General features: G+C 49.2%; 4 protein-coding genes across 10 annotated transcripts; 2 read left to right on the forward strand and 2 right to left on the reverse strand.

Moving 5' to 3' along the window:
* Window positions 1-5,759: 5,759 nt before the first annotated feature.
* FOXK1 (forkhead box K1) lies at window positions 5,760-63,674 on the forward strand. 3 transcript variants are annotated; one of them, XM_049791772.1, is made up of 9 exons: window positions 5,760-6,261; window positions 32,953-33,150; window positions 43,612-43,768; window positions 45,052-45,198; window positions 46,962-47,155; window positions 48,336-48,502; window positions 49,198-49,479; window positions 51,401-51,628; window positions 53,925-63,674. In XM_049791772.1, the coding sequence occupies exons 1-9, from the start codon at window positions 5,876-5,878 to the stop codon at window positions 54,143-54,145; spliced, it is 1,980 nt and encodes a 659-aa protein (XP_049647729.1). In that variant the 5' UTR covers window positions 5,760-5,875; the 3' UTR covers window positions 54,146-63,674. The 3 variants fall into 3 exon arrangements, with proteins under 3 accessions (XP_049647729.1, XP_049647730.1, XP_049647731.1); XM_049791773.1 differs by having other exon boundaries at window positions 51,404-51,628; XM_049791774.1 differs by having other exon boundaries at window positions 48,387-48,502.
* Window positions 63,675-65,781: 2,107 nt separating this feature from the next.
* Window positions 65,782-77,150, forward strand: AP5Z1 (adaptor related protein complex 5 subunit zeta 1). Of its 3 annotated transcripts, none has more exons than XM_049791769.1 (17): window positions 65,782-65,871; window positions 66,134-66,271; window positions 66,657-66,843; window positions 69,040-69,184; window positions 70,273-70,385; window positions 70,891-71,050; window positions 71,493-71,633; window positions 72,009-72,046; window positions 72,126-72,288; window positions 72,535-72,734; window positions 73,242-73,384; window positions 74,232-74,381; window positions 74,617-74,728; window positions 75,135-75,232; window positions 75,507-75,639; window positions 75,819-76,033; window positions 76,355-77,150. In XM_049791769.1, exons 1-17 carry the CDS (start codon window positions 65,831-65,833, stop codon window positions 76,623-76,625), a joined length of 2,448 nt encoding a protein of 815 aa, XP_049647726.1. In that variant the 5' UTR covers window positions 65,782-65,830; the 3' UTR covers window positions 76,626-77,150. The 3 variants fall into 3 exon arrangements, with proteins under 3 accessions (XP_049647726.1, XP_049647727.1, XP_049647728.1); XM_049791770.1 differs by having other exon boundaries at window positions 72,556-72,734; XM_049791771.1 differs by lacking the exon at window positions 66,134-66,271.
* Window positions 77,151-79,548: 2,398 nt separating this feature from the next.
* On the reverse strand, window positions 79,549-103,795 carry RADIL (Rap associating with DIL domain). 2 transcript variants are annotated; one of them, XM_049791768.1, is made up of 16 exons: window positions 103,686-103,795; window positions 99,396-99,500; window positions 95,651-96,209; window positions 89,833-90,140; window positions 88,130-88,789; window positions 87,916-87,953; window positions 86,691-86,851; window positions 85,852-85,964; window positions 84,696-84,933; window positions 83,968-84,140; window positions 83,528-83,678; window positions 83,006-83,196; window positions 81,738-82,134; window positions 81,294-81,433; window positions 80,322-80,461; window positions 79,549-79,664 (listed from the first exon to the last, which is right to left on the reverse strand). In XM_049791768.1, the coding sequence occupies exons 2-16, from the start codon at window positions 99,429-99,431 to the stop codon at window positions 79,559-79,561; spliced, it is 3,411 nt and encodes a 1,136-aa protein (XP_049647725.1). In that variant the 5' UTR covers window positions 99,432-99,500; window positions 103,686-103,795; the 3' UTR covers window positions 79,549-79,558. The 2 variants fall into 2 exon arrangements, with proteins under 2 accessions (XP_049647725.1, XP_049647724.1); XM_049791767.1 differs by having other exon boundaries at window positions 88,124-88,789.
* Window positions 103,796-107,308: 3,513 nt separating this feature from the next.
* Window positions 107,309-123,200, reverse strand: MMD2 (monocyte to macrophage differentiation associated 2). Of its 2 annotated transcripts, none has more exons than XM_049791681.1 (7): window positions 122,985-123,200; window positions 110,739-110,820; window positions 109,894-110,054; window positions 109,715-109,789; window positions 109,323-109,424; window positions 108,649-108,801; window positions 107,309-108,263 (listed from the first exon to the last, which is right to left on the reverse strand). In XM_049791681.1, the coding sequence occupies exons 1-7, from the start codon at window positions 123,029-123,031 to the stop codon at window positions 107,867-107,869; spliced, it is 1,017 nt and encodes a 338-aa protein (XP_049647638.1). In that variant the 5' UTR covers window positions 123,032-123,200; the 3' UTR covers window positions 107,309-107,866. The 2 variants fall into 2 exon arrangements, with proteins under 2 accessions (XP_049647638.1, XP_049647639.1); XM_049791682.1 differs by having other exon boundaries at window positions 107,943-108,263; window positions 108,649-108,718.
* Window positions 123,201-125,692: the final 2,492 nt, after the last annotated feature.

A 125,692-nucleotide genomic window follows, 5' to 3' on the forward strand; every position in this document is an offset into this window, starting at 1 on the left:
TTTGTAAAATTATCTCGACAACAAATGGCCTTGTTCAAGGCTTTCCAAAATGGGCTATCATACATCAGACAGGCTCTGGCTTGGATTCTAGAAAAGCAACAGCATTTCTGCATGGGGAATGAGCAGATCATATAATATCTTAGGGAATGGCAGAGTCTGGGCATCAGATGTTCCTAGGACTTTATTGTATTTCAGAGAACTTGCTGTGAAAATACATTCTTGATAAGTGTGATTTGAAAAAAATCCCTGTGAAACCTAAATAAACTGTGATAGAAACATTTCCAGCATACTGGAGTTTACAGTAAACAGGATCACAGCTGATTTAAAAATGAAAAAATTCATTACTATGGAAAGAACAATCTTTCCAGGCTGTGCTGCTCTTGGGAGGGAGCTAACAGATGCAGCATCTCATTTAGCCCCATCTCACCAGGCACCAAGGCCACTGCTCAGCACCCAGCACGAAGCGCACAGCACCTTGCAGGAGGCAGCCCTCACCGAGCAGGTTTTAAGTGATGCCCCCCTTGCACTAGGTCCCACTGTTTGCATGCCTTTTTCTGACTCTGATGCTGCTCCCTTCAGCATAGCAGCCTATTGGCCTTAGGAAAAAAATGGTGGGTTTGTATCCTTTGTGAGCTTTCGGGACCGTGAGTGCTCTCAGCCACATTTCTGGCTCACTGCTGTTGTTTTCTTCAACCTTCTGCTGATTAAAAGCTGTGCGGGGACAAGAAAGAATTCCTCTGCCAGTGTATCACCTCCTCCACAGGCCAACCCTCTCTTATCAGGCCATCTGGATTAAAACCTGGCTCAGAGCTGCTGTGAAAGATTTGTAAAGCTGTTCTAATTGAGGAGGTGTATTTACGGGTGTCCCAGATGGGATGAGGGCTCCGCTGTGCTCCCCAGACCCTCAGTGGTGGGTCACATCCTTGATGCCACCGTGAGCCTTGCAGGTGCCCTCCTGGTCAGAGATCCGTGTTGTGGATACAGCCTCTGCAGGCAGGCAGATTTATACCGGTTGCCCCAAATCAGGACCAAGGGTCATCACTGGAGAGACATAAGGATTGGGCTAAAAAGCACAGATCATGCAACAGAATTGAGAAAACAGGTAGAAAGCCCATGGGAGGCTGGGTCAGACACTGTGCAAGAGTGTGTGTGTGAGAGAGACACATACTATCATGCACCTGAATATGTTTCAAAACAATGAATTTTATTTAACTTTTTGCAGCCACTTGGTTATGAAAATCCTACCAGACGTGTATAAGTGCAAACCCTTTTTTGCTCCAGTGTCACAGCACTGTGATTTCCCTGAGACACAAAGCAGAATTAAAACCCACCCAGCTGAAGAAAGAAGTGAGGCTGCTCCCGAGTGCAGATGCATTGTGGAAAGTAGCTCCACAGATACAGGGCACATTGTTTATCACTTACGTTACTTCAAATCAGTATGGACAAAAACCACAACAGTGTTCAAAACCTACTTGATGGCTGAGGGATGGGAAAGGGAAAAGTGCTGCGGGGAGCTGGGCAGGAATTTGAGGGAACACTGCCCTCTTCTTTTGTATTTTATCAAAGTATTTGTGTGGCGCAGGTCCTGAATTCTCTGCTCGCTTGCTAATGATGCACACTTTACATCAGTGGAAGCCCTATCGCCTTTAACCCCATCACATTGGCACCGTGCTTGGGAGAAATGCTGGCATGGGCTAGCCCAGAGACAGCAGCGTCTCTTTTCCTTAGAGTAATTGGTTTCTTTCACTATTCTCCTCCTCCTTCCCTGGGTCAACACTGTGCACATTAGGCTAGCTTTCATTGTGAGCATCAATGTGTTGTCTAGCTACTGGGTAAATATATTAAGCGGCTCATGCCCAGTGTGCAGCTCACATCGTTCCTTTCTGTCGAAGCTGCTTTTCAATTACACTTTGGTCTGGGGGTAGAGCAGATTTCCTGCAGTGTCAAAGCCAGGCAGCTTCTTTGCTGAATTGGGGCTTGATAAATATGTATTCAGTCTCATGCATCAGAATTGCTATAGAAAGGCAGCATTTCACTTACATAAACTAAGTGTTTTTAAGCAAATGTCATCCAGCAGATAAATGCAGAAATGTACCGTTTTATCACTGTTTTTGCAAGATTTGTGTTTGCCCAATGTGGTGGTATCTGGGTGACCATAACAACCCATTACATTCATTTGCCCACAACTGATAGCGCAGAACAGATTACTGCCATATATCCCTGTATTGAGACAGTCAGCGATGACACACTGCCAGACAAATATTTGACAAAGGACAGTCAGGTTTTGCACCGCTCTCTGATTAACGTCGACTCTATCCCAGCTAGTTTCTGCTCTCACTGTCCCCTTCCCAGCTGCTTCGTTTGAATGTTTAATTTCTCCTCCCGTTTCAGGTTGCCCTATTGCATAGACGTGGTGGAGCAGGGCAGCATCTCAAAATGGCTCAAGGTGTCTCTACAAAGTGCGTGCCAGAAGGGATTATTTCTGCATGTGCACAAGCAGTCATGCTTGTACAGGGTCTTGGCATCACACCATGCTAGTGCCCGAGCACAGTCCTGGCTGGAGCGAGCCCACAGCTGGCCAGTTCGGATGGCTGGGGATGGCCAAGGTGCCGTTCCTGCATCCGAGCACTGCACCAGTGCCTGGCACACCACAGGGGTGGCACAAGGACCGTACTGTTCCCCAGCTCCTGCCGGGGCTGCTCCGTCCCCTCGGCTCCCCGCAGCTCACGGTACCTGGCTGGCAGCTCCTGGCCACCTGAATATTTTGGTAGGCAACTTGTAGAGTCAGGAAGTTCAGCCACACCTGCAGACATACCCATCTAAAACCCTGCCGAGGAAAATGAACCACTTTAAAGTCAATCCAGCCATACGGGATGAGATTAATTTAATTCAAACAATTTGGAGTGCATTTACGTCAGGCATTTACAGTGGGGCAGCCGGCTTGACTTTAAGCAGGATTAGTTGACTGGAGAAGCACAAAGCATTTCCTTGTCTGAAGGGCCCTTGGTTTGATGCCGTTGCGGGGTGGATTAGAGCCGAGCAGAGCGCTCTGTTCCTCACAGCGCAAGGAGCTTAGGGAACGGATGCCACAGGCAGATGGGCTGGTGAGACACGATGCTAAGCACAACCCATCAAGCAGCTCGGAGGAATCCTGTTTCTGTGCACCGCTTGATCACATTTTGCATGAAGCTGGGGTTTATCTCGGCGGCGGTACTTTCTTAAGCAGCAAATTCCACTCAGAAGAAATGTCCAGGCAGAGAGAAAAAGACTTGTTAGGAAAAGTATCTCACTGACTGGAGCGGTGGGAGTGTCTTGGTGGCTGCAGAGTGACCGTGACACATGTGGACGTGCCCATCGGCACCCCCAGTTCGGCAGCCCTGGAGCAGCGAGGCTGCACTGGGTCTGCGCTGGGAGCCCGAGAAGACTCTGAGCAGCACGAGGATCTTCGCAGCCAGCCTCACGTGCCAGCCCTGGGGTTATTCCCCGACTGGAGCTGCAGAAATCCGTAGCCTGTATCCAATGTGGGATGGGTAATGACGCCCAGACCTGGCAGCGACACGCCTCTTGGCCCCACATCAGACGGGTCCACAGGGCTGCCTGCAACTCCTGTATTTAGAACCACCACCCCACTCCTGCCCATGCCAGGGTTGGCTCCTGCCTTGCCAGCCAGCCTGCCCGCGCCGCGTTTTCCCATGCAGCCGTGGAAACATTTACTGCCAACATCTGGTAACAGCCTCACCCTATTTCTGATCCTTTCAGGGTCCTTCTTGTCAGACGTCACCATTTGGGGTTTTAGGAAAGCTTTAGACTTGAACTAAAATCTCTCTGGAGCTGGTTTCTCTTTTTTTTCATAGGTCAAACACTGCTGTGATATGAGGTCTCGCCTTGCCTGCTCCCACTCACCTGCCTACCAGCCTGAGTCCCTTTTTTAAGCACACTTAGCAGCACTCTTGTCCTGGTGTGAACGGGCAAAAGGCTTGAGCTAGCTCTCCCATCAGGCAGCGTGCCACTGGCTCTCACCTACCAGATGGCCACATTTTACTTTCTGGCCATGAGCGTTTGCTGATGCTGAGCAGTTTGGAGCAGGAGAGGAGCTCAGGCAGATGGGTGCGAGTGGAGCAGCTCTGCACCGGCATCCAGGTTATGCCGCTGCTTTGTGCCGTGACCCCGCTTATTTGTTCCTTGCCGTCTGAGAGCACTATTTCGGCTGCAATTTAACTCCAGGCCCACGGGATGGCCATTTCTTGCGATCACCTCCCTCCTCTCCATGCCCCTTCCAGGGATTCCTTTTCTCCCTCTCCTGCCCTGGGGACTGCAACCTTTTGCTGTGCCTGGCTCTGCTGAGCCTTGCTGGAGGGCAGACTCTGCTGCATAGGAAGTGGTATTGGTGTTTTGTAAGAAAGACGGTCCTTTTCTTTCTTCCTCTCGGTTGGTATTGAACTGTAGTGGCAAAGAGCACTCTTACTGAAGATGATGTCTCGGGTGAGATGTCTAACTCAGGTCCCGACTGCTCAGCAGTCATTAAACATCTCAGGGAAGATGTTCCAGGAACAGGGATGTTAACCTTGTGGTCCTGGACCGATTCCAGCTCGTTTAATTACAGTCTTCATAGCTGAAATTTGCTCTGCACTTTTGACCAGTTATGGGATTTTTTTTTCCCCATCTCCTCTAAGCTGTCAAGCAGCCTTGCTACGAGCTGCCACATTCCCCACACGAGCTGAAGCAATAAGCAATTATGGCTGCTCCCTCTCCCAAGATTGTCAAATTCATTGTATTTTCTGGTTACTTAACAATTCGGGATTCTGCAAAGTATCACTGGCGCACCTATACAGAAAAGTTTCACCTGTTTAATCTGGATAATCTAACCAGTATAAAGTATACATGATCCAAATACATGCTGTTGTTGCAAAAAGCATGACCTTTGTCATTCATACAAGTAACTCATATAATATAAAAAAAATAAGAAGTAATTTGAAGTAATAAATAGTGTAATGCAAGCTAAGCAACCTACACACACTCCCTTATAATGAAAAACTATACGAGATTAAAGCTGTATATTTTAAAAAACACTCTATGAGTATATACATATATATATATGGGTGTGTGCATATATATATAAAAAACCTCTATAAAAGCGTGTTAAGGTGTTTTAAACTCACACCTTTCCGTACCTGGGATGAATCTCCCCGTTCGGCAAGCCTTTGCAAGCAGTCCAGGGATATTAAAATCGCTTTGCCATTAAATCCCCCGCTAAGAGCGCGGAGGGGTTTCGGTGTCACGACATGACGAGGCAACAACACCACGCCGCTTCACTCGGCCTAAGTCGGTCGAACCCACGGCAGCTCTGTACCCAAAGGTGGGCGATGCCCCGGGGTCCGGCTGTGGGGCTGGATGTGTCCCTGCCCCACAGAAACCCCCGAGCGGGGACAGTTTTAGGGGTGGGGGCACCTCTCCAGCGCAGCGCGGGGGGGGCGGGGGACGGAGAGTTTCTGAGGCGATTCAACTCACGGACCCGGCAGAAAGCCATTTTTCTGTCAGGTTCGGGGGCGAGGTGGCCGGATTCCCCTCAGAGGGGGGGTCTTTCCCTCAGCACCTGCCCGAGGAACGGGGCCCGGGGCCCGGCGCAGCCGGCCCGCCCGGGCCTGCAGGCGGCGCCGCGTCCCCGCCGAGCCCGGCGCTGCCAGCCCCCGCCCCGCGCCATAAATCGCTGCTGGGCGGCCGGGCCCGGCGGTGCTGCCGGGGAGGCAGGGGAAGGCGGCGGCGGCGGTGGCGGCGGCGGGTTCGGCTGCCGCTCCGCCCCGCTTCTCCCCCCCGCTCCCGCCCCGCCGGCTCCGCCCCGGAGGCCGGCACGCTGGCTCGCTCCCTGCCTGGGAACATGGCCGAAGTCGGGGAGGACAGCAGCGGGGCGCGGGCTCTGCTGGCGCTACGCTCGGCGCCCTGCAGCCCCGCCGCGGCGCCCCCTCCCGGGCCGCCGCCCCCGGCCGCGCCGCCCGCCGCCGCCTCCGCCGGCCCGGTGCTGGCGAGGCTGCAGGGCCGCGAGTTCGAGTTCCTCATGCGGCAGCCGGCCGTCACCATAGGCCGCAACTCCTCGCAGGGCTCGGTGGACGTCAACATGGGGCACTCCAGCTTCATCTCCCGGCGGCACCTGCAGCTCAGCTTCCAGGAGCCGCACTTCTACCTGCGCTGCCTCGGCAAGAACGGCGTCTTCGTGGACGGCGCCTTCCAGCGCCGCGGCGGCCCGGCCCTACAGCTCCCGCCGCAGTGAGTGCCGCCGAGGCGGGCGCCGGGCCGGGCCGGGGGCGCGGGGGCGGCGGCAGCGCGGGGAGGCGGCGGCGGCGGCGGGGGCCCGCGGGACTGGGCCCGTTCCGGAGGGAGAGGGAGAGCCCCGCGGCCTGCGGGGAGGGAGCCGGGGAAGGGCCTGAGGGGGCGGAGAACCACCCGGGTCTGGGTGGAGAGGGGCCGAGGGGGCGGAGAGCGACCTCCGAAGAAGGGGACGGTGAGGGGTCCCTCGGCCCCCACCGAGGAGACGGTGAGGTGCCTCCGCCCCGCGGAGGGGACGTGGGTCTGCCGGGAGAAGGGCCTGAGGTGATGGCGAGGGGCCACCGCGGGTGAAGGGGACAGTGAGGGATGCCCCCCCTGCCCACAGAGGGCCTGAGGGGATGGTGAGGGGCTGCCTCTGAAGAAGGTGGCCTTGAGGCCCTCCCTCCCCAGACCGCAGAGAGCCTGAGGGGATGGTGAGGGGCCCCTCGCTTGAAGTTGGTCACGGTGGGTGAGGGACTCTCCCCTGATGGAGGGCCCGAGGTGGCATTGAGGGATGTCTGCCTGGTGACCTGCCAGTGGATCCGCTCGACATCCACCTCAACATCAACAAGGGATCTCCTCACCTTCCTGGCCTTGCTGCCATCCGCGACTGAGAAAGGGGATGATGTTCGTCAGGGCTGGGGCTGCTCTCTCTGAGGGAGCCATGGCTGGGGAAAAAGTGTGAGCCCCTCACCACAGGGTGCCCCTCCAGCGGGCTGTGCCCCGTGATCATTGTCCTCCGTGCCTTGCCTGCCAGCAGACTCGTATTCAACTGGTGGCCCTTAAGGGGCTTCCAAAAGGTAAATGAGAGAAGAAGGACTCTTGTCAGTGGGCTAAAACTTGCTACACCCAGGGCTTGTCTTCCCTGGAAAAGATCTACTGGAAAAAGTTGGAAAACCACTTTGCCAGAGTGCTTATTTTTAGGGTTGGCAAGTTGGGTGTTGTTCCTGGTGTCTCTCTGGGCTAAGAGAAAAAAGAGGGAGTTGGGCCGGGCCATGGGTGATGTTGCTCACCAGGAGCCCTGGAGAGCAGGCGCTCAGGGTGTCTTTGCTTGGTTGAGGAAGGGGAGAGGGATGCGGAAGGGTTTTCTGGGGTTTTCTGTGCTCGCAAGGAGGTAGTTGTCTGTGCTGTGTTTTAGATAAACTGTCTTACAGAAAGAAGAATGAGGTTGGCGTTAATCTATTTCTTCCTCTGAAAACATTGTTTATGGTTGCTGAGCACTGTCCAACGACTGCCATGCTTCACCCCAGGGGCAGCAGCGTGGTAGTGGTGGGTGATGTAATTCCTGTGTGCATCTCTTCAGGTTGTACCAGACTGACTGTGTCTAATGCCATCTCTAAGTGAAAACACGCTGTAAAGGCAGGAGATTGGGTTTTTATGATGTTCCACTAGGCTTTTTTTTTGTTCGTATAAAAGGCTGTTTTCATCTGGCAGTTTTTGGCTTTGGTACCGTTTACCTCCAGCACCAGGGTCCTGGAGTTATCCCTCTCTCACCAGCCTGTTGCTCAGGGGAGGGTTTTTTAATTACTCATTTCCTCTGCAGGCTGCTTCATTTTGTACTTAGTAATTTAGTTATAACTCCCTAGCTACTCGCTCTCTGAGGCGTTTTGGTTTGTAACGTGTTCCATTTTCTAAAAGAGATGTCCTTTAGTGTCTGTTTAATTAATCTTGCTTTGTAAAACAAGACCACCCAAAGCCCAGGGCATTTCTGTTGTCACTCCCTCTGGCTCCGAGTTTATCTGTGCGAGCTCTCTCCTCCCTGTCATTCTGTTTCTTCAGTTGGTTAATCATAAGCATTGTGCTCAAAAACTCTCTCAAGCAGTGACTTGGTTGCTTGTTTCTCTCCCCTTCCATTTGCTCATGACTCCTGGAAGGGGAATGGCAATTTTCCTTCTTCGTCGCTTTAAAGGGAGGAGTTTAATTACAGTTATGAACTCTGCACAATAAGGCATCCTCTTTGCTTGGCTGCTGTTTGAGCTACATAAATAAACTTGATGCTCCTCCTTTTTTCCAGAGTAGGAAAACGTTTTGCATCAATCTAAAGGAATTTGCCCCCTTGCTTCTAACAGGTAAACAACTCCTTGCCTTCTACTGGCCAGTCAATGGATTGTAACCCAGACCAGGGGGGGATAAAAAAAAAAAAAAAAGAAAATCCTGTTGAAGCTTTGAATGCACAGTCATGATTGAGCCTTTAAACTGTTCTCCTGTCTGCTGTTACATCCACTCTTGAAAAATCAGACAATTCTCTCCCAGTCAGCCCCCTCCACATGCACACAAGTACACACACCTCCTCCCCCAGTAAACAAAACAAAGCACTGAAGCCTGTATGCTTACTGCTAGCCAACTAATATTGTCAAAAGTAGGACAAAGTGAAGATAGTTTGTACCACACAGGTTTTAGGGTATAAACCACAATTTTTTCTGAGTAGTATTTTATGGTAACACTACTGCCCTGTTTGATACAGCCATACCTTCTCCATGTACCAGCAGAATGTATGGTTTTTGTTAAATTTCAGGAATTAATGGCCATTCCATTTAACGATTTAGGTGGGATGTCCTTGTGTTGTGGGGAGCTCTTGCTGGTAATCTTCTAAGAACCAGTTGTTTGAATAGTTGTCCCCCTCCCCCCTTTTTTTTCCCCACCTGTGAAGGATAGCAGAAACATACAAATCCTATTTTGTTTGGACCAATGCAGTCACTGCTGCTGTTATGTTACAAGAAAAGGAGATGCTTGTGCATCATGAGATCATGAATGAAAGCAGAGAGTTCCAGGAAAAAAGTGTCTTTCAGATGTAATTCATACTATTTGTTAAAAAACAGATCCTGGACTCATAGATGATATTTCTGAGGTATCTTCTCACTTCACCTTTTCTGTATAAAACTTCTCTGTTATAAGCCCTCTTCTAAGTTTAGAAGTAGTTATTCCTAAAAATAATGGAAAGTTTTGTCAGGAGAGGTGGGGAAGGGAGGAAAGAGGAAGAGTTTGAGACCTTTCTCGAAGACTGTACGTCCCTCCTAACACAATAGACGTGTTCAAAATCAAGGGCCTTTGAAAAGTTTCGTATCACTTCCTCCATCGACATCATGTGTATGTATAATCTGCTATAACCAGAATTTCACTGCTAGGCAGGAGTATCGTATTTCACAGCTGTGTTGTTATGGAAGATTATATTTCACAGATGTGATGACATAACTATGAATTATAATTAAACAATGATGACCAACAAGGACGGCATTTCCTAGAGGTTAATGACAGTTAGAAACAAAGTGGGTGGAAGAGTAGAGGGCTCGTACTACAGCTGAAGACCCCTTAATCTATTTAATTAACAAGTGCCATACTACAGCAAGCATTACAAATAAGATGAAATTACGGAAGTCCTTATGTTAAAAAAATAAGTGTTTTAAATCAAATTAAGGATTGCTAGAAACTTTTTTAGCTGTGCTAGTGGAAGCTGGAAATCTATGAATAAATATCTGGGTATTTTTCTATTAAAAAAAAGAGAGAAACTCAAGACTGTCAGTAGGGTATGCACTAGATTTTAAAACTGTTGATACGAGCAAAAACATAAGATAGAGGAGGAACTATTAGCTGGAGTACTTTTTCCTGCTGAAGACTGTATTTTTTTTCAAATTTACAGTGTAATCAGATGTTTACAGGATCGGGTTAATTCTGAATTATTAACTTTTTCTTTGTTATCTTCAAAATTGACTCAGTTTTTGAAAGAAGTGACAAGTTAGAGACTTCCAGTAACTAAAATAAGTACTTATTTGATAGACACACACACCCTGCCCCCAGAACCAAAGGAACTGAAACAGTTGAAAGTTAAGCTTGCTAACCTGAATTTTAAGCAGCTATGGGTCAGGTTTTCAAATGCTCCTAAGTACAAAAGTTCTATTGACTAAAAATTGCAAGTGTTGATTGAGCGTAGCCTGATAATAGCACTTGAGCTTTCTGAGCTAGGAGCTCAGTAGATTGGAAAATGGTGCTTGTCTGGGAATATTTTGTGGGATATTTACTTATTGCTTCTGTGACCATTTTGTATTTTTGCAGTAGCACTATTAATGGAGCCTGAAGTTTGTGTTTTCCATTGTAAATGGATACTTTCAGTATGAGATTTCTAAGCGTAAAAATAAGTTTTTTAAGCCTGTAGTTCTTTTAGCATTTAGGAAATGGAAGAAATAAATGGAGGATTTTTTTAGTTTGAACATAAAATACAAGGGAAGTAAATACATGGATGTATGAAAATAAATTAAAACATGGAGTTAAAATTAAAAAAAAAAAATATTATATAAGCCCCATTATAAATTGAAAACTTACTGTCCATGTGAATTAAGAGCATGCTGCCTTATTTATAATGGTGTTTTCCTAGGTACTTAATAAACTTGACAAAAATAAAAATAAATAGTCCAATACTCTGAGCACATATCAAGGTGCTGATCCTGCAAAATTTTATGCATGCATTAATCTTTCTGTATTGTGACTACACAAGTTCACTCTGGCATTTGGGTAGTGGGGGTGTCTCCACCATTGGGGTTTAGTAACCAAGCAGAAAATTGTAAGCTTGAAAATTGAAAGATCAACAGTCTTTTCATTTCCCTTTCTAAGGGAGATGGTACAGTCTGTTAGCCAGTAACTCGAGGCACTGATGAAAGTTCAAAAAATTGTCATAATCTAGAGAAACGGAGAAACATACAACGTATCGCAGTGTTTTGATGACCTCACTATAACCACTCGGCCTCCATTCTTGTGGTTAGAACAATGCCATCATGGTGTGTATGAGTGCGGGTATCCTTACATCTCGGAGGGAACTGCAAGCTGTACATACACATACTAAGGAAATGCTTTGACCACATAACCACGACTACAGAACTAGTTGTTTCTGAAATGCTGCATATGTATGTTGACTCTGATAACTCCTCATGTAGTTTTACTTCTTAAATATTGCATAATCTGCATTTGCAACCATTTTTTGTTCTTTGTTTGAATTGTTTGCTACAACTTGTGGATGGTGGTTTTACTCTCGCTAGAAACTCTTTAAAGATTTGCTGTCTTAGTGTTTTGTCTTATATTTTTTCACGCTCTTATTTGATTTCAAAGACTGTATTTAAGAACAGGTTTTTTTGTTGCACAGCAAGATGGTGATAAAGGATTACTTGATTTTAATTATGAATTTATGTCAAGTAATTTTTGGCTAAGCAGCTCAATTTGTCATGGGTTATATTAAATGTTTAAGGAAAGTTTCTCTGATGAAACTACTGCTCTATTTGTTGATTCAAAAATAGCTGTGCTGTAAGTCAGATTGTGAATATAAACTAAGGCTATGCAAAACTCAGTGTATGTTCTCTTATGTATTCTTTTAAACCAAGCTTGGTTCAGTTTAGCTGATGTGTTGTTTATGAAAAGATTAATCTAACCAGAACATGCCACACTTGTACATTCTTGTGCAGAGTCTCAGCTATAAAGGTTTAAATGTAGTTTCAAGTTATGCTGGTGTATCTTCTTTGTGTTAACAAACTCTCAATCATGACACGTATGCTTAGCTGACTGGGGGATTCTTCCAGTTGCTACTGTTGTGTTTTTATACAAATCTAGGGGATGAATGAGTGTAAGAGTCTTTGCTTTTACAAAAACGGGAATAAAAATGATGAAACCTGTAGCAATGTCTGTCTTGGTTATTTTGGTGCCAGCTGTGTGAGCATCCTGACTGCAGAGTGTCTGTTTTGATTCCTTCTGGTAACAAATGAAAATAATGCTTTTTTCCTTCATTCCCCTACCCCCGAAAATGGGACACGCAGTCTTGCACCGAATAACTGAACGCATAAATGACAACAAGGTTAATGTGATTGTTTTCTTTGTAAGCAAGCTCTTAGTAACTGTGCTCTGATAGCCATTTGGCGTCAGAGCTGTTCTGTGGGATGCCAAATTCTCTTGCTCAGTGTTGCAGTTTCCTGGAGGAGTAGATGTGGCAACAGGATGTTGGTAAAGAACAGGAAACTACTTGAATTTGCTACTTATGCCATGCAAATAGAGTCTTGTTACTGGCCCATGTGTAGTAATTAGTGTCTGCTATTGACAATTTTTGCAGCAGTGGCAGTGTGGAGCTCAGTGACTGTGTTGTGTGCTTTGGGGGGGCTGCACTCTGATACTCCGGGGTAACAAAGGGGACACAGGCTCATTACATGCTTGTTAAACCACTGTTTGAGATTTGACAGTTAGCTCCATCTGGCTTTCTTATTCAGGGTGGATCTCTACTAGCACTCAGCTCCATATCAGCTCTTCTGACATGCTAATTTACTTTGAGCTCCTTCTAGCTCTAATAAGTGTCTGAGTGTTCTGCAGTCAGAGCCAAGGGGCACCATAACCAGAAATGCCTAACAACCAAGCTTCACCTTACTGCTGGTTAGATGTGATGAGCCAGCTTTCCCTTCCCAATCCAAGGGGAAATGTGGTTTAAAAAAGAAGAATCATGTGCTTTTGAGCTGGCGATGTTAATGAAAAGGGAGAAGAATTATCTCATTGGCTCTTAGTACAGATTCTTTCCTCTCCTTTTTCTTAATAGCAGTCCAGAACACAGAAGCCTCTCTCCCACGTAGCCATACCTAACACCAGCTTTGTTTTATGGTATGTGTCTTTGGTTCAGTCCCTGCATTTAGGAGTTTCCTGAGGTTGCAGACTCATGGTTAGGATAGCCACTTCAGGATTCCTACTTTAAAGAAAGAAAAGTATGAAAGCTAAATACTCTGTAGAGCTTAGTCCGTAGTGTATTGGGTGGTTAAGGTCTTTGTTGTCTTAAAATTGCATATGTCTAGGACAGGCAGCAAATGTGCGGTGCTTTGTGACTAGTAAACTTAGGTAGCTTTTAAACGTTGGTTTATGCATCCGGACTGGCTGGTGGGCCCTGATGTAACAGACTGCAAGATTGACACGAAGAAACAGAGAGCTGGAGATCTCTGTGTCATTTTGCAGTGACTTTTTTTTTTTTGACAAATCTGTAAGATGAAGTTGAAGCATTTTTTTGTCTCCTGAATGTGGGCTATGAAAAGACATCTTAATGTACTTCCAGACTTGGTTAATTGACTAATTGTGAGTACAAATTATTGTGTGGTCATAATGCATTCACTTCAGTCAATAATTCAGTATTAATCACTGAATAGTTTTTTCAAGTATTTATAGGTCTCCCTATTTCAGTTGACTGCAGACTCCTTATAAAAGCAGATTGACGAGATGCTTATAGAGCAGCTGAATCTCCCACTTAGGTAAATGTGAGTAAAAATTTTTATCCAATAGTATAGTCTTTGTTTTCATAGCACAGATACAATTTAACTAATGTCTATTCACTCTTGTCCACAAATAGTTTTGTGCTAGTAATTCATGTGTTCAGTTTCTTCAGAACAGCTCAATAAAATGCATGTGTGCATTCCTTCTGCATGGCACTTAATTTTTATGAAATACATATTTTATTGGACAGTAAAACATTTAAGGATCTTAATGGCCTAATTAATACTCTGTATCCACTTCTGTGTTGTGTGTTTTTCTCTTCGTTATCCTACAGCTCCTTTTTTCATGTCCTCGTGCATTTTTTACCATAAAAATTTCAAGCAGTCTTGAGAGAGCAGTCTATTAGAAGCCTGTTCTTTGAATATTCAGCAGCTCTTAAGTAAGATTTGATTGATAGTCCCTTCCCTCCCTGCCCAATCTATTTTTAGTAATTTAAAAGTGAGTTTAATTTCTTGGGTTGTCATTTGTTGTGTATGTGCAATTTATTATGGTGGCTTTCCTCCCTACTTTAAATGTACCGATATGTAATTTTCATGTTGTTTGAGGACATTTTGACAGTTTGGGAGAAATAATGTAGAAATTAATTGGGAGCTCTGCCTTAGCTGAGGGAGCAAATATGGACAGTCTTTGGTTCTGTTAATATATACTGTGTGATTAGGATAGGAGGGTAAGTGGAATAAAACTTTAAGCACATTGTTACCACTTATTATCCTGTTTCAAGAATCTTCTAGAATAAGAGACTATTTTCATGTAAAAGTACAATCCACTCCATCTTTTAGAACAGAATGAGGAGATGAAAAACTTTGCAGAGGTGGTCTAAGCACTGTGGAAAAGGACTTCCCTCCCCTTTTCTCTGAAATACAGTGTTATAGCTGTACCCCTTTTTTCTGCTTTGTGCCACTTTAAAGAGAGCCTTGGGAAGTCTTCCCACACAAACTGTTTTAATCTTCTATCTCCCTTAAGGCCACATACAGAAGCCACCAACATTTTGACTAAGCAGTACTGGACTCCCTGCAGAGCCAGTTTGTGCACTTGCTAAAGGAATTGCTCTTGAGCAACTTAAGGCCTTTCCTCTCTCCAGGGCATAAGAACTATGGACTCTTAAACACTCAAAATCCTGATTGTGTGGGAGGAGAAAAGGACTAGACACAGAAAGCAAATTTTGTTTCCACCTGATGGGTAGACCAAAAATGTTTTTTCTTTTCATATTCAGTTTGAGGTGTAGCCCAAACTAGTAAAGGTAGACTTTTGGTGTGGGAGATGTGCCAACTGCTATTTATTTATTGATCTTTTTCTTTTCTTAATTGTTTCATGGCTTGCGTAACATGGTGTACCTTGGATTGGCTGCCTGCCCACGGTGCATAAAGGGGTGTTGACTGTCAACAAGCCTGGCAATTGGGTGGCTTTGCCTCCTTCTGTCTTGTCCATTTAGCTGTATAATCGCTCTCTTCCACCACGTCTCCATCAGACAGTCTAGAGACAAGCCATAATGAAACTTTTTGCACTGGGAAGATCTGCAAAGGAAAGGCTGGCACATGTTTTGCTGCTAATGTCTTTATGAAATATTAAGGCACACACTGAAGTTTTCTTCAGGCGTAGGAATTATTAGGAGAAAATTTCTACTGTGTAGTGGTTCAGTAAAAGTGTTGCTAGCATTTTTTGTATTTTGTGTAAACAAGGCATATGCAAACTGGCTGTTAGAAATAGGCGCAATCAAGTAGTGTAGACTTGCACATGATCTGTTTACAGTTGAGTGTCCCAGATCAGTGCTTCACTGCAAACAGAGCCACAGAATGAATTTGGGAAACAAAATTGTTTTGATGGACAGTGATGCCAAATGTGAGGTCTCTCTATGACAAGTGGGTATATCCTCTTCTCGAAGTGGTTCACAGTTTCTTCTCAATTTCATCCTGCTTTGTGCTCCACCAGATAGTATTGCCAGTATGACAGTTCTTATTAAACAAACCTGTAGTAGAGAAGGGCTAGAATCTTGTTCCTCAAAAAGCTGATATTGCAAACTATGAAGTTTGTATGAAGCTTCCAGGTAAGATACCTCTGTTAAGTAAAATATTTCCCTAATTCTGTATACTATACTGAAGCAAAGGAAGGGGAGCATTTAGAATATGCCAGTAATATGACAAGTTAACTCTCTAAAATTTCCCAGTTTAAAAATAATGAAACCACTGTGGCAGCAACTTACATACGTGCTGTTGTTTTGCAAGAGTCATTTGTCACTTTAGTTGGTTAAACTCCTTTCAAGGAAGAAACCCCTCAGCACTGTTGTATATGCTGGCAGGATTTAAAATACTTTAATAATCTTGGGATTGTTTTACATTGTCAGCCATATCCCGCTAGGTGGTCTTTCACAAGCCAGTCCAGTACATCATCATCTCCTGAATCACAGTAAAATTTTCTTTTCGTCCTCTTTAGCAGGGAGGAAGGTTGTGCCTAGGATGGTCTTCTAACCTTTACTTTCAATGTCAGTATTTTGGAGGCTGCAGGTGGATGTCACTTTGTAGACATTTGTGTGAGAGATGCTCTATGTTGCCCCAAATGTTTATTTGGCTGCGAGTCCAGAAGATGTCAGCTTTTAAAACATTTAAATTGCCCTCAGAGCTGCTTTTAAAACAGTAATGCTGGCTTCCTCTACTGGGTATCGAATGGATTGTGAAATGTCTTCAGAGGGAGTGGAAAGGACTTGAGTGAACATTTTGCAAAGTCTGACTCCATATGGATCGTTTTTTATAATGTACATAAATAGTACATTAGCTCTTTCAAATCACTTTCTAAATGAACTGAACCAGCCTCAAAGGAAAATATATCATAGTCACGCTCTGCGTGGTAGAGCCTTCTTGGAGAGTCTGATTGAATTCAAAGGTTAGTAACATCCCACATGCAAGCTTTTTCAGGCATATGTATGTGGGAATTGGGATCTTTTCCTGAGCTTTACAGAGGTTATTTTGTTTTGCACAGCCTTTGCTAATGTGTTTATAGGTAGTTCCTTAGATTTGGAAGGGAAAGTCTTCTAGATGGCTTGTGAGAACTTTCAAGGAGGTGGGCTGGCTCCTTGAAAGCAAACCCTACAATGGTGAATGGCCCATTAGAAGAAAGTTGATGGCGTTGCAAATGAGATTTACATGACAATTAAACTGCTGTAGTGTATCCAACAAAGATGCTGAAACAAGTTCCTCTCTCTGATGGTTATTAGGAGATTTTATGAACTGATCTTTTCAAATGGTTAGTTTCTCCTCCTTCTCCAGGGCATAAAAATTTCCCAAGGATCTGGATACTTGTAGTAATAAAGGAAGAGTCTTCCCAAGAAGATGGGAGGTAGGATGAAAATAGGGGTAGAATCAAAGTTGCGTGTTGCCTGTGGCAGCCGTGGCCAGATTTCTGTGGTTGAAAGGGGCAGCATCTGTGGCAAGCTGGAAATTCCCCAGCAGTAGAGCAAAGTTTTAAAGTGCTTGGTGTTGAGTTAGGTATGGAAATGAATAAGCAGTGCTACTTGTAGAGGCCAGCTGTGGCACTGCAGTTAGTTCCATGCTGTCACTACGTATTTAATTCTTGGTGTACTGCTTAATTTCTTATTGAAAACAGAACTCTTTGTAGAAGCTGTTATAGGGAAGTTCCCCAGAGCGTGGGTGCAGGTGGGGCTTTTTTTGGCACTGAGGTAGGTGTTAATTGAGGTTTATGGTTGAGGGAGAAACATACTTAGTTGAGTGTTTCTGCCAAGATGAGCAAAGAAGGAAAATAGTTAATATTGACCTTTTTCATTTTAACCAAGATCAGTGTGAGCAGCAGAGGCTTGGAAAGCCTCTCAGAAGGGCTCTTGAATTTCACAGAAGCAGGGAAGGAGTGAGAGATGCTGGTGGTGACCACGCTCTGCTGAGTCACTTCTTGTGGTCTCTGCTGTGGTAGAATGGAAGTCAGACTTAGGCTCTTATCTTGGATGGGGGGAAAAACTCAGCATGTCATGAATGGGGGCTAGCAGCCTTTTCTGGTGCAGAAACACTGTGGGCAATGTGTGTGTTACAGAGCTAGTATTGCCATTTCTGTGACATCTCTGGAAAACAAACAATGTCAGACTGGCTACTCACTGCCTGGTGCTGCCAGAATAGCCATGGTCCAGGGATCCTGAAGCAGCCAGGGGTTGCGTGTCATCACTGGGGCTGAGAGCCGTGGTTTGGCAGTACTGCCCTAGGACTGGGGAAAGTGGGATGTGAGAAGTCCTACAGGAAGCTGAGAAGCCTCGGACCTGTGAGCCCTTGGCAAGGGCTGAGCAAAACTTACTCCTGATCCAAGACTGTATGCAGCATCTGCCATTTCAGTCTTACAGTGGAGAGTTTGCCATCATCTCATGAAGGATAGATGTAGGACAAGCGTGGTGACAGCAGAATATAGAAATAAGTCTCATCCTACTTTGTTTCATACAAGTTGCCTTTCATTGTGCACTTGAATTAACTTAGTGGGACAGCAAGTTAGCATGGGGGTGGATGGAATAACCTTGTTTGTCACTGTGGTGTGCATTGTATTTTTTTAATAGCATAAAACCTTGGCTGCTGTCAGGCACACACCTGAAGAACATTTATCTCCACAGAGTGCTTTTTTCTTTTAAGCTTCTGTTCCACTCCATAGTTCTGCCAGTTTGATCGGTACTTTAGCTTTGTTTAACGGGTATTACCTGGTAGGGTCGGGATTTTGTTTTGATTTGGCTTTTTTGCCTTTGAAATGTCACATTGAGATCTAAAATGAGGCAGCTTTAAAACCGAACACTAGGATATGGTATGTACATTTTTGCCAATGTTGTCCGAGTGGCAACCATGTAAAATGAATTTGTGTCCTTTGTATATGTCCCAAACTGTTTAACTAAGTGCCATGCTGATGAAGAGTCTTCTAGCGCTTTGTGGAAATGCTGGCTTAAGACATGTCACTCCTGCTTTGACAGAGTGTGAAGATGAGTATGAGGTTGATTCTTCTGAGATGTACATTGGCTTAAACAGGACTGAAATCCCCATTTTCAAGCAGCCCATTTTACAGAGGTCCGTAGAGGCCAACAATGACTAGAAGGTGTTCAGAAGTATTTGAACCAGGTTTGTAAGAGCTACTTGCTGTTGCCCAGTCTAAACAGCTATCCAGCCCCACAATAAATTCAGTTAAAATCCCACGAGAGGTTCTGTAGGTCCTAAATATACATTTACCACATAAGCAAGGTGGGCCGCACTTGAGAGAGACAATTGATCCTGCCCCGGTGTTGATTTTTGTGGTGCTAGTATGTGTGGTAAGCAGGAGGAGAGGAGTTAATTTTAGCTTGATTAGCAACACAGAAGGGAATAAAGATGACTGCATTGGAAGTGGCAGTGGGATGAGATCAGTGAGGGTAGTTTATTTCCATGCATCTAAGTGGGTGTTCTAAGCAATTTAATTTTTCTTTCTTTCCTTGTTTTTTAAGAGAACCAAGAATGTTAATGCATTTAGTCCTTGAAATCCTTCTGCGGTTGCAATTCTGGACACTTTATTGTTGCTGCATGGTGGTTGTTTTAAATGAACACCAGGTGCTTATATTCTGTTCCTCAAGAGTTCCTCGTTTCTTTGCTCTCTGTTACCTCGTTCAGCAGCAAGTGGCAAGTGATTCTCGGTATTGGACTCTTGGGTTTTCTCCTACTCACCTTTGTTTATATTCTGGAGCATGTTCAAAACTGTTTATGATTAAACATTGCTCAAACAGCCAGGTTAAGATTTATTGACATAAAGGAGGCTGGGAGGAGGGAGTGGCTGGCTGGTCATCTGTGTCTACTTCCAGCTGATAGTGATGTTACTGAAGTTGTACACATATCTGTGCAACAGCTGTGGTGTGTCAGACAGGCTGCTGTTCAAAAGCATGGTGGCTAGGGACTGATACCTGTCAGCACAGTCTTTTTTCCTTTGTACAGTAAAAGCTCAAGCAAAGGAGTGTATGTAGGTGATGCACTCCTTCCTCTGGAGCTTGGGATTCTGAAAACATCCCATGGCTCTTGAGCAGGGGACCACTATTTTTCTGTCAGTGGGAGAGGTTTGCACACCACTGAGGAGAGAGATCAGGCTTTGAAACATGCTAATAGGGTTATGACCTACAAGAGTTTTAAACAGGGATCCTTTTAAAAAAAGATGCCTACCCCTTAAAAACCAATGCTGTTATATGGAAGGCAAGGAAGTTCAGAACAGAAGATGGGAAGATGAGCTCTATTTAGGAAAATAAATTCAAATAAAAATAGAAAAATATCAGGGTTAGAAAGAAGGTAAGTTCATAAAAAAAAAAATCTTTTATAAAGCTAAACCAATTTGTTTCCTGGCCCCACTTAGCTACATACACACCAGAGGTGTTAAAAAAGATATTTAGGTTTTGAAGAAGTCTGTATGTAGCATGTTGGGTTTTGTTTGTTTATTTTAAAATCACAGATATTGATATTTTGCAGGCTTTAAGAAAAAACTTAAAACACAATGCTGATAATGTACTAAAAAATTAACAGATTGATCAGCCTAATATGGAAAGATATTTTTGCAGTTATAAGACTTGATGATAAAAGTGAGATACACACACAAATGTTGCACGTAATTTACATTTTCTCTGAAGATCAAATATTTATTGGCTAGTGAAGAAATGGTTAAGATAGGATCTAGACCTCTACAGGCTAGACTACCTGATTAGAGCAGCAGTGGTACACAGGCTGTTGAGTGTTACAGAGTCTCTTAACTATCGTTATTTTTATGTATATAACCACACACACAACAAAATAACATAATAGGCTTGCTGTATGTTAGAGATGATATCAGGTGTCTGCAGTGCTGATAGTGAAACTTTCTGGTGCTGGCAGCCAACCTCATTTAAATAAAAGCATCGTCTGCTGTTTGTGCCAGCCCACTTCTTTGGTGGCAAACTTTCATATCAAGTTTTTGATGTCAGGCCACTCATTCTGACACTTAAAACACCTCCCTATTCCCAAGCTTCAAATTAAACAGCAGCTTTATGGTTAATTTTAGACTTTAAGGGTAGCTTACTAAATGTTTTCTGCAGGTAGCTAGCTGTTGACATCCCTGGGAATGCAACTGCAAAATTTTTCCCCACTGTCGTTGCACTGAGAGGCATGGTAAATGAGATAGACTTTAATTGACTGGCAGAGTGGTGTTGGGTTAAGACATGGCTTACCATATGACACACGGAAAAAAGTTCACTGTATCTTAACAGTTTGCTCAGAGACATGAAGTTGTTATAGGAAGGACTACACAGGGGAACAGAGCAGCTTCTGTAACAGTGTGGTGGAAGTGAGGCCAGAATTTGCCTTCGGGGGACTTTAATAATAAAGACAAAGGAAAACCCCCAATCAATATTGATTAAAAGTTAGACGTCACTGTTGAGGCTGCAGATTAATTTATATTGATGTAAAATCATGTCTGATTTTTGTGGCCATAGGTAAGACCTTCTAGGCTCATACATTTAGCACGTCGGCAGACTTCAGTTAGGTCTTGCAATGCTTCAGACTCACTGTACTCCATGTAATCTGCCCTATGTGCTGCTGAACTGCAGCTTGCTTGTTTTTAAAGGAATAGGAGTGCTTGGGAGGGGAAGAGGGATTTGTCTTCTGATAGCAAGCCCTGTGCCCAGCATTCCTGGTTTGGAGTGAATGGCATATTTTGAAACTGACTCCAATGTTTTGAAATGTGAAGCTAAGTGAGGTACAATTATAGCACCACCTCTTTGTTTCTCTATGCCTGGTGGACGGACACAAGTAACTACCATGTTGTCTTGGCGTGCATATTTAAAAAGCGGTCTTTGTGGTGGCTTTTGACAGACTCCCCGATCAAAGTACCAAAACTCTGCCTTAATGGTATTTGTTATAGAAGCCTGTTAATGATATTCTTTTAATTATACCAAGGCTTCGTTTCTGAGATTGTCTTACATATTTAGAATCCATCTAGAAATAATTGTCAAGACTTTTCTGGATTAATTTTAATGTAAGTGTTTATGGTTGGGGTTTTCTATGTTTTAAATAGATAAGTGAATTAATCCCTGCTCAGGTGTGGATTGACCAGTGTTCCACTGAATTTGTAAATAAGTGGTGATAATGATGGTCTTTCAGGAATATCCTTCAGCTTTTTTTGCAGGCATTAAAGTGAATGAAAGACACTGCTAGCTGGCTTACAGTGGAAAGGTGTTCTTTTTCAGCTTTTCTGCTGGAAAAGTTTCAGAAAGGTCACTTTTGAAACTCGCATTCCTGGCCCTTTGCACTCTGATAGCTTTCTGGAGGAGATTGGAGCAGCTTCTGGTAGATGTTTTTTTGGCATTGGACTGAGCAGGATTGTTATGAGACCCATCCGGCAAAGCTGCAGATAGGATCTGGAAAAGACCTGTCCATAACATGAATTTCCCAGGCAGGGTGGTGACTTCAGAGGGAACCTCCTACTAGCCAGCTCCTGCTGGCTCTCCATTAGCTGATTGAAACACTGTTCTCAGCCGTTTCGGTGATTTCTTTTCTGTTCTTCTATGAGATGCTATTTTGATACCCTGTGAATTTATTCCCTGACCTTGTTGTGGTATTTCATTACACTGAAAAAATGTCAACTACAATATCTTATGTGGGGTTTTTTCCTTTCCTGTACTGTACTCCTCAAAGGGGAGTATCTGGAAGTGAAGCTGCGCTTGATGTCTCAAATAATTATCAAAGAGTAAAATCAGAACGTTATTAAAGAGATGTAAGGAATGTAAAAAAAAAAAAAAATACAGCTCTTGATTCTTCACTACTAATTCTCCAGTGTGAAACAGCCTCAAATGTTCTCACTTGAATGAAAAATTCACTATTTGTCAGTGGTGTTGCTCGATTTATCAGTTTGCTCTGTGACAGCAATTAAAAGGTTTGCTAGATAAGCAATTGTAGGGAAGATGTGTAGAATAAAATGATTATTGAAGTGTCACAGCATGGTATTATAGTGCAAACTCTCCTGAAGGTTTTGCTTTTAACATCTAGTTGTTGCAGCCTCAAAAAAAAAAGTGCTTGTTTTCTCCCGTGGACTTTTAAAGTACATACGTATGAACCAAACCAGCATTTTAATGTTCTTTGGGTTGGGCTTCTGGTATCTCTTTTCCTTTTTAGCCTTCCTGATCAGCCTAGGGGTGTTTATACTGTTTCCCCTCTACCACCTGCTTGGCTCAGTTTCACTTGCTGCTTTTTCCTGGGATGGTCAGTAGCTGAGACCTTGCTGTTGGTCAGCACAGTGAGGTGGGATGTCTGTGGAGTCTGGAGGGACTGAAGAAACAAAAATATTTTTTTGTATGTCTGTGTGTGCGTGGTGCTGGCAGGGGAAGGAATCCCAGAGGTTGCCCAAACTTTCCCGTGAACATTGCTGTCTTCAAAGAAGTTTGCTAAAATACGTATTTGAAAATCTGCCTCTGCGTGGAAGTGTTTCTCCATGTGTTTGAACCCTGATGAAATGGCACAAAGGGAAGCCCTGTGCAACTGAGCTCAATAGAAACATTCATTACAGCTAATTTACCTGGTGCTTTTAAGAGACATAGCTATTCATAAGTTGTGGTTTTGCCTGATGCTGCTGGTAGTATTTGTTTTAAATAGATACACTTGCCTGCACACGCTCTTTGCCCATCTGAAATCTTGTCTGGCTGTGTTGGAAACCTCGTTTTAAACATGGTAGTATGCAGTGGTAGGCAAATACCAGTGTAAGCTGTGGTGCCCTCCCATTAGGACAAAAAAATCCTTTACTGTGTGTATGCTTCCAGGTAAACAGTAGCAAGGAGTATAGCGAAAAGATCTTGTCTGTGACAAAGAGAAATGGCAATTTTAATTTTTTTCTGAAGCATTGTCTGTGTTCAGCCATCTTACCGCACCTGCTTTTCTCAAGGACAATTAGTGAATAAACTCTGGAAGCATGAAGGTACTAAAAAGCACTTATTTTGCAGCATGCAGAGCCTGCATATCCCATCTGAGACAACCACAAAGCTACTCCTGCTCCTGTAGATGTGACCTGCTGGTTGCTATGGGAGAATTGCCATGGGTACAGGGCCACGGGAAGCACTTGTTGGAATGCAGAAAACATTTTCAGTCTTTGTTTGGTCCTCTTGCATACAGCTGAGTGACTTTGAGTTTGAAATAATTAAGCTGAATCAAAAAATCATGACTTTTCTGTTTCAGGAACTTTTGAAAATTTCCAGCCTTAGAGCATCAGCATGGTGGCTGATGTGATTTACCTGGTAAAGACCAGAGCTTTTCTCAAAATGAATGAATTGCATTTCGTTTTGTGAAATGAGAAGGCAGTGTTTGGATCATGTGATGCTTAAATCTGAGTCTGTGGTTACATGCTTCATTTTTTTTATAGTCTGTATAAATCTGCAACATTTTTGCTGGTACCTCCTCCTTTCCTTCTTCCACTTGATACTTGTCCACTCCACTGACTCTGTTGGTGTTGGTGCCTGTGTTGCCATGTGGAAGGCAAGATAAGGGATCTGATCTGCCTGATGCCTGACTCCCAACAAAAAAAGAAATTAATTATTTCAGCTACCCGATTTGACTTGCTGTGCAGTGGTTTGGATGGTTATTGGCACAAGGGTGACACTGAGAGGAAATGGTTGAGGGGGAGGGATTGGGGGGGGAGGTAAAGAAAATACCTCTTAAGCTGAGAAACAGATTTAGATTGTGTTAAAATAAATCTGCATGAGATTGAGTGGCATAATTGGTATCTCTTTGGGGAGAAGATTATTTTTAAGGCAGAGGAAACCAGTGGGCTGTCCTCCTGAGCTGCAGACTTTTACCCAGTTGTCTGGTTACTCATCCCAGCGAGTCCAGGGTGACCATGGAAAGAGGAGAATTTCCAGCTAACTCAGATGCATTTCAGAGGAAGGACAGAAAATCCTTCCAAGTAAGCTGGAATTTCAGGCTGGTTGATACTAATTCCACTGGATTCAGGTATGAGGAATTCTCGATTACTTCAGTCTGAGTTTGTCTTTACTAAAACTAGGTTTACATTAGCTTTAGTATAGGAATGATACCCAAGTGGTTAATGCCAGGGACCCCAGTACACTGAAGTTGAGCTACTTGTGTGTGTCTGGTGTAACAAGGCAATGGAAATAGTTGCTGGTACTTTCTGGAAAAAGTTCCCAACAGAAGAAAATTTAAAATTCATGAAGTAGAAGTAAGACCAATCTCTCTTTAATTCAAGTAATTATTTTAAACCTGAGCTCACTCACATATGTACAAATTTAGTTCAGTCTCAACTGATATATGTACTTTGCATATCTGTAATGTTAAGCATGACAGTATATATTAAATAAAGCGATTGTGTTACAAAGCATGCCAGGCAAGTGATGTGTAAGCGCAGGGTAACTGTGGGGTTAGAAACCAGTCCTCCTGACTAAACTCACGTTGTGACTTACAGAATAATTACGACCAAACATTTCAATGGGTTGTTCTGTTGTTTTCAGCTGTGATGGAGAAGGCTATACTTCTTTATTTGTGGATAATCTCAGTACTTTCTAAATCTAGTTTTCCTTCAGTTATGTTAAAAACACTAATGGTGACTTTTATAGCTTTTCTTCTAATTAAACAATAGTGGATAGTACCAGAGGCGTTTTTGCAGGGACCTCTGCAGTTTATTTCCTTTTGCTGCTGCTGTCTGGCAATGTGCTTGTCTTGCTTCTCTTGAGATTGAGTGATTCATTACAGGAGGACCAAATGTCGATTCTGGGCTTCACCATTTCTTGCAGACCCTTTGCTTATCTCTTCATGAATGCAATAAATTATTTTACCAACCACCATGTTACAGATATTTCTCTGATGTGTGTTTGATAAAGGACTTTATGGGTAGGCCTTCAGTAGGACTTGATGTTAAATCTGGTCAGATCAGTAGAGCAATTGAAAAGGAAATAACAAATGCTGAAAACTCATTAAGACTGCAGTAACCTCCAAAATGAACCAAGCACTCTTAAAAACCTAGCAGTTATGCTGCCTGTGTCCCCTAGCCTAAAGAGATGTGTAAAGAAAAGAATTATAATGACTCTTAAATTACCATGGTGATAGGTACATGCTTGTTTTGTAATGTGTATTTAGACTTAAGAGAATAAAATGTATTTGTCTTCGTTCCTCCAGATCTCTTTAGTCTCAGTGCAATTAACTTTTTCATTTGGAATGCAGATGGCACTAGCCAAGTGGATGATATAACTGGTTTCTCATTGGTATTGCTTACAAAGTGTTATTGGGGGGGGTGGGGGGGGGGAAATCTAGGGTAGGGAGTGGAACAGGAAATGTTGGATGATTTTATTATTATTATTGAATAGTACCTAATCTCCTGTGACAGCTCAGACAGCTTTCAGAGCTTGTTGTATGGTTTTATGACATTCATTCAAACTAATATTAATTTTAATTCACTTGTGATTGAAAAGTGGTTTTGTTACTTGTGTTTTTGCCCACCTTGCTGCTTCAAACAGCTGTAGTTCCAGCAAAGTAATAATTTTGAGCACAATACTTCTGATGATTATTGCTATTGGGGAGTAGGGGTCTAGTTTATTTTTGTGAAGGCAGAAAACTAATTTGGTTGTTTTAGTTCCTGAAATGGGGCAAAACTCTTCTAAATACTTTGCAGGTGAAGTGTTTCGGGTTTTGCTGGTTGATGCAGTGAGGCTTGCTGTAGAAAAGCTGAAGTTTCGAAGAGCATTGCTCTCCCTGGGCAGAGTGCAGTTAGCACAAAGCAACAAATCTTGGTCAATAAATGTTCCCAGCTCAGCTGTTTTGCAGTGGTCACAGCAATTATCAGAGCCTTATTTTTGAAGAAATGTGAATCTGAGGTAGTTCTTGTCTCAGTCTGCTTATCTCTCTGGGGGCAGACCTTCAGGACTTAGAGACATGTTTAGTTAAGTGAAGCAAACTCTTATCTTTTTCTAACCAAATTTAGTTTGATATTGGGTGAACTGGTGTCTAAACTTTCCCAGTGAGTCTTTTATGTTGTCCAAGGCACCTCCTTTCAGACTGCTTCAAAGTATTATGGGAATAGGGAGTGGATTTATGACTTAATGGGAACTTGATTTTCATAGATGCAAGCATGTGATTCTTCCCTTAGCTGATTACAGAAGATGAAGAAAATTAGTTACAGGAGGTAATTGGGGCACTTCTCTGTTATGGCTGCTATGTACAGTACCTGCACATGAATTGTGGCCTGAAATTTTGGTATTTATCCTACATGTTGACTGAAGGTGTGTGAAGAATCCACCTTGCCCTCTGGTAATATCATGTCAGGTACCTTGAAATAACTGGTAATGGTAATAGCCTGACAAAGATGACTGATGGGAAGTTCTCACTTTGTGCTGAGAAACCCAACTTGTTTTTGAAACTTCGTGCATGGGAATAATACTGTATTCTTCTGGGTGAACTATATGTAATTGACAAAAAACAAATTGGTTTCAGAGAAGTTACAGGGGACAGAAACAGCTATTGTGTGGGGCTTGCTTGGGAATTTTTATTTTTTTTTACAAGGGTTTTTGTGGACATCCTTGGTCAAACTTCAGCTAGTAATGACAAAGTTCTGTTTCATCAAGACATGTGCAGCTGTAATTAGAGCTCTGGCTGCCCACCTTTGCTGAATCCAAGGTATTTACTGATTGTAGAGATAACTGCCTCATCCTTAGGCATTGGGCTACTGTCCCCTCACATCATAGAATCACACAATCATTTAGGTTGGAAAAGACCTTTTAAGATCATCAAGCCCAACGATTACTCTAGCACTGCCAAATCCACCACTAAACCATGCCCCAAAGTGCCACATCTACAAGTCTTAAATACCTCCAGGGATGGTGACTCCACCACTTCCCTGGGCAGCCTGTTCCAATGCTTGACAACCCTTTTGGTGAAGAAATTTTTCCTAATACCAACCGAAACCTCCGCGGCACAACTTGAGGCTATTTCCTCTTGTCCTGTTGCTTCTTATTTGGGAGAAGAGACTGACACCCACCTCACTACAACCTTCTTTCAGGTGGGTGTAGAGCGTGATAAGGTCTCCCCTCAGCCTCCTTTTCTCCAGGCTAAACAACCCCAGTTCCCTCAGCTGCTCCTCATAAGACTCATGCTCTAGACCCTTCACCAGCTTCGTTGCCCTTCTCTGGACATGCTCCAGCCCCTCAATGTCTTTCTAGTAGCGAGGGGCCCAAAACTGAACACAGTGTTCGAGGTGCAACCTTACCAGTGCCAAGTACAGGGGGACAATCACTGGCCTGGTCCTGCTGGCCACACAATTTCTGATATAGTCAGTGGCAGAGGGAAAGATTTAGATAGAGTCACTGGTGTGGTAATAGTATCTGCACGTTTAAAAAGAAAAAGTGGCAGTTGTGGCAAAGGGGGACAATGGTGCTTAACTATGTTTTTGAATGGAACCTTGGGTTTGTGTTACTGTTCTGATTCAAATTGTGAAAAGTGTTATTTTTAACAAAGCACTTCCTACAGTGTTTCTCGCTTGACCTGCACCTCGGCACTGTTTGTAACACAGATGCTACTGGTGCTTTTATACCTGCAACATTCAGGAATAACAGGATTTCATAAATTGGCAAGATAAAGTAGACAAAGGTGGTACTGACTTGCTGATGACAATGCATGTATAACAGTCTTCCAGCTTACTTTTCTGGTTATTCCCTTTTGCATAATAAACTGGAATGATGTTTATATATAACATAACACATGCTTTTATATATTGCACAAGATATATATAAACCCTGGAATGATATTTTTATGTATTTGTGTATATATATACTTTATATATATGTTTCACTTTGGCTTGTTCATTATTTGTCTTCTGCATTTTGTCACTGTGTTTTCCATGTTGTAAATATAAAAACATAAATCCAGCACACTTTCCTGTCTCCTTTTAAAAATCTTCAAATAGCCTTTTCTTGCTTTTATGCAGCAGATCTTAGCAGAAGTCATTTGATGTTGAACAGCACTCAGGGTGCTCTAACAAAGAAATTGGTGACTGTAATAGCTTCTATTGAACCTGGTACTATGTTTTGGGAAATGCATCTCCACTTCCTTTGCATCTGTGAGTAAAAGGTTCTTTGAGGAGGGGGAGAACATGTCTGCTTCTTAGAGTCATGCAGGGTATGGAGTAATTTCGTTCGGTTTTTTACGTAACCATTTTTTCCTGAAGTCTGCTTTAGGCGTGACTGTTTATGTAAAGTCTAGTGTTTCTTAGCACTTTATTTTCAGACCTTATGTAGATGAAATGCTTGTGGTCACTGTCACTGGTTCACCACATGAAGGATGCCTAATAGCATGGGTACTGTGTTGTCAGTGTGAAGAGCTTGTCCAGGAAACTTGTGGAAAATCTGTCTTGTTTAAAACAATTCTAGGAACATCTTTTATATCACTGTAACCATGTGTGGCATGTGCACTCCTCCTCTTCCCCTTGGTCTCCAATGTATATATATAGCATGCATTCACTGAGTGCTATGGAGTCTGTGAACTCAAGCATGCAGCAGGGAGCCAGCAATCCATTTTTCTTTTACTTTCTCCTTCTTGTAATCTAATAAGGCTAGAATTGTTTCTATGCAGTTTATGGAGGTTGGGGTGTGTGTGTGTGTTTTTAGTTTTAACACAAACAAAAAAACCCCTTTCTATTCTCACTGTCTTGCAAGGCATCCTAGAGAAATGGGAATTCTTTCCCACAAGGAATTGATGTATGCAACATACTATGGCTCTGTATGAGTACAATACATATGGTTTATATGGCCAGGGATTGCAGGATGTACCTGTCTGTAACAGGTTATTGAGTAAAACTCAGCAGCTTTGGAACTGAAGGAGGTTGCTTCCTGCCTGTATCAAGACTAAGAGATTTTGCAGACCATTAATGAACCCCTCTAATCAGCTGGAAATTTCAAAGGTGCTTAAAAGAGTTCCCTCTTGGGCACCCTTGGAAATACCAGTTAACTTCATTATGCTTTTTATGTTGAGTCTAATCTGTGCTTTCAGATTGATCTTCACATGATGGAAATGTTAAGCAGTAGTAGTAATTGCTATGCATCTTTGATAAGAATCATGTAACATGGATCAAATAGTATAATTCAATTTAAATAACTTGAAATATATACAGTAATCTTAAGGAATGCATGCTCTGTTCTGCTTGGGCTGTCTTGTCCTGCTTATCTTCTGTAGAAGTATAATTCTCATAGGCTTAAATCCTGCATTAATGTCCCTCACTCCTAAATAGGACTACCTGATACAATTTGAGTTTATCCTCTTTTGGTTGGAAAGAGGTTAATTAAGGGAACAATTAGAAAAGCTCATTAAAACTGCATTCAGGTTCAGTGTAATAAAAAGTGAGCTTCCTGTGACAAGATGATTCAGAATTCATGCTTTTCCCATTTCTCATTGACACAGTTCCCCAGTATTAGTGTGTGTTTGCTGATTTGAAGTAATGTCTTGGGCTGTGCTGTTGTCACTGTTTGCATTACTGTCGTCGTTGTGATAGAGACTGGAACAATAATGTTAATCCCAGGCGCTTTCTCACCCCTGAGGGAGGGGAGGAGTTTTTCAGGAACTTACAATCTATTTTGCATTGCATTTCCATTTCTTGGGTCCCAGGTTTTTACAGCACTAAAGCTAAATTCGGATAAATTACTGGCACCTTGGCTTTGCAGGCAGTGTCAATACCGGAAGCCAGCACAGACCAGGCTGCAGAAGCCTTCTAAAGCTGTGAGCAACCTTGCATATATCCACTCTCTGATTTTTCTGGGACTGGTTCCTTACAAAATGGCCATGTATGTGCTAGCTAGCATATTCTGTGAAAGCTAGTTGTATGTCCTGGGTTCTGCTTCAGCGGACTGGGAAGCCTGTCTTTCTAAAAATGAAATCACAGCAGCCTACAAATTGTTTGCTTGTGTAGTCAGCCCAACCCAGCCTGTTTCTCTTCCCTCTTTCCAATCTGAGATGCGGGTAAATCACATGGCTGCGTCGGGTGGCTTTGGGGAGGCTCTTGGGAAAAGCATTGTTAAATAGGCCTTTTCAGCACACGTTTACTGGGTTAGTTTAGACTTCATATTTCAGGTCGACTCATGGTTTTGGAAAAGTAACAGGTTTTCTTAAGATTGCCCATACCTGCCGACCGATAGGACTGCAGTGTTTTGGGTGCAGGTATTGCTGCCTTGTCTAACAGTGTTACAGCATCAGTGAGTATAGTAGAATTGAGGGGTTAGTTGCACCATCATCTGGAAGCAGTAACATGTAGGAGATGTGGATCTTGCATTACTGGGCCCTTCTGAAAGGGAAGACTTAAGTGGCAGTGGGATAGAGCTCCTTACTGGTATGCAGCTGCAGTGGGGATCTTCTGGCCTCAACAGTGCTGCAGAACTGCCTTAGGGCTCTGTGCAGTCAGGCCTGTTGAGATCAGCAGCAGGTTGGGATTGCACTGAACACTGTTAAACAAGGACTGATTTGTCCTTGACTCGGATGTTGAAAACTGCTGAGCACCTGGTGTTATAGCAAAGAATTCCATTGCTCTGTGAAAGAAAGCTCAGCTTTTCCCTGGTAAGGGCCTGAGAAATGATGAAGCTTTGCTCATACTGGTATTGAGTCTTACTTAGTTCATGTGATGCTTACTGCAAATTTATGTATTCTCTGGGTTTGGGTTTTTTCCTACAAGAAAATCCATGTAGCAGTATGAAAGCTTTAAATCCAGAGTAGTGGTTCAACTGCCTCGCTTCAGGTCCATCTCAGTAAGCTGTGTGCCTGCTGCTGGCAGACATTGCAAGGCACAGACACTCTGCTGCTTTGAATTGTGTGTTTGTATTGAGTCTGCAGGGAATCGTGTTTAGAAGGGTTAGATAAACACAATTAGGCTGCATTGCCAGCAATGATGTTCTTATTTAATGCATTAATGAGTGCAGGTGGCAGGACCTCTGAAGTGAATTAAATGCAGTGCAAACTCCTGCTGTATGTAGCAGAGCCATTGTAAGTCCAAGCTGCTGAATGCTGAGCCAGCTCATTTGAGAGATGAGGTGGGAGATAGGAATGAGCTTCTGATGCCTGAATGATAATTTTATACTCTTCACGGCAGGTTTCTGAACATTACAGCAGAACTAGCTTGTGCAGAAGAACCAAGAGCAAGAGAGTATGTTTTTAGAGCTGTAACAGGATGTTTCTCTGCATTTCTATTGATAGCAGCATTAAGATAAGGTGGTCACAAATACAGATTTACTTGCTCGCCACCTTGTTCTGTTACCTGGCAGGATTCAATAATGCACTGGTTAAATGAATTATGTTCAGCCTACACCAGCACTTACAGTACTAGAATAACACTGCCCGAGTCCCTTCATTTCCTTCTATAGGCAAGATGCTGGAAGCCAGCACAATTAGTGTGCTCTGCTGGCCTTTCCCACGGTGAAACCTGGTTTTTATTTCCTGCTGCTTTAACCTTAGTATCAGTGAAATGATCCCTGGAAAGCTTGTATTGATTGCACATTATTGTCTAATTAAAGCACAATAAGAAGAATTGCAGAACACTCACTCTTACAGCCCTGTGCCTATTGCAGATACTATAAATTAGAAAGCTTTCTGTTCAAATATGGAAAATGTCAGTGCTTGCTTCCTTTTGAATTTCCCAGCATCTCCTGGAGGCTATACTTGTAGGTGAGTGATTTCCCCCTCCCCCCCTCCTAAATAACAATGGGAAAGAAGTGTTATTTAGAGAAGAAATGAGGCACTGTAGGCTTGCAGGGGCCTTGTTCTGACCCTGCTAGCTATAACCCATGTTGTCCAAAGGGAGGCACTGCTAAATTAATGTATTTTAATCTGAAACCTGCTAGATGATCCTTTAGCATCATGTGCAGAGATATAAATGGGTATTAGTTATACAATATGTAGAGGCCAGTCTTTAAATAGCACTTTCTTCTTACCTGGAGGCTGTTTGTTGCTCTGTCTGGGTTTTATGGCTTTCTTCCTCCATGTTGCTTGTTGTTTGATTCTTTCTAGTAACTTGTATCTTCCGGAGTTATGTGCAAGGAGCTAATAAAAGATAAATCCGAGTCCTTGATATAGCAGGAACCCAAGAGTTTGTCATTATGGTTCTGCATCTTGCTTAGTCATTGATTGAATACATGGCCTTGGGGAAATCACTTAACTTACCCAAACCTTCAGCTTGCATCTGATCACTAGGTGATATATGATACACTATGATACATTTACAGAGATTTATGAATGATCAGTAATTCTGCACAGGACACTGGGCAGAAATATGCTGTAGAGAATGGTGGACTTCCGTGCTATGAATGAATTAATGATTCACCAGTTGCATACAAAAACACTTAAATATGTTTAGTATCACGTGTGAAACTGACTTTTCCCTTTCTTTCCCTTACAGATGTACTTTCCGATTCCCTAGCACGGTTATAAAGATCCAGTTCACATCTTTATACCATAAAGAGGAAGCAAAAGAGGAAGCCTCATCGCCTCCCCTTCGGCCACTTTACCCTCAAATATCGCCTCTGAAGATTCACATCCCGGAGCCGGATCTCCGGAGTGTGGTCAGTCCCCTCCCATCCCCCACAGGCACTATCAGGTAAGATGTTAACTATCCAAAGTGTCCTTTCTGGAAACTCCATCTGTGTTTTCTGGCATCAGTCTGTCAGCTGTGTTTTGTTTGGTATACTTGGTGCATATGAAATGCCCCATTAAAAATAACTAGTTAAATAAATATCTGGTGTTCAAAATTATGGAAGGCTGCTAAAAACTGTTATGGTGGCTGGAAGTTGAGCAGAAGAGTTTTGTTTAAGAGCTCAAAGGGTTCGGGGGGGAACTTGAGTGTTAGTTTCACACTATAGAGTTACTAGTCTGGCAGTGGAATTAAAAATATCTATGAAGAGCTACCTATATGCATGGAGAAAAGCAAGCAAGCAAATACTTTCTATGTTAAGATTGCCTGGTTTATTTTTATCTCAAAAATATTCTGTTGTTTCTGGGTAGTGCTGGTGTTATCTGAACTTAGGGACAAGGGTGGCCATTGGCACGTGGTTTCCTCGGAATAGAAGGAAATGGGGATAGGATGCTGACCACGTACTGAGGGGCTATAGCAACCTGAATGTATATCTGTGTGAGTATCTGGTTTTGTAAATTGCCTGATTCATGAATGTGCAATAGAAATAACCTGAACATGAAGTTACTGTCTGGAATATTTTCTTTCTTTCTTTCTCAGCAAAGAGTTGATGTTAGGGAGTTGCAGTGTAATCTCTTTTAACATTAAAGCTGTTACTTGAAGTATAGTAAATTTTATAAAGTAAAGTAGACTCATGGTATAGGATGATGTATTAGAGTTTTAAAGCCTGCAGGGCCTCAGAATAGCAAGAGTGTACCTGGTAATAGCAATAGCCTTTGGTTTGTTTTCTTGTCTATACATTTGTAAAAAGGTATAATACACAAACATCTTCTGATAGTTAGCACTAATTCAGTGAGTAGTATTCAAATTTACATGGCTGAGAATTACTTCAGTGTCACAATGAAGCCAGTTTTGTTTTGCATAGGTCTGGAGGTGCTTGCTTGTTTGGGTTTTTCCACCAGTCTTGCAGAGCTGCACAGATGTGCAGTGCAGATACTCTAGAAAGAGGGGGCTGGAGGTAGCTGTGGTTTTAGCCCTCTGTTCAGGCCCTGCTTTTAGTTTATATTTAACCTTCCCTTTTTAGATGAAGCTTGTTGCTGGGAGGGGAGGGGAATGGTTTCTTTGCCAACATATGGTAGTTAGTTTCCATTCAGTCATCTTGCGCAAAGCAGCACAGTGTGGTTTGTGTTACTAACGGAGGCTGTATCTTTTGACTCTGGCATATGCCTGCAACTGATATTTGACTCCCCAAGAATGTTTCTTTTGCATAAGGAGAAAGTGGAAATAGTAGCATTGAATTGTGCTCAGCCCCTAACAGTGTGTTTACTAAGGATGATTAATGATTGCATCCGTTTGTCTTGAGCAGAAGCTAATCCAGCCAAGTCTTCAGAAAACCTCAAAAGACATCTGAGGTTTCACTTGCCAAACCCCTTTCGTTTCCGAGTTCCTCTTACAAAGGAGGGGCTGACACGTTTGTAAACATCCCTGATGAGCCCCTTCAACCTTCCCCTCACCCCTGGCAGGGTCTTGCAGCTCTCATACCCTGTGGGCCAGGCTTTGGGAAGTGATTTGGGTGTTTCTGCCTGAGAAAGAAGGGAATGCTCTTTGGGGAGCATGTAGCTATGCATTCTGGCCATCTGGCTTTCAGGGCAGCTCTCTGCTATCTTGGTGGCTTCACAGTGGTGGGTGAGGCTGGCACAGTGTCCTCTCCCCCTTCCCAAGGGCAGGGCTGGGAGGGCTGGCAGGGGCACAGCATGGGACCCACACCCGGCTCCCATCTCTGGCTTTGGGAGGTGGTTGCATGAGCTGGGCTCTCCTCCTCCCTCTCCCCCTTCTAGTATTTACTTTCCTAATTTGGTGTGTTTGCCTCGCTCCTCCCTGATTGGCCCATGGAAAATTATTGCAGTTTGGAAATCCTGGGCAGGGTGAAATTTCCTTTCTGGAAAGTGGCTCCTGGCCCCCTTTTCCTGCTTCTGTCCCGGTGCAGGGCAGGGGCTGTACCTGTGCTCCCACTGCCAGATCCAGCCCTGCCCTCCTGACCCCCGGCCCTGCTCTGCCTCCCTGTTTACATTGCAGCTTGCTTCCCTGCAGGTTCCCCCCTGCAAGCTTCTGGGTTTGTTCCAGCCTATTTATTTTCCCTCTGCAAAGTGCACCGCCTAGAGAGGGAATGAGCTTTAGTTAAACAAAACCAAACCTGCCACCCTCAGCAGCTTTGCAAAGCAAGATTCCTGCTTGCTCCTAGGGAGAAATGTGTCCACTGTTGTCTTAGCTAGGTATTTTATCTCCAGGAGGGGCCGTTTGTAGATGTGTTTTGAATGCTGTTGTACAGCTTTAAGGGAAAATGTTGGTTGGCAGCATGCTGTGAGGCTTACACACAGGCATGGCTTATTTCTTCCTGCTTTGAGTTCAAAATTCCTTTTTAAAAAGTCAGACTTGCATGTTCCAAAAAGGAAAAGGCCACTGTGGTTGTAAGAAATTGGTAGAAACAGTCTGCCATTTTACACCACGTAAGAAAGGACAGAGTAGCACCAAATCTCAGTAGATTCAAGGCATTGAAAAGCTGTGTGAAAGCCATGTGTAGTTTGGTTAAATTCAGCTCTGCCTGCTGGGAGATATAACTGATTCATAACTTAAGGAGTTAAGGGACGGTCTTCTGGTACATGGCTTTAAGGTTCTGCAGCTTGGATTTGGAGGATCCTCTTTGGGTGACACTGGTGATAGGAAGTTGCTCACCTATGCTACAAACACTTAGCTTTGCCTGGTTTCGCTGTAAGTCCATGATTTGTGTATGAATGTGACTCCATAAATGTGTTGCAATCTAGTCCCCAGAGCGGCTTGTGCTTGGATTATAAACAGATCCACAGGGAGAAGGTGTGATGTAGGAGCCTATTCCTGGTCTCAAAGTGATGCCAAGTTGGAGTTTAGGTTTACAGTATTTAGTTTTCCTTTTATTATCTTCCAGTTGGTGTTAATGACCCTGTAGTATTACCTTAACTCAGTTTTCCAAATAGCATCTCTTTCCAGCCCTGCCCCTCAGGGTTGTTTTTTTTTTAGTATTGATGAAGATGAAATTATTTCTCTGTACCTGCTTCCCTATTCTAAACAGCAATTATGTTCTCACTGATAAATATTTAAAAAAGCTACAATAAAGAAATATTAAATGCTGTACTATGGAGGTTAGTATCATTATTCATGTTTTACAGCTGCTACTTCTGGCTTATCTCTGCACCAGAATGACTGGGTTTGAACACTTTGTCTTGTTTGTTTTTTCACTGAAAGGGCATGGATAGTTAGCTCACATACACAGTCTTTATCAGCAAAAAAAGAAAAAATAAAATTCTTTGACATGGAGGAGGAAGAGCCCTCAGAGCCCTGTGACAACCATTGTTTGGAAAGTGTCTGGTGAGGTTCTGTGCTAATAGCTAAACTGGTATATATTTGTGTGTGGACCCCAATTTGTACTTTAATTGTTAGTACTTAATGTGCCTACCCATGTTTGGCCATTGCTAGAAGGGTCGATACATAGTTTACGATGAATTTAATGGTATGAATAATGAAAGATCAGCTGGTATCCTTCTGCATCTTCTATTTTATAAGCTTGATGTGAGCTGAATTGCCATGGTTTCATAAGCTATATTCTTTAAACCTTTTTTCCTTATTTTCACTAGGCAAATTTAGTTCAGTAACACATTGCATGCTCTGATAGTGGAATTACTGAAGCCTGCACTCTAGGAACTGCAGTTATCATGGCTTAGCCACCAACTTGTTTTGTGGCCTTTAACAGGTCATTTAAATTCATTGTCTGATTTTTATGCATGTATAGTGTAATTACTACTTTCCAAGAGTGTGTAGTAGATAAATTATGTATCGAGCTTTTATTCCATAAAGCATGATAGACTGTGTGGGTGTGAGCTGTGTTATAGTAGACGTGCAAATGCTGGCTATGCTTTGATTCAGACTTGGCTTGGAAAAAGGGAGTGCTTTCTAATAGGCTCTAGGACAGCCATACGACACTGTTTCAGAACACTTGGGATTGGATTTAATCTGAACTTGCACATTTCCTCTAAGGTATGTAGTGGGAAGCTGAATGAACCCTGACTTCAGTGGATGCGTTCACTCACTGGAACAGGATGCATAAATATTGCCTGCTCTATTTCATTCAGGCTTTCCTTCTTCCTGTAGCACTATTAGCCATTTAACTGAAGAGCCGGTGAAGAGCTCCAAGGCAGGCTTTTTGCAGGCTCTTTTGCATTGTCTCGGTTATCCATTACTTCCTGCATTCAGGCAGAATATACAGCTCGGGTAACTCCCACAATTGGACAGACTAGTGATTATTTTTAATCACCCTTGTCTCCAAACCACAAGCCAACTAGCGTGATGCATATACATCACATAAGAAAAGCAACAATCTGTACTGGGCTTGGGAGTTCCTACGCATGTTTATTTCAGATAATGGACCATGTGCTAGAGGAGATGTGCCAAGCCATGTGCTGGAGGAAAGGTTGCAGATGTCACCAGCTATATGAGCACTTCCTCTTCCCCTGAAAATGTTCACTGAATTCACGGTCGGAGTGAGCTCACTTCCTTTTGAAGAGGGGAGCCACTGGAGCACAGACAAGTAATAAGAATTTCAACCTTTGCGGGTAGCTGACTTTCACTGTGGCTTGTTCAACAGCTTTGTTTCTCTTCGGTGTTAAGCAGGCAGGGTAGCTCTCAGATTTTTCCTTTCACATCAAAATCCAGCTTGGTTTGGCAGTCTCACCGCTTGTGATTGTTTCTGAAACCTGTCTGAAACATGCAACGTGCAAGGACTTGCCTTTCTTTGAGTTACAGTGTTGGGGCTAGGCTGGGGAAGGAGAGAGTGGCAGAGGCTTCTCACCCATTATCACTGATTGGTGTATCATGGAAATGCTCGTTTCACAAGCTGAAGTGCTGTACTTTGACCTGATTCTCTCTTATTGTGTGTAAAAAGTGTCCCTGTGTCTTTTGGTGCCCCTTCTTGCAGACTCATGAAATGAAATACAGGGGTATTCTGAGGTTTGTGGTATTTGTTGAACTATAGTCCTTGTGTGCAGGGCAATGCACCTGCAATTTGCATTTGAGGAGACTGAGGAAGATTTTAAGAAATGGGGACTCTCCCTTTGTATTCAGTAGGGGCTTAAAAAAAATTGCCTATTCAGACAGGAATCTGTATATTGGCAATGTTGCCAAGGTTTTAACTCCTATCACTGCTATGTCTCTTGTACCTGCTTCACAAATGCCACTTAAGCGTTTTTCAAAGGCACTGCCTATGTGCATACCATATCCTAAACGACAAAGTCGAAGAGATGGGATTTTTCCTCCTTAGCACCAAGTCAAGTGAATAATTTTATGTGGGATCCCAGGTAATCTTTCCTCTTTGTCATAGAGGGGTATGTGCTTTATCCATATACCTGGCTTAAATTAAGCCCCTATAACTTGATCCCTACAGATATAATTCATGCAGAAAAGGATCAAATTAAGTAATAGGGCAACTTCCCTGCATTTTCCTACTGCCCCTCCTTCTGGGGAGATTGGCACTGCAGTTTGGGAGTGTTTCTGTTCCCAGTTTGTTCATAGACTTGTAATACGACAGTAAATAAATAATTTAACCACTTGTTGCTTCATTTTTATTTTTTTCTTCCCAGTTTGTAGAATGTAGCTAGTATTGAGAGAGTCTGGAAGTTTTTGCATAAGAATCTCTATATGTGCTCAGGCACCAGAACCCTCTAGCCCAGTATTCTGCCTTAGATGGGTATCTTTGGGGTAATATAAGAACACAGAAAACAGAGTAATGCTAACTTAAGTGCAGTCTGCCTCCACCTTTTTCTTGGATCAGGGACTGCCTCAGAGCAGGGACTTCCTGACCATCTATCTGATAAAGCCCTTGATGGATTCCCTGTCTTCCTCTTTTGCCCAAGAATTTGTATAATGGCCTTTTGCATTCACATAAACTTTTAGCATCAGCCCTGTCCTACAGCATGTGCTTCCACAGTGTAACTACAAACATAAAAGCACTTTCTCTTGTTTTGGACATGCTACTTAGTTTCATTTTGTGTTCACCATCTCTTGTATTGGAAGAGGCCAGGAGCTGAACGTGTCCTCTTGGGTTTATTTTTATAGGCTCTGTCACCTTGCACCTCAGCTTCTGTCTTAAACTATTTGTCTCCTTTATGGAATCCGTTCTGTATCTCTGATCATCCTAGTTGTCCCTATCAGTACCTTCTCTGGATCTGCTGTATCTTTTTTTTGAAATGAGAAGAGACAAGGAACACACAGCATCCTGGGTATGGACGCACCATGCACACAGTGGTACATCCTATTTTTTGCACTCTGATTCTTTAGTTAAAGCAAACCGATTTTGGACATTCCAGCACAAATGCAGTAAGTTGTACGTATTCTCTAATAGCTGGCATTTAAAGACTTAATTGTTGCTAGAAAGTGCTGTGAACTTGAGAAGCTAGATTCTTGTTGGCAGGAGTTGAAAGTGAATCATGATGCTACAAAGACCTGTTACGTTTTCAATAGCCAGAAGTTAACCCCTGTGTTTAAAAGGCATTCTGCCTGTTACATGGGTGAATGTATTGCAGGCACTTCATTCAGCCCTCATCTTTCTGGCATTCCAGCTGAAGAAGGGTTAAGTATTAAATGGAAAACATGCTGCAAAGGACCAATATGATTCAGCACGTGGTTGTAGTCTGATTCTGAAGCCGACTCCCAGCATGGTATTTGGGGAACTGCAGCTCAATGGCTGCCTGTAGTCAGTGTTTCAAGTTGAGATGCTGAATCCTCAGTGGATATCAAACATCTTTGGGACTGGGGGCATTAACCATGGTGCTACGGGATTAAGACTGGGTAACTGCAGCTGGTTTGCTTACGTGCTCTGTGTGTCTTTTCAATGGTATAAAACACTTGCTTCCTCTCCAGAATGTTCTCTTCTGTAACAGACAAGCTTAACCCAAATTAGCTTGGGTTGCTTGTAAGCTAAGATTGTCTGCATGGACAGTAAGCATGGATCACTGCAGTAAGTTAGGATGTCTGAGACCTGGGTGAAATTGCAGATCTAGCTATGCTTTTTTCAGTAAAAGTTCATAGTATCAAAATGGATCAAGTTATTGCCAAGTATTGATGCAATATTAATATCCAGCAAATCGTAATCACTGTCCCCACACTTGATTTTTGGTTTATAGCACAAACAGGTGTTTGTAGGGAGAAGTCTCTTTGTTCCCTAATATTTTTAAAGGGGGTGTGAGTGCATGCAAGCATCCCTGGCCGGCCCCCAGCTTTGGGTGGTGAGGAGAATTCCAGGAACTCCAGGAAACTGATGTCACTGCATTGTGTTTGCTTGTTTTCTTTTGACTGCACTAATGTTTAATTTTAACTTAACCCTCAAAGGGGTATTTTTAGTAAACCTGTTTCTTCACTCTCTGTCCCGTGTTGGGGGGAGAACAGACTGTGTCTCCTTGCTTTTTTTCCAGTAGTCAGCTCTTTCTCCCTTCCCTCTGAAAAGCTCTCTTATGATTGACTGAGAGCTTGAACACTTAGCACTGTGTGTTACCCTGTCTCTTTGCATGGAGCGGCTAAAAGTTCCTGTTTGATCTGTACCCGTGTCTCTTGATTCAAACATTGATCCAGGCTGAAAGGAAGCAGGTCTACCTGGACAAAAGTGCTCCATTCTGGTAAAAGAATAATACCTCTTCCAAATCCTGGGCTACTGCTGTGGCTGTCCCAAGCAACAGATCCTTCTTTAGGGGTCTATCATGTTCTTCAGTGACTATCTACTGGGAGAGGCCGGCTTTCTAAAAGTTAACAACACTTTAGGTTGGAGATCACAGCCCTGCAGGGTAAGGGTTTCTCCCTTTGTTTGTTTGGTTTTCTTTCTTTTTTCTTTTTTTTTTTAAAGCAAGAGATCATGCTTAAAACTCATTATCAACCTCAGAAGCTAAAATTTGAACAGTAAAAACTGGACTACTTGCTCTGCTGATCTTGAAGAAGCTAATCAATTCTTGTATCTGAACTGGATGGGACAATCTTTGAAGCCATACTAGTTTTTTTCGTTTGGGTTTTTTGTTGTTTTTTTAAAAAAAAGTGAAGAAATACAACTCTGTGCAGAGCATGGATTTACTGAAGAACTTTTCTCTCTTCTGTATCTTTGACCTGAGTTTTGGCTACTGCCTCTGTCGCTTGCTGTTCATGTATTTCTGCAAAGAACAAAATCAGAAAACTCTGTTTCATCCTATTCCATACCTCGTCCGTGTGTTACAATAATTGTTCGGGTGCCAAACATAAAGATAAAAAGAATTGCTGTGGTTTTGGTTTTTCATTGTTTCATGTATGAAAATGGCTTTCATTTGTAATTATCTACACATTATAGGAAGTGTATGTGGAGAAGCTATTGAAAAATGACAGCAGAATAATTAAATTCACACCAGCTCCCCATGTGAATACGAAGACATCAAGAGTGTCTTCTGTGGTTTAGTATTATCCACTTCCAAAGTGGGCTCAAAGCATGGAATAATGAACTTTGGTTCATCTTCCTGCACAAACAGGTCTCTGCTTTTTGAAAGACTAGGTAAGAAATGCCTTTATTTCTGGAAAAGGGAGATTTATACATATTGACTCATCAACATCATATACGCTGTACCTCTTGAAAGCTGCACCTCCTGCTGTGCTTCTGAACAGCATCACCCATTAATGCCAAGGACTATCAATGGGTCCTGAAAGGGTTATCAGGTGCCGTGCAACACTTTGGCTAGTATATGGGAGATGGGTGAGGTTGGGTTTCCTATTGCAAACTTCTGTTGTGGCTCAGTATTTCTGTTGCCCTTTCCCTCTCCTCTGCTCCCCCCCATCCTGTAATTCACTTTTAAAAGAAATCAGTCTCAGTTGTGCTGAGTTCAGCACTGCAGCCATTTGCAAAGACACCACAAGGAGAAGCAGCACTTCTCATTTACAGGCTGGACTGTGGTAGGAAACAGTCATTCCTTACACTGTCAGATTGCTTATGCACCGAAGGTGTTGCCCATTGAGCAGACAAGGGTTGTCACACTGTTTCCCTTATGTCTGCATGTGTACATGTGTGTGTGGGAAGCTGTTTAGACAGTCACCTTTTCGAGGAAGGGACCATGTTCTGTGTTTTTTGTGCAGCATTTAGTACAGTGTTCTGAATGTCAGTTACTGCATTTATTTGTGTCAGGGTTAGCACTGCTATTGGGCATTTGACTGGTAAGAGGATTGTTTATGCCAGTTTTACTGAATTCTGGTTCCCAGCTGTGGGCTTCAATTTGCATCTTTTCGTACAATCTGAACTGCTTGTTTTGCTATGTAAATCTTCTGTGTATTGTTTTGCTTTTTTGTTCACTGTTTCTTTGCTCTTATGTAGAAGACATGTAATCCTGGGATTTGGCTGTGCGTCATGCTGCTCTGTCATTGCACCCCTTAATGCCAGAGAGCACAGAACAGAGGAAAGACGGAGAAAGGGAACTTCAGATTCCCAGACTCATCCTTTTCCTCTTGTCCTTTCAACCCCACAAATCAAGGATATGTGATCCCTAGACAAGCCTTTCTGATTAGTTCTCATCTTGTAGCACTGACTTCTGTGTGCCAAGTGGTGCTGCAAATTATAGCCACCTTTTATTTGTTTGTAGCTTTATATCAGCTTTAGCATGGCTTTTCTGCTCAGTAGTTGTTCCTGTAATGCCATCTTGTGGTGGCCCTGGGACCCTAAATGTGTCTTTTCCCCATGCTAGCCAAAGCTCATGAGTGAGCTACCTTCTGTGTTGTATACTGGTGATTGCAGCTCCCTTTTGTTAGCTGCATTTGCTTGCTGTTGAATCAAGGAAATGCCTGTCTCTAGCTGTGTGGCACTGATTAGGGTATGATTTTTCTGAAGCTTGGGTGTTGTATTAGACAGGGACCTTCATGGCAGATGCCTGCACTGGATATTTTAACTGTGATACTGTAAAAGAACATGGCCCATATCTGTTAGAAGGATTGATTAAATATTACCTGTCTTATAAGGAGAGTGGTGTGTTGATTGTTCACAAGTTACAAAAGCGTGCTATTATTTAGTTAAGTGTTCATCCCTGATACAGTGTATGTTGTTTTAAGTTCCTCATTGTTTTAAGTGCTTCTTTAAACACAGAGTTGTTTAATACTTTTAGACTCTGCTGTCTTGGGATTGCAGAAAGCAGGGGGGGTGTGTCAGGATTTTGTAGATATACCAGTTTTATCTCTTGACAGTTGCTTTTCTAAATCTGTCTGTGCTTTGGGTAAGCCACAGGCAAAAAGTCCAGTGCATATCTGCTTCTCAGTGACCTGGGAACTTTACTGTACCTTAGAGAGTAAGAACTATGTGTCTTGTTAATAAATGAAGTAACAAATAACTGTATTTCCTTTTTGCCTCTCCAGTGTTCCCAACTCTTGCCCAGCCAGTCCACGTGGTGCTGGATCCTCAGGATATCGTTTTGTTCACAACATTACCTCGGATCTGCAGCTGGCAGCAGAGTATGCCGCAAAAGCAGCATCAGAACAGCAGGCAGATGCATCTGGCGGGGACAGCCCAAAGGTTCAGAGAAACATTACTTACCCAGCAGTGCTCACTGGGAGGCTTATTAAGACCTGGCAGTTTATTGCCAGTGCTAGATATAGTTAAAAGGGGTCTAAGAATACCCTGGCTGTAAGGGAGCTGTATACAGCATCCTCCAGGGTTTTGAGACCATGCCTTCCAACCAGCGTCTTATTAGTGGTAGATGATAGATCTGCTTGCTTAGCTGCCCAAAATGTATTCAAGCCATTCACTAAAATGGTTAGGCGAGAAGAATTTTTTTGCTTGTTTGATAAATCAAGAACGCATAAAGAAGTGCATTAAAATTCAGAGTCATGTGTTCTCCTTTTAATTAATGGTATTTTTCAAAACACAGTTGAAGAAAGGGGAAGCAGGGAAAGAAACCAGATCCTTGCCATGAGAAATCTGTAGTCTGACTTTAAAACAAACACGAAGGCCTGTCGAGCAAGCGTTAAATGAGGAGAGTAGCAAGTGGAATTTAGATTAAAAAATAACTTGGTTATAATGATAAAATTTAATTTTGGTGAGCTGATCTTCAGATCAAAGTTAAAGGTCTATATCCAAAACCACCTGATTTGGGATTGGGTGGAGAAGCACAATACTAGATGGCTTTTTTTGTAGACTGAATTCTCCCTTGAGACAAGAAGGGCTGTTCTTGATGGAGTAATATGAAGAGCTGGGAATATGAGATCTGGCAAACAGATTAAAGTTCCTAGAATGAAACAAATCCTGCTCGAGAGGGGAAGGGGCAAGATCAAGTTTCATGTTGGGCTTGTTGCTGGGAGGAGAGCTGATGGCATACTTGCGTGAGACCTTTCTAACAAAGTGTAGTTGTAGCTGGGTGGAATTGAAGGCTTTAGTTTCATGAATGCTGAAAGCAGTGAATGTACCCTACACCCTCTTAACTCTTTGCTACCAATTGCTTGTCCTGATCCGATTCCTTGTGCCTGATATAAGCGCATGTGGTGAATTCAGTGGGGAATGGAATCAGATTAAAGTTAGCTTTTATGTGTGTGTTTGTGGGGAGAGGGAAGGAGATACTTTAATCTGGCTCAGTCCTATAGTCTTTTTTGCACAATAATGCTTGTGCTAAATTGGGAGGTAGCAGTATAAAAACAGGAGTGAAAGGGAAGAGGGTGATGCTGCTCCTAGTTGCCCCTGATGCTCTCTTAACATCTGTGAAAACTACAGCCCAATGTGCTTTTTTAGTTTGGGTTGTTGGTACACTCCAGTGTAGGAATTATCTGTTCATGACTACATTTCTGTTTTTTTTTTTTCCTTAGGATGAGTCCAAGCCACCCTATTCTTATGCTCAGCTAATTGTGCAGGCTATATCTTCAGCACAGGATAGGCAATTAACACTAAGTGGGATCTATGCCCACATTACCAAGCATTATCCATATTACAGGACTGCTGACAAAGGCTGGCAGGTGAGTTCTTGACACTGACAAGCTTTTAAACTACTTTGACAGGGCTTATCTGCTTTGAAATGTATTTATTAAAGATTTGGAGCACTGGGAATGGAGCTGCTTTGACTATTCCCAGAGTGAATTTGTTTAATGTAAGATAACTAGTTTGTGGGTGATTAGGGTTTTTTAAATGCTTTCTAGGGCAATGTAGTGTGTTACTATTGGGCTCTTTGCTTTCTGAAACCCTTTTGATGCTGTAGTCATGTGTCTTTGGTTTTTGTTTTTTATTCTTCCACATCCTTGCTCTCAGTCATTCCTCTGCCCAGATACTTGCCTGAATCTTGCTTAATCCTTCCCCTTGTCTTTGGCATGATCTGTCCAAGCAGAAGATGCCAGCATAAAACTGAGGTTCCAGTTTTTAATCATAACACCTTAAATAATCACAGATGTTTTGTTTTCTCATTGTATCAACTGTGTTGCCTAAGTCACAGTTTGCAAGTTTTGAATCTCAGAATGGGAACTTGGGGAATTTCGAGTCTGTGCCTTCCTTGTGGTATTAAAGGAAATCTGACCAGCTTCATAGGAGAGTTTGGATGTAGTTAACACATGCTAAATCAAGCTTAAATGTTCACTTGAGGGCTGCTTTCTGAGTTCCAGAAACCTCAGCTCCACCTGCTTTCAGACTTTTTCTTGGCATCGCACCTCTGAAATGGGTGTTGTCATTTGAATATAATATACTAATACAGCTGGAAAGACTCTTGCAGCTGCTGATTTCATTGTGTTCAACTGGCAGGAGCAGTACTGCTTGGTGCACTTTGAGTACAGTTGGAATAAATACATTTCTGACTCCCTGGCTTTTCCCTGCAGTTCTAATTAATTGTGGAATTCACTTCCTGCCTTAACCTGCTCGGCAGAGTTGTACTTTGTGAACCACTTGCTGCGTCCTGCTTCAAAGAGAGCTGCATTTCAGTGGAGGCTGAAGTTGTCTTTTCCCCTCCCCTACCAGTGGCATTGTAAGGCTTCATTCACTTGTGAAGAGCTTGTCTAAAGCTGCTACAAAAGCTCTTGTTTTGTTTTGAAAGTGGAAAAGGAATGAGCTTGTGCACACCTGGGCTGTCTGAGCCTTTCCCCTAGCCCAAAAGGCAGCACTACACCCAGTGAGAAGTGGGCTTTTGCAGTGAAAAGGATAAATAGTTTTGTCAACATCTGGAGAGCCATACAGTGCTAGACTAGTGCCACATAGATAATGGATTCTCCTTAAGAGACAGCTGTCTGAGGGCATGTTGGCTGGCTTGCACTATGATTACCGTGAGATGCAGTGTCCTTTAGGGCATGTTTGGGCACCCCAGTGATCGTTTGGCAGGTAAGCAGTTAGCACAGGCTCAGGCATTTATTTTTTTTCTGCTTGCCTAGAATAAAGCCTGTCTTTTCAGAGAGTTCTGATGTGGTTTACTGTGATTTCCCCATGTCTCGGCAAAAGCTCTGCTTTCATTGCTTTCCACAGAAAAGTCACTGCACTGCCTTGCTCCAGATGTATTTAAGTGATGGTGTAGTACCAAGCAAACCCATCTTTCAGCATGGTTGGTAGAAACTGACACATTTCTCCAGGTTTTCTCTTGCAGTTCTCCTGTGCCTTTGGAGCTGTGAGTTGACTTGTTTCTGTCTTCAACACTGATTCTGGCAGTGTGGATTTTGTTTTTCCAAGCTGTATGGCAAAATCCATTTGTCTTTGTTATATGTTTCCTCATGGTAAAATAATCATCTCATTCTTCTGCTTCCTGCAGAATTCCATTCGGCACAACCTCTCCTTGAACCGTTACTTTATTAAAGTCCCACGCTCCCAGGAGGAGCCTGGAAAAGGCTCCTTTTGGCGAATTGACCCTGCCTCTGAAGCCAAACTAGTAGAGCAAGCATTCAGAAAACGAAGGCAAAGAGGAGTGTCCTGCTTCCGAACACCTTTTGGGCCTCTCTCCTCCAGGTAACTTCAACTTCCTCTAATCTCTGTGCCAAACTCATTACAAAAAAACAAAAACTTCTCCTGAAGTACAGTGAGCAAACTTTACTTCTGTTTATAGTTGGAGTAGTAACGTAGTTAGATACTCCTGAGGCATAATCTGAAAATTGTTCTGACTTCTTAAGTGTTTACCAAAAAAAAAAAAAAAAAAAAAAAAAAATCCAGAACCAAACTACAAAAATGCATCAAATAACATATCTGTTTTGGCATCATTTCAAAGAAATTCAAAGCACTTATCACTGGAGTGAGTGTTTTCAGACGCCAATCTCTCATTTCAGGAAAGCTGTGTTTAGATGTAGATTAGATCATAGTGGGAATAACTTTAGTGGTATTTAAAACACTCTCCTATAGGGAAGATCAGGTTGATCGTGGTTGACAGCAGTGAAGCAATGCGGGGTGTTCTGTGTAGCTGCTCTAGTCGGCGGTGTAACTGCAAAAGAGGAGCTGTGTGCAATGACATCTTTCTCTGAGCCCTGAAGCTGTGAGGATAAGACTTGCAATTCAACACTAACAGGAGCAGTTTCATGTAATGTTCCTCCCACCCCTTTTCTTTTCTCTGTTAAAATGGGGAAACAGGAAGAAAGGTTTTCAGCTGATCAGCTGCTCTGTCTTGTTTGTCGTTAAAGTGTACAATTCCTAATGTGTTTGGCCATGTGGAACCAGAGGTGGGGAACCAGGTGGCTGGGGAGGGAGACAACGGGGAGAAGGGGGAGCAACTGCTCTGTAACCATATGCAGGGCCAGATACTTTCATCTACGTTATATTCTACGTTGCATCTTCCTTCTTCTCCCCATCAAAAACTGACAAATATCCTTTGAGAATGGCCTGAAATCATAAAACTGATCTGAACATGAGGCACTTGCAGCTTCTCTGTCAGCAGTGGTTCTTAAAATGAAATGTTAAGTGTACTCTGAAGGGTCCAGTTTCCTTCAGCAGGGAACAATATGACAGTATTTGGTGCTAGAGCATTTGTGAGGGTACTGTGTACCTTTCAACTCTTCCCACAAAGACTGCAGTGGGTAGTGTGGAAGAAAGGCTGTCCTTCTGCTAGAGAATCCTGTACTGGAGATAATTCTTGGTCTCTGCTGCTGTCTTGTGGTTGAAATGCATCTATGCTCACCAACACTATGTTCTGGTGTTTCAGGAGCGCTCCTGCCTCCCCTACTCACCCTGGCCTGCTGTCCCCTCACTCTAGTGGCCTACAGACTCCAGAGTGCCTGTCACGGGAGGGCTCACCCATTCCACATGATCACGACTTTGGGTCAAAGTTAGCCTCAGTTCCAGAGTATCGGTATTCACAGAGTGCACCTGGTGAGTAGCTCTTGTTTCACAGAGGGTGACTGTTCAATTGTACCAGATGCCACACTGAGGACACCGCAGGAATGCTTCTGCAAGGGCATTACTGAAGGATCTAGGTCTCTCTTTCCACTTCATTGTTAGAGACTGATGATGCATATGCAACTTCAGACCATTTTCTTACTAGCCTTTGGATGAGGGCAGGAGATAAAGGAATGTGTAGAAACACATGAGCTAACCTTGAACTAGGTGGCTCTGAAGAGCTGACAGTAGAGTAGCCATGGTAGTGTGTAGCTTGCTCACACTAATTTACTTCTGGATAAGATTGGCTTGGCTATGCAGAGCTCTGTGGTGCTGTGGCCGGAGCCTTGGTAAGTTAAGCCCTGATAAGTATCTGCTTGTCAGCTGTGCTGTAACTGGTGTGATGTGTTCCTGGTGAAATTGGAAGGCAAAGCTTATTAAGTAAAGCTTTTTTTTTTTTGCTTATTGTGGCTTTTGTTCACAGAAATGTGCTCAGATGGCAAGTAAGGTTTTTGTAAGTTAGGAAAGAGAAGATTGAAGGTGGTATTTTTGAAGCCTTATTTTTTGTTCCCTACCCCAACTCTTGCCAGTGCTGAAGGACTGAGTATTGCAGATTAGAAATGCATAGGTGAAATGAATGGAGGCCTTTTTGCCTCTCCTATTAATGTATGCTTCTCTCTTCTCTTTAGGATCTCCAGTCAGTGCCCAGCCAGTGATAATGGCTGTTCCTCCCCGACCATCTACCCTGGTGGCAAAACCAGTCGCGTATATGCCAGCATCAATAGTGACTTCTCAACAGCCTTCATGCCATGCAATTCACGTAGTTCAACAAGCTCCCACTGTTACAATGGTCCGAGTGGTGACCTCCTCTGCAAACTCTGCAAATGGATACATCCTCACAAATCAGGGCACAGCAGGAGGAGCTCATGAAGCTGCAGGAGCAGTGTTGGACTTAGCTGGTGACCACCGAGGTAGCTTTTCACCTCCCTTGCTACTTTGCTAATAAGTCTTGAGCAGGCTTTGGGGGGGTGGGTGGTCAAACTGTTCACTCACTGTGTGCTTAGCCCTTAATAAAAGATGTTTCTCTTAAACCAAATAAGCTCATCCATTTGTCTCCACCAGTGAGCAGGACAACTGTGTTCCCTTGTCTCCTGTGGGGAACAAATCTAACAGACTTTGGAGACTGAAAAAACATGCAGTGCTTTAAGGATGTATATTGTCACCAATAACAATACCATGCCTGTGTATTGGTCAGCTGGATGTGCTATGGAAATGTGTGCTTTTTCTAGCCAAAAGATGTGGCCTGGGAAAGGCTGAAACTCTCTGCTTCAGGATGGCCCTGTAAATAAATGACTGAGCCCTTCTTTTCTGCAGGCCTGCATTCCTAGAGGAAAGCATGTGCTTCTGGAAGTGCAGGCAGTGCCCCATTAAAGCAATCTTCAAAAACCAGTTACAACAAAGGCCTGTCTTTTCCTAAGCTGGAAATTCCAGCCTTAGGGGATTTAGTGAGTTAAATGTTCTCTTGCTGTGATCTAGACAACACCTTGTCTGCTTGCCATTTCAGAAGGACTTAGTGCTACAAGATAGATGTGTGTTGTACCAGCAGCAAGACTAGTTACTGTGATTGCTTTTATGTGGGCAGTGGCGCAATGGTTCTTCTCCAAGGCAAAGAAATAAATTGCAAAGATCTCCCCCTACTGCAATAGCAGGACCACTGGCATTTTTAGTTCAGCGCTGGTTATCCTGCTTGAGTTTCACTTGCATTCTCTAGAGATTCCTGTCTGAATCCCATACATGTTCCTGAAGCGGTAACAGTTGCAGCTGCCTGTCTGTCACCTGCTGCCTTCTTTCATTCACCAGTTCTTGCTGTCACTTGTTTTTTCTCTACTTGTCCCTCTCTTATTCCCACTGATATCTTTTTCTAGTCTCTACCTTCCCTTTGTTTTTCCTGGTTGCTCCATTTCCCTTCCTAATCTCCCTGCTTTCCTTGCCTTTTCTCTCCCCACTTCTCATCAGCCTGCCAGCAGGTCTCAGCTCAATGCTTATGTCCCATCTAACTCCACTCTTGTCTACTAATGTTAAAATGGGAGAAGTCTTCTCTTCCTACAGGACTAATGAGTTTGTGCTTCCTGCCTGCCTTCTCTGCTTTGAGACCCACAGAGCCCCTGGAAGAGAAGAGTGGCTCTCCTTTCCTGCATGCCCAGCAGGAGGCTGTCCTGTATCTCTTGCATACCTGCTGAATTGACCCCTTACTTCTGGGAAGTGAGATAAGTGGTTGAGTGCTCTCAAACAGTTATCTCTATCCAGGAACTCGGCCCTCCTTTTAATTTTTTTTTTTTTTTCTCCTCCTCCCTCCTGGTTTCTGCCTATACTTCCATAGCTGGCAAAAGCTTGCAGTTGTGGGAAGACCTCCTTGTAAATCAACCGATGTGCAGGCCTGACAGCAAGCTGTTGCAGACTTTGGGCTCCAGGCATTGTTTAATATCTTAATGCCTTCTCCTGCTGTGTGGTATTGAGAATAAGGCCAATTTGGCTGTAATTACAAAGTAAGCTATGAGATTTGCAGTGACTGCTGGCACATTATAGCTGTGATATGGACAATAAGGGAGATGATGCCTCTTTAGGACAAAGGGTCAAGTTTATAATCTTGGTTTTTTGGGGGGGTGGGGCTGAGTGGCTTATGCTATAAGAAAAATGTTCTTAATATTGAGAGAGTATATGCACAATAGAGAACATTTTAGTGTTTTCAAATACTCATCCCTGACCTTCTGTGGTGCTGCGGTATTTCACCTCTGTAAGCCTGGGGTATGTATCACTGCTAAAATGTTAATGAGAATAAAGCTTGCTCCTAAGCCAGGGTAGTAAATGATTGTTGTCTGTTCTACTCTTAAGCAGGCATGGATGAAAAGCCAACAATTGCATTTGCCACAATACCTACAGCCAGCCGTGTTATTCAGACAGTCGCCAGTCAAATGGCACAGGGTGTTCCAGGACAGACAGTCACGATCCTTCAGCAGGCAGCTCCAGTGACCATTGGACAGCATCAGCTCCCTGTGCGGGCAGTCACTCAGAACGGGAAGCATGCCATCCCCACCAACAGCATCACTGGCAGCGCTTACGGTAGGCTTTGTTTCCATTGCTTTCTGGTTTTTTGATTGCTCTCTGAGCTTAGCAGTTAGGTTGTAAAGCCGTAAGGGTTTTCTCTTCTTAGTACATATCAAGTTATTCCATGTGTCCAGTTCAAAGGTATTCCAATTCTTCAGCTTCTGAGGCTGTGTATGTCAGTGGTAGATATCCTTCTGTCCACCTTTGTTCCCTTTCCCTAGTGGAAAAGTTTTGCTATCTAGCATTGCTTCTGAAAAGTCCAGTGTCTTTCCTTTGTCCTTGGCTGTGCATTTATTTCTACTTACACTCTCTACCTTTTGAGGGTTACTTGTTGAAAGCGTTAGTGATTCTTCTGTAGAGCCTGTTTTCATTTGTTTTCTTCTGACAAACAGGCTTTGCTTTCAGCATGCCAAATAATAAAATTTCCATGTTGCTTTTTAGATCTTGTGAAATATGACTCCATAGAGTATTAAGAAAATAACATGCTTTCCCATCTTCAGGTCTTAGAGCCTGAAAGAAGTAAGATCTATTCCATCAGGTGAATGAATGTAGGACTTTTTTTACATACAAGATGTGTTGTAGTTATCTGTCAAGCCTGATCTTTAAAATCCCATACTAGCTATGTCTTGGCAGCCTCCTCTTATTGTTTGCTCAGCACTTTAGGTTTTGTTCAGTTAAGGGCAATGACTGGGGATGGTAATATCCAGGTTTCTTACAGCCCTTTTAATGAGATGCTAAGCACCTCTGCTGTCCCAGGCTGGTGCTTATGGGGAGTTTGAAATGAAGGGCACTGGTGGGATTTTGATGGCTTTCATGAAGGTAGGAATGTTTCTACAGAATTTTCTGCCACATCTATTCTCAGTATCACCTGGCTTGCACTTGAATTGCAGGAATCTTACTGGGGCAATGAAAAAATGATAGTGATAAGGTTTTTATGCAACTAGGCTATTAAAATATTAAATAGATCAGATAGGTGGAGTTGCTGCTACCCAGCAGTAGTGTTTGTCTAATGTAGAATCAGACAGGTTTTTTTATTTAACACCTTTATGTTAAAATATTCTAATCTCACCGAAATTTTTCTAGCTCTCTCATCAAACTGGAAAGTATTCCAGTTGCCTCATGGGTTTTTGTAAGTGGTAGTGAATTTTCTGCTTCACAAAAGAGTCTGAGTCTCTTGACTCTTTGCCTGTATGAAGTTAACTTCTCTTCAGCTGCATGGTTTAGGTTCTCTTAAGTTGCTGAACTGTAATTGGTGACTTGCCCTCATCCTTACCCTATGGTTTTTCCTTCATCCTCTTGATACTCTACAGCCTCCTTCCCATGCCTTGGTAGAAGTTGCTGGGCTTTGAGGGCCTTTGTTCTGTTTGCTTTGTTTATTTATCCTAGGGCTCCTTTTTTGATGCACTTAGCAGTGAACACACCACTAATGTTCTGTCATTCCATCCTTTGCAAATCAGTCTGGAGGGCAGAGGATGTGCTGTCTCCTGAGTCCCCTTTAGCTGCCTCTCCGATTGATGCAGAGTCCAAAAGCTGCATGTGTTTTGTTTTCCAAGTAGTGTTGTGTGCCAAAGCCAGTGTGTAAGCACATTCTCTGTCTGGAACTAGGAATTGTAGACATTTTTACGGAGGGTTGCTACTTAAATCATCTTTTTTTCTCACCACTTTTATTAATGGGAGTGTGAGATCTTTTGTCAGTACTGGAATACAAGATTGGGAGCCAGAAATTCCTACGCTCTGATCCCAGTTCTGACAGGAACACATCTAGTTGTCTGGGATAAGCTCTCTCCTGCCCCTTTTAGAATTGAGATGTTAGTATACTCGATATTTGGATTCTAATCTAGTTTCCCAACAGACTGGCTGTTCTTCCTGTGCAAGCAGGGCTAAAGGGAGCCCTCTAAATTGAAGGCACAGGACACAGATGTCGTAGTTTGCAGGAAGTTCTGATTGTAGGTGGCCAGAAAACTTACCTCTCAAAGAGGACGCGTGTTGTAATTTTAACAGGGGATTGATCCTCTTCTTCTGGAGATGAATGCTTAGCTGGCAATGCCTTGTTTGACAACAGATAGGAAGAAGGAAGTTCTATGAAAGGGGTTATTACCAGTTTGTTAAACTTGCACAAAGCTGAGATACTGGGTGGAGAGGGAGAGGCAAGGCTAGCAAGCCTTTCAAAATGGACTTGAAAACAACACTTGAATATGTGCCAGCTATTGCATTTGACTGTGGTGTTTTGTTTTCTTGCGTTCTGGAATAGCAAACACTTGTGCTACTTTATCACATTAATTCTCTTTCTCTCTCTTGTCCTACTTCCCAGCTCTTACAAATCCATTGCAGCTTCTTGCAGCCCAGGCCAGCTCGTCCACTCCTGTTGTAGTCAGCCGGGTATGTGAGACAGGGACCGAAGAGACAGCAGCAGCCTCTTCCAGTGAGCCTGAAGTCAAAAGACCCCGGATAGAAGAGTCCAGCGGAGCAGTCCCAGCCCAAACTGGAGTCATCACGTCTACAATGCCACAAGGACAGGCAACCAGTGAATGAAGAACCGGTGGGAGGAGCTGGAGTGATGCGGGGCGGGCATGGGATGGCAGGAGCCCTAAAGCAGCTTTCAAAGAAAACAAATCACAACTGTAACAGCTCAAAACATAGCGGATAAAGAGCTCTTTTTAAAGTCAGGTTTTTAAATGGGAGGACAACAGCTGTTAGAATCACAAGGTGCCAAAAAGAATGGAAAACCCCTCCCAAGAACCCGTATCTGGAAGTCTGTTCTGTCTTTACCTATGGGATATTTTTTCCTTTCTGTTTTTTAAAAAAATATTCAAAAAAATACAGACAACTGATTGTATGACTGCTGGGATATTTTTAACTGTCTTTTCCCCTTTTGGCTCCAAGGGGATGGAATTTGCAGTTCAGCATCTAAAGGAATGTAACACAAATACAGTCTGCTCCCTGGAAAGAAAACTCCTCATTTTCTATGCCTTAATACTGTGCTTCTCAGAGCTTTGAACCATAGGACCATTTTTAAAAGGCCACCTAAGGCAATCAAATGCTGAAAGATGGGTGCAGTATCTCACAACAACATTAAAGAAACATGGTACCAAGCTTAAAGAAAAAGGCAAATGATTTTGTTTTTTAAAACAGAAAAATTCTGAATATGAACGAATGTTTATTTATGCGGGGATTCAGGAAGAAGAGTTACAGGGCTCAGCCACCTGGATTTCCAGATGCAATTTCTCTCCGTTCCCTCTGAGGGAGAATAAGATGACAGAGGAACTGTATTAATTTGGTTCCTGTAAAGATATTAAAAACAAAGGGGTTTGTACCTTCAATGATTTCTTACAATTATTCATCACTTGCTCTGGACACAGCCAAAGTATCTTGATGACTGAGGGTCACATGGGGAAGGGTGTCTCCAAAAGGTTCTGTGTGCATTTGATCACATCCTGTGCTGGAGCCACCAGGTTTTGTTCAAAATAGCACTGTAGGCGAAGACATTGCCACTGTCTCTGAACTTGAGAAAATACTGGTTGGTCTTCTGCACTAAAACAGTCTGCTTTCACCTCCTGCTGGTAGCATGGTCCTCAACTAGGTGGATGATGGTCAGGAGGCCAGGGCTGGGTAGGAGTCTGTCACTGACCCTCTGCCATGGCTAGCAGCAAAGCTCTTGCATTATTCTTCTGAGAGGGAATCTGGGAGCTGGGGTGAGAGGCAGCAGAGTTCATACAGTGTTTATTACAAATACTGTAAGGGTGTAAGAGACCAAGGTAAAACAGGCCTATTGTTGTCCATGTGGCAGAAATCACTGGATGTCTTAAACAGGTTTTTCCAAAAGGAGTTTGGAGGTTTCCTTTCATTACCTGGCTCCCTATCCCATCTCTCCTCCCTTGAGGACCATTTGGGTTGGCCAGTAGGAGGCTTTTACTCAAACTCTATTCCATGCTCTCTTCGTGTAGTACCAGTATGTCTTACAAGTAAAGCAGATTTGAGTCACTTCAGCCACGTGGAACAGTGGGTTCATGTGATGCCCTGTGACTGGCAAAGAAATCAACCGCTGCATAGCCTCCAGCTAACCCCTTTGGTTTTATGCCTTTTTGCAATCCCCTTGGCTAATGTGTCTTCTGGCAGCACAGCAGAGATCTTATAAATTAGAAAATGGCTTTGGTAATGGCAAAAGAGACTTAAGAGGGATGGGATATACCTTTAGGTTATCCCCCTATCTGTACTGATTTATTGTCATGTTGCTGTCTCGTACAGTCTGAAAATGCTATTGCAGAGCGGAGAGGCAAGCCCACTGCATAAACATGTTGCAAAAAGATTTCCCCAGTGTGCAGTAAATGATACTGTCAGTATGTCCACGGGGATTAGGGGGCAAGACACAACCGTTCAATGTCTGCTGGAATGTGAGGAGGGGGAGGAAATCCGCAAGGTAACAGCTGGCATCATTTGTTCCCTTCTAGGTTTCCTTTCTCTTTGCCAAATCCTATTCAATAGCCAAGTCCCACCGCTTGAACAAAACCCAGCCATGTTTTATTCTCAAGCCAATTGTTTTGTGAGAAATACTTCCGAAAGAAAAGAATTTCTTGATCTCGTGATCTGCAGCTACTCTCTGCAGTTAGAGGCACACAAAAATATTCAGGACAGTTCATTTATCTACAGCTAGGCTTTCATAATTTGGGTGTGTGCCTTTAGTGACAAGTTATTAGATTGGATTTTAGTACTTAGAAATGATTTTGTGAAGGAGGATTGTTACAGGCCACAAAGTAATTGAAGCAGGCCGGCTGCCAGCTGTCACTTTTCCTGCTAGGAAGGCTAGGTGTGGCATAGCGGAAAAGCACACAGATTAGCTCTGTTTTCTGTAGCCTTTTCAAAGCCAGAAATCAATATAATGGACTTCAAGGAAGAACGCACAAGTGAGAGTGCAGCATAGTTTATCTGTGATTAATCATTACTTTCAGATGACTGCTGGTTTAGATACAAGCACGCCTCAAACAGCCCTGAGGCTAGGGAGCTTTCCTGAAGCAGAGGAGCCTTTAGGTTTCCAGTACTTTGGGTGAGTCAGTGCAAGATGAGCAACCAACAGAATACTGTTCAGGATGTAAGGCTGCCAAAGTTTCATGGATTTTTCTTTACTGCTTCTTTACTCTTGGAAAGTCTAAACAACTAGGCCCTAAGCTTCTGTAAACTAGTCCGGCACCAAAGAAATACATCAGCTGAACAACAGTGTTTTCATACACCAGGTGCTGCTTTATAGATACCTCTTGAAAGTCCTTCCTCAGGTTGCAGGTATAGATCTGCCTCGTATGTATTTGGAACAGAATAACGCTTTCTCACTCTTCTGTTTGTGGCTCACAGTGCCTGCTGGTTAAAATTTGAGTTGAGGATAAGCAAATATCTTTGATCTGTTTACCCATTCTGCTTGAAGTGTCTGGAATTTGTTAGTTCATCCTATCAGAGGATTTTTGCTTTGTCTGCTGCATCTCCTTGCTACTGTAGGAAGCAGCCATGCCACTTGAAATTTTTTTTTTTTGTAGGTTTGCTTATACGTTGCCTATATCGTTGCCTGATACAAGGTAAAGTAACAGTCCTTACTAAATCCAGTTGAGAGCTGTGGAAAAAATGTAGTCCTTATCTGGAACACATGAAATGGTGACATCTTGTTTCAGGCCTCCAGATTAATTCTTTCAACACACTGCTCTGTCTGGAAGACAGCACCACTCTTTACATATCGTCCCTGATTCCCCAGGCTTTCAGTTTTGAGTATTGCAGAGGAATGAAAATTAATGTGAGGGTAGAATTAAGTCTTCAACTAGAAAGAAAATGTTTACCTTAATGGTTATACGCAGTACTCAGATTATTGTAAGTTAATCGTCTAACTTGTTTTTATTGTGTAAAAAGTTGCATCTCATGTCCTCAATTAATTATATTAACTGAGGGAGGTTTGAGGGGGAGAGGAGTAGGAGGCTTCACTGCGTCTTCTGCTGTCTGTATAACAAAGGTCAAGGCATGTTGAATATTTAACCTGCTATAACTTAGACTTTAAAACCGAGTTGGTAATGTGTGAATTCACTTTTCACCATTCCCTGTTGTTCTTTGGTTTTGTTGTGGGTTTTTTGTTGTTTTTTTTTTTTTTTTTTTACCTTGGGCAATGACAAAGACTAACTTTACTTTGATTGTGGTCAGTTTATAGCAATTTTTGCCTCCATTTGCAAAAGCTGAATGCAGTTGTTCTTGGTTCTATTGCATTGGAATTCCTTAGTTATTGTTTTGTCTTGACCTTGGCTCTTGTGATACAGGAAGCTTTTTACAGTGAGATCAATTTAATCTGATTTAGTGATAACACAACACAGTGCTGAGCACAAAATTGAAGTTCATGATTAGCTCATATATTCTTTTCAACTCCTTTTTCTTTCCATATTCCTCCCTCCCCCATACCATTAACACTGTCCCCTGTAGCATATCTAGTAATTTTTATCCACTGGCAGGAACAGCAGCTTTCGTTAAGCTCTGCCCAAGGACTCAAGGATGAAAATACCTGTGGGATACATGTTGTTCCAGAGCAGGTTGAGAGGTCAATTTGGTCACCCTGTATTTAATTTTCATGCTGTGTTTTAGACGTGTTACTCTTGGGCACAGCTCGTTCAGGAGTGTGTTTTCAGAGACATGTTAAAGCTTTGTAAGAGGTAAGAAATAGTTAAATAACAGCTGAAGCCTTTACAGTGCTTCTGCAATCAATGTCACAGTCTGGCTTCAGGTTTTGGGGGAGTAAACTTGGTTTGCATGTTTTAGACATCTGTCCTGTGTACTGACTTAGAACTATCATTCAGAGTTAACTTATGCATTTTTTCCCCTTTTTCAGTAGGGATGTGCCAGAAGTAAAATAAAAATTGAAGCACAGAAGGTCAGGGACCTGTATCTAAGCAATTGAGAGCGTCTGACCTGAGCTTTCATACAGTGTGGTGTGGGACACTTCTCACTGACCACTGGGGATGTTAAACTGGTGTTGGAGCTTTTCATCTCTGTTGACAAGAGGGTTTCCCAGTGAGGTATTTGGTATCACTCTGATGCATGCCAGCATGTAAATGTATGTCAAAACGTAGGGTGAAAGGAGAAATGTTTTCCTGCTCTACCTAGGTTTGGGGATCTTGGATGACAGGGATTTAATCCGGCAATAGTTCTGTACGTTTCCATAGAGGATCAAATGCTGTTTCTTCAAGCTTATTGCATCTAATGATTAAATTCCAACTGGTTGGTTGTTCCATCCTTGCTTCTGAGGTTTAAACTATGACTTATAAACTATAGTTTATGACTCTGATAAACAGAGATCACATAAAACTGCAGTATTAGGGAAGATCAGATGTCTTTTTGTTGTCTCTGCCTTTGGCCAGTTGTAGCTGTGTAGAAATATAGAATAACTTGGGTTTGGTAGAAACCTTTGGAGGTCTCTGCTGTAAGTTCCTGTTGAGAGCAGGTCCAGCTAGATCACGTTGCTGTGACGTTGTCCAGCTGAGGTTTGAATGTCTCCAGAGATAGAGGTTCCATGACTCTCGTCCATGTTCTACTCTGACCACCCATGAGGTAAAAACTTTTTCTTGGCTATTTGAGAAGAATTTCCCATGCAGCTGCATGTGTTCTCTGTCTCTTGTCCTATCACATTGCACCTCTGAGAAGAGCCTATCTCTGCCTCCTCTGCATCTTCCAAATAGGTAGTTGAAGACACCAGTAAGGTTTTCCCCATTTGCTTCCTTTTCTTAAGGCTGAACCAACCTGGTTGTCTCGGTCTTTCTTACTTACATTACATGCTCAAGCCCCACCCCGGGCAGCAGGTTGAATAGCTGCAGAAGGTCCCTGTCTGTCTTGTACTGGGGAGCCCAAAACTAGGCACAGTACTACACATCTGACCTGAGAAATGCTAGATGGAGTAGAAGAAGAATCACTTGCCTCGGCCTGCTAGCTACACTTTTGCAAGTACAGCCCAGTACCTCTTTGGTCTGTTGCTGGAAGACGAGTGTAAGAAACAAGAGTTGCAGAGTGAACTGGAAATACTCTGGATTGCATTTGTACATATGCAACCATCTTGTCCCTCTCTTCCAAGGAAGAGTGCCAGCTTGGGTCTTGGAGCTTTTTGAACAGGAGGCAGCACTGAAGGATCCTGATCACTTTTAAAAATACCTGTGCTTTACCTTATCAAATGATAGTTTCAATCCAATGTGGGACTTGCCTTGAGTTTCTATGCTGATGCAAAATCTTCCAGGTTTTTCAGTCCTGCTGCTAATAAGTTGGACTAGGGCATTAAGAATGAACCTCTAAAGGAACATGAGTAGCTTCATAATTTTGCCCTTGCTGCACACTGAGCTTTTGAGTTTGCAGATGCCATCCTGCAGCAAATGATTTGTCTTCCCTTGCCAGCCAGTCTCTCGGGCAGCTCCTGTTTCTGCTCCCCATCACAGTTTTTCCCCTCTATTTGTAGTTGGTTGTTTCAACTCCAGAGTCCTTTAATCCAGCTCCTAATTTAATGCCATTGCTTGAAGGTCTGCATCTGGTGTGTTAGGTCGCAGTTATACAACAGATTGTTCAGTCATGTAACTTTTTGTTTCCTTCTGGGTGAAAAATTATGCCAAAGCTGCTACTACTATAGCATACACTACTGTCATAAAGTGTAGCTTACAATGGAGCCAGCTGTGCTGCAGAAAACAGTTACACTACAAGGTCATCTGGATTGCTGGAACTGATGGGATTGGGAAGTAATACCTTCTTGCATTTTGATCTGCGCCTAATAAAAATGTAGCTGTGACTTCATGTTGGAGCCCCTCTCTCTGGCTGCCTAGCGGCTATTTGGCTGTGATGAGTTAGATCAGCATCTCTCTCTGCTAGGTGGGTTATTTACAGGACAACGCCTGTGTTTGTGTACACGTGTGTGGATATGTGCATATATAATAATAAGCAGTGGAAAATATCTAGCTGTGATGGTGGGCTTTCTCTGTTAGGATGTCTTTCATAGGGCAGTAATATAGCAGTGAGCATTTTACTTCGGCCTGAGCAAGACATGTTGAAAAATACTTGGTTTTGTTGGAGCACTATATTTAAATTCCAAATTTTTAATCAACTTTTAACCTTTGTATTTATATGTTCAGAAAATTCTTTTGATACCTTTTCAATTTACCAACACTGAATTAAAATCCTTCAGAATGTATGGCTGGTCCTCTCCTTACGTGTCACTTTAAGTTTCAGAGCCTGAGGGTAGTTGTGCCAAGTCTACCCCTTCGCTCTCAAGATAGAAAAAAAAAAAATTGACAATTCATGGGTGGCAGCTAAGGAAGAAACCCTTTAAATATTTTTTTCAGAGAATATTAAATTAGATCTGTGTAAACGTAAAATTTATATTTATTAATGTGTGTGTGGGTGAGTGTGTGTGTGTGTCAATATAGATATATAAATGGTCCATGACTATTTCTTTCTCTTAAATGGTACTTTACACAGACTTTTATACAGTATGTTGGTAAATTCCTGCACCAGGCACTGATTCTAGAAGAATGATGTACCTATTTTTGTAACAAATGTGAGCAGCTGGTAGAAGCAGCTTTACTTCAGTGATTGCTTTCATTCCTCTTGCAGAGCAGAAGAGATGACTTGGTACTTGCATCTTCCTTGTGTAGGAGCCTTGCTTCTGGCTTTGTCATGCTTTTAGGAACCCCGGTCCTTGCTGCTTTTTTGGCAAAAAAAAAAAAAAAAAAAAAAATCCCCCAAATGGCACTAATGAAAGCTGGAATCATTTCTTGTCTCGAAGTATCTTTAGATGAGGTATTGGGGAGTTCTTTACAGATTCTGCTTTGTAAGTAATGGGACCTTATTTCTAACAGAGGAAATTAATGGGAGGGTCCATGAGGGTGCTGTAAGGTTGAGGAATTCCTCCCTGTCTGTCAGGTGGCCAAGCTAACACTGAGGCACTATGAAATAGTTTCTCTTCCTCTGTGGTGAGATTTTTCTCCCTTTACGATGCTTCTAATTTTTCATGGGACATGAGGTGTGTGTGTATATCCCCTTAAAAACAAATGCATGAGAGTTATTCTAGTGTTCCCATTCACAGGGAGTAAATTTTACCTAATTGGCCAAATTTCAGTCATGTTTTAACTCCACAAGGATCACTAAATTCACAGAAGTGTGTGGTTTGACCTACTTGGGCCTTTTGAGAATTATTCTTAAAAGCAGGTGAGATACTTGGCTTACTAATCCTAATTGCTCTTCCAGAAATAGAAATTCCTTTCTCTGTAAGGACCTTGAGTGAACACTTCACCACAGTGCTTACTGTCTGGTGATCGGGCTTTGATACTTACGGGAGGACAGGATTGTTGGTAAGAATAGTAACCAGAATAGGAGCAGTGAAAGGAAACAGCTTTCCTCCTCAGCAGAAAACAGCCCATGTGAAAACCAGACTTCCCCTAGTATTTGGTTACTGCTTAGTGTCTGCCACTGAGTTAAGCAATGCACCTTTGCTGTGATTTAGACCTTTCAGCCCTGCTTGTACACCACCTCGGTTTCACTTAAAGCAGTCTGAAACGGAGCCTTCCTTAAAGCGGAACAGCAGCATTGAGGAGAAATGTCTGTTTGCTGAAGACAAATGAGATTTAAATGGAGCAGAAAAAGCGAGATTTCCTTCTGTTTCACTGCCTTGCTGCTAAAAGTCTGGTGCAGAGCATCCTAATGTTCTGCTGATTTATATGCCACTCTTTGGAGGTGGACGGGCTGCTAAGTAGGCAAGTTGGCTCTGTAGCAAATTAATTACTGTAAACCTAAACTGGCTTTATCTCTCTCTCCCCCCCACCCCTGCCAAATGGGCTTGAAGTAGAAGGAATTGGAGTATTGTTTGTAAGATCTTCTTGCTTTAATGGGAAAGAACATGGAGTGCGGGGGCAGGGGGGGGAACCACACCAAAAATAAAAAAACTAATTCAAATATACTGCTACAGAAAATGGAATGGCTTTAAAATACAAAAATCTTACAAGACTGTATATTGTCTTGGGTTCTGGACATGCCATTTGTACTGCACTGAGACTGGCCTTGTCCAGCCTGCCAGCCAGCCTCTGTGTAGCCAAAAAGAGCATTTAAGAGTCTGTAGCTATCCAAAGGACTGTTATCCAAAGGACTGTTAAAAGCTGTTCAGAGATAAATGAGATGTATGTGAACAATGGATGGTAAAGCTGGAAATTCAGATCCAACTCTGAATATTTACTTTAAAAAAAAAAAAAAAATCGGAATCTCCCCCCTGTTCTGCAGATCTACATTCCCACTGAGTCCTTAGGGGAAAGCTGCAGTGAGACAAGGACCTGAAATACTTCACTGGCTTGACAGAAGTGTTTTGCGATGGAGATCTGGGGGAGCCTTACCCCTTTCACCTAGATTTGGCACTTAATTTAAAGATGGGAACGGATGGGGTAACTAAAGCCGTGCTTGCATTTCAGTTCCTGGTGTTGCCTGTACAAGACACCTCCAGCCAGATGTTTTGGGGTTTGTGGGGGTTTTTTTTACAGCTGATATCAAAAGTATTTTTTGTGACTTGTTTTTGTTATTAGTGCTTTTTAAAAAGCAGGTGTGTATCCCAAGGGGGAAGAAAGCTCCATCTGGGGCAATGGATGTGAAGTTCATCTTTATCTGGCCATGTTGCAGCACTGCTCCTGTGAGATGCTTAACTGCACAGGCAGACTGTGGCACCCACGAGGGGTGGGAGAGTGTCCTGGTCGTGCTGAGGAGGCTGCTGCTCACCAGGGGAGACGGCAAATACGAGCATCCGAGGAGCAGGACCTGCATTTCCACATCAAATGGGATACAGTGGTTTGGGGTTTTTTTTTAATATGGAGCCATACATTTTTTAAGTAATTTGAGATCTGAATGTGATTTCTAATGTATCAAGAACGTTAATATTTTAAAGCTATAACAAAGTTTTAAATTTCTACTATTTTTTTTTTCATTTATTTTAACTGTTCTGTTCTGTTACCTTAATTTGATGTATGTGGTTGGGGAATGTTGCTTCTCCTCTTAGCATTTGTTTCTATAACCAGAAATAAAATTATATATGAAAGAGAAAATTCCCTGAAATTGCTTGCTGCTTTTGAGTGACAGACTTGCATCCTTCCAGTGTAGTATCGTAGGGGAGTTAAGATTCCTGCAGCAGTTTGTCTTGTACAGTCTACCCCTTTTCACAATGTGAGGGGACAGAGTGGTTTAGTTTTTTCCTTTTATTATTTTCACTAGATGCTGTAGGAGGGATGTATATGTCTGGACACGTTGCACTGTTTTAGAGTTAACAGATACCCTACTTCTGATCCTGTGTCAATTATTTGGGAAGCTGTTAACTCACAGCAGAGTGAACATCTGTATGTGTGTGTGTTTGACAGCTGTAATGTTTCCCATGGGGATTATAAACATTCCTCCAGCTCTAGCTTTCATTTTGTCATGAAGTGAAACATTGTTATTTTGAAAGATAAACTAACAAAAATTACTAACAGTGTATTTCCTTGTAACTTATAATAATTGTTTCATTTAAGCATATGAGGTCAGACAATAGTTCTTTTCCACCTACCTTATAGTTAAGCTTTTCCTCCCTCCTAACGGAGCTACAGTTTAAGTTCAGGTTTTATTTCGACTAAAAGTCATTCTGAGCTTCAAAATTGAATAGGAATGTATTTTAAGACCTCAGCTGACATAAAGTAGCTGTATTTGACTAATGTTTGGTTTGGTTTTTGTTTTTGTTTGTAAATAAGTTGTGCACAGTGTAGTGAAGATACTCAGCCAGAGCCAGTTTTGGGTACATTTTAAAATTTTTATTATCTTTGTGCTCCCCACATGCATCAGGGATGTTTTCTGACACAGCCGGCTGAGAAGGTGTGCAGGGAAAAATAGGAATGCTCACGCCTGCCTGCCTCTGCATGTCAGCCTGGTGCCTGCAGTAGCTCTGGCTGTTAATGGCTGGGGTGATGGATGCTGCAGCATCTTTGGAGGAGCAGAAGGGACCTGATGCTCTGCTGGCTAATTGCCAAGGCATGCTGTTAATGAACTGTAATGCCAGGGGGGTGTAGAGCAGGGAAGTACCAAAGGGCAAGGAGCCAAGCTTCCTCCTGTGACATCTCTTCCCTGCAGGGTGATGCACAGCATGGCAGCCAGAGCTTCGGCCTTATTAGCAGTCAGGAGGAGAGAGATGTTTCTAATGGAGAAACGTTAATACCTTTTTAACCTTTTTGGAAGCTCTGCAGACCACCTGCCGAGGAGCTATTTTTAATACCTCTTGCCCTTTTTGGAAGGCATTGGTTTTTTGAATGGGTTGCCAGAAAGGCTAATAAGGCATCTTTTATCATCACGCTCTTAAGACCCCGAACTCTGCCGTGTCTCTGCCATGCAGTGGTGCTCCCCAGAGGTCTGAGTCCCGAGAGCTGCTCTCCTTCATGCTATGCTGATACCAAAAAGCTGCTCGAAGAAACTTGCTAAGACTCGTTTTGGAGTTTTAGAAAGCAGGCATTCTTTATTGCAGCGCTGGATGCACGGGGGATAGTTCCACCTAGCGTGTATACCACAGCTGTAGCACAAACAGGTTCTATAGAGTAACTAATTGCATATTAATCATAAAAATGATCGCAACTGATTATCATGGTACTGCCTACATCCGATCATGCGCCACGAAGGATCCCTTTGAGTCGAAGGGCTGCTTTTGTGCCCACCGACCCATTGAAATTCTCGCTGGCTGTCCTTGAAGACTTTATTCTTGTTCTTTGATCTCGAAGCTTAACGCAGATTCAATCACATGTGGTCACTTTCAACGTTGTTCTCATCTAGCGTACAGGAACATCTAGTCATAAGAGCAAAGAACTGTAAAACTTATGAATAATTACTAGTTGATCACTTGACTACACTTCTGTAATTATCTCCCCGGTTACCCTTTGTCTGTTGTTCCAACCATAATGTTAACATATGATCATTTATCAAATCTCACTTAGTCATCTAGCAGCGAACCAGTTCTCATAGCAGGTACAAAAATATCAAAACCTTACACGTTAGAACAAACCGCACGAAATTCTGGACATACGATCAATGTGGGGTATCCCCGGCCGGAACTTCCCCGCCAAGCGGAACCTTCGTGCAGCGGCACCGCGTTCCCCCCGGCCCGGCCGTGTCTGAAGGGGGGGGGGGGGGCCGCTTTGGCCGCGTACCGAGGCGGTGAGGAGCTTTGGAGCATCGGGCATGTTCACGGCGGCGGCCGAGAGTTTCCTCAAGCAGGCGAGGTACCCGGGGTGGGGGGTTGAGGTACCGGTTGAGGGCCGCAGGGCTCCCTTAGGGCGGGGGGGGGGGGGGGCGGGGTCCTGCCGGCCGTACGGGGCCTAGGGCTGGCGGGGCCGCGGCTGAGGGGAGAGCCGGGCCCCGGCGCTGCCTCACCGTGGCGGGGGGTGTGTGAGGGGTGTGGGGGTCCGTTCCTCCAGCCCTGGGCTCCCGAGGAGGGCCGGGAACCGGCCGCGGTCGGGGTCCCGACTCCCGCTGTCCCGCCAGGGAGATCCGGGAGGAGGAGCTGCAAAGATTCGCCTCCCGAGTCGCCGCCGTCCTGCAGGGCCCGGAGCTGGGCCCCGAGGCCGCGGACTGTCTCCAGAGGCTGCACCTCACCGTCGCCGCCACCAAGTACCCCCGCAAGTGAGTGGCCTTGTGTCTCTCTGTCGTCCGCAAGAAGCAAAGCGTTATTTTCTTGACCAAAAAAAAGGGGGTGGGGGGTGGCTTACTGCTTTAAAGAAAGCACTCTGTTTCGAAAACACTGAGCTCGATATAAGCATAAAGGGTTTTTTTCCCTATTGTTAAGCAGAAGGTGCCTACTTCCTTTTGCAGTGAGAGTAACAAGCATTTCCGTCGCTGAGCACTCTTTCAAGCTGCGCTAAAGAACAAAATTCAGAAGGGAGGATGATAAGATGGCGTTAGGCAGGGTCACTGTCAAGGGAGATCATCCCAAGAGCAAGAATATGCAGGAAATAAATGTCTGAATCTTTCCTTGCCTTGCAGTGATGCTTTACTGTGACTCTTGCAGGCTCGATGGCGAGTTTGTGGAACTGTTGCAGACAGTGCTGTGTTCATCCAAGTGCCCTGAGCAGATTCAGGTGTTATGTGCTGCCATCCTGAGAGAGATGTCACCTTGCAATGATCTCATCCTCTCCTGTGATGAGATTCAAGATACAAAGCTCTTGAGCCTGGTATCCTCCGTTCTTTTGGCTCAGGTAAATGACCTATCAAGTCAGAAGTCTTCCTTTGTCAACATGGATTTGCTCTCTGATTGTTCCCTGTTTGCTGAGCTTAAGGAGAGTGAAAATCAGTTGAAAGTATCTAGGAAAAAGTAGAAGCATTTCCATGTTCATTTAAGGAGCCTAATTATTCTGCTTTGTGTAGGAAAAAATGGCAATTTTTTTTGTGTTCAGTATTTGGTAACAAAGACTGACTGCTTAAAATTGTGATGTATAGAGACTGAGGACGTCAAGCAGACTTGTAACTAACTAAAAGCAAAAAGGAACACTTTGGTGCTAGCTGCTGTAAGAGACTTCAAGTCAGGGCTGCTTGAACCTGTAGAGCAAAACATCTGAGAGTGAATTTATTACTACTACTTTTTCTTTTTACTACTGGTACTGGCTTTCATGTTCAAATGTAAAAGAAAAAACATACGTAGAACCTATAAACGACATAGGGCTATAAATGTGGATGGCACTTCAAAGCTCTAGATTCTCCATGGAGAAGAAAACATGAGGACCTTCCTGTTTTGAGTGCTGCTTGCATTGACTGCTCTCTGGGGAATAAGCTGGAAACTTTTTTATCTTCTTCTACTTCTTCTTTTACTATTATTGTGCCTATTAAAGATAAAATATTTTTCTGAAACTTCTCATTCTGAGTTTCACTATGTGCTTTGAAATGCCTCCTCCGTTTCTGATCACTCCTCTGACTCTTACTTAGCTAGAGGAAATGAAACCATAGAAACAGAAAACAGTGATGTATTACTTATATGCTGCCTTACAAAGCACCTATCCCATATCCAGCCTTGAGAGTGTCCTGCAGTTCTACAGTGTAAAAACGTACCCTGTGTGTTAATTTTTGTTAGATTACAACTAAAACCATGAAGAGGTTTTCATCTATTTTTGATGTTACTAAAACTAACTATATTTTAGCCATTTCAGTATCACTTCTCTAACATGGGGTGCAGTGAGCAGCAGCCTCACTCGTGAAAATGTCCACACTTCAGCAGAGCCTTTAAAAACATCTTCTGCGTGTTTTCATTTGTCACTGCTTTGGGTGGAAATCATCCTCCTTCTCTTTGTCCCCCTGCCCCCCTTGGGTCTGCAAAGCTGATGTTCTTTTTGTAAAGCTTTTGGCTTTCCAGAAAACACAGCCTCTGGTGTTGCACTAGGAGCTGGAAACCTGCCATTGATTTGAGCTCAGTCAGGTTTTCCTCTGAGCAATAAGACATGTGTCAGCAGCACACATAAGTAGCCCCATCATTTGCAGTGGGCTGCAGCAGTGTATCTGTGGGAGGAGTGGGTTTGTCTCTTCCATTTTCCTTCACTGCATGGATCCCCATCCCTGAGCCTTAAAACTTCCTTGTCTGTATGTTGCTTTGACTGATTTATTCGCATCTGTTCATGAGAGAAGCACAGAAATGAGCCCTTGTCATGGGTGAGGTTCCCCCATGAAATTCCTCACTGGAAGCTCACCTGCAGTTTCCTATTCCTTCTAGTGATCTGGTACCAATCTATTAGGTGAGGAGTGTCAGAGATTGGTGTTTGTTCACTGCCTTCAGCAGCCAGCTGTCCAAGACCCTGAGCAGCAGAGAAGGTTTACTTTTTGTTGTCATGATGACATTCATGGAGAAAGAAAACCTGTCAGAAGTCTGGGTCCACCTGTCATCTTTAACAAAGTTTTCTTGGGCAGAAGGGTTTGATGGCATCTCAGACCCACAGCTATAACAGCCTCCAAAAGAAGAACCTGCTTTATTTTCCACATTGTGATAATATGGACTAACCAGAGAGTCCTAGAACATGTTAAAACAGTCCATTTTCTGTTTGTAAATTTCTAATTTAACAGTTGAACTCACAAACTGACCGCATGGGGAGCAGTTAGTGCTAGTACTCTCTGCTCTAGAGTTGATGGATCATAGTGTTTAATTTGAAGACATCCATTTCAGTTGTTAATTTCCACTTCAGGTGACAGTTGTCCAAAAACCTGTTGTTCCATCAAAGTACCCTCCCCTCCTGGGATCTGTGAATTCACATTGCAGGAGATCTCTGTAAAATGTGGTGAAATAGCATGTGCAGAGAGTTCTTTTTATGTTTGACATTGATATTAATGCCTAATGGAAGAATTTGTATGGTATTGGTCTGTAGCACTAGTAGAAGATATCTGCCTGGCTTTATCTCTGCTTTATTTTTAAGGGAAATAAGAAGGCTGAAGTGTCTGCTGTGGGGCAGCGTATTGTAAAAGTCCTTGAAAGAAGGCTGCCTGAGGGTCAGAGTGCTCGGTACCTTCTTCCTGTCCTGTCAAATGTCATCAGTCTTTCACCAGAATCTCTAACTGAAGGTAAATGTACAGCAAGGCCTGAGATTACCATCTGGCTGTGATCTGTGTAGTCATCAGAAGGCTCTCTGAAGGCTTTGGCTAGGAGTAAGACTGGAAACTACTGTTAAAACTGACATCTCTGCCACAGGGAAAGTGAACTTACTGGGCGAGATATATTCCACCACTCAAAAATGGGACTGGGCCTTCAGCTGCTTTGGCCCCTTCTGGGTGCCAGTGTCTCTGTTCTGTATGGATTTCTAGCACAGTAACATGTTCCCTAGCTAAGGTCTCCAGGTGCAGTAGGAGTGTGAAGTTGTAGCTATCCTGAAGAGCATCAAGCAAAGTGAGAGACAGAAACAGAGATGTGCCTGTGTATCTGTGCAAGAGAGCAGCAAAAGCAACTCAGGGTACTCTTCATAAGAGAGGCAGGACTGTATGGGTATTGGTGAGCGATATGCCCTGGTGAGTAAACCGAAGGAGAGCATTCCAGGCTTAAAACGGTGAGGAGCTGTGTTGTGAGCAAGAGTCTGTTTCTGGGAGTTTCCTGTGAGGTTTGCACATGTCATGCAGTATGCAGGAGAAGCTTTGGGGAGAACGCTGGGCTGGGGTGTATGGGCTGGCTGAGTAGGCAGGACTACCCGCCTTAGCTTCTGCATGTTCTTTGTGAGGCATTTATACCTTTCTCTGCAAGCCAGCCGCTGCCTGAATAGATTTGACAGCATCTTTGCACCTTCCTCCTAATAGCAGCTGTGGATGGAGACAAAGGAGCAAGTACCTCTTGACTGATCTGGTATCAGAAGTCCTTGATTCCAGCACTCACTCCCTGACTTCTTGTCTGAGGAAGCAGGCAAAACAATAATGAGACTGACCCAGTGGCTAAGAGTGAGAAAAGGACACAGAGCTCTGAAATGAGTGTGAGCGATCCTGGACTCTGAAGTAGTGTGAGGAGGAGTATAGGGCATCCACCCTGGGGTACCAGTTTCTTTACTGATTGCTCGATCAGATCTAAGCTGGAGGAAAAGCACAGCAATTGAGGGGTAGCAGGGGTATGTTGCAGAGGCTGCTTCTCTGCCCGACTTAGCAATGACCCAGTGACTTTTCTTGTACAGAGCAGACCAATGTAGTCAGTAAAAAGATGGCTGACTGGCTGAGGTATGCGAGTATTCATCAAGGAGTCGCTCAACCCTCTGGAGGCTTCTTCTCCAATCCCAGAACCAGACAGGTAAGTGCTGATTTGCCGTGGTCATCTCACAGGGGCATTTGTTAGTTACCTGCTGTTTCAGGTTCCAAGAATCAGCTGCTTTTGGGAAACGGTAACCTAGAAGTGCTGCTGTTCTTTGTCACTTTTTGTGGAGTAAGTGGTCAAGACACATAGGAAAGCAAAGTAGGGGGATTTATAGGTCTAGGATTTAGGAGTTCTGCTGTAGAGCCAGAGCTTTGATGCTTGAAGTAGTTTTGAGGGGAGAGTCTTTTAGTGACCATGTACCTCAGAGTAAAAGTTGATTGCTAATGAGGCCTGTGTCAGAGAGTGGGAAAGTTTGGAGTGTTTCAGCTAGGGAAAAGGATCCAACACAGTTGGTTTTTCTCTCTCTGGATAACTGCTCCCCTGCAGGCCCCATAGTGCATATAAATGAGGGCTACTTGTCTCTGTGGGCTCAGTGGAGTTTTCCCTGCCTTCTCACTTAGCCTCTCTCTGGGGATCTGACCTGCTGTATCTTTTCTCGCAGCCTGGTCCTGTCACAGAGGTGGATGGTGCCATTGCCACAGACTTCTTTACGGTGCTCTCAGTGGGTCAGTACTACACACAGGACCAGTGGCTCAATGTGCAAGCCTTCTCCATGCTGAGAAATTGGCTGCTGTGCTATGGGAGCAAGACCCCTAATTCAGGTACAAACTGAAGGGCTGCAGGCAAATGTGGGTTGCACCCCCGAGAGGGCGTGTACTCTGAGATGATTAGGTGGCTGTACCAGCACCCGAGCAAGTGGCAGGAATGTGGGAAAGAGTTTAGAGCTCCTGGACTCGGAGCAGGGAAACTTTGGGAAGGAATTTCACAAAACCTCCTGACTGATCCTTGCTGACCCTTCCAGGAGGAATTATTCGTTCAGTGAGTCCCTTGGTTTCAGGCAAAACCCCATGGGTCCCTGAGAAAAAAGGCCTGGGTGATGGGAGACAGCATCTCCTTAGTGTTCTTGTAACACTCCCTTCTTCCCCAGCCTCCTTTTCTTTGCAGTGCACCTGGGGACAGACAGCTCCCTTGCTGTTGCTGGGCAGCTGTGTGGGTTACATTGCCCATGACATGAGCTGATACGTGATAACCTTTATTCTGTAGAAGACAAATCAGGAATGGACAGGTCTGTTACGTCCATGGTCTCAACTACGTCCACATCTAGTCGCCTGCTTCCCCCAAAGGAGCGTCTGCGGGAGAAAGCCTTCGAGTACTGCCAGCGGCTTATTGAGCAGAGCAACCGCCGTGAGTCTTGCCATGATCCCTCCTTGGAGTTCTCTTGGCAGTGTTGAAAATGTTTCTGGTTCACTGCCTCTTTGGGCTGGGATCTCACTCCCTAGAGTCCGCAGGCAGGCTCTAGGCATGGGACCTCTTGCAGCTGCTGGTGCAAGTCATTGACCAGCCCTGCGCTGGAGTGTTGGGAGGGACTTGGAGGCAATGGCCATGTTCTGCCTCCTACCCTTCATTTGCAGGGGGAGCTGTGGAACCTGGTTCTCGTTAGCCTAGAATTGGGATCAGTATGTGTTCCCACCTATCCTGAAATCTGGGTTAGTGCTCAAACTGACCGCCTAATGTTCCTGTTTGGACTCAGAGTTTAACATGGACTCCATTCTCTGGCAGGACCCCTGAAGAAAGATGATGGAGACCTGCAGAAAGCTGTAAGTACACAGAGGTGGGGCTGAAGCTCTGGGGCTTGTGGCTTCGCCCACTCTGATCTGGCTCTCTGCTCTGCTGCAGTGTCTCATTGAGGCGGTGACAATCATGGACATCATCTGCAAACAGGACTCCTCCTACGTGTACCGCGCAGTCTCCTTCCTGAAAATCCTGCACGGCAGAATCTGTGGGGATGCCACTTATGCCAGGGCATTACTGCCCATTGCCCAGTTCTTCCTGAACCACAGTGAGTCATCGGCTCTCACCCCCTCCTCCCCGATCCAATCTTGCATACTCAGCACAGCCTTTTGTCCTGGCAGTTTGCTGGCTGCCAGCGTTGGTAATTCAGCCTTGGCTGTACTCTGGGATGGATGATCCCGCTCCAGGAGACCCAGGAACTGGGGTGTCCTGTGCTCTTTAGAAAAATGTAACTCGGATTTAGCTTAGCCCCTGGAGCCCTTGTTGGCAGGGCTGCCGGCTGGGCTGTGCTCAGCAATGTGCTGTGTCCTCCCAGGCAAAATGGCAGCTGTGGACTCTGATGCAATCTACAAACACTTATTCACTGATATCCCGGCTCAGCTCTTCCACAACCCATCACTGGCCTTCGAATTTGTCCAGTTCTGCAAAGACAACAGCCAGCTCTTCACCGAGACCTCCAGCATATTCAGGCAGAGCTTCCCAAATCTCTTCAAGGTACAACTTGCTGGAGCAGCACAGGAGAGAGCCTGCTGCATGTTATTTTCTGTGCCCCAGAACTTTCTGTTCATGCCCCAGAGCCCTCCATGTGCCTCTGTGGCAGTGCTAGGAAGAGCACGGGCAAGAAGGACTGTTATAAAAGCAAGTGTGGGTTTGAAGAGGGAAGAAGGTTCTGGGTGTGATTAGCACTGCCAGTAGAGGAGAGTCTGCGTTATTATTACTGCCAGTGGGTTGGGAAGTGCAGTGGACACAGTTAGGATACAGCACTTGGCTTCTGGAAAACTTTAATAAGCTGCAGCTTGGCAGCCACTGAACCAGCTGCCAGATGCCTGTGTTGAGCTTCCAGCAGCCTCCCAGGTTTTGACTAAACCCTCAGACTTCTCTGGTGTTGCTTTTCAGAAGTGACTTTCCCTTCCTCGTCCCTTTTGGTCACAGTGTGAGAATCGTCTGGGTGTGTGATGGAGTAGCAGGGGTAGTGCAGCAGTTTGTGCTTGTTCCTTGCAGTTCCTGGCATGGAACAGCCCACCCCTTATCTCTGAGTTTGTGGACCTTCTCCCATTTCTGCTGGATGCAGGCACAGCCATTGAGATCTTCCATTTGCTGCTTGACCTGCCCTGTTTGACAGCAGCTCTGGATGTCCAGCTGAGGTAATGCTACCTTCCCTTCCTGTCGCTTGCTAATCAAGGTCTTGACATTGACCATAACCTAGTAAATGCTTCTCTGAGCCTCAGCTGCCCTCTGGCTGCTGCTGTCACAGAACAAGAGGCATCTGCTACAGCTGGGTTAACACAAAGCTGCACAGATGTCAGCCTGGTTTTCCTGGTCATGTGCTGTGCATAGGAAGAGAAGGTGACCAGCTCTTAACACTTCAGTACTGGACTGGTTTTGGGGCTCAGGGAGCTGTTGTCATTCCCCTCTCCACGTCCAGCTCCAAATGGTTGCCACATGCTGGAGTGTCTGCCATGAGCCACCACCTCAACACAGAGGTGTGGGCTACCTGGTCTTCCCTCCCTGCTCTTACCCTTCTTTTCTGGCTTTGTTCTCCTGGAGGCATACAGAGGTTTCTTCCTGAGGTCATTAGGAACTGTGAGTCTCCAGCAAGATGGGATAGGACTGGGACTGGCTCTCACTGCTGTACTTCTGCTCTTCCTTGTCTTCGCTGACATAAGTAGCTCTTTCTGGAGTGCTTAGAAAAGGGAATCATCCTAGAGGCAAGATATTGGTGGGCTTCGATGGCTGAGGGATACAGAGCGCCATTTTCCCCTTTCCCAGGAGTGATAGAGAAGCAATTCTGGAACTATTGGCTGAGCCCCAGGGGGGGGTCTAAGCTCATAATTTTCTGTCATCCTGGTTCTCTGGCTTCCAGAGGGCCTGGATTAGAGCAAGTTGCTGTCTCTATTTCAGTGGAAAGGGAGTTATTCCACTGTTCAGGATTCCAGCTATGGCCTGGCCCATTCTCATAATGCAGCACATTCCGTGTGTGTCTTCTGCTAGGTCAGGTGCTCTTCCTACCTCTGAGAGGGCTGCCATCGACCCAGCTGTGAAGCCGGCCACCTGTCTGGAAGCCTTTCGCCATCCACTCTACAAGAGCATGTTCCAGTATCTCCTCCGCACCAAGTCTGCTCCCGAGGATGCCCCAGAGAGGTAGGAGGCTGCTGTAGGAAACTGCCACGAGGGTTTGATTCAGCCATCCAGCTCTGGGAGGCAGCACTGGGTTTATTGGGAAAGGCATAGCTGCTTTCAGCTGGGGCGAGGTGGTTTTGATCTCCCCTGTGTTAGCTTTGCCAAGTACTCAGCGTCCATATAGGGGTACAGGGAAGGGCAGCCAGGAGAGTAGCTGGGAACAAGCCTTCAAGAGTAACTCTTCTGTTGCCCACAGGCTGATTCCACTTCGGCAGCTGCTGGGATCCCTGGCCAGCAGCTCAAGAGTCGTGCAATGTGCAGAGACTGTCCCTGTCTTACTGGAGCTCTTTTTCAGGGTGGTGGCAGAGGTAGGCCCTCCTAGGGGAGTTTGCCTCCCAGTCATGCCGCAGGGATCTCTTGTTATGTGAAGAGCAGTTGTAGAAGCAAAATCGTTAAGACGCTGCAGCTTCAGCAGAGGGGTGCATGAGGGGAGAGTGGGATGGTCTAATACTGGCATGAACCAGCACTGAGCTAGCTACTTCATCTGGAGAAGCAGAAAAGCTCCATGGAGCAGTGTCAGGCTCCACACTGTTCTCTCAGCCAGCTGTAATGGAGGTGGGCAAGAGCAGAATGAGTGCCTGATACCTGCTTTGTGCACTGCTGCCCTTCTGCTAGATGAGGCTGTTTCTGTGCCACCTGTCTTATCTGGCTGGGTAGTTTGGGTTTTGGCTTCTGGAAGTCACTGGTATTGCTTAAACAAGGGCTGTTTTCCAGTTTGCAGATGGGCCACTGATAAACCAGCTGGTGGTGCTGCTGCTGCATAGGAGTGACCAGCTTTATGAGATCCCAGCATTTAAAGATGATGTGTACAGGTGAGATGGGACAGAAGGCCCAGCCAAGCTCCCAGCCCTTCTGCTGGCTGCAGCCTGGCATCCCAGGGCAGCCCAGGAACCTTTTCAATTGTGGCCCGGTCCCTGCTGTGACACATCTTTGGAGGGTACAAAATGGGGACTGCACCTTCAGCCCTGCTGGAAACATCCTGAGTGTACAGCCACTTCGCCAGTGGCTGGGTGCTGCCAGCACCTCCTCGGTTTGGTGATGACTGCCTTGCCCGTAGTCTGAGCTCTGCCCACCTCTCTCCTCCAGGGTGCTGAGCTCGCAGCTGGTGATGCTCTGCAAGCTGCACCCTGCACTCGTCGTGGAACTGTCCACAGAGATTCTGGAGTTCTCAGGAACAGTCAGCAACATCCAGAACAAGGAGGCTATCTTCACCCACATGGTAAGCAGGGCCTGCCTGCTTCTGCCACAGGTTGTTCCAACTGTGGTGCAATCTGTTGGTCACTTTCCATTTCCTCCTCTCCTCTGTCCTAGCATTAGCTAATCTGATTTGCTATTCTCTAAAAACTATTCGATTCCCTTTCCTTCTGCTTGCTCTGAGCACATCTGCCTTTGCTTCAGGTCTGGGCTGTTGGAGAGTACATGTCTGTGTCCTATGACAAGCGCTGCACTGTGGAGCAAATCAGCCGGTTCTTTGAGACTCTAGAGGCCGTGCTATTTGAAATCACCCAGCTCCGACCACTGGCCAGCACCCCCAGCTACGCACCTCGTGCCATCAGTGTCCTTATGGCCACCTTGACCAAGTTGGCAGCTCGCAGTCAGGACTTGATCCCCAGGTGAGGAAGGATGGCAGGGAAGGGCAAAGGGCTGAAACGTGCAGATCTCATGGGTCCAAACACAGATGTTCATGAGTGTTAAATAATCAAGCTTGGCAACTGATGGAAACTGAAACAGGACAGAGGAAGCAAGCTGTGGAGGAGCACAGTTTGGGGAAGTGGGATTCATCTGCTGACTAACGCTCTGCATCAGGAGGAGGGGTTGGGGTATCATCTGATGTTCACCTGCAGCAAAGTCTTTTGGAGTACACAGGCTTAAGTAGTGACCTTGCTGGGTGCAAAGGTCCTGTCAGCTGATGTCCATGTCCTTCTCTCCTGCAGAGTGTCCATGTTCCTGTCCAAGATGAGGACATTTGTGCAGAGCCCTGCTGTCACCTCTGTTTACTGCGAGGAGGACCTTGAGGAGATCCTTATCCGCGCAACTGAGCTTATGAACCTACTGAAAATGCCAAGCGTGGCACAGTTTGTGTTCACGCCGCCTGTAGACGTGGCCAGTACACGGTTTCAGAGGGAGGTGAATGACTCCCTCCCTTTTGCCCTGAGGATAGTCACCCGTCTCCTAGAGCCAACACCTGGCTTCATGCCAGGGTGAGGGCATGAGGTATCCAAGAGGCTCCAGCCTCTGTTGTAACTCATCGGACACTGCTGACACTCAAGGCCGAGGCCCTGCTCTCAACTGGAAATGAGGAACAAACGATTGTGAATGAGACAGAAAACAGGAATAACTGAGGCTGCTCTTCTGGTCTGAGGCTGTTTGTATTTCCATCTCCTAAGCTTGTTTTATCTCTCCCTGGCCAGTATGGATTGAAAATCCCAGTGGATTTGTGTGAATGTGGCAGGAGAGTGAATGCATGCATTAATACCCTCCCAGCACACCATGCCCCTTTGGAGACGTACTTCTTCTTCCCTACCCTCCTCTGACTATTTTTCTCCCTCCCCTTTGCCCTCGCTACACCCTGGCTATGCATTTGGTTCTTTTATTGCCTCTGCTTGCAGCAGATCAGCCAAGCAAAGGCCTATGCAAGATGGAGAAAGCAGAAGTGACTCCATAAAGTCTGCTGCCAGCCCTCGCTGCTTTTCTGTCTTACCATGAGTGAACGTGTCAAGATCCAAGAGACAGCTACCAAACAGGAGCTTAGAGAGATTTATTGATCCAGTTTATTGTTGACACCAAGAGCATTTCTTAATATACATCAGCCCCGTGTCAAACAGGCGCCATGCTGTGTTCTGTATGAGAAGTTTATACACATTCGAGCTGTACAGTATTAACAAATGGGGGAAGTAAATAAGTCCCACTGCTCCACCCAGGAGAAGCAAGCCCTCATGCACACTAGCAAATAGGGTTTATTTACAGTCTGTTTCAATACCTGACTGCACTGTGAGCAACATACAGCTCTGGGGCTGTTTCCCATCTCCAGGGGTGCCTGGAGGGTCAGGCTCGGTGGGGAGCAGAGGGTTGCATTGGTACTGCTGGAACTTGCCAGGGTGCAGCCCCAGTACTGTCTAGTGCAAACCAAGCTTCCCCCAAGCCCTGGCTCCTGGGCAGAGAGGAGTAAGGAGTACATGCGGCTTGCCCAGGGGCTCTAGGCAGCCCTTTTCCTGCCCTACAAACCTGCTGAGCTCCACGGAGGATGACAGGCCAAGATACCTACTTGATTTAAACTCGAGTGAATCACCAGGAGCCCGGTGGGGCTCTGAGCCTTTGCTCGCCTGGCTGGTACAGCTGAGTCAGTGGCAGGAGGGATGCGTTGTTCCCAGTGCCTGCTGGGGCAGCACCCCAGGCCAGTTGGCACGAGCATGGCCTAGCAGAGAAGCAAGGCACTAGTGTCTCGGTGAAGGTGCTTTGTCCATCTTGCCCTAGAAAAGGCAGCTGCATTGAAGTCCAGTAGTGGAGCGTTTCCCCTGCGTGGATTATTTTGACATCTCTCTCCTTTTGCGAAGTGCAAGAAGCACAGAAACCAAAACTACAGCAGTGAGGTTTAATTAAGGCCAACCCTGTTAAGCATCCCCTTTTTAGCATCACAATCCTCAGAGGGCTGTTGTGAGATGCCGTGTGAATATCTGATTTGCCAGAGCCTAGACCATGCTGGTTTAAGCGCAGGGTGTGATGTAGGGCTTTGCGGCAGGCTGTTTTAATAGGGTTCAGCTAAACTAGGTCTTGGTATCTGTCTATATGTGGAAATCAGGTCGGGTTTATCCCGTTAATGTTGCTAAAAGCACAGGGAGGACTTGGCAGGCAGGAGGCCGGGTGTGCAGGGGACTGGCCAGCCGCACGGTGGAGCTGCCACCCCAGCTCTGCTGACAGCGTTGCTGTTGTCAGCAGATAGCAGAGCTGTTTCTGGGACATTCAAGACTGACCTTCCAAAGGGACCCTTTCCTGCCCATCATCACCCGGCGGCATGCCAGCAGCACACACTTCTGAGGTGCTCTGAGCTGGGCAGGGAACAGGGCGGCCTTACAATGGGCTGGCAAAGCCGGAGGGAGAGGACCAGGACACGGTGCCAAGATGTCGTTTGTCTGCCTGGGCCAGCGTCAGCCACGGCTGGGGTCTGGCACTGCACGCTGCCAGGCTCGCTCGGGTTCCTGGTGGCACAAACCCACCGTTCCTGGCTCTCGGGGACCAGGGGCGGGCACAGAAGCACTAACCTGGCTGTAGCCCCTCGGAGAGGGCAACAGCTCACGCGTGGGGAAATTTTCTGCTGCGAATGCCCCACACTGTCGCGTCAGTCCTGGGGGCCTTCTGCCAGGATTGTGGTGCCAGAGCTGGGCAATAAAGCTGCATGAGCAAGGGCGAGAGAGTCCTTTTCTTCAAGGGGCTCTCCCCAGGACTCACGGGGAACTGCTGGTGGTGTCAGCCCTTTGCTGTAGCTGCTTCCCACCCCGAAGCAGGGCTGGGGACAGCGTGCTTGTAGCCCAGCAGCACAAAGGCACCTGACTTAGGGTATGGCACCAGGGAACGTAACTCCTAGCAATGCATCCTGCTTGGAATCTGGCTCCTGGGTGCTTGTGCTGCCTTTACCACCCCCAGAGCTGGGCACCATTTTCCAGCCTGACGCGCCAGCACCTCAGGCGGCCACTGCCGCAGCGAAGCCGAGGCCTGCCCCACATGCTAATCTTTAAATCCCAAAGGTGTTTCAAGCTTTCTGCCTACCAGCATGAAAGATCACGCAGGGCTGCCAGCCTAGAGGACCAGAAAATCCTGCCTACAGCCCCCGTGAGGGGTAGCACCCCCTTCCTGCCCCCTGCCAGAGGGGACAAAGGACCAGGAAGGCTCCTGAGAAGGATGACACAGGGTATAAGGTGAGGACGGGCAATGGATCAGGAATGATGCTCCCAGCGGGAGAAGCGTGCACCACCCTTGGATATCCTTGCATCTGCTGCGGCGCAGGGGCAAGGTGTCGAAAAGCAAATCGAGGGCAGTTGTGGAGTCTTGGTCCTCCTTCTTGCATTCCAGGCTCCCCGAGGTCAGCCTTAACCAGAGCTCCACCCGCAAGCTGCTGCAGAAGAACCCTTGTACCACAAGGACTAGGAGGAAGAGGAGCTGGAACTGATTTTTTTGGCTATTTCCGTGTCCGACTTGGCAACTAGAAACCGCAGCTTTTTCCCTCCAGAGCGAATGAGGTCCACCGCACTGCAGAGAGCAGCAACAGGGGAAAGAGGTGAATTCTGGCTCCCTGCAGGCTGGCAGCCCCCCCAGGAGCCTGCCAGGTCACGGACATTTGCAAAACACCCAGCATCTGCAAAACACCTGCATCCTCTGCTCTGTGCCTGCTCAGTGCTACAAGCAGAGTCTGTTTCTCTGCTGCCTGTAGCTTTACAGAGAGCCTGACCTCCACACAAGTGCTGCCAGGACAAGGGAGAATGAGCCCTGAGCTTCTCTGCCCCGTGGGCACCTTGAGCTCTGCTTCAGGCAGGCGGGCAGGGTGCGAGCTGCCCCATCCCGCTGCCTTCGAGGCGGGGGGAGCAACTCTGCATTGCTGAGATTCAGCTCTGGAGCTCACATTTGTTTCCTTTGGGAAACAAATCCTTTTCCTTTTCCTCCTGATCCCTCTTCCAAACCCCTGCACCCAGATGCCTTGCCCCCTTTCCAGTGTCCTGGGCAGTTCGCTCCTCTCTCTACAGCTTGCCCATACCGCAGCATCCTCTGCGTTGTTGGCCAGGACCGCAGCACCAGGGACTCAGAGACCCCGTTCAGTTCTTTGCAGCAAAACAGCTGACAATCTGGATTTAAGCAGTAACTCCCAAGGTGCCAATACCGGACCGGGCCCTCCAGCGGGTTGCAACTCACCTTTGGTAGTCTGCCCCGATGAGACTGGTGCCGTTGACAGCCAGGATGCGGTCCCCGATGGAGAGCCTGCCGTCGGTGGCCGCGGGGCTGTCCTCGATGAGGGTACGGATGTAGATCCCCGGGGAGCAGAGAGGAGTGTGCTGTTGGCAGGGAAAGGCCGTAAGTGACCAGCCAGGGTAGAAGGGACACGAAAGATTTGTGGTCCCAAAGGGCTGAGCTCCCCAAACAGGGTGACTCTTCCCCGTGGCTCACGGCCAAGTGGGTGCCTGATGCCAGGTGGGACCCTGAAGGCTCTGGGGAACTTGATGGATGGGTGCTGGGGACGGTGTCACTAACAGTAACAGGAAGGAAATGTGAGCCTTCAGTTTTATATCAATTTATCCACAGAAAGGAGAGGTGGGGGCAATATTTTCTTGTTCAATTTAATTAAGAGCAAAGCATCGTTAACCTGCAGCTGTCTTGGGATTGGAGCTCTTTACTCACGGCTGTCCCAGGGGCTCGGTGATGCCCTGTTTCCTACTGACTAATGCACTGCCGTGAAAGGCCACTTAGTAAGATGATCCACTGCCCTAAGCCAGATGGCAACGCCACCTTATGCAATGAGTTCTGTTCTGGCACCCCACGAGCCTCTCTGCTCCCCTCCGCTTGCCTTGCCACCCGCTGAAGGGTGGAGGAAAGACCTCGGTTGAGTCATTTTCCTTCTACAAGAGCGCTGAGCCCGTTTGCTCTCTCCAGCTGCAGGACAGCTGTGATGGACTTTGCGTGCATGGCACAGCCACCCAGGACCAGAGATCTGCTCCTCCCGATAAATCACTCTGTGTCTCATTTTTCCCCAGGAGAAGCAGCCTAGCTCCCGTGCGAAGACATTAGCTTCTTTGCTGTTTTTTCTTGGGGTATAAAACATGTCCCGCAAGTCCCGCTCCAGCTATTTGGAGGAGCATCAGCCCTCTCCTGCGATCGGTGAGAACTCACCAAGCCGTCGATCAGCCCCATCCCCAGCCCAATGGGTCCTCTCTCCAGCTCCACCACGAAGACATAGCAGAAATCATCGGTGGCAGAGCTGCGGCTGGAAGACTCTGGTGTGGGGTAGTCATAGGGGGTCGGTGAACATCCTGGCAGTGGAGAGACCGACTTACCCCTCTGGCATCACCCAAACCCAGCCTCACAATCATCTCCCACAGAAAGCTGCCCCCCAAAACCCCATCAAAGCCGACCTCACGTAGCCCCAGGGCTGGTTTTCTGCCAGGGCAGGAGCTGGATGAGATGCTTCGTTTGCTCTCACCTGCCTTTTCCAAGCACTGACAAGTCCCCGCAGGAACCGCGTGTGCGGGCAGGGGCTGTGCAGCGGAATGGCAGCAAACACCCTCGTGCCCCAATCCTGCACCCCTAAAGCAGAGCAACGCCAGCTTTCAGTACCTTCGGGGGTGCTGCCTTTGGTGCCATTCATCCCATTCCTCCGGGGGTCCTGTAGCCCCTTGCCGGTGCCCTGAGGGGACTCTGGGCTCCCGGAGTCGAAGTTCAGGGGGGTAGTGGGTGGCGTCAGCAGGCAGGAGGGGTCCATGGGTGCCGTGCCAGCCTTGGGTGCTGGACCCCTGCCCAGCTGCAGCTGCTTGAGCTTCTCCTGGAGCTGGGGCTCGCCGGCGGGGTGCTCGCAAGGGCAGCCGTTGGTGGCCAGGCTGAGCGGGGGGTTCCCCTCCGGCTCGGCGCAGCCCCCCAGGGAGCAGTAGTCCTCCTGGGTGACGGTGTTCCCCAGGGTGGCAGCAGTCGGGCTTTCGCTCACCTCCAGGACATCTGGCGTCGTGCATGCCTCTTTCTTAAGAAGGAGAAAAATGCTCTGTGGGATCCCTTGTATGTGCTTTTCACACCCTACCTGCACCCCACCACCCTGTCTGCTTTGCAGGCAGGACGGCTGCCGGCTCCAGCCAAAGCCTTGGCAATTCGGACACAGCCAGGGCTTGTCCGGGCTTCCCAGCAGAGCTCCCCACCCCAGCTCCGTGGCCAGGGCCGTGCTGGGAATGTTCACAGCCAGCCAGGAGGGGACTCTGGTCATGTCCCTGCTGGGGGATCTCACCGGAGGGGGACACACCAGTGGAGCATGGCTCCTCCTGTGGCCCCAGATGTGGGTGATGTGGCCCCAGGGTGATGGGAGGAGGTAGCCGTGCTTGTGGGCCCTGCAGTCCATGGGGACAGGGTGGGAGAGCAGAAGGGGACCTGCTGGAGGGAAATCATCATCCCCGGCGAGCTGGAGATGAACGGCAACTGAGCTTAGCACCCGCAGCACGTCTCACTCCCCCCCTGCTCTTTATAGGCATTAGCTAATTAGCGCTTTTGTGCAAGTCCGCCTGGCTACCTGGGGACAGGCAGGATGCAGGGCAGGGAGGACAGGGAAAGATGCCGGGAGAAGGGGAGCGCTGCCTGCAGACACCCCCCTTCCTCCCTCCTCCCCACTAACAAGATTGCTGGGACGAGCCTGTCCTTCCAGCTCACCTTCCCGCAGCCCCCATGCTGGGGGATTAGCAGCACTAATCCTTCCAGCAGCTCTACGTGAGGGCATCGCCGCAGCTCCGGGCTGCAGGTGAGGGCAGCAAGCCCTTGGTGCTGGGCTCGGAGGGATCTCCAAGAGGGACCCAAGACTCTCCTGCCCACCCTGGAGAGAAAGAGCCCCTCCGTGGGGTACAGGCTACCTTTGGGGGTGCTGAGCCTGGTCCCTCACTGGCGTGGGGGCTTTTGCTCCGCAGGCTCCAGAGAAAGTGGCGGATGTAAAGGAGGTGCCGGTAGATGTTGTCGTCCAACGTCTCCACCTCCAGGTCCACTTTGAAGCCCCCGCTGGGCAGGACGATGGGCGGGTGGTTGTCGAAGGACTCCAGCATGTCATCTGAAAGGTGGAAGGAGGGAGGCTAGCACTGGCCTGGGCTGAACCCCAATTCCCGGCTCTCGGCCATCCCAGCTGGGATCGGGGACACAGTGAGCTGCGAGGCACCGGCACCCCTTGCTTGGGAACGCAGAAAGAGCCCCAAGGCCTTCTGAATGCGCTTGGCATCCTTTCCAATATCCGAATTGCGGGGCCGTGGTTATTCCTGAACGCTGCAGTTACTACAGGAGTCCCAGGGAGGGGAAGGGAATTGCCTGTTTGGTTTGTCCATAAAAACCTTGGAGGGAGCCTGTGGGTGACCGGAGCAGCGCTGAGCACAAAGCCAGGGGCTCACCGGGCTGGAAGGTGGCCGGGTTCTCCTCCTCGCCAGGCTGCCATGCTGCGATGCAGCCCACATCCATCGCCGCCTGGCACTGGCTCAGCACCCGGTAGAGCTGCGCGGGGCTCAGCGCCGGGAACTCGGCTCGCAGGGACGGCCAGGTCATCTGAGCGAGGAAACAGAGCGCGGGGCGAACGGCCGAGGTGAGGAGCCGCTTTCTCCGAGGAGCAAGGGCTCGCGAGGAGGGTGGGAGGGAGAGGCTGGGCAAGACGAAGTGAACCTGAGCATCCCCTCCTCGGTACTGCCTCCCCACAGACCCACCACCCCAGGAAGGGGCAGCTGGTGACAGGTTGCAGAAGGGACGTATTACTGCAAGGATCCCCCAAATGCCGAGCGGGGTCTCTCCTGCCCGTGCCCATCCCGATGCCGCGAGCCCCCGGCCGGGCATCCCTCACCTGGACCAGCTGGGAGCCGGGCATGGCCAGCAGGTTGGCCACGCTGGCGAGTTTGGCGAAGAACTGCTGGGCGAGCTGCTCGAAGCCGGCGCCGCACAGCCACTCCAGGAGCAGCCGCACGCTGGCTCGCAGCTTCACCCCCTGCGACCAGTGGAAACAGCCGAGAGAGGAGCCTGCGGAGGCAGAGCATCCATCAGCACGTGTCGGGGACGCGGCCCCCCCCCGGACCCCCAGCCTTTGGCCGGAGCCCAGCCTCTGCCCCAGGGGTAGAGCTGCCCCCGGTCAGCAAAATAAATCCAAGTTAATGTCCCCAGTATCCTAGAGCTGTAACTCTGGGTGGTGGCTGGACCTCGCCTGGCACTAACAGCAGGCGATGAGGCTGCTGTGTTAATGAGGGCTAACGAGGACCTCAGTTACAAAGCAGACTGCAGTAGTTTATTAACGAGCTGCCCCTCTGAACTGCTGTCAGCCTCCTCTGCTCAGGCTAAAAGGGCAGCGCTCTTGCAGGGGTGAGGCTGGGGCACGCGTGGGATTAAACCCCTCCTGGGAATGGGGACCCTGGAGATAACAGTGCTGAGACCTGCCCGTCCCCAGGCCCCCTCAAGCTGCTTGAAGCCCCCTCCCTCCTGTACCCCCCGAGATGGAACTGGGATGGACTGGAGTGTCTCCCAAAGGGCCGGTCCCCTACGGATTACCCAGTCCAGGCTGGGTGTTCAAGGAGGACTGACCCTTATCCAGGAGCTGGTTGAAGAGCAGGGTGTTGGAGAAGAAGAAGAGGTAGGCGAACATCTGGGAGGTGATCTCCGGGTGTACTTCATACTGGCGGAGCAGGTCCAGTGCCGCCTGGTAGATGAGCACGACCCTGCGGAGCTCCTCGGGCAGCGGCGGGGACGTCCGCCAGCTCTCCCGGCACTCATTCTGGAAGGGGTTGCACTCCAGCAGGGCAGGGAGCGACACATACAGACACTGCAGAGAGAGCAGCAAGTTCACAGCAGACTGATTTTGTTTCTTTTTTTTTTTTTTTTCTCCCAATGAGCCAAACCCTTCCGACCCCCTCACCTCCACAAGCTGAGCAAACCCCACTGGCACTGCTCCGGCAAGGGGCTGATCCTGCTTACCCCCTGCTTCGATGCGCTCCGGTGTTGCGCAAGTGTTTAAAAAAAAACAAATTAAAATGAACGTGTCTGTTGCTTTTAGCAGTTGGAGGTGACAGCGTGGGACGGCTGAGCTAAAAGGATCTGAAAATTGATCTGAACCAGGGCAGCAGCCGATCAGCTGGGCACGAGGGTGAAAGAAAAACGGTGACCTGATGAGGATGACCTTTCCCTATTGCTTAAATGGGAGAGCAGCCCCTAGCACCCACCTCTGCTGAGGCTAAGGGGGAGGCGAGGGTCCTGGGGAGGAGGGTGCCGCTTCGGCAGAGCGGAGCAGGAGCAACCCCTGCATGCCCGTGTGCCGATGCCAGCGGACAGGCAGGGCTGTCCCGCACACAGCAGCCTTTCTCCTGCCTCACACTGCCCGCTCTGTTCCCCGCTCCGGTGCTGCCCGGCTCTCGCGGTCCAACGGCGACGGTCCAGGGGCCCCTTTCCATCACGCCCTGAATCGCACCATTATTGCCGCGCTGGCCGGAGCCAAGCAGCTCTCCCCAAACGCCTCCCCTGAGCCGCTGCACTGCAGGCAGGGAAACACACCGCAGTAATTCAATACTTTTCCTGGGCTGCGACCAAAAATCGGGGCATTTCGGCCCAAAGGAAAACACCTCGGCATGATGCAACTGCCAAAGAGTAAAAGCTTAAAAAACCCCTCCTGTGCAGCCCGAGAGCTGCTGGGGATGCTTGTGCTGGCCCCATGGGACACTGCTGCCCTTTCCCGGGGAGCACGTACCTTGGAGATGTAGTAGACGCACTGCTGGAAGGTGTACATGATCACCTCCTCCAGCACCGTCATCGCCTCCTCGCTGGCTGTGATGGTCGAGGAGAACAGAGACTCCTTGGAGCCTACGGGGTGGAGAGGAGGATGGGGGAGCAAACCTGCAGCAGCAAGGCAGGCTGAATTCATTGCTCCCCAAATCCCCGGGGTGGGCGTTATTAGTGCTCCCGGGTTGGCATCACCACCCTGGCATTCCCCCAAGGGGCAAAGAGGCTCCTCTCATCCCGGAGCGCAAACTTGCCATCTCCCACAGCTCACAACGCCGCTGGCAGCGCAGCCCGGTGGCCTCTGCCCTGTCCTTCCGAGACCCTGCCTGGGCTACGAATATTTAAACTTGCTGCATAGAGCAGAAGGTTTCTGAGGCTGATGATTGATTTAATCCCTTTTCTTTCTTTCTTTTTTTTTTCTTTTTCTTGTTTTTGTTGGTATTAACACAGGCTCACCAGTGAGCAATTCTGCAGGGCTGCCTGCAAATCCAGGTGCCCCCACAGCAACTGGAGGGCAGAAAGCCACCCCTAAGGCATTAACCACAAGCCGCTGTGGTGGAAAGGGGAGGCTCAGCTGCAAATGCAACACAACCTGGTCCTGAAACCGAGCAGCACCGCGGCACAACGCGAGGCTGCTCCTCCCGCCCAGATTACCCCGGCCTGCACCGCGGAGACATCCCTGCCGATGAGGATTACGGGGGGTTAAAGAAGCATCTGAGGGGCACTGACCATCACTTGCGACTGGGGATTAGTAAAGCAAAGTCGCTCCGGCCGGAGAAGCAAGCAGGACGCTGCGTCCAGCCTTACCTCTGACGTCCAGCTCCTCCTCCATGCTCTGGATGTAGGTGGGCGATTTCTGCTGGATGAAGTAGAGGACCTCGATGGCGTTGGCCATCCAGAAGAGGATGTGTTGCAGGTCTGGGAGAAGGTCCGTGATGGTGAAGCGGGACAGGGCAGCAGGGTCCTGGCTGGGGAGACACAGCAGGCGTTACGGCTGCCACTCCTCGACATCCCCGCTCAAGTTTTTGGGGAGAAAACGGCCTGCCTGGGGCAATGCTGGACAGCTGAAGAGCTTTTCCATCCCTCACCCCCACGCCCAGCACCCCCCTTAGGAAGACCCTTTACAACGAAAATCTGGTGGTTCCTGCTCTATGGAATAGCAAAGGGGACCCTGCGGGGACTGGGCTGGCCGAGAGCCACCTGGTCTTTGTGGGGTGCCACTTTTGGGGGAGACTCCCCCTAACACAGCTGAATTGCAGTAAACACTCATGGCTGAAAAACAGCTCTCCCCGAGAAGTATGTGCTGTTCCTGCCAGCTCTGGACGGTTAAACCCAGCCCGCCTGCACTGGCCTGTTCAAAAATAAAACAAAATAAATAAAAAGCATCTGGCAAGTTTCTCAACTGCTGAACTGCTTTTTCCTGCTATAGAAAAGGCCTGGGAAGCATCCTCGGAGCTTGTCCTAAAGGAGAGCTCACAGCAAGCACCAACAGTTTCTCCAGATGCTGCTTTGGAGCCCGGATTTTGGAAATGGCTGGGAAGCCAGCCCCCGGCACCGCTGTGATAGCCCCAAAGTGGTGCTCCCCACCCTGGGACACCATCCCTGGATGTACACGCGCAATGCCAGCCCCTTCCCTGCACCACAGAGGGGTCTCCAGTGTGAACGGGGTGAGACCCCACGCCGGGGCCATCCCCACCACATCCCTCAGGGATGCTGAAGCCACGTGCAAAGCCTTGGCCAGGTCTTGCATTGGAAAAGACCCCAGAGCTGCCGCAGGTCCTATTCTCCCTCGAGTTCACCTGCTTTTCCAGCCCCACACGTTCCCAAGCCAGGGGCCTTGCACGCACCATGGCGAAAGGACCAGAGCACCAAATGAGTGGGATTGAGCAGGAAAACTCAGCGTGCCCTGGTGCTGCCAGGCTGGGAGGGTGGTTTTAGCCAGACACGGCCTCCTCTCACTCAGGGAGGAAGAACCGAGTTGAATTCTCCCCCTTTCAGGATAAAACAAGGAGGGGCAGCGCGTTGCACTTACTGCTGGGACTGCTTCTCAGCCAGCTCTCGTGTTCGCTCCTGGGCAGGGAAAGAAGGGGAAAGCAAAATGAAAACCAGCGGGACCGGGCGGCACGAGCATCACCCCGATCAGCACTCGCCGCTGCTGGGGGCCGGGCTGGGGGAAGCCCCTAGGGGGGGTCCAGCAACACCCCCACCCCACCAATACCCCTGTCCCACCGCCGACTGACCCACACCGTCCTCTGGATCATTTTGGCCGCTTTGAGCAGCAGCTGCCCGAAGTCACCCGGCTCGAAGCTGGTGGCTGAGTGCTGGATGCAGAGGCAGAGCAGGAAGGCGGGTGTCAGCTTGTGGTCGTCCCCCCCCGGCTCGATTAGGGTCATGATGCGCCGAAGGAGCACATCCTCGGCCGCCGGCTCGAACTCCAGCAGCAACTTTCTGCGGGGTACCCTGGGGCCGCCGGCAGGCGAGGGACCCCGTTTTTTGGTGACAGGGTCCCTGTCCTTCAGCAGGCTGCCACACGCCCCGCAGACGGGGGAACCCTCGGGGACGGCGGGGTGCAGGGCTCGCAGCCTCAGCAGGGTCTGCGCCGGCAGCGGCTGGGCTTTCATGGGGTCCTTGTAGAGGAGCAGGTAGTAGAGACCCAGGGAGAGGAGGTCCCCGTGCCGCAGCACGACCGTCCGGGCCACCTTGGCGAAGTTGACGGAGATGCCGGCACCTGCGATGGGCTCCAGCACCAGCTTCTCCTCCGAGCGATGCCGGGAAGGTCGGAGCTTCCTGATGGTGCAGTGCAGGGGCAAGATGTCGGGGGCCGACAGGCTGATGCTGGGCTTGCTCGCCTGCGTCCTCTGGCCCACCGTGTGCTGCTCGCGGTTCAGCAGGTAAACCAAGCTGTCCTGCCAAACGGGGAGAGGCGGCATGAAGCGGAGGGTGGGGAGAAGGGACCCTCCTCCCTGCAGTGCGGTGGGTGCTGAAGCCTCCCGCTGTCCCCGGCCATCCCCCCCGCTTGCTGCACCTTTCGCACGGCAGAAACACGTTTCTCTCTATTTTCCTCGCTGTCGAGCAGGACAGCATTGATCCCTGCTTTGGGTACGCTAATAAATGGGCACGATAACTTTGGGCACGCAGTAAAAGGAGCTGCTTTGGGCAGAGGGAACCTTCCCTCCACCTCTCGCCCCCACAGCTGCTTTTCCTTCCCACCTTCTCCCCCAGACTGCAGGGATGCCTGGACCCCCCTGGCCGGGGGAGGACAGCGAGACCCCGGTCAGAGCAACCGCTCCTTGCCCCGGCTTCTCCGCCAACCTGCCCGCACGCCCCGGGGGCAGCTGGCATAACCACCCCGTGCCTCAGTTTCCCCAGCTGTACTAACGGGATGGATGCAGACGGGTGAGGGGCTGCAGTGCCAATGTCACCCTGCCAGAAAGATTGGACCAGCCAGATAGTCAACGGGGACAAAGTAGCCATTAACTCCAAGAACCGTCCCAGTCCTTTCCAGTTCTCCAAGTGCCTCCAGCGCTGGGGAGCAGAGGCTCCCAGACGGGCTGTCTCCTTGCTGCCTCTCATTACGTTTGCCACTAATGAAGCAGCCAGACAGGGGACGGGGGCAGCTCAGCCATCAACCCGCAAAACCGGGATGCTGCTCCGGGGCTTTCCCTGCCTCCCTCTGCGGCTTTAACCGGGGATGAAGGGGGAAGGGCGCGGGTCCTGGCTCCGCACTCAGGGACAAGACTGCAAAGTCCCAAGCCGGCCCGGCTCGTTTTCCAAAGGATGCTCTTCCCCACCACCACCCCCCCCACCCCCCCTTAACCCAGCAGCTCCGGCCATGCAAGCAGCATCCCCCCCCCCCCCGCTCTTCCCCGGGGTTTGGGTGGGTTGGGGGGAGAAAAGCAGAGGATGGGGGGGTGCGGGGGGGTGCGGGGAGAGCCTGTGCGGTGCTTACATGCTGCTGGCTGTAGCCCTGCAGGAGCAGGAGGTGCGGGGACTGGTAGAGGGAGTACCGCATGCTGCCGCCGCTCCGCGCCGCCGCCGGGCTCCCGGGCAAGGTGGAACAGTGCCGTTGGAACCTCTCCCCGATCCCGGTCCCTGTCCCGATCCCTGTGGCTGTCCTTCGAACCGGATTGCCTAAACTGGTTTCGCTGAGGCTACGCCGCAGGGTCGGGGGGGGACCCCGCCGTTCAACCCCCGCCGGCGGCCGCCGGGCCCCCCGCGCCCGGTGCCGCTGCAGTTTCCGCGCTTGGGCGTTGATGCCTGCGGGGAATTGGGGGGGAGGGGGAGGGGGGGGGAAAGAGGGGATGAGGAGGGAGAAAAGCGGCGTTCAGACCTCGCCACCTCGCCGGGACCCCCCCCCCCCGCAGGCGCAGTAACCCACGGCTGGAGGGATGCTGCAGCGTGGGAGAGGGGATGGAGAGGCTGAAAGCTCCCCCCCAGCCTCCAGGAGCGCACCCCCTCCCTGGGCCGATGTCCCCTGGGTTCTTCACCCTTCCCAAAGGGTGATGCCAGGACATCCAAAGGTGGAGAGTTTCGTGCCCCAATGCCTTTACCAAAAAGGGGATGCCCCAGCCCTCCCTGGCCCCCAAAGCCCACACTGACCGGGGGGGGGGGGCTCAGCATCTGCAGTATCCCCCACCCGCCCCGGCCACGCTGCCGGGAGGAGAAAAAAAAAAAAATAAATCTGCGCTAAAAAGAAATTGAGCTCAATCTTTGCCAAAAAAAAAAAAAAAAAAAAAAAAAAAAAAAAGATGCTGCCTCCAGACCTTCAGCAGTCAGGGGCCAGCAGAACGCAGGAGCTGTGGGGAGCCCCAGGGTCCCCCCCCCCCAAGCACCAGCCAGGCATGGGAGCTGGGAGCTGCAGTGGAGCCTGCCCGCCTGCCTGCCGCAGGAGCAAGCTGTAATTAACTTCTCCCAAGCATCAATTCAGACAGAGCTGTCCACAAGACGAATGGGAGCCAGAGCAAATGAATAGGCCTGGCCTAACCGCAAAAGCAGTCCCTCGCATGGTCCCCAACCCTGGGGGGGGGGGGTCCCCGTGGGGTCCCTCTGTGTTGTAAGCGTGGCTCGAGCTCTGCAGGAGAAATAAGAAGAAGTTGCAGGTCCGATGGGCGATGCTCGTACCTCGGGTGGGCAGCCTCCTGGGAGCAGGTCGCTGGCATTCGGGGAGGACGAAGAGAAGGGAAAAAAACCTAAAGGATTTGCTTGTAGGAGCAGCACTGCAGCGGCATCGGTGCAGCACAGAGCCAGAGCCCCGCTCACGGCTCGGCTGACCTGCGAGCAGGCTTCGGCCAGCGAGATTTGGGGACAGCCGGCGGGATTTGGGGATGGCAGAGCGGAGAGCCTAGTGCCCGGCGCTGCTTAAAGGGACATTCACAAGCTCAGACCCCAAAAAAATGTCATCTGCCTTATTTGGTGAGGAATGGGCTGCCGGTTCTGAAATACATTTTTTTGTTTGTTTGTTTTAAATCGAGCGCTCCTTTGCTGGGAAAATGAAAGAGACGGGGATGGGGAAAGGGAGAAAATAGCCCCTGCTGTTTACATGCCTTGGGATTAGGGCAAGGCATGGCCAAGCCACCCCTGGCCGTCCAGTGCCCCGTGTCCTTCTTAAAAAGGCAATCGGCCTTGCTCACGTCCCCATCGCGGCCAGCGGCACAGCACGGGACGCCTGCGTCCCGCAGATGTGAAATCCGGAGGGGTGCAACGAGCCTGCCCGGGCAGGAGCACAGCCCAAGCTGTGCCGCTGGGGATGCCGAAGGCCACCCCAAACGTGTCCGCAGGAGGCCTTGGCTCCCCCCAGGAGCCCTGTCTCCAACCCGCAGCATGGAAATGGGCCAAAGGGATGAAGGACGACTGGGGTGATGCAGGTCCCAGCCCGGCCCGTGGGAGTGGAGGAGGAGAGGGGCCGGATCCTGGGGAGCAGCTATTGCTGGAGCTCATTGCACTGGGAGGGAACGGGGGCTGCCGGGACTGGGGTCCCACTGCCTGGAGAGACACGCCATCACCGGTCCCTTATCTAGGGGAAAGGAAGCTTCTGTATTTATTTTGCGTAGGAAAAAGCTGCTTTTTTTACTGCCGATAGAGCCCCCGTCACAGGCTCCCCGCTAACCCCGGAGCTGCGCTGGAAAGATAAACACAGCTCTTTTCCTGAGCATAACAAAAAGTCCCTCCATAAACCCAGTTAGTTTTTTTCAATCCTCTGGTACCGTTCTCTTCTCCCGAGCGTGTGCAGGTTATCCCACCCAAAATGCTGCACGAGCATCTCCCACAGAGCATGGCCGGGACAGAGCTGGCAGCGGCTGAAGCCACAGGGTGATGCAGATGGGAACGGGGCAGGATGGGACCCTGTCCCTTAGGGAGAGCTGGGCACCCCAGGCAGGGGCACCGCGCACCCCCCGGCCAGCATCCACCAGACCCCACCAAACTGCTGCCTCTAAACCCATCCTGCATTCCGGGGGGGAAACCTTCCTGGGATCTTAGCTGGGATCTGCCTCTTTTTCAGCCTAGGAAAGAGGTTCCCTTTTCCTGGCTGAGAAATAGATCAGTCAATAAATAACTCCACAGGCCCCAGGAAAGAAGTAATGCTTTGAATTTACCCAGGAGGGGCTAACGCCAGGCTAGTCCTTCCTCATGTAATTGCTACACAGACCCTGCAGGGAATCCTCCCTGGATGCAGTCGTGCTAAAGTATATCAAAGCCAGCTCCTCGGAGGCAGCTGGCAGAGCATCTTTTAACCCAACAGGCTTAACTCCTAAGTTTCTTGAGGCGTGCACGCAATTCAGCCTCTAGTCTCCCAGGAAAGCCCCAGCAAGCTCAGGACATGGTGCAAAATGGGGCTGGTTTGGAAGGTGACTGCCGTAAAGATGCCAAGTACTGCACCTCTGTCCCAGTGCCCTCCAGTTTGTTGGTGTTTTCCCCAGATGCTCCCTAACCGCTGCCTCATCGCTCCCCAAAAGCAGTGGGGCTGGAGGTAGCAGTGAGAGAGGGCGTCAGCCTCGTTTACTGCAGAGATGCTCTACCTGGGCTGCTAATTAGTGGCGTGAGGAGTGAGCACCTTCCTCTCCAGGGGGAAGCAGCTAATAAACTAATTAGGATAATGGATAACCGAGCAGATAAAACTCTTAAGCTATTTGCTAACAGGTCACAGATGGACCTGTGGAGCCTTTCCCCCAGCTCAGCTGCAGGGTGGGTAGTGATGCTCCAGCCTGTGTGACACCAGTGGTCCCAGTCCTGCCGCTCCAGCGATGCCCTGCGTGGGGAAGGGTAGTGCAGGTATTTCTCTGGGGATCCTGCTTTGCAGCATCCCAGTTTTGTTTGTTTGTTTGTTTTTTCCCCAGGGACCTGCAAGCCCAAAGTCCCTTTTTTTTTTTTGCCAGATGCTGCATTTTCCACACCGGTGCCCCATGACCGTGGGCAGGCAGCTAATGCTTGGCCAGGGGACTTCTGCCAGCTTGAGGCTGGTGACAAGGGTGACCCCGGTGGAGGGCACTCGCAGTCAGTCCCCATCACACCAGGAGTTTTGTGTCTTTTTGGAGTTGAGGGGGAAGCAGATGCCTCCCCCAGACTTGCTGCATCACTTCCATTCATCCCCGGCAGCTCACGGATGCGGTGGGAAAGCGTGGTCCCATCCCCACAGCATCCCTTCGGGCAGTGCCACCAGCATGGGGTGAGACCGATGACAGAGGCCCTGGTGCCACCGAAAGAAAAGGCTGCAGGAGTGAGATTTTAACAGGTAAGACAAATCAGAGCTGTGTAGTCTGCAGAGCAGACAGCCTAAACAAACGTGGGTGTAGGTTTTCTGTCTCGGAAGAGCTTGGTCAGCTATGGAAAATGCCTGAAGGTTAAAAAATGGAGAATTTCCACCACCCCACCCAGAAGTGCTGAAACAAATGAAGTGATATCTACATTGAAAGTGTAACGGGCTTATTTCCAGATCCAGGGCACGCGATCCGGTCAGGAACTGCTCCTCCATGGGAAATCACCGAAGGGTGCTGAGCCCAGGCCAGCTCCGTGCTGCCCGCTCCCGCGCCGGCCAGCCCGCTGCCTGCTTCTCCCCTGGCCTGCATGGGAGCCTTACCCTCCCCGCAGCTGCCAGCCCACCCAGGATCCAAGTGATGGGTGGGAACGCTGCTTGCTGCAGCCGAGGGGGAGAATTTGAGGCCAAGAGTTGATGTGACCTTGGGCTCAGGCAGGGAGCTGCCACGTGGCCCTCCCTGCCGTGTGCTATAACCATCGCGCTTGGCTCTTGCCCTTTCCTTGCTTCAAAAGAAGCTGTTTTTAGAGTCACTGCTCTCTCAAAGCACGTAATATCTCTCTGATCCTGACTGGAGAAAGAGCCGAAGAGAAGCGCAGAGCATCTACCTCTGCAGCCCACTCCCTGGCCTGGGCACCAGCAGCAGCAGCAGCTTCTTTCTCTCTGTTCGCATCTCACACGTGCAGCGAGCTGGGACCGATCCTGTAGCATCCCCTCCCCGAGCAGACACAAGGATGGGACGCGGCGAGGGATGGAGGGAGCCCTGTCTCACCATCGGGTGCCAGCAGACCACCCTGCATAGCATTAATATGAGGGCTTTGGGTTATTTTCCACCGTTCCTCTATCTTTCTCGTTTCAAGGCAGGACGTGAGCCCATCCCTGGCTCCTCGTGCTGATGGGCACCTGCCCACAACACGAGCAACCCGCGAAGCTGCAAACCCCACGCTCGGATTTTGGGGCACCCAGGCAAAATCGCAATTGCAAATCGCAGGTGGTGGGACCCCAGCAGCATCTGTACTCCCCCGAAACGCGCACGGCTGGTTTCTTTCACGCCATGTGCCTGGGCTCCTTCCAGCCCTCGTTAGAGCAGATGGGAAAGGAGCCCTGTCCCCGCTGGCGTGGGACACGTTGGGCCATTTGTTCCGCTGCTGGTGGGGGAACCTTGGCTCTCGTTTGCTGAACGCCTGGGGTAATCCTACGCCATTTTTAGGTTATTTCTGACAATCGCAACCCTTTCCTACAGGTGTGAGGAACCGCTCGGTGCCCATCCCAGCAAAACACCCTGGCTGACACCTCCAGACCCTGATCCGGACCCCTCCGTCAGCAGGTCAGACCCACCAAGGGCATCGTGCAATTAAAAATCTGATTTTAAGCCTTTCCGCCCTCATCCTCATGGGGTTTTTATCTGAGGGTGGGAGGAGGAAAACTTCATTACTCTGCACTGGGGTAACTTATTAACCTGCTGGTTCCTAATGATGCACTTATCTCCTCCTGCCAGCCCTGGACTCGATCCGGCATCTCCGGGGGGGGTTCTCCTGCCCTACATTGCTCTCTCTTCCTTAGCTTTTCATTTTGCTTAATTGTTCCTGCAGATTTGCCCAGGGTATCCAGCCTGGGGGCTGCTCACGGGGAGGTGGGGGAGCAGGGCAGTGCTCTGCCAGGCACGGAGCCGTGCCAAGGCATGGGACACCGTGACGCTGGTTCGCGGCGATGGGAAGAGCGGGCAACGCTGACGGTCTTGCCTGCTGCCGCCCAGCCGCGACGGGGAATTTGGTATGAACGCCTAGACGGGCTGGGGTAAATATTTGGGGTCGCATTTCCCTTTACGTACGGAGTACCAACTCTACCCAGGAGCCTTGCAGCTAAAATGTGGCTATCCTCCCACTTGCACCACCCCTTCCCATGCCCAAAACACGGGTAAAAGCTGCTGGGGTGGGGTGCGTCTCCCGCAGGCAGCTCGGGGGGGGGGTGGTCACAGCTCCCCGGCCCCTCTCCCTGCCCCGCACCCAGCTCTGACCTGCGGTGGTGGTGTCCACATCCCTGGCTGCCAGCTCCTCCACCTCCGCCCTCTTGCGCAGCTCCAGCCGCCTCGAGAAACCCTCCCTGGGTTTCCAGAGGTCCTGGATGAGCAGCGGCTTCTCGTGGTCACCCAGGACCCTCAGCCCCTCCGTCTGCCACTGCTTCTCAGGGCCCTCGAACCTCCCGATGACGTCGCACAGGGCGTACTGCCCGGCGCTGAGTTGGCTCAGTCCGTAGCGTTCCAGGGCTTCCTTCACCAGCTCCCGCGCGCCCGAGCTGCCCGTCGCCAGCACGCTCTTGTAGTTGGTGCCCGCGCAGATGTTGCCCCCGAAGATCTTCAGGACGCCGGGAGCTGAGAGCTGGGTGGAGAGTTCGGCCGGGTCATCCTCACCGGCTGCCGGGGAAGCGGAGGCTGAGCTCCGGTCCTTGTAGCTCAGAGTCCGGTATAAGACTTGGGAGAAAATCCGGCTCTGGCGCTTCAGCCGGTTCTTGGATGGTGGAGTCATGGTGGAGGAGGACCCATAAAACATCGCGCGTGAGGTCGTCATGGGGCGCAGCTGGGCAGGGGAGAGGAAAAAGGGGAAAGTCAGTGGTTTGGAGGCCAGATGTGCAGCAGGGAGGAGAGAGCAGGAGCGAGCTGGTGGCCGTGGAGGAGCCGCTGTCACCTCCAAGGGTGGCGAAGGGACAGCGGCAAGAGAGGAGGGCCGTTTCCCTTGTGCAACCCAAAACATCACCAGGGCTCCTTGGCATCAGCACCGTTACCCCAGGATGGATTTGTCCCTGAAAACGTAGCCTGGAGCGGCCCCAAATTTCTCCTTCGTGTGTATTAAGAGGTCCCTCTTGCCCAAGCAAAATGCAGTGGGAGGAGAGCAGAGCCCAGCGGGACTTGGCGGGGCCCATCCTGGTCAGGAGCCAAGGCGTCAGGAGTTACTTTCACTAATGAGTTTACGGAGCAATCCCATTTTTTAGAGGTGAAACAGAAAGCTCAAGTGCAAATTCAGTCACTCTGAGGTCACCGCTAAATGCTTTTGCTCACCGAGAGGCACAAGGGTGAAAATGGGCTTTAATTAGCCTTTCTAAAAATGTCCTGACTCTGACAAAGCTCTTGGCTGTTGCTAGTTTGCGGAGGACGTTAAAGCATGCGGTGGCATCGCTGACAAGGCTGCCCTTGTCACGTTAGCCGGGGCAGGGCTGCTCGGGGCAGCCCTGGGTGGGCAACGACCGGAGGAGATGCGGCCACAGCCGTGCGACAGCTCCCGGTGCGCCTCGGTCCCCAGGAGCGCGCTTGGAAACCGTGATGCTCTTCTGGCTTTAGGCAGATAGCGGTCCTGCCCGATGTCACTGCCCACATCTGGGGCCGGCTTTGAAATCGCATCCTGGATGCACAAACACCCGGCGCTTGCACGGCGCTGATAACGCCACCGGCTGCACCACAGACTGCTGGCAGCCAAGGTCCGGAAAGAGAATTTGAGCATTTCTGATTCAGACAGGACAGGGATTTCCCTCACCTCCAGATTTATAACGTGCAGCCCGTGTGCAGGGAACGGGCACGGGCAGGGACTCGGTGCACGCGTAGAGGGCCCCCAAAATATCCCATCTGCAGCAGTCGGCATGATCCAGCTGTGCACGGCCAGGGAGATGCGGGGTACCGGCAGTTTGCTGCATCTGCAGCCCCATCTCGCTCCGGCAGGATCTCGCCGCCGGAGCAAACCCAGCGCTATCAGGCAGAATGATGTCGGCCCTGGAAAGCCTCCAAACCACCATCTAATTCGGGAAGAAAAAGCGTCCCTGCTGCTAATGGAAGAGGTCACCTTCTAACCCAGAAACAACTTCCTTGCTGCGCACGGAGGATTTCTGCAGGGTGTGTAGCTCCCCATCCCAGGACCAGAGACCCGCTGAACGCTGCAGATGGGGAAACTGAGGCACCAGCAAGCACTAAGGCTGCAGGACGTGCCTGGGAGCTGTGCGATGCTGCTATACCCCGTGTCACCCCTTCCCCCCCCCGGCCCAGGACCATGAAAATGCTGGGACTTGTCGTTCTTCCCAACCCACTGGCTCTGAAAGCAAGGACACAGCAGCCCTCCGGGTGCTGTGGGGCAGGGAGGGAAGGCGGCAGCCTCTCCAGCCCTGGCTTACCAAAACCAGGCTTAGCAATCAGCCTGGAAAGCAGAGCTTAGCATCTTGTGGTTTGTACCTCGCCAGCCGAGCACTGGCCCCAGCAGCTTCACTCCAACTCGCTGGGTTTGGGGAAGGCTGTTCCTGCTCCCACCTTGCAACTGGGGAAACTGAGGCAGGGATGGGGTTAGAGCTATGGCTCCCCCCATGCCGCTGCTCCTCCTCCAGCTGAGCCCGGAGCTGCTGCTCCTGCTGGGGACGTCCCTGGGGACATCCCTTGGTGTCTGCTGTGTGACATCTCCCAGGAGTACCAGGGTGGACCCGACCTGGGGAGCAGGTCAGGGCACTGGCGGACGGTCGGGTTGAAGAACTGCTGCCCCAGGCTGTTAGCACAGCCCTGCCAGCCCTCCTTAACATCGACCAGAAGAAAAACTACCCCCGTGTCCCTACGAGTCCTTGCCATCAAGGATGCCGAAGTCAAAACTTTGTCATCAAACCACTGTTTTCAGCTGGTGGATTTAATCTCCTCTACCCTGAACTACCTCCAGCACAAAGGGAAACCTTTTAACATCTGCTGGCGGTACAGTCCTTCCTCCAAGCCCACATCACAGACAGAGACAGCATCCTCACTTCTCGCAGGTCCCTGCCTGGTTTTGAATATGTTATTTATAGCTCCGCTCTTTTCCTGCTCTTTCTATCAAACACAGCTTCTACAGAGTGCAGGGGTAAAGGCATTTCACAGGGGAAAAAATAAGAAGCCTGGATCAGAAGAAGCTTCCAGCCTGGCCATCCCATTTTTCAACAACATCTGGAGCAACACTGGTGTACTTTCACCAGGCACCAGCCCGGGTCACCTGAGAAATCACAGCCTTCTCCCAAAGGTCTTAATCCCCCTGAGGACTCTAACGGACATGATAAGATGATAACGAAATGGACTCTTCTCGCATCCGTGCGCTCAGACATGTTGGTCACAGGCATCTCCGAGGAGGCTAAAGAGAAAACTGCGGTACGTGTGATGCTGTTGGGTTCTGCTGCGAGAGCAGGCATGCTCCAGCTGGACCCAGCTACCTGGAGACAAGCCAGCAACGGCGTTAACTCTTTGGGCACATCTTTCCAAAGGTTGGTGGGACTCGCGCTCATGCACCTCCCCAGCGCGGTTGAGCCCCCTCCTCGCTGCAGGCAGCCCGGTTCCCCAGCCGCAGCGTCGCAGCCGTGCGCTGTTGGAGGACACGCGCCTGCAGCTACAGAAGCGTGACCCAGACTTTCCAAAGAGTCCCTTTCTTCAGCATTCGATGACATCCCTGCTAACAACTCTACAGTAATCAGCCAAAAGCCTGTGATTGCCTCCCAGCGGGATCTCTACCAGGTATCCTCCACCTCCTCGCACGCTGTGCCTGGCCACACCAAAACCTGCTATTTTCCCCAGCCAGCACTGTCTGTATTTATTCTGCAGAGCTATGACAAATGCTTTTGGTATTCACATGGCCACCACATGTCCTTCCATCAGCACAACCGACTCTGCAACCACGGGGGACTTTCCTGCAGGCTCCGAGGTTCCTGCTCCCACCACGGGTGAGCAGCTCCCTCCCGCTGCCCCCACCCAGCGCCCACGCAAATCCTCCCCTTACCTTGTCATCCTTCTCACATGCCTTTTCTCCTTCCATTCATCATCTTCCTCAAAACGGGCCTTCCCCCCTGTCGTGCATCGTCCCGGGCGAGTGTCCGTCACACCTCTGCAAGAGGAAGAGGAGGAGCGGTCCTGGGCTGCTCACAGATGCGGTGCCTTTGGAGGGCTCAGACACGCTGCAACTCCGCTCCCGATGTGCATCACGTTTGCAATGCAGGCTACTGCGCCACGTATATATCCCCTATAGCTCAGCATCTCACTATGTTCCCCCTGGCCTCAAATCAAACAGCCCAAGCGCTTGCTGCACGTAAGAGCAGCTGATGCCTGGGATGGAGGGGGCACATCAGCCGCGGGGCACGCGTGGCTGCTGACACGCGTGTTTGCACGTGTTCATCCAGCCACAGCCCGTAGACGGGGAAGACCAGCCCAGCCCCAAGCTCAGGCTCCATCGCAGCAGGAACATGTCAGCCTTGGGGGGCAGACGGAGCAAACCCAGCCACGGCGATGCCCACCGACAGCACCTACCCCATCGCAAAGAGACAGGGAGAGAACAGCCAGAGGAAAAGAAACTCGATCGGAAAGGAAAAGCGAAGGGGAGGAGATGGGACCAGCCAAAACCCCGTGACCTTCATCTCCCCCTCCCAAACACGCGTGTCCCCAGGGACACCAGGCTGGGGACCCTCTGGCCCATGGGTGAACGACGAGTCCTGAACCAGCTCCTTCCCCCAGCAGCCACAGCATGCTGGGATGCTCACCGAGGTTGGTTTTTTCCTGAATCTCAGTCTATTTTGCTGGACGTCAAGGAGAGCCACCAAGCACCATCCCCTCGCCCTCCCACCACAGATCTGTGGGAAAACGACCACTGGCAACTGAAAAAGAAAGAGAAAAGAAGCACCTGCAAAGTGCCTGCAGTGATTTCATGGGTGTTTCTCAGAAAGAGCCAGCAGGGCACAAGAAATACTCTTTTCTGTGGCTCCACCGTGAATAAGACAAATGCACCATCAAATTAAATCACTTAGAGCCTCCATATGGGTTCGATCCAGCCCCTCTTGCTGGTCCAGCACTGGGGCTACAGGAGAAACTTTCCGCAAGGTGACGGGTTGTGATGTGAAAGGCAAAGAGATGCTGAACCCACCTCTGCTGCTCGCAGTTTCTTCTGATGATTAATCGCTCCCACTGGTTAAATATTTATGCCTTATTTCCAATGTGTCTGGCTTCAGCTGCCAGACATTGATTCTTGTCATGCTTTTCTCTGCTCAATTAACGAGCTTTTGGCTACCATGTATTTTCTCCTCTGCGAGAGTATTTAGATGCTTTAGTCAAGCCCCCTCCTTGCCTTTGATTTGATTTATGAGTAGACTAACCCAATAGTGGTCTTGTCTCTCACTGCAAGGCATTTTCTGCAGCCCCTCGGTCCCTTCCACTGAGATGGAGAGACTGGGTTTGGCCGTCATAAGCCCAAATTTGGTTCCGATAGCACCCTGACCGAAAATGCAAATAACTGCTATTTTTTTCCAGAGCAAAATTTCCCATTGCCCTGAAAATTTTCAATTCTCCAGCACAGAAATCGGGACAGACGCACAGCCACCTCCCAGGCAGCTCCCGCTGGAGGAAGGAGCCAGTGAGCCCTTGAGCTGCCTCTCTCAGCATCTGCAAGTAGCTCCTGCTGAAAATTTATCATCCAGATTAGGGACAGGAAAACAACTCCGGTTTATTATTTTTGGGTGCAAAAAGATTTCCATTTTCCATTCCACTCCAATTAGGATGCTTTTCGCTCGCCCGATTTACCGTCCGGATTTGTACAAGCTATTAACACTGTGCTGCTCTGGGTCAGCCCCAGGTTTTTCCAGAAATCATTTCTATCTCCTTCCAGAATAAAAGTACTGAAATGCAGAGGGTATGCTACCAGCTAGCAGTGCCCAGCAGTGATAATCTCCTCTGATAACTGCCTTTGAAATGGATCAGGTTTATTTAATACCAGCTTTCTTGATGCTGTGTAATGTCAGCTCTAAATACTGGACTGGCCTGACTTTTTTAATACTGGAAAGTGCAGATTTTTACAAGAGTATCACCTCGCATAACTCAAATGCTTCGCAAAAGTGTATTACAGCCAGAGAGTCACCTCTTGCGTCGGAGACTGAAATAATTTCTACTTGCCAGGAGTTATTTTCCATACAGCCACGTTGGATGGCAGGAATTTATTCCTAGTGCTGAAGTCTTTAATCAATTAAAGCCTGAGCTAGGTTTCTCCCTCTTCTCCCCGGGGGGATGCTATCAAGCCAATCAACCTGTAGCTACCAGGTCATCTTACTACCTTTTGGGAAGAGCAGCAACACTATTAAAACGCTTTTTAATCTCCTGGAATTTCCCTGGGGCTCGTCCCGGCACAGACGCAGCTCTGCATGGATGGGCGGTGAGATTTCAGCTATAACCGTCCCAGAACAGCAACCAGAAAAGCTATTTCCCCAGATCTCTATTTGAAAATTTTCCCCCTTTTTTTTTTTTTTCTTTTTTTTTTTTTTTACTTTTGGATGGAAACCACTCGAGTCACAGCCTCGGTCTAATGGCAACGACTGCAGCCTGGATGCTGCGAGTGGAGGGAGAGGCCGCCCCGGCACTGCAATGTGGAACAAATTATAACTCGGAGAGCAAAGGAAATGAGAACACCCTGAACACGGCGGCTTTGACGTGCGTGCCTCGGCTCCAAATCCTGCCCCTCTGCAGATCCCGTCCCTACAGCCGAGGCTGCCAGGGCAGAGCCCAAACCCCTCCGTTCTGAATCAGAGCCCCCACTCCCTTCCATTCTGGATCAAGTCTCCGCTTCAGAGCCCAACCTTTTCTTGTGTGAGTTTTATCCGTCTAATCTCGGGACAGATCGGAGGCTGATAATGTCGATGCCAGCCTCGGTGCCGTCTTTAGCCGGATCAGAGCGGGTAAACTCCTTACCGCGTTATTATTAGCAGCAGGCACTCTGCGGTAGTGCCCTGGACCCCACGGCCCAGGGACCGTTCAAACAGGACATAAAGGCAGTCCCGGTCCTGCAAAAGATGAACTAACAGTTTGTCCTAAAGGCAGTTATAGCTCCGCAAATAGATTATAATGATTTGGGACCTGATTCTATAAGGACAACAGGAGGCCTTTTAGCAGGTTTTCTTTTCTTGCCTTTTTTTTTTTTTTAATTCATTATTTTGCAGGGTCTTTTGAGCCGCCAACGTGCATCAGCTCTCCGGTAATGCGCAAGTACAAATGCCAGCCCTCTGCCCGGGCAGCTCTATTCACACACGCACACGCAAGAAACGTTTCACAAAGAGCGTTTGCTTTCTGCTGCCTTCCAAGCAGCAGAGTCTCGGTAGGCTGCCTAATTATAAGATCTTAGCAATAATTTTTTTCCAGCAATAATTAACTGATCCTGGAGAGCACTGAAAATAAGCACTTCCCAAGCAAGTAGCAAACTCCCCTGAGCTTTCTCTGTTAAAGTTACAACTCAGCGTGAAACTGTTCCAGCCTCCTGGGGACACAGACCATCTTGGCACCTCCCTGCCAAGGCCTGGGATGCCACAACAGTCCCGAGCAGCTCGATACAGGTGAAACAGCGTGCGTGGAATAGCAGTGGGATCCCAAGGGGTGTGCAATGGGACAAGGGTCCCGAGGGGCGTGCAGCGGGGAGAAGGTTCCCAAGGGGTGTGCAGCGGGAAGAAGGATCCCAAGGAGTGTGCGATGGGTCAAGGACCCCAAGGGATGTGCGACGGGACAGGGACCCCCAGGGCCGTGCAACGGGTCAAGGACCCCAAGGGCTGTGCAATGGGACACAGATCCCAAGGGCTGTGCCATGGGACACAGATCCCAAGGGCTGTGCCACGGAACACGAATCCCAAGGGATGTGCGATGCGGAGAAGGATCCCCAAGTGCCTGGCAATGGGACAAGGATCCCAAGGTGCTTTTTCTCCCCAGCACAGTCCTCCCTGCCGGGCAGGCAGCAGAGCACGTTGGGTCTCCAACAGCAACCGGACAAGCCTCAAGCCTGGTCCGCCGCTTTCCTCCCACCTCCACTTTCCAAGGGAAACAAGAAACAAACCTTCCCATCCGAGCAAGCAGGGGTGAGGGACACCCACTGACCGGGAAGAAGCTCCCGGGTGCGGTGGGTCAGCACGGAGGGGATGTCTCGGGGATGCTCCAGGGGACATCCACCCCCCCCCTCCCTCCCCCCCCCCCCCCCCCCCCAAAAAAAAGGGGGTACCTCGGGTAGGGTCTGCCTTCTCCAGCTCCCCCCCCCCCCAGCCCCGATACTCACCGTGCGGGGCTCGGCGGGGCAGCCTCGGCGCGGCCCCCGGCGGCGGCGGCGGCGGCAGCTCCCGGAGCCGCCGGGACTTGAGCGGCGCGTCCGGCCGCCGGGGCGGAGCGGAGCGGAGCGGAGCGGCGCCGCGGCGCCCCCTGGCGGTCGCTCTGTGTCACCGCCGCGCAGCGCCGAGCACGCCGCGCGGGACGAGGTGACACGCGTGGAAAGTGGGGAGGAGGGGGGGGGGGGGGGACTGCGTGGGCAGCTGCTGGCTTTGGTTAAAGGGGTTTTATCAAACGAGCTCCGGAGTCACCGTGGAGAGCGCTTGTGGCTGAGGGCAGGCTGGTGGTCGAAATGGGGAAGGGATGGATGGAGACGGGGCCGAGTTGTTCGAGAGGAAGGTGGTCGCCGATGCTCTCTGCCTTCCCTCGGTTAAAAAGTCTTTTTTTGGTTAAAGGTGTGTTTCTCTGCTCGGTGGGGCAGGGGTTACGCTTTGGGTGGGAAGGTGGGTCTCCCACCCAGACACCCTCCGGGAATGACAGCATGAAAGCAAAGCAAAGCCAGGAGGGCTCCCAATCCAGCCGGATCGCCAGCAGCAAAGAAATGATGGGCGAGGTGGAAGTTGTGGGCCAGGTTTCGGGGTGAGTTCAGCTGCCCTTGGAAGCAGGCAACCCTCCCCGGCTCTCTGGGAAAGCTGCTGAGCGTCGCAGCCTGGGGGGGGGGGGGGATCCAGTTTTGGCTTAATTACGATGGAGAGGTACGAGCAAGAGGGCAGGCAGGGGATGTGCAGAGCCCCGGGCCGGCAGCACCGGCTGGGAGACTCCCTGGATGGGGACAAATTCTCCCTCTCCAAGAGGAGCCCATGGGAGAGGCTGGTGGGAGCTGGGGGGTGATGGGGGCGGGGGTCTCCTCCGGGGTCCGCAGCGAGCAGTACTTACCCTGGTCTGCCACAGATTTTCCTCCTCCGCAGACCTGGCACCCTTCCTCCCCTGCGGTGGCAGCCCCGGGGCTCGACATAACGTCAACCGCAGACTCGGCCACCACAGGAGGGGAAACGACAGGGCCAGAGCGGACGCGCAGAGTGGTTACGCTGAAACCACTTTGGTGAGAGGCTGGCAAGCCCTTCAGCCAACACCGTCGAGCACAGGGCCGCTGTCAGCAAACTCATTCATTTATTTTATTTTAAGGAAACTCTGCAGCTTGGAGTTCAACCCGTCGCCAACCTTCCGAATTTCCCCACGCAGCTGGTGTGAAGGGCAAAGCCGCGCTGGCCCCCCCTCGGCAAGTCGAACCAGCAGATGGCCACGCCATTCATGCACCGAGGTGAGCTGGTGCTCAGCGCTCCATTGCCGTGAGCGGGGCCTCGCTGCAGCTGGTGCAGCGGCTCCTCTCCTCACTGGGAGGCGATGCCACGCAGGGCAAGTCAGATAGAAAATGGGTTTATTTCCAGATGCTGCAGGGAAACTAATTTTGATTTAACGAGCAGGCAATAGTGAGGTATCTTGAGTTTTTATTTCAATCCTACTCCACAGGAAACAATATTCACTAGCGTTATCTTCCTTATATTTTATTTGACCCAATACTGCGTTAAATATAAAATACTGATGGAACAAGAATGGATGGTGGAAAAACATGAGACGCTAAAAAGATCCCTCGAAGCCTCCTCCACAGGCATCCTGAATATTACGAGTCATTTAAAATTAGTATAAAATAGGAGGACAATCCGATAACCTGCTCTGTGCCCCCCACCCTGCTTTGCAAGGGAAAGATTTAGGAAGCAATGTCCCTGATGGAGCCTGGCCACCCATTCCCACCCAGGCATCTGCCCTGGGTTTTCAGCAGGAGGCTGAGATGAAGTAGCCTCGGAAAAGTCCTTCTGGCACTTCCCTGGGCCTCGGGAGCCCCCGGGACAGATTTAGGGCCAAAAGCCCCCAATGGCAAAACAGCTTCCGAGATAAATCCCCTGGGATGACACCCGCAGACAAAACAGAATGGTGCTCCCTGGGCATCCTCAGCCCCTGCCAAGGGATGTTTGCCCGGCATCTGGGACTGCTGTGTGCACGGTTTGTCCCCAGGGTGGTTCCCCTGTGGGATTTAGTGACGGAGCAGGAGGAGACCTGGGCACACTGAGCCGCGGTTGTCACCGTGCCCCATGGCAGCTCCGGGAATCCGGTCCCCCAGACTCAGTGAAAACTGAAGCACGTGTTTGTAAAGCACTAATTGTCCTCCGAGTGCTTCACAGGGTCCTCACATGAGCCCTGTGAGGTAGGTCGGTGTCTTCACCCCCATTTTACAGATGGGGAAACTGAGGCACGGAGAAGATGACTTGCCAGACAGTAGAAATGGCAGCTCCCACTCTGGGCCCCCATATCCCGCTATTCCAACCCCAGACATGCTCCACCAACTGCTGGTTACCCCCAGCTCATCCTTCTCCACCCCTCCATCTGCCGTAGGTGACAGAGCAAGGGCTGCGTCCTGGGGGCCTGGGAGAGGCAGCAGCAGAGACCGCGCTCACATCGGGTCATTCACCCCCTGTCCCTAAGACCACCAGTCACCCTGAAAGGCATCCCAGCCCAAAGGCTGCTTTGGGGTGCCCCTGGCAGAGACGACCCCCCCAGAAGCCTCATGCCAGGCTGGGGTGCTGGGCACATCACCCAGAGTCCCCTATAGGAACCTTCTGCCTATGGAAGTGAAAACCCACCAGATTTTTTTGCTGAACTGGTGACCACAGCCACCACGTCAGGAGGGGATGAGTATCCAGATGCTTTCTCTTTGGTAATCTGCTGCAAGATGGCATGGCCCTGGAGAGCCGGCCCTGGAGTGGCAGAGGCTGGGGGGATCCTAATTTCCGTGGGTGGTGGGGCAGTGCTGGGAGCTCGGCTCCTTAGCATGCTGCCGGAGAAACAGGAGATGTGGGACAGTGGCCATAAATCTCCTTCGCTTGCCACATCGTGCCAAGGCTGCCGCAGTTGCGATTAATCCGGAGGCCAAAAAGATGTGGTGGGAAATCGATGCCTCCGGGGGCTCCTGGGGAAGGCGGAGGCAGGACTGAGAGCAGCGCTGCTCTGTCCGTCCGCTCCCAGCACAGAGCCCAGTACACACCAGAGCCCGGCACAGAGCAGAGCCCAGCACGTCCCAGACCCTCCCGCCTCCAGCACCTCTGCCAGTGTGTTTGGGGAGTAGGACCGGGTATGGTTTTCCCGTTCCAGCACTGTCGGGGATGCTCCTGATGGCTGGATGGGTGCTCCATATCTCATTATCCTGCCTTGGAGAGCAGCGGAGCTGTGGTTAGGCATTTAAAAACCAAGCGTCACTAGGATGTCCTCATGACAGCTCACCTCCAAGCACCCCATGGATGCGTCCCTTCCCTGCAGCATTCCTGGGAATGTCGGAAATCCTCCCAAAAGTGGAATTACATCTGATGATGGCCAATAGGCTCATCATCAAACTGGGAGCAGAGAAGGCAGGCAGCCCCGTGATCCCAATCCAAGGAGGTTCGCTTCCCTCTCTTGAGGAGAAAGAAAAATCCCCTGATGCGGGTGGGCTGACCCCCAGCCAGGTGGATGCCGGGAGCCGGATCCCCCCTCTGCTCCCCACCGAAGGCACGTGCGTGGCAGAGCCCGGGAGCAGGGCCGTGCTTCGGGGCTGCCACCGGCACTGAGACAGGAGAGGAAAACAAAGCACCCCAGGGAGAGAAGGACCATGGGGGATCCCAGGGCCCATCTGGGGGGATGTACCAAGTTGTGCACTTAATACTGGCTTAGAGAAAAGGTTTTCCAGTGCTCAGGGACTCTGGACGAGGTTCAAATTTCAGTCTCATGTAAGGCTTTGTTGACTCCGGACCTTCCCGTCAAGAACTTGGGAGGGGGCGGTTAATGCTGAAATGACTCAGGACCATTTAGGAGCCGAGCCCCGATGGTGCAGGGGTGCTGACGTGCCCCCCTCCCAGGGGAAAGAGCCTGGGTCTCTCCCCCCATTCCAACCCCTCCAGTCCCCTGGGTGGCCCGTGCTAAGGGTTCCAGTAGCCAAACCCAGGGTGTCACTAGCCAGGGGCACGTAGGGCCAGGGCCTCTGCTCCCACGGGATGCTCAGGGTCAGGCAGGTGAGGGAGGGGTCGCTCCCCTATCACCCGCAGCCTGGAGGTCGGCCACCATGTTACAAAACCTTTGTCTAAAAAAAATAAACAGTTCCGGAGGTTAAAAAAAGAAAAATCTGTTTAAAATCAACCTCCAGGCTCTCCTGTCCCTGCAGGAAGGGCACCGGCAGCTGCCGCCCATGGGGCGAGCGGGTGATCGGGTAATTTGGGGCGAGCCCACAGTGCAGGCTGCCCCCCAGCTCCCCTCCTTGCCCCTCACGTGCCAGTTGGTGCAAACGATGTCTTTAAGGTGTCTACCGGGACGTTTTAGTCTCCAGCGCTCCCGGCCGGTAGAGGTACCTCCAAATGGCATAGTAGTGGATGCCAGCTCCGATGGCCACGAAGAGGTGCCAGATGGCATGGGCGAAGGGGATGCGACCGTCGCTTTTGAAGAAGACCATGCCCAGGCAGTAGGAGAGTCCACCGGCCACCAGCTCCGGGAGGCCATCCCTGTTGGGCTGGGAGCAAGGAGGGAGGCAGAACTCAGTGACGGCCACCGCTCCATCAAGACCAAAAGCGTGACCCCAGCTGCCAGGATGCAGGCAGGACCCTCGCTCTGACTTCTGCTACACCCTCCCCTCCAGCAAGGCAGCGGGGACCCAGCAGCCCTGCTTTACTGGGAGGATTTCAACGCAACGCACCCCGGGCGGGAGGTCGGCCGGAGATGCACGTGGTATCTGCTGGGCACTCAAAGCTCTTGTAAAACCACGCCAGGCCACATCGTATTTGGGGATGGCTTTATCCATCACGCAGCCTGGACCGTGCCAACCCACCGGAGACAAACCAGCCCCACTGGGATTTGTCCCTTGCGCTGAGCCCGCGTACTTCCCAGCAGTGGCTTACCATGGAGAGGATGACCAAGGCAGGGAAGAAGCCCATGATAACGTAGCACACCAGCTCCACCAGCTTGTACCTGCGACCGACAGAGAAGCTGCTTGGAGGTAGGTGCAGAGGGAGCGTCGAGCGAGTTTGACGCTTGTAATGTCCACTGCCGTGCTATGGGAAAAGGGGTGGAGGTGCCATCACGGCAGGTCCCACGTCCTCATGTGTGAGCCACACCACCGCAGAGGGGCTGGCACCCTGCTCCGGGGGTGATGGACCCCCACCCTGGCTTGGGAGCTGCCAGCTCAGGGCCAGGAGCTTGGGACTTCGGGGAGACATCGGGGGCCTTTTGCTTTCTATTTGGTGCCACCATGTGGGAGAAGCAACTCACGGCAGCACATCCCTGCTCCTACATCCCTGCTCCTACATCCCTGCTCCTACATCCCTGCTCCCACATCCCTGCCGCCAAAGCTTCTAAAACCAAGGTGCAGATGGGGAGGGACGTGGTCCGAGGAAGCTCTCCACTGCCAGTTGACCAGGAGGCCCCCCAGCGTCCCTGTACCTATCTGTCTGTCTGTCTGTCTGTGTCTATCTCCATCCTTCTTGCTCTCCCCTGCAGCTTGACCACTGTCGGGGCGTTAAGAGGGGCTGGCAGAGCTGAGGTGGGCTCTGCGATACCAGGTAAAGGCACTCACCGCTCATGGAAGAAGAAAACGTAGACGGTCCCGATAGATGCCATGATCCAGATGATCCAGCGCATGTGGGAGGCCCAGGGACCCAATTCCCTCAGGTTCAGCCTGCAAGACCCAGGTCTGCGGTGAGGTGGGTCTAGGGCAGCACCCCGGTCTGGGCAGCGAGGTGCCGGGGAAATGCCACCCTCACCCCCATGGCTGTCCCACCAAAGGGTGTCCCCAACTTGTAACTTCAACTTAGAGGGGTTGTAATCTATAGGATAGGAAGGTTTTGTGGAAAGGGGTAGGGTACAGCCTCGAGCAGAGCCAAAGCCAGAGAATGAAATCCAATTTGTTGGAGCCAGGCTGATTTTCTCCCCTTCAGTGGGGCCAAGCGATGGCCCCCACCAACTCACCAGGGAGTGTACGACGCCGCGATGAAGAAGTAGATCACCATCCTGTCGAACATGTGCAAGCAGTGCTCCATGGTCCTGCGGGACAGACAGACAGACAGACAGACGGGTCACAGCCTGCAGCACTGGGGCCCTGCGGACCCTCTCCCCCTTCCCGAGCCCCAGGCAATCACGGCTGGTACCTGAGATGCCTCTTTTTCCAGGAGATGGTGTGGAAGATGGTGGAGACGATGAAGAGGCTGGACAAGCCAAAGCCATAGATCCAGGCTGAGATGGTTTCCCACTGGTCGTCAGAGAGGATGTAGAGGATGGAGCTGCCGAGGATGCTGGGCAGAATCCAGAACTGGAAGGGAGAAGCAAGCCTGTTGTCAACTCTCTGTGTTTCCACTGAGTAGCTACAATATAGTCTCTGCTTTTCCTTTTAGGTGTTTCTTTTGCTTCTGGTGAAAGCTACCACCCATAAGGGGCAGGCTGGCCACCCGCAAGGGCCAGGCAGGGTCTCTCCCTGTGTGGTGCAGCTCCAAAATAGCTTCTCCAGGTGGAGGTAGGGATGAGGAGGAAGGCACAAGAAGGATGACTACCTCTGAATCATCTCCCAGGGCTCAGAGTGGGAGCAGCCAGCTCCCGAGGGAAACCCTGATGTGGGGAGCGCTCGCTCCCGCTGCCGCGTAGGCAGCCCCATGGGGTGCCTGTCACCGTTCCCACTGTGAAAAACACTCCATTTTCAGGGAGCTTTGCAAAATACTCCTGCTTCACTAAGCCCACAGCCAGCTTCCCTGGGAACACGGGGCCATGGTGAGGGAGAGCCAGGGGGATGCACACCAGCTTCCCAGGGCAGAAAGAGGGAGAGTATCCCTGCTCCCTGGGAGCATCTGAAGCATATCTGCCTCATCACAGCCCCGAGACCCTCAGGAGCTGCTCCAGGGTTGAACACAGACGTTTTTAGGTGTTCCTTGAGGTTCCTCAGGGGATCCCTGGACAGCAGAGCACCGTCCTCCCTCACCCTGGGACAGGGAGAGGAACTCACCGCGTGGGTGGCACAGTTTGCCGCGTGCTCGTACTCCGTCGGCTGGTACCTGCGGTTGGACGGGACGCGGTGATTCATGAACCTGCGGCGAGAAGCAGGGAGAGAAACACGCTCAGGGGACATGGTTTGGGGGAAAGCCCTTTTGGAAGGGTCTGCACAGGGACACCCACCAGCCCCCCAACCTGGAGCCCCACCTCGGCTCAGCTTTGCTCCAGCTGCCTTGCAGAAGTGACCCTGGCACTGGGCATGGCTTGTCCATCTGGCTGGCCCCAAACGCCGGGACCCCAGGACTTGCTCAGCTACAGCTCAGGCTGAAGCATTTCCCAGTAACTGCTGTTGCTTGGAGAGAAGGCAGCGGTGGGCAGAGCCCCAGCAGTGGAAAAGGCACACGGGGTAGTGGGGGGCCATGCTGCGGGTCCTTGACCCCTCCGGGGGTGACATCCTCATGTCACAGCAGCGTGCCCAGCTCCCATGAGGGTATCCCCGTGATGCCTTTGGGTTCTGGGTACCACCTGCATCTACCTCCAAGCCGGGGGGGGCTGCACGTCCCAGCACAGATTGCTGCAGGGGGAAACCCTGCTGCGCTCCCTTGGAAACCTGTATCTTTATTTCTGTTTCTTTTAGTCTGAGGTATCAGATTGCTCTTGGCGGTCAGAGGAACATATCGATTTCCCCTGTCGGATCAACACACGGCGATAAAAAGTAATGTTGGGTTTGGCTAGCCCATTGCTAGGTACATAACACTGTACTGAGAGGCAAATTAAATGTGCAGCCATGATAACAGGTCAGAGCAAAGTGCTGCCTTTCTCAGTGTCCTCTTCTGGCAGGGGCCAGCAGTGGAGGCTTAGCAAAAGGGCATAAGAAACGGGCAAATAGAGAGGGATCCTTCCCTGGCTGCTCCTGGCAATCAGGGTTTTAAAGACTTTTCCAGGACGGCCGAGCTACGCTGGCACCGGTGGGGCTGCCCTGCAGGACCTGGGCTAATTGCTGTCTGACCCCGTTTGCTTTCAGCTCCGGCACCATCTGCGGCACGTTTCACAGCTGAGCTGCACCCGGCGAGGGGGCGAGGGGGCTGGCAGGACCTTGCCGCTGGGCACAGGATGACCCCTTGGTCCAGGGCACTGGGAAAGGCAGGAGAAGTCCCCTCTCCCCGTCCCCGAGCCACCCACGCCCGTGCAGACCCCTCTGCCAGCTCCTGCCTGCTCAGTCCCACTGCCTGAGCCGCTCACTGCTGTGTTAAAACTGAGCCAGGATGGATTAAATAGCTCAAATGACAAGGGTTTGAGTGTTGGGGGAGCGTGGCGGTCATCGTCACCAAAAAATGTCTTGAATTAAGAGGGGGAAATGGAGGAGCTAAGCTCCCACTGCTCTGCAAATCAAGGATCCTCACTGGGTAAATCAGGGTTTAACAAGGCTGCCGTGGCCGGGAAGCAGCCGAGCATCCCTGGGGACATGGTGGTGCCCAGCGTGCTGTCACCTCCATCCCAGGGGACACCAGGGACGCCGTCCCCATCCCACCGCTCCAGCCACGAGGGCTGGCTGGGCTCCCCATGCTGGAGCCACGTCCCCCTGGCAGGAGGACATTATCCCCAGTGTTGCCAGGAGACTGTCCCCAGCTCCCCTTCACTTTCTGCCTTGCTTTCTTTTCCCTTTTAATAATAAGAAGGCGGGGTGGGGAGGAGGCGAGACATCCCGTGTGACGTCGCGGTTGCTGAGGAAACACGTTTGAGGCCTTTTCCTTGAATTTATTTATTTTAACAAAGCCCCACACCGTCTCCCCTCCATTCTGGTGGTTGCTGTTCAGAGCAGTAATGGGGAGCAACGGTGGGACCGGTTCCCACAGCCCCCTCCCCTTTGGGAAGGGATCCCTGGGGTGAAAATATCCTCCCTAGCTCTGGTACAGGGATGGAGGGGCCGGGAAGGGCCATCCCCATGGGATGAGGTCCAACAGTGTGCGTGGCCCTGGAGCCCAAAGCCACGCTGGTGCAGCACACTGCGAACGCCTGCTTTCCTGGAGGGAGAAATAGCTTTTAGGAGGAACTTTTTTTTCTGACCTGGGGAGAAATTGTTCTTGTTTTCCTGCCCTGCTTTCTAATAAGCATCATCCTGTGAAGGATGGGAAACAGAGCATTGCGAATGTGGGACCTGGCTGCAAAGTGCTGGGCCAGCCTGGGTACAGCATGGTCCTCCTGGAGCAGCCAGCATTGCATTTTGGGGCTAGTTGGGCAGATTTTTGTGGTACTCCTTGCTCAGGAGCAGAGCTGTGCAAACAAGCACAGTAGCGGCCGGTGTTTGCATGTCTCCTGGCAGGGCAGGATGAGTCCCATCCCAGGATGCCAAGCATCCACCCAATTCATGTCATCCCTGTGCACACCGGCATGGGTACAGAGCAGGGCACGGGGAGCCCTGCACCATTCCCAGCCTGCAGAAAGTTGCCGTACTGGCGTGCAAAACCAGCTGAGCTCCAGCCCAGACAGATGGACAGACACGCTCGGAGAGGGCGTCCGCGACTCTCGTTAGCGCTGATGAAAGTGCAGAACAGCCAAGAGCCCCAGCTCTGTGCGACTGAGGTTGGGAGAAGGGGAATTGCTAGCAGCCAGGCAGAGCTCTGGGATTTTTCAATGCAAGAAAATAAGGAGAAGAGAAGAAACGCCTCTCCAAACTTATATCTGATCCCTGCAGGAAGAGTCCTGCCCAGCTGGCTGAAATCCACAGTCATCGCCAGCTCCGTGTCATTGCGCCCGTAGACTTGGGGACACCCTGGCAGTATCCCCAGGGTGGGAGGAGATGAGAGCGACTTGTCCCCAGTAGCTCCCAGCCTATGCTGCCACGTGCTTGGGGACCCAGCAAAGCCACAACAATGTGACTTGCTCAGCATGGCAGGTCCGAGAAGCTGCAGGCAGGTGATTATACACCAGCTGAGTGCTTCATTGCATTTTAGCAGGTGCTTTAGGATTGCAAAATCCAAAAGACACAGAGAAGTTTAAAACCTCCTGCATGGTAGGAACACAATCATGTTCATTTGCAGGGGTAGTGGGTGGGAAGCAGAGACCCAGGGGTCACCCGGGCAACTTTTTCCCCCGGTACCGTTTCTGGCAGACACTATACGGACCAGCTATATGAAGATGGGGGGGGGGGGGGTCTGGTGGTGGTCCGAGCAGGGTTTATTCACTGCAGATGCAGGGTTTTTGCCTGCCCTGCTTGTGCCTACTTCCCCCTGGCCCCTTTCCCAGGGAGGGAGACTGAAAAGGGCCAGTACAGCAGGCTCCGGCCAGGGAAACAAAGAGCCCCTTGTCCCAGGCAGCCGGGGCAAAGTGCAGAGCCGGCTTCCCAGGCTTGTTTCTTTCTCCTTCTCTTTCTTCTACTCTGTTTTTTTCTGGCTTTGGGGGGGTGGCGGTGAGTTTTTTAAAGACTTTTATCCAAGAACAAAGTTCTGGACTCAAAAATCATGCAGATTTGCTTTGCTCTTGCTTTGCTGGGGTGGGGGAGAAGAAGGTAAAAAGAGGATTAAATTAAATTGTTCCTTGGGAGGACTTCTCTGTGAGCATTTGGGCATCTGACCTCTCCTGGGGCGCCAAGACAACCCGCATCAGCCACTCCACGGGCACCTCAGACTCATGCGGGCAGAGCCGTGGGACACTTTGCAGGAAAGCTGTCCCCTACAAACAAGGGGGGGCACAGCCCTAACGGAGACCCAGGCCAGGCTGCGATTTGGGAGAGGGGGCATTTAGTCCTGCCTTTGACACTGACTCTCTGGCTGGCCTCTGCCACGTCACTTCATTTCCTTCTCACCCCCTTCTCCCCCTCTCCAAATGAGGAATAATAATTTTGACATGCTTTAAGTGAGCTGGGGGAAGGATAATGTGAGGAGGCTGTAAAATCACAACTCAGATGCTGATGGGGAGGTGTAAGCTGGGGGTTGCCTCTACTCCTATTGAGCAGCTCATCCCTGCTTTTGGAAGCAGCCAGTCCAACACCTGACACCCCTAACCCTGCTATAAATCAGGCTATTTACAAGACACGTGGCTGTGTATCTATGCATTGAGGAGCTGGGCTCCCCCTGCACATTGCTGAAGCCGTAGCCATGGTCGTGACACTGGAACAGCCAAGACATCCCCTTCACAACCCGTGAAGCCCTAAATGCCAGAGCCATGTGTCGCACCGTGGGCTGGGTGCTGCAGGGAAAAAGGAGCAGCCGGCGTGTCCAAGGTTGCTCCCAGGTATGTGAATCTCCCCAAACCAGCTAATGTCTCCAGGTTTCACCTGCAAATGACTTATAAAAGGGCTGGGCTTGCTCAGGATTTGGTCTATGTCTTTGAGGGTGTTGGTTTGCTGTCAATCTGTCCTCCTGCTCCGGGAGCTGGGGTATTCCCAGGCTATGTTCCCTGCTGGGCAGTTCTTGGGGATTTGACTGCGAAGGGAGGGGATTTCTCCTTCACCTTGTGACCGGGTGTTGCAACTGCTTTTAGAGTAACAGAGGAGGATTGTATCCTGATGGTGGTGTCTTGTCAGAGAGGAACGGTGGAGAAAGCATTTGTTGGATGCTGACCAGAAGTGGTGGTAAATCCTGTTGGGGGCCCTTGGGTTGTCCCTTGGTAGAGCAAGTGGTGTGATGCCTGAGGTGACAGTGATGGAGCAGATGTGTCCCTGTAGGGCAGACTGGCCCCAGATCCCTCTTCAGTGCGTGGTCTGGATTTGCCCTAATGAGCCCGGAGGCTGCGCAACCAGTCCAGATGCCGGGGCTTGGTCCTCAGGCTTGTGTTGACACGTGAGCTGCAGCAGCATTTCTGTAAGCTGGGGCTTGGTGTGTGCTCTGCTTCTGACCTGTAATCTGGTAATGTTCCAGCTGCAGTCCCTGGTAAGAGGCTTCATCCCCTTGAGCTCCTCCGTGGTTCGTAATTAGCTCAGTCCTGGGGAGCTGCGTGTGTTAGTGCAGCGTACGGCCCCCGGTGCTGCTCACGCACAGGGCATGGTCCCGGGATGCAGGAGACGGACCAGGACAGCAGGGATGTGCTCAGGGCCCCCTCTCGATTCCAGGACATCAATTCTGCAACTCGGTGATGTGGGAAAGGCTCAGCAGCCCTCCCTTCTCGCCTGTGGTTGCAGCTCCCAGCGCAGAGCCCCCAGACTCTCCAGTACCCCAAAGCTGCTTTATCCAGCCCAGGAGCACTTGAGAAATCCTGCTTTTCCTTCCTAGCCATTGACACGGGAGTGTTTGCCGCTGGGAAGCAGAAATGCAAAGGCTCAGGCTGATGCTGCCCAGCGTTGCCATCTGCAGAGCCACCCACATGGGCATGTGCACGGCTGTGTGGCACCCCCGTTAAGAGCTCAAACCTCTATTTCCATGCCTACTCCTCAGTGCTTGCATGCTCCTACGCGAACATATGGCACTCCTGATTTGGAAAGCCGAGCTGTGCGTGCTGTGAGCTTGCAGGTCGGCTCCCTGGGCCAGGGGAGAAGGGGCAGCCGGGACAAGCCTGCTCCGTAGGCTACTCCTTCGACTCCAGCCCATCCCATGGGAGAAGGGGCAGGAAGGCTGACGGAGCAAGGCAGCACAACATTCTCTTTTGTACTGCTTCCTGGCATCGTGCAAAGAGCTGGCAGCTTGGGTAGGGAGCAGAAAATGAAAGACTTTTCATCCAGACAACCTTTCTTATGGGTAAATTAGCGGATGGCCAGATTTCTGGAGTAACCTGCCCAGATGCCCCTGGTGCAAGCCTTGCTTCCATAAAGCAAGTCAAAACGGGCTGCAGATTGAATTGTCATTCATCACCTCTGATTACCCTCATCCCAATTTTGCTTGTTCCCAGCACACTGACATGTGGTAACATCCTGGGCTGGCTGTAGACCATCCCCTGGCACTATATGGCCTGCATGCCATGAGAAACGCCGAACAAGTCTGCTTGCTGGCTTAGGGATGCTCCCAGGGACCACGTGCTCAGCCGTGTCAGTGCTGTACCTGGCTCCGAACCACAGGCACAGATATTCCCTGCGAAGGGACAGGGAAGACACGCATCACCACCCCAGCACCTCCTGCTGCCACGGCAGTGGGAACATAAGGGACTGAGGCTGGCAGGAGGGAATATGCTGCTGTTTCCCTGAACGCACCAGGAATCACACCAAGGGTATATCTGATTCCTCTTCCTTGCTCCTCGCCCTAGCAGAGACAAGCCCGGGAGGTTCCAAGCCAGGCTGGATGCAGGCATAGACCATTTCTGCACCCATAAGAGCCCATAATTACCTAGCAGGGCTTGGTTGGTGGGTGAAAACTCTGCAGGTAATTCCCAGCAGGGCCATAACTATCCATATTCCCATCCTCTGTGCAGGGATATTTATTTTTCTCCCCAGCAGGCTTTCTGCTCCTTATGTAAATGGTACCTCTAACTCTTCCAAGGCAATTCATGACCCTGCAACTACAGCAGAGTTGTTTGTTTATTCACAACAGATGGGATTGGTGAGTGTTTCCCAAATTACTTTCTGAGCTGGGACTTCTTGTCTCATTTGGTACTCGTGAGACCTCCAACAACAGCTGATTAGTCACAAAATGACTCTGATGTCCCAGGTGTTTCGTGAATGTTAGGAGGACTGCTTCCAGAACTGAAAATTCTCTATTATTCACTATTTGCTTGTTTGGAAAGTCACTGTGCGTGTTCCTTGCGGCCTTGCCTGCATTGGCCTGAGCACAGAAGCGAGTGGCACAAATCCTGAGCTGGCTCTGCCTGCTTAAATTCTGCAACAGCCCAAGGTGGGCAGGAGTGAGTGTGACCACTGGCCCCTCTGCCTGCTGGCAAAGGATTTGGGCAGTCTGGGGGCTGGAGCCTTCCCAGCCTCCAATCCTGGCTGCTGCTGTGACTGTGCAATTACAGGGGCAGGTCGTGGTTTCTGAGGTCCATAGGGTCTCCCCATAGCCTCCCCCAAGAGACAGAACCTGGCTCTCATTGAGGATTCCTGGATGCTACTCAAGTACAAATGATATCTGTAAATTATTCAGCAAATGCCTCTGGACAACGAAAGCACAGAAGGAGAATCATGCATTTCACCAGCCAGGCAAGCAGATACTAGGATTTCTATTGGCGTTATTTGCAACAGAGGGCAGGGCTGTGTCCAATGCTATGGTACCAGCCAGTGCTGCTCCGCACAGCACAGCAGAGGAGGTAATTCCTTGCCCTTGACCTGCTGATCTGTCCCTGCATAAAATCCTTTCCTTGGCAGCAGCAAGCCTGGACTATAAACTTGAACAGTAGCACAGACTTGGATCCAAACTCTCCCAAAGGTCAGCACTGCTCAGCTCAACTAATTGGCATCTGAAGCAAACATCAGGAACATGATGCTTGTGGTATCATGTTATCACGAGAAATTGTAGCGTATCACATCGAGCCTGTTGGACTCTGGATTTTTCACTGCATGAAAATGTTGAGGTTCAATTACACGTGGAGAACCCCCAAAGGGAGACCTGAGCTCTGTGTCTTTGGCTGTGTCTCCTCCGCCTTGCTCAGCCCCTGCTCTGAGCATCTATCCCCTTGCAGCATCTCTCTGGGTACTCAACCGATTTCCTTTTGCAGCTGCAGCCAAGCACCCCTTAAGAGCAATGAATTGGAATAACAGTTGTGCTCTTTTTCCCTTCCTTTCCGCAGGACTTGTAGTTGGTTTGCATTGCTTTGTCTCACTGTGGAGCTGGGGGTGTGGGAAGGGAGAAGGAGGGGAAGGCGAGCCTGGGAGCAGTCTTGGCAGAGTCCTGTTTCTCACATTCGCTGACCTGCTGCGCTGGGCAGTGGCTTGAATTTCCCATGCATCTTTTTGGCCGCTACCTCGTGAAGCTGGCCGCAGCGAGCTGTGCCAAAGAATCACATCAAGCTGATATCCAACACCAGCTAAAGAGGGAAAAGACCATCTTGCCTCTGTTTCCCAGACAGCCAAGAGACCGTCCTTTCCCCAAAAGCACAAGGCACAGGGCTCGGCTTGCCTGCTGCTGCACATCTCCAGTGCAGTGATCCCCACCTGAGCCTGGCCTGTTGGGTCCACTGATCCTCCCAAAGGAGGGAATGGGGCAGTTTGAGGGAATATCCTATTGCAAATGATGCTCTGAGTACTTGTTGCCTTCCAAATACCCGGCTGCAACGATAACTGCACCCTGGGCACCTAAACTTACACGAGATGAATCCTACCAGTGCTATCTTAAGAGGGTACCTGAGTCAACCTGGCCCCACAGAGCAACCAATATGGAATTGGTCAGTGACATCAGGTGATTCTGGTTTCCCTAGGTATTTTGGGGGCCTCCCCATCTCTTGGAGCAGTGCCTTTTGCAGCGAGGGGATCTGCTCAGCTGGGGGCAGCCCGGCAGGTCTTGCTGGGGATGGTGGGATGGAGCTGGTGCTTGCACGGTGAGGAGCCCCTGCCTCTTGAGAGCAGCGATACCAATGCTGAAAGCATTTCCCTTCTCGCTGCTTCATCCCACACAGGCTGTGGGGGAAGCAGAGCTCTTGGAAAGCGTCTCGGCGTGTGTGGGAGCAGGTGAGGGCTGCTCGCGCTTTCATTGCAAAGCAAACGGAGACCGGATCTTCCCGATGTGGTAGCTCTGCTCAGGCTGTCAGAGTGGCATTGTTTTTCTCGTGGCTGGGGTCTGAGCACCCTGATGGTTTTTTCTCCCTCCTATTCCTGCTGGTTCTCCTCTCCCTCTCTTGCCTGGAGATGCTGGAGGAGGAGTTGGCGAACGTCTCCTTGCTCGGTAATTACAGGTGCAGGGAGCAACAAAGGTCTTCCCATCTGCCTTTCCCCAAACCCAGAGAATTTGCTTTTGAGCAAGTGTAGAGTTCAGATCTCCATCCCCTCGTGCCAGTGAGGAGATGACAGTGTCTACATCGTGGGCGCCGGGCGAGTGAGGACAAGTCTGGACCACAGACCTACAGAGGCCCCTGCTTTCCCTAACCTCCTGCTTCTGGGCTGAGAAATTAATGTGGATTTTCCTGGCTGTGTTACTCTGTGCAGGGCAAGACAAGCAAATGCAATAAGATTTAAAGCTTTTTACATGAGCAAATCAAATCGTGAACTGCTATCAGTTTATTAGGATGATTCAGTGCCCCGCGTAGCCTGCAGCTCCCAGCAAACCCCTCTCCACCAGCTGCTTCAGAGCTGCTGAAGCCGGTTAGATACAGCAGCTCCCTGCTTAATTGTGTTTCCTTTCAATTACAGCTCTGGATGGCTAAAATCCGGGAAGCGTTTTGTGACCCTGTGGGGAGATTGGGGATGAGATGCAGTCCCGTGGCAGCTAGCTGAGCAGGAGGCACTGGACTATGTCTGAGTAAAAAGTGGGCCAAAACGGGGTCAAAGCTGGCGGTGAGGTGGAGGAAGGGATCGGTTACTGGCTCAGTGTAACCTGGGTGATAAGTTGAAGTGATGAAGATGCGACTTGCACCACCGATCTGTTGCTCTGGGGGGAAACCAGCACCATTTCAGTGAGCTGGGAGGAGGAGAGGAAAGGGTGGAGGGAGAATCGGGGAATAACTATCCCGTGAATGGATAAAGCAGGAGGAATCGCATCTGCTTGCACCCTGTCATCATGTGCTGCTGCCGATCCCATGGTTGAATTCGGCCTCTCGGGCAGGAGGTGGCTATCACTTGCCACAGAGCAGGCTGTGAGCAAGAGGGAAAGCCTTGCAGCAGCCGTGCTTTTTAATTCCCTTTCCCCACAGTGGCAGACTATGGAAGAGCCCCCTGGACCCCACAGCGGAGCAAAAACCACGGGAGAGCCTCATTTATAACCACAACCTGCTCAAACAGCATTGCCATGCATCCCTATTCCCACCGTGGTGATGGCCCCCTCCCTTTGCTTTCTTCCCCTCTGCCCCAGCTGTGATGCTCTGTCTCCAAAGCCCAGCCAGGAAAGATTTGGGGACACCCCGGTGCCCCTCCAGCCCCGAGTTTTCTCCTGGCAGTTCACAAAATGCTCCCACATTGATTGCTGCCTTTCATCTCTTTGTTCAAAGCCTGGTGCCTTCGCTGCAGCTTTCACACAACAGGTCTTTCATCACCACGCTGTGTTTTATTTATTCCTTTTGGCGGGTGTATCAATGGCCAAGTTCCTCCTTTCTTGGTCCTCACTTGAAATTAGATAAAACGACATTAAAAATGAAGCTGTTCCAGGCTTTTCCACCACAAGGGAAACTTTCTGCTGGTTTTTATTGTATTTGTGGGTTTTGTTTGTTGGGTTTTTTTAAGGAAGGCCACAATCAAGGATTTCTCATCCTCTGAAAACACGTTGCAAGATGCTTCTGACGCCTTGAAGGGCATATGCTGCTGTAAGCCCTGTGGCTCCTGCTCACCCCAATCCCCATCAGAGAGCCCAGTCCCTGTTACTTGCAGCCCAGGGAAGCTGGAAAAGCATCCCCAGCACAAAGGAAGGAGCAGCTTTTAGGGTTACTTTTGGGATATGCCACAGCAGAGCATTTCCGCAGAGAGGAGAACTGGTGTGCGTGGAGCGCAGGGGGGGGACGGGGATTAGCCAACTGTTATTTTTAAGCACTAGGCTAAGAGGATCTCTGTGGCGATGTAGGAAGCTCTGGGTTAGCATCGTGCGCTGAAGACCGCCTTGGCGTGTCTTGGGGTGAAAGCCAAGGAAGCACCCATCTCCTCCTGCTCCTTCTCCAGCCCTGGCACCCAGCGAGAGGTGGAGGATGCCCAGCGGACCTGACCCTTCCCAGCCCCACAGCCCCTGCCCTGTACATCGACTCTATCCCTGCAAGGCATTCCGTAACAAGTTGTCACCAGAAAGGACCATGACAAGGCTTAAGCATGCTGATTTTGGGGTAAATCAAGCAACAGGTTGGCAGATGGGTTCTGCTGGGGGGGGCTGGGGGAGAGGGGGCAGCCCCTGCTCTACTGCTCAGCTCCCAAAGAGCCTCTGCACCACTGCCATGGGGCAAAGGTTCGGTTTTCCTCCTGCTCTGGGGGTACAGAGTTTCACCTGGCTCCATCTCCCCCTGGCCCTGACCTCTGCGTGCCAGCTGGGGAAAAAAAGTTTTGAAATCTCTGTTTTCATAAGGAGTTCTGTACCAGATGCGTTGGACAGACCTGCTGCATTCTCCCTCAGGCAAAGGTTAGGAGGCAGCTACAGCACCAAAATGGTCGAGTGCCCACAAGTTTCAGGCAGCTTTTGGAGGTGCAAGCATGGATATTCCCAGCGGGACACCTGGAAGGAGAGGAAGTTGGTGGCTCGGAGGGGTGGGAGGGAGGTCTCCTGCCCTTACCCAGCCCAGGCAAACATCCCTCAGGGATGCTACTGCCTGGAGCAGGCAAGAAACACCATCACCGCTTCTTTCCAGACAAGTTTTTCTCTGGTATCCGCCTCTAACAAGACCGTTGGGAGTCTGGCAGTGGCAACAGCAGAGCCGAGTGCCCCCAGGAACCAGTGCCAGCCCACGGGACCCTCGGCAGCCACGAAAACATCCCCACCACAGTCACGGGGAGCTGGGAGCAAAGCCTGTCCTCGACGCAAAACCAAGCACCCCTCTGAGCGCCGTCTGGCCGCGCAGCACCCAGCGCTGTGTGATCTGACTCGCCCTCGGCCACCCGGCGTGCTGGAGGGCTGCAGGCGGCCGCTGTCCCCGTGTCACCCACTAGCTCCCTCCAAAAGGCCACATCTGATCCCGCAGCAGCGCGTGTGGCCGAGTGCCCTCTGACCCGTGCCCAGCAGTCCTCAGGTTTCCCCCTCCACAGGTAATGCCGTGAGGTTTCCTACCGCACCTGAGCTTTTAAAACAAGTGCCTGCTGCTGCTGGAAAACCTCCCTGGGTATTTCACGGAGAGGGAGAAGGATCCACCACCGGTGCATCCCATGGGAGTCCCGTGGAGCCCCCAGGTCCAGGCTGGGGGGACTTCACCTGGGTGAAGCGGGACCCTGGGCAACGCTGGTCGCTCCACGGAGGGTTTGCGGCCAGCAGTGGGGTCTGTCCCCGTGGGGAGCCGGGCTCCTGGTTTCCCCAACAGCGAGAGAACAACGGTGAAGTTCAACCCAGCAAAAGGCAGCGAGGGCTCCCAGGGATGCTCTGAATCCCTTAGGGATGCAGAAAAGCGGGTAGCCTTCTCCCAAAAGACCAGCCCGCACCTGCCCTGGACTTTGGGGTACTCAGCAGCTTTTGAAGGTCCCTTCGGGCTCCCTCCCTGCCGGACCCGAACCCGGGCAAGGGGCTGGGGATGTCTTGGGGTTCCGTAAGTACCCGGGGGTCGGGGACCGCCGCACCGACGGCTTTACCTGGCGTAGCGCGTCTTCTGGAAATCCAGGACCCGGGACACGAACATCGCGGCGGTGCCATGGGGGGGCCCGGGCCGGGAGCGGGGGGTCAGGTCCCGGACCGGGGTGGGGGAAAAAAGTCCAGCCCCGGGAGAACCGCACCAACTCCGCGGGCTCCGGCGGGGCGAGGAGGAGAAGGGGTGGCCGGTCCCGCCCGGCCCCGGTCCCCTCTCGCCCCCCCCGGCTGCTCGGGAGAGCGATACCGGGAAAACAAAGGCGACCTCCGGGAGGGGGAAGCCAGCCCCGCTGCCGCCCTCAGATGTGCAAAGAGGAGGAGGAGGAGGAGGAGGAGGAAGAAAAAAAGGGAGGGGGGGGGTGTGGGGGGGGAGATCCCGTCCAACTCTGCCCGGCCACTGCAACCTGCACGATCTCCCTTAGCCGCCCCGGCAGCTTTAAGCACAGCTAAAAATATTTTCCTCCCCTCCCCGCCGCCACCCCCAGAGGATCAAATAGCAGCAGATTTGAATTGAAAATGTGATTAAAGCATCGGGAGGGGGGAGAGGGAGGGAAGGAGGGAGCAGGGAGGGCAGGCAGCCTGCCCACTCCCCCCCGGCCACGCTGCCCACGGCCGGGTTCCCCCCCCCGGAGGGGCAGGGAGCAATCCCTGCGTGTGTTCTGCCTGCCCCAGGGCAGGGCTAGCCCACCCCGGCATCCCCCGGGAGCTGCTTTGTTTGGCTTTGCTTTTATTTATTTGTTTGTAATGATTTTTTTATTTTTTTTTTTCTTATTCTTTTCCAGGGGCCCAGGCAAGGGTGGGCAGCTCCCAGCCCCAGCAGTGCAGGGTGCCGGTGGTGGGGACACGACTCCCACCAGCAGCCAGCCAGCCAGCCCTGCTCGGGAGAAGGGGGACAAAGCAGCAAGGGCTGGAGAGCCCAGGATCCTCAACCCATCTCCATCCTAAGCCTTCACCCTCCCACTCTTTATAGCACCCGGGGAGGGTCTCACAGGAGGTGAGCGCCCAACGTACACCTGAGGTTGGGCAGCTCAGAGAGGGGATGTAAAATGGGTTGGGGTCTTGTCTGGGGGCAGATGGGCATCATCCGTGCCCACCCTGTGCCAGAGACTGCAGGCATCTTCAAGGCAGCAGCTAAGGGACAAGAAAGGTGACATAAGGTCAGCAGTAACTGGAGGAGGAGAGTCCTGGTCTCCCCAGCGCAAACTTTCCTTGCTGATGCTGTAATAACGTTGCTGGGAGGAAGGTGGAACAGCTGAGGACATCTCAACATGAAGGGTTCTGCTCGTATGGCCGTTTCCATGGGAAATGAAGCACACACACATCTTCCAAAGGCCAAAACAGAGAAAAGTTAAGGGATCCCTTAACTCAAGGCACAAATTAATCCCGACACCCTCCGCAACCCCTTCCAAAAGCAGCTCGTCTCCCCAGGGGAGGCAAAAGGGGTGATGCTCCAGGTGCATGCTGCCTTGTGGAGTGTCCTCGACGCACAGAAGCAGCACCCCAGTTCCCCACTGCCGGGAGCCGGCAGCGGGGTTGACCCTCCTGCAGGTTTCCCATCATGAATGGAAGACACCATTTGGGACCAGGCTGGTGATACCGGGATCCAAGAGGTGCAGGGGGAACAAAATAAGCCCCATCTTTGGTAGGACCTTCCCAGAGTATCTGGGACAGCCAAGCCCTGGCTGAGACCGACAGGTCCAAGCTGAGATGCAGAGTGAGATCATCTCCGAAAACCTCTCCCACGCTCTGCCACTTAGCCGGGAAGATTTTTTTCAAGTTCCTTTCCCAGCCTTCTAGATGACGAGGCTTTGGCAAAGGCTATTTCATGATGCCTGTGCCCTCTTCTACCTTTTCTCTGGGCCTGAATAGGGGAGGGAGAGAAAACGGTGATAAATCACATTTAACAGAATAACGCCCATCCCCAAAGCCCCCAGCCCGCAGCCGGGGTGCTGGCAAGGGACACCTGAAGTGAACCATCAGTCCCGAAATAGATCCGTCTCAGAGGGCAAAAGGCAAATTGAATGAAAAATAAGTTACTATTTTTGAAGCCTGAATCCAGTTGTTATGGCAACCAAAGCCTCACGCATCATGCTGGGGAATGGTTCCAGCCCCAGCGCTGCCTCCAAACCTGGCGGCTGGAGAATCGCAGGCAGCCAGGAGCAGCTCGATGGTGGGATGCGGAGATGTCCACGCTCACACCACCTATACCCCGTCGGGACGCGTCCACTCCCCGTATGGCAGCTCCCCGCACGTCGTGGCTGGCCACGAGAGCGCCTTGCTTTTCTTTCTTCCTCCATCCCTGCTGCAAGGATCTGAGTAATTGTAATGATGTTAAGGAGAGTTTCCAAGATTCAGGTACACCTGAATGCAGTGACATTTTTGTAATGTCACCAAAACGGGGGAGGGGTCTTGCACAGTTTTCCTTTAGAGAAGGAATGGGTCATGAAGACCAGGGTTGCTTGCTCCCCAAAATATGCAAAATCCCAAACGCTGCAGGAGTCTCGTAGCTGGAGACACCTCTGTGCGTTGTCCCTTGCTCCTGATGCTGGGTCCCAGGTGTGAACGGTGTGAATCTCTGCACCTTTGGGTGCTACCACGGTGGCATTGGGCTCTCCTAGCAGCGCACGCTATAATCGCATTTCCCCAGGGAGGAAGGTTTTCCTGCACATTAAGCTGCTGGAGCCAGCAGGTAAGAAAAAAGACAAATTGAGAT

This window comes from Accipiter gentilis, chromosome 33 (assembly GCF_929443795.1).
Source record: "Accipiter gentilis chromosome 33, bAccGen1.1, whole genome shotgun sequence".
NCBI lineage: Eukaryota > Metazoa > Chordata > Aves > Accipitriformes > Accipitridae > Astur > Astur gentilis.

Excerpts from the sequence above, each read along its gene's own strand:
- FOXK1 (XM_049791772.1), top strand. The coding sequence starts at position 5,876 with ATGGCCGAAGTCGGGGAGGACAGCAGCGGGGCGCGGGCTCTGCTGGCG. Across the intron at positions 47,156-48,335 it reads TTTGGGCCTCTCTCCTCCAG|GAGCGCTCCTGCCTCCCCTA; the intron begins GTAACTTCAACT and ends CTGGTGTTTCAG. Across the intron at positions 49,480-51,400 it reads CTTAGCTGGTGACCACCGAG|CAGGCATGGATGAAAAGCCA; the intron begins GTAGCTTTTCAC and ends TCTACTCTTAAG.
- MMD2 (XM_049791681.1), bottom strand. The coding sequence starts at position 123,031 with ATGTTCGTGTCCCGGGTCCTGGATTTCCAGAAGACGCGCTACGCCAG. Across the intron at positions 110,821-122,984 it reads CAGAAGACGCGCTACGCCAG|GTTCATGAATCACCGCGTCC; the intron begins GTAAAGCCGTCG and ends TTCTCGCCGCAG. Across the intron at positions 109,790-109,893 it reads TGGAAAAAGAGGCATCTCAG|GACCATGGAGCACTGCTTGC; the intron begins GTACCAGCCGTG and ends TCTGTCCCGCAG.
- RADIL (XM_049791767.1), bottom strand. The coding sequence starts at position 99,431 with ATGGAAGGAGAAAAGGCATGTGAGAAGGATGACAAG. Across the intron at positions 90,141-95,650 it reads TGTGGACACCACCACCGCAG|GCATCAACGCCCAAGCGCGG; the intron begins GTCAGAGCTGGG and ends AATTCCCCGCAG. Across the intron at positions 84,934-85,851 it reads GCGTCTACTACATCTCCAAG|TGTCTGTATGTGTCGCTCCC; the intron begins GTACGTGCTCCC and ends CTCTCTCTGCAG.
- AP5Z1 (XM_049791769.1), top strand. The coding sequence starts at position 65,831 with ATGTTCACGGCGGCGGCCGAGAGTTTCCTCAAGCAGGCGAG. Across the intron at positions 70,386-70,890 it reads CCAATCCCAGAACCAGACAG|CCTGGTCCTGTCACAGAGGT; the intron begins GTAAGTGCTGAT and ends CTTTTCTCGCAG. Across the intron at positions 71,634-72,008 it reads TATTGAGCAGAGCAACCGCC|GACCCCTGAAGAAAGATGAT; the intron begins GTGAGTCTTGCC and ends ATTCTCTGGCAG.